The sequence below is a fragment of the Oncorhynchus mykiss genome, chromosome 17 (genome assembly GCF_057628025.1).
Source record: "Oncorhynchus mykiss isolate SJ-2025 chromosome 17, ASM5762802v1, whole genome shotgun sequence".
Lineage (NCBI taxonomy): Eukaryota > Metazoa > Chordata > Actinopteri > Salmoniformes > Salmonidae > Oncorhynchus > Oncorhynchus mykiss.
In genome coordinates, this window is record NC_143038.1 from 58000638 (window position 1) to 58128752 (window position 128115).

The 128115-nt window shown below is 42.3% G+C and overlaps 7 protein-coding genes across 16 annotated transcripts; 5 read left to right on the forward strand and 2 right to left on the reverse strand.

Moving 5' to 3' along the window:
• Positions 1 to 12839: 12839 nt before the first annotated feature.
• On the reverse strand, positions 12840 to 17675 carry LOC110494556 (zinc finger protein SNAI1). Its single transcript, XM_021569725.3, has 3 exons — positions 16974 to 17675; positions 15894 to 16406; positions 12840 to 14281 (listed from the first exon to the last, which is right to left on the reverse strand). Exons 1-3 carry the CDS (start codon positions 17047 to 17049, stop codon positions 14097 to 14099), a joined length of 774 nt encoding a protein of 257 aa, XP_021425400.1. The 5' UTR covers positions 17050 to 17675; the 3' UTR covers positions 12840 to 14096.
• Positions 17676 to 21743: 4068 nt separating this feature from the next.
• On the forward strand, positions 21744 to 33553 carry LOC149976094 (uncharacterized). 3 transcript variants are annotated; one of them, XM_090206075.1, is made up of 4 exons: positions 21744 to 22212; positions 31175 to 31457; positions 31553 to 31658; positions 31816 to 33553. In XM_090206075.1, the coding sequence occupies exons 2-4, from the start codon at positions 31340 to 31342 to the stop codon at positions 32078 to 32080; spliced, it is 489 nt and encodes a 162-aa protein (XP_090062201.1). In that variant the 5' UTR covers positions 21744 to 22212; positions 31175 to 31339; the 3' UTR covers positions 32081 to 33553. The 3 variants fall into 3 exon arrangements, with proteins under 3 accessions (XP_090062201.1, XP_090062200.1, XP_090062198.1); XM_090206074.1 differs by lacking the exon at positions 21744 to 22212 and adding an exon at positions 23374 to 23450; XM_090206072.1 differs by lacking the exon at positions 21744 to 22212 and adding an exon at positions 23402 to 23879.
• A 213-nt stretch (positions 33554 to 33766) lies between these two features.
• On the forward strand, positions 33767 to 38041 carry LOC110494557 (glutathione hydrolase 7). 6 transcript variants are annotated; one of them, XM_036950646.2, is made up of 16 exons: positions 33767 to 33797; positions 34051 to 34197; positions 34344 to 34621; positions 34717 to 34871; positions 35006 to 35120; positions 35312 to 35379; positions 35466 to 35539; positions 35685 to 35866; positions 35950 to 36037; positions 36261 to 36433; positions 36525 to 36613; positions 36812 to 36964; positions 37077 to 37194; positions 37326 to 37463; positions 37575 to 37674; positions 37798 to 38041. In XM_036950646.2, the coding sequence occupies exons 2-16, from the start codon at positions 34056 to 34058 to the stop codon at positions 37947 to 37949; spliced, it is 2025 nt and encodes a 674-aa protein (XP_036806541.2). In that variant the 5' UTR covers positions 33767 to 33797; positions 34051 to 34055; the 3' UTR covers positions 37950 to 38041. The 6 variants fall into 6 exon arrangements, with proteins under 6 accessions (XP_036806541.2, XP_036806535.2, XP_036806538.2 ...); XM_036950645.2 differs by lacking the exon at positions 33767 to 33797 and adding an exon at positions 33878 to 33964; XM_036950640.2 differs by lacking the exon at positions 33767 to 33797 and having other exon boundaries at positions 33877 to 34197.
• A 4235-nt stretch (positions 38042 to 42276) lies between these two features.
• cyld2 (cylindromatosis (turban tumor syndrome) 2) lies at positions 42277 to 51056 on the forward strand. 2 transcript variants are annotated; one of them, XM_021569729.3, is made up of 14 exons: positions 42277 to 43162; positions 43548 to 44049; positions 44803 to 44935; positions 45538 to 45782; positions 45897 to 46065; positions 47888 to 48020; positions 48174 to 48281; positions 48556 to 48635; positions 48785 to 48851; positions 49067 to 49199; positions 49323 to 49431; positions 49612 to 49730; positions 49874 to 50078; positions 50444 to 51056. In XM_021569729.3, the coding sequence occupies exons 2-14, from the start codon at positions 43615 to 43617 to the stop codon at positions 50629 to 50631; spliced, it is 2124 nt and encodes a 707-aa protein (XP_021425404.3). In that variant the 5' UTR covers positions 42277 to 43162; positions 43548 to 43614; the 3' UTR covers positions 50632 to 51056. The 2 variants fall into 2 exon arrangements, with proteins under 2 accessions (XP_021425404.3, XP_021425405.3); XM_021569730.3 differs by having other exon boundaries at positions 43088 to 43201.
• An 8490-nt stretch (positions 51057 to 59546) lies between these two features.
• On the forward strand, positions 59547 to 71374 carry top1a (DNA topoisomerase Ia). The gene is made up of 21 exons (XM_090206077.1): positions 59547 to 59711; positions 60155 to 60179; positions 62959 to 63055; positions 63334 to 63451; positions 63619 to 63656; positions 64499 to 64582; positions 64875 to 64953; positions 65044 to 65138; positions 65330 to 65445; positions 65568 to 65689; positions 65833 to 65955; positions 66154 to 66341; positions 67117 to 67265; positions 67930 to 68069; positions 68149 to 68334; positions 68493 to 68561; positions 68753 to 68867; positions 69086 to 69213; positions 69495 to 69589; positions 69684 to 69833; positions 70037 to 71374. The coding sequence occupies exons 1-21, from the start codon at positions 59679 to 59681 to the stop codon at positions 70137 to 70139; spliced, it is 2253 nt and encodes a 750-aa protein (XP_090062203.1). The 5' UTR covers positions 59547 to 59678; the 3' UTR covers positions 70140 to 71374.
• Positions 71375 to 72781: 1407 nt separating this feature from the next.
• LOC110494559 (zinc fingers and homeoboxes protein 3) lies at positions 72782 to 89290 on the reverse strand. 2 transcript variants are annotated; one of them, XM_021569731.3, is made up of 3 exons: positions 89033 to 89290; positions 76431 to 79405; positions 72782 to 74190 (listed from the first exon to the last, which is right to left on the reverse strand). In XM_021569731.3, the coding sequence occupies exons 2-3, from the start codon at positions 79193 to 79195 to the stop codon at positions 74157 to 74159; spliced, it is 2799 nt and encodes a 932-aa protein (XP_021425406.2). In that variant the 5' UTR covers positions 79196 to 79405; positions 89033 to 89290; the 3' UTR covers positions 72782 to 74156. The 2 variants fall into 2 exon arrangements, with proteins under 2 accessions (XP_021425406.2, XP_090062202.1); XM_090206076.1 differs by lacking the exon at positions 89033 to 89290 and adding an exon at positions 80424 to 80510.
• sack1d (scaffolding CK1 anchoring protein D) lies at positions 89183 to 96610 on the forward strand. The gene is made up of 4 exons (XM_021569737.3): positions 89183 to 91374; positions 93743 to 93910; positions 94065 to 94189; positions 94401 to 96610. The coding sequence occupies exons 1-4, from the start codon at positions 90892 to 90894 to the stop codon at positions 95410 to 95412; spliced, it is 1788 nt and encodes a 595-aa protein (XP_021425412.3). The 5' UTR covers positions 89183 to 90891; the 3' UTR covers positions 95413 to 96610.
• Positions 96611 to 128115: the final 31505 nt, after the last annotated feature.

A 128115-nucleotide genomic window follows, 5' to 3' on the forward strand; every position in this document is an offset into this window, starting at 1 on the left:
CACCTTACAGTTAACTGGAACAGTGACAGTGACAGACTGTGCACATGTTCCCACAGAACACATCTCTCTGTGTGTGTCATACTGGGGTGGGGTCTGGATCTGAGCCAGAACGTCATGCACCTTTGGGGTTGTTCATGGGAGAGAGGCAGTGGTAGACCTATACGATGGACAGCTTCCTACGTGAAACTATCACACTCTATTAATAAAGTTTTAAATTGTATCGACACATTCTGTACTCTCCAACATTCAGCAATCCTTGTTTAAGCAAGATGTCACTTGCACCAATGGTCGTCATCAAGTCAAATCCTGGGAAAAATGAATGCTTCATGTGAGCCAGTAATAATCTACCAAAACAGTATATTTCACACACTGTCTCTAGTTGGTTATGCTCAAGCTGACAAGCCCTGACAAGAAGACACAAATTGACATTGCTACTTTCACAATACTCTCACATTGCCTCCAGCAACTGTTAACATCCCCTTTCACCTACTCTGGGAAAATACACACAGGTGCATTAGCCACAAATGTTAAAGATGCACTATGCAGAAATTTCCTGGTTGATAAAATTCTAATAGTTTGCCAAATGTCATTTTATGTGACAAAACAACCGAGTACCATCATTGTACCATCTAAACCGCTATATTTGCCATTACCAAAAATATTGTCTTTTTAGCCGTTTGAAGCTGTAGAAAACCAAAAGTAGCAAAAACAAAACTTAAGCACAGGAAGCATAAACATAGTGCACATAGAACAGATCTACTGCTTCTTAGACTTGCTTTCAATGAGAATGACAGATCTATAACTCAGTTCATCCAAAAAGTAACATATTGCTGCTTTAAATTGCTGATACCAGATTGTACAGTAGGCCTTTAGAGTAGAGCCGAATCTTGACTGGCTGCTTTAAATAATGTAGCTATTTCTGCAAATGGCAACAGTAATCAGGTTTCCATCCAACCTTTTTATGCGTAAAGTACATGTCGGATAAAAAAATGTCTTGACAGGCCTGATGGAAACAGGTTTTTTCCCCCGTAATGTAAGGGTTTTCCTGTGGTGAAGGAGAGGCGGACCAAAATGCAGCGTGGTGGTTATTCATGTGTTTAATAAAGACGATACAGGAACAGACTAAACAAAACAAGAAAAGTGGAAACCTAAACAGTCCTATCTGGTGCAAACACAGAGACAGGAACAATCACCCACAAACACACAGTGAAACCCAGGCTACCTAAGTATGATTCTCAATCAGAGACAACTAATGACACCTGCCTCTGATTGAGAACCATACTAGGCCGAAACATAGAAATACCCAAAACCTAGAAAAACAAACATAGACTGCCCACCCAACTCACGCCCTGACCATACTAAATAAATACAAAACAAAGGAAATGAAGGTCAGAACGTGACACGTAAACTTTCCAAATGTCGACAAAACAAAATATGATATACAATGTGGAATCTTTTTGTGTCGGTAAAATTAATTTTGAGAGAAATAATGGTGAAAATGCTTTTATGCTCGAATATTGATATAATAACCATCATATTGAAGTAAACTTGGAGTCGCACATTGACATGTTGAGTGATCCTCCCATGACTCGCTGGGAAAGCATGCAGTTTATTAGCTTACAGATAACATCAATATTGATTAACTTCACATGGTTGTGAAATTGCAAAGTGATGATGACCTTGATGCTCCTTTCCAATAGATATCGAGGGTCTTATTCTGGTTACATGATCATCAACGCTTGGCTGGCTGCCATTTCACAACTAAAATAATCTTGCTCTTTTCTCCATAATAATCTCATCATGTAGGCCAGGGCTCTCCAACCCTGTTCCTGGAGAGCTACCATCCTGTAGGTTTTCACTCCAACCCTAATCTAGCACACCTGATTCTAATAATTAGCTGGTTGATAAGCTGAACCAGGTTAGTTACAACTGGGGTTGGAGCGAAAACCTACAGGAGGGTAGCTCTCCAGGAACAGGGTTGGTGTCACGTTCGTTGTACGGAGGAGACCAAGGCGCAGCATAAGATGAATACATACTTTAATGAAGACGAAGAACACTTAACAAACTATACAAAACAAACGTGAAGCTATAATAATACTAGTGCAGACACAGGCAACTAGACATAGACAATAACCCACGAAATACCCAAAGAAGATGGCTGCCTAAATATGGTTCCCAATTAGAGACAACGATAAACAGCTGCCTCTAATTGAGAACCAATCTAGGCAACCATAGACATACATAAACACCTAGATAGTAAACGACCCCATAAACCTACAAAACCCCTAGACAGTATAAAAACACATACATCACCCATGTCACACCCTGACCTAACCAAAACAATAAAGAAAAGGGCGTGACAGTTGGAGATCCCTGATGTATGTTGCTGATGTATATACCTGCACTCAGATACTATCTGCACAGAGCACTGTTTTCTAGAGCACACGTGCCAATACCAGAGGAGTTGGGGTCGTAACAGGCCTACCTATGCAAGGTTCATTTCACTATCCCCTCCGTTAGGGAGAGCGTGTCCCCACACTTCACTATACCAAGTCCCTCACGCATGCACACCTCTCCTATGGCCTGCAAGGCACCATCCCATTACAACGATTTTTGAGAATGGCAACTCAGGTCTCCCAGCCTATAGGCAGACCTGCTAACCACTGCTCCAATAAGGGTCGTAACAATCCACCTAGGCCTACCGAGGCAAGGTTCGTTACAATAGGTTTACAGCAGGTTCTTTGAGACCTCAAAGCTGGAGCAAGAGTTTTGATACAATTGCATCAGGTAAAGAATGGAAAGCTACATGAGATTTAAAAAAAATTATAACTTCAGTTCCTTGCATGTGGAATTACTTCATCCTTAGATCCCCAATGTAAACTTTATATCAATAACATTGGTTAGAACAATACTGTCTTTGTAGTGGATGTGAATCTCCCCAGTGGAGGCTCCTCAGAGGAGGAAGGGGAGGACCATCCTCCTCAGTGAATTTCATAAAAATATTAATAGTGAAATATTTAAAAAGTTATCATTTTTAAATAAAACTATATTAAATATGTTCATATCACAAAATAATTGATTAAACACTGTTTTGAAATGAAGATCTACAGTAGTCTCAGCAGCACTCTGTAGGGTAGCACCATGGTGTAGCAGGAGGATAGGTAGCTTCTGTCCTCCTCTGGGTACATAAACTTCAATACAAAACCTAAGAGGTTCATGGTTCTCACTAAAGGTCGACCGATTAATTAAGGCATGGCCGATTAATTAGGGCCGTTTTCATAGTCGGTCATCAGCATTTTTGGACGCCGATTATGGCCGATTACATTGTATTCCACAAAGAAACTGCGTGGCAGGCTGACCACCTGTTACGCGAGTGCAGCAAGGAGCCAAGGTAAGTTGCTAGCTCGCATTAAACTTATCTTATACAAAACAATCAATCTTCACATAATCACTAGTTAACTACACATGGTTGATGATATTACTAGGTTAACTAGCTTGTCCTGTGTTGCATATAATCAATGCCTGTTAATTTATCATTAAATCACAGCCTACTTCGCCAAACGGGGGATGATTTGAGCTCATTCACGTAAAAAGCACAGTCATTGCACGAATGTACCTAACCATAAACATCAATGCCTTTCTTAAAATAAATTGTATATATTTTTAAACCTGCATATTTAGTTAAAAGAAATTCATGTTAGCAGGCAATATTAACTAGGGAAATTGTGTTACTTCTCTTGCGTTCATTGCATGCAGAGTCAGGGTATATGCAACAGTTTGGGCCGCCTGGCTCGTTGCGAACTAATTTGCCAGAATTTTACATGATTATGACTTAACATTGAAGGTTGTGCAATGTAACAGGACACAAAACAGAAAACAATCACCCACACCACACAGGTGGGAAAAGGCTACCTAAGTATGATTCTCAATCAGAGACAACGAACGACACCTGCCTCTGATTGAGAACCATACCAGGCCAAACACAAAACCACAACATAGAAAAACGAACATAGACTACCCACCCAACTCATGCCCTGACCATACTAAAACAAAGACATAACAAAATAACTAAGGTCAGAACGTGACACATGTTCTGAGCAAGGAACTTAAACATTAGCTTTTTTTAACATGGCACATATTGCACATTTACTTTCTTCTCCAACACTGTGTTTTTGCATTATTTAAACCAAATTGAGCATGTATCCTAATTTTTTGAGACTAAATAGATTTTATGTATGTATTAAGTTCAAATAAAAGTGTTCATTGTTCATTCAGTATTGTTGTAATTGTCATTATTACAAATATACATTATATATATACATTTTGTTTAAATTGTCCAAGTAATCGGTATAGCCTTTTTTTGATCCTCCAATAATCGGTATCGGTATCGGCGTTGAAAAATCATAAATCGGGTGACCTCTACTTCTCACCCCCCTTCCATAGACTTACACAGCAACTATGACAATTTCCGGAAGACATCCTCCAACCTATCAGAGCTCTTGCAGCATGAACTGACATGTTGCCCACCCAATCAAAGTATCAGATAATGAATCTAGTGCTGAAATCATAAGCTACAACTAGCTAGCACTGCAGTGCATAAAATGTGGTGAGTAGTGTTTATTTTATTTAACTAGTGTACTCAAAGAGAAAGACAATAACTTAACAATTAACATATTAATTTCTTCCAAAATTAAGGAGAAGCAAGAGAGAGAGCGAGAGCTATATGTGGTTTAATTTGTTTAACTTTCACTTTCACTAGCCAGTTTAGCCTACTCAAACACCCGGCTCAAACAGAGAGAGATCCTATTTATAAAATTAAAAAATGTAACTTTTATTTAACCAGGTAAGCCAGTTGAGAACAAGTTCTCATTTACAACTGCGACCTGGCCAAGATAAAGCAAAGCAGTGCGACACAAACAACAACACAGAGTTACAAATGGAATAAACAAGTTGTACAGTCAATAACACAATAGAAAAAAAGAAAGTCTATACACAGTGTGTGCAAATGGTGTGAGGAGGTAAGGCAATAAATAGGCCATAGTAGTGAAGTAATTCCAATTTAGCAGATTAACTGGAATGATAAATGAGCAGATGATGATGTGCAAGTAGAGATACTGGTGTGCAAAAGAGCAGAAAGGTAAATAAAAACAATATGGGGATGAGGTAGGTAGATTGGGTGGGCTATTTACAGATGTTATGTTAGCTAGCTGGCTATGGCTATGGCTATCCAACACTGGAAGTCTTCCAAGTCAAGGTAAGCTTTTGGTTTTATTAATTTATTGCCATCGGGGCCCACCAGTGTAACTGCTAAACTGCTTGCTGCAGACTGTACACTGTACTTCATGATTGGAGCGGGTTTACTAATGCGTTAGTTCTAGTAGTTCTAGTTGGCTATGATGTGACAATGATGTAGGCTGTGTGTAGCGGTTAGCAGTCATGATATGAAGGTTTGGCATGGAAAGGTTTTTTTGCGTGGTCACAGACAGCTGATGTGTTGTGCACTAATGTCCACAAGCGAAGGAAAAAGGTGAGAGGAGGATAGTGCGTAGATAGTTGCGACAAGGAATTATACAACAAGCAAAGTGATCATGCTGTTTGTATGTGGCTGCTATGAACCTTTTGCGCGTGATCAGGAGTGTATTCATTTAGTCGATTCTGTTGAAAAACATTTCTTAAACAAAAGCAAACGGAACGAAACGGGGATAAACATACCTGAATTTGTTCAATTCAAACTCTCATTTGCAACGGTTAGACTAATGATTACACCCTAGATCAGCTAGATGCAGGCAAGAGTGTGCAAGGTAGTATTGAATGTGTCACTGTGTCACTCAAAGTTCTCTCAACCTGTGCATCTACGTTGTAAACTTTCATTCATAAACTTTCATTTAATTTCATAATCATCCTCCCTCATCTTAAACGACATCGACTGCCACTGATCTCCCCTGTAGCTGTTTGGCTGGAGTACATCAGTGGCATTGCTCATTTCTGTACATTTTACTGTTTCAAAAACACAGTGAGGCAAAAAAGTATTTAGTCAGCCACCAATTGTGCAAGTTCTCCCACTTAAAAACATGAGAGAGGCCTGTAATTTTCATCATAGGTACACTTCAACTATGACAGACAAAATGAGCAAAAATAAACTTTTCAAGCCAAACGTTTTCAAACAGCCTACATCGTTGTCACTATATTAGCTAAAGTAATGTCATAAACATAGATATTAGAACTACCGCAGTAGTAAACCCACTACAATCATGCAGTAATGTTGGTGTACAGTCAGTAAGCAATGAGTAATACCAAAAGCTTACCTTGACTTGGCAGAGTTCCAATGTTGTGTTGTAAAGTCATAGCTTGCTAGCTAAGTAAGTGAAACTGAAAAAAATTGACACTCTATTTCTCTCTTGCTTCTCTTTCATTTTGGAATAAATTAATTTGTTCAAAACTATTCAACTATTGTCTTTCTCTCTCTTTGAGTCAACTACTCACCACATTTTAAACACTGCAATGCTAGCTAGCTTAAGTTTATGCTTTCAGTACTAGATTAATTCTCTGATCCTTTGATTGGATGGACAACATGTCAGTTCATGCTGCAAGAGCTCTGATAGGCTGGAGGACATCCTCCGGAAGTTGTCATAATTACCATGTAAGTCTATGGAAGGGGGTGAGAAACATGAGCCTCCTAGGTTTTGTATTGAAGTCAATGTACCCAGAGGAGAATGGAAGCTAGCTGTCCTCCGGCTACATCATGTTGCTACCCTACAGAGTGCTGTTGAGGCTACTGCAGTCCTTATTTGCAAAATAGTGTGTTTTCATCAGTTATTTGGTTTAGTATAGTTTTATCTAAAAATGATTTATTTTTAAATGTTTTACAATTTACGTTTTTATTAAATTCACTGAGGAGGATGGTCCTCCCCTTCCTCCTCTGAGGAACCTCCACTGTAAGGAATGGGTGGATTTAGGTCAAGATCCCTTGTTTCCTGTCCTGGCATAAAGGCTGGGTTTATTTTTCCCAGAGTGGGACGGGCCACCCTTCCTCCCCAATCCCCAGTGTGAGGCAATGCCCAGGAGGGATAGAGGGAGAGAGGGAGAGGGCTTAAGTGCCATCCGTCCTTCAACCTCTCCCCCTCTCCTTGCTTCTCACTGGCACTGAGTCCTCAGCAACACATGTCTCTGATCAAGTGCAGCCTGCGTCATCAGTTAGTAAACTCCAGGCTCCAGGAAAACCAACAGAGAGCACATTCATCCCTGGCGACCCTGTGACTGAGTGTGTGATTCATTACTGTTTAATATGCACTCTATTCACCCCAACAACTCGACCACCTCTCCAATCCTGTCCTCAGGCAGACTCCAAACCCTGATGAAATCCATCATTAGACATACTTGTGGTGTTACTGTTGTTGGGTTCTTTATTTACCAGGTGCAGTTGTCCATGGCCTATTTGCAGACAGAGAAATGGCAGTATAGGTGAATTTGTTGGTGTGAGCTTTCTCTTCACAGGCAACATACAAAGAGGAGACCATTATTTTCTGTACGATAGGAGGGTTGTCGAGTATACACTACCAGGCAAAAGTTTGGACACACCTACTCATTCCAGGGTTTTTCTTTATTTTTACTATTTTCTACATTATAGAATAATAGTGAAGACATCAAAACTATGAAATAACACAAATAGAATAATGTAGTAACCAAAAATAATAGTTAAACCAATCTAAATATATTTTATATTTGAGATTATTCGAAGTAGCCACCCTTTGCCTTGATGACAGATTTGCACACTCTTTGCATTCTCTCAACCAGCTTCATGAGGTAGTCACCTGGAATGCATTTCAATGAACAGGTGAGTCTTGAAGGCTAGGCGTCCCGCTAGTGGGACAACTTCCGGTGAAACTGGAGGGTGCACAATTCAAATAAATAATCATAAAAATGATGGATTTGAAACATTTAGGTACATACAAGTGTCTTATATCGGTTGAAAGCTTAAATTCTTGTTAATCTAACTGCACCGTCCGATTTACAGTAGGCTTTACAGCGAAAGCATGCCATACGGCGCCCAACATCAAAATATTTTTCCACCGGCACAGGTTTCATAAATTCACAAATAGCGATTAAATATACACTTACTTATTGAAAATCTTCCTCTGATTTTTCATCCAAAGGGTCCCAGGTATAACATGTAGTGTCGTTTTGTTAGATAAAATCCTTCTTTATATCCCAAAAAGTCTGTTTAGTTGGCACCATTGATTTGAGAAATCCACTCGTTCAACAAGCCAAGATAGGAATCCAAAAATCTACCCCTAAACTTTGTTTTAAAAAGTGAAATTACATTTCTGTTTAATCCTCAGATACCCTAAAATGTAAACAATCTATAATATTCCATACTGAAATAAATATGTTCAATAGGAAACCGATATTAGCAGGTGCGCCTTGTCTTCATGGCCGGTGCACACATGAATTTCCAAGCAGATGTCTTTGTACTAAAACTCATTATTCTTACTCGTTTTGGAAGAAACAAGCATGAAACCTTTAACAAAGACTACTGACACCCAGTGGAAGCCATAGGAATTGCATACTGGGAGCTAGATTTAACTATTTCCTTATACGTTCCATTGTAAGAGCATGGGCTCTCAAAAAAAAATATGTTTGGTTTTTCTTTGGATTTTCTCCTACCATATCTATTGTGTTATAGTCTCCTACATTATTTTAACATTTCTACAAACTGTCTTATTTCCAATGGTATCGATAATATGCATAACCTGGCTTCAGGGCCTGAGCAACAGGCAGTTTACTTTGGGCAAGTCAGTCAGTCGGAAATTGAGAAAAAAGGACCCTAGCCTGAAGAAGTTTTAATTTGTGGAATTTCTTTCCTTCTTCATGCATTTGAGCCAATCAGTTGTGTTGTGACAAGTATGGGTGGAAAACAGAAGATAGCACTATTCAGTGAAAGACCAAGTCCATATCATGGCAAGAACAGCTCAAATAATCAAAGAGAAATGACAGTCCATCATCACTTTAATACATGAAGTTCAGTCGATGCGTAAAATTTCAAGAACTTTGCAGTCGCAAAAACCATCAAACGCTATTGTTATATCTAGCTTAGCTGTCAAAGAATGCACAACTGCACAGTTTCACATTGCTCTCATTCTAAGGACCTGTGCCACTCATTCTGACATTCTGACAATCCATTCATCCGTAAAGCCACACACTCTCTTAAACCATAACAACGTACAGTACGGCGAACAGCACGTCGTACCATACATAACTGTAACGGCCGTTGGTGGAAGAAAGTGAGGACCAAAGTGCAGCGTGGTACGTGTTCGTCATGTTTATTTGAAACTGAACACTAAAATGCAAAACAACAAAGAGACGACCGAATCAGCTCCGTCAGGTGCAACACACACTAAACAGATATTAACTACCCACACCACACAGGTGGGAAAAGGCTACCTAAGTATGGTTCTCAATCAGAGACAACAATAGACAGCTGCCTCTGATTGAGAACCACACGGCCAAACAACACAGAAATCCAAAACATAGAAAATGAGCATAGAATGCCCACCCTATTCACACCCTGGTCTAACCAAAATAGAGGATAAAAACCTCTCTATGGCCAGGGCATGACAATAACAGCTATGATGAAACTGGCACTCACGAGGACCGCCACAGGAAAGGAAGACACAGAGTTACCTCTTCTAAAATAAGGGTTAAATAAAAAGTTAAATACCTCTGCTGCAGAGGATAATTTCATTAGAGTTACCTGCACCTCAGATTGCATCCCAAATAAATGCTTCACAGTGTTCAAGTAACAGACACATCTCAACATCAACTGTTCAGAGGGGACTGCATGAATCAGGCATTCACGGTCAAATTTCTACAAAGAAAGCCCTACTAAAGGACACCAATAATAAGAAGATACTTGCTTTGGCCAAGAAACACGAGCAATTGACATTAGACCAGTGGAAATCTGTCCTTTGATCTGATGAGTCCAAATTTGAGATTTTTGGTTCCAACCACTGTCTTCGTGAGACGCAGAGTAGATGAACGGATGATCTCTTTATGTGTGGTTCCAACTGTGAAGCATGGAGGAGGAGGTTTGGTGGTGTGGGGGTGCTTTACTGGTGACACTGTCTGTGATTTATTTAGAATTCAAGGCACACCAGCATGTCTACCACAGCATTTTTGCAGAGATACGCCATCCCATCTGGTTTGAGCTTAGTGGGAGTATCATTTGTTTTTCAACAGGACAATGACCCAAAACACACCTCAAGGCTATGTAAGGGCTATTTGACCAAGGAGAGTGATGGAGTGCTGCATCAGATGACCTGGCCTCCACAAACACCTGATCTCAACTCAATTGAGATGATTTGGGATGAGTTGGACCGCAGGGTGAAGGAAAAGCAGCCAATAAGTGCTCAGCAGACTGTAGGAAAAGTATTCCTCATGAAGCTGTTTGAGAGAATGCCAAGAGTGTGCAAAGCTGTCATCAAGGCAAAGGGTGGCTACTTAAAATAATATAAAATATAACATCTATTTTGATTTGTTTAACACTTTTTAGTTTACAACATGATTCCATATGTGTTATTTTTTTAGTTTTGATGTCTTCACTATTATTCTACAATGTAGGAAAGAGTAAAACTAAATAAAAACCATTGAATGAGTAGGTGTGTCCTTACTTTTAACTGGTACTGTACATGGGTGAGAGGTGCTTAGATAGCTATTCAAGGGGAGATGCAAGTAAAAACAACTTTAATGCAAGTAAAACACACCCCAATTTCTTACAAAGACTATCAACATAAAACTAGTTGCACTTAACATTTCTCCTGACAATTTACTTAGTTGTTGAGTTTATATTTCTTGGCACGGCACACATTGAAAAAACAATGTAACTGCCCCCTGAAATCAGCATACTGCACTGCCATGTTGGGAAACATGCAGAGTAGAGAACCACAGACAGGGACTGGCACCTGAAGGAAAGCCCCGTAGGAATCCACAAGTGTAGAACTCAGCAGCACTCAGTGTAAAGCTGCGGGTCGGCAGCGGTGTGGCCAGGGAGAGCTACCCCCAGGCCTTCTGTATCATCGGTGCAGGATGAGTCGTGTTTATGGGAGGCTGACAGCTCCTTCCTGTATCCCAGGCCCTGAGCCCTCTGTGAGCCCTGGCTGCTGCTGCACTGAAGGCCGCTCTCTCTCTCTCCCCCCTGACTGGGACTGGGCCTGGGAGCGGGCGTGGGTGGGAGCAGTGGGGGGGGTGGGATTTGGTGCAGTGGCAGTAAGCAGTGAGGGTTAGCACTTTAGCCCCTCGGCTCCTAGCCTGTCTTTTTTTGGGTGAAGTAGGCCAATGTAAACTCCCATTTCCTGCCGGCCTGTCTCTGAGGGGGAGAGATGATCCTCCTGTGAAGAGAGAGAGGGCTGCTTCTCTGCAGGGACACTTCACACTAACACACATACATATACATAAATAGATATACAACCAAGAGAGAGAGAGAGAGAGAGAAATACACAAACACAGTGGGGCTCTGGAATGTTAAACACATGCTTTATGGCATAAATAGCAGCCACTTTTGGTAAATTACAGTGAGTGTTCTGGCACTGGGAAGCGCGCAGCAGGAAAAAGTTCTCAGATTTCAGAACCAGGCATTCTACACTCCCAAAGGAAGAGGAGTGTCATGTACTGTTTTCAGTTATTAAAATGTTTTGAAATATATACAGTAACACTGAGTGTGGTGAGGGTTATGATATTGTGGGGTTTCAAATGGTAGCTTGTGTTTAAAATGGTTCTACATAAACTTTGTGGCAAAGATCCGATTAAACTACAGAGACATGATTCATACAACAGAAAGAGTGATTCCAATGTAGTATTAAGAAGTTTTGACTAACTAGAGAGCATAATCCGACTATAACCATTACTCACTTCAACTTGCCATGCTGTGTGATATTATTTGAAGAGCTGATACCCTTGCCTGAGAACAGGTTAAAAATGCACAACATAAAACTGCTCTCAATTCATTCCAAGCAGCTGGAACTTAAAAGGCCTGCTGTACAAGAACATCCAGGTCAAAGGTGCAATGGTAACAACCAAATGACTCATATAAGACTCTTTGTTAGTACACAGCTGTATGACCAAATGTCTAGAGCTCTTCTTTCTAACAACTACCCAGACCCAGTGGTTAGCATGTGTCATGTGATTCACTAAACAGACTAAAACTCACAACAGAAGTCTTATCTCCAGCTCTGTGAATATTTTCCTGACTGTGAAGGAAATGATGAGTTTAAGAAGCATGTGGCTAGCTGCTCCAGCTGACAGAGGCTGAGTGGAACAGTTTACATCACCTTCTGCCACAGCCCACGCACCCTCACTGCTCTGTGACCAGACCTGATCACTCAGAAAACCATGGGAACTTGGACTCTCCTGGCTACACAGACTCTGACTCACTGTCTGGGCTACAGAGTAGGAGACTTAACCCCCTCAAAACAAGGAAATAAAGACTTGGAACAAGGTTAAATAAGATGAATGTTGGCCAACATTCTCGTTCTTTACTCTCTCTTTCACACACTTGCGCAGTGTTTAAACAGTGGCTGCAGGAGGCGAGTGGCAGGTGGAGACATTGAGCAGGTGCGTGCAGTTGTACCTGTCCATCACTCAGTGTGTTCACCTGCCTCTCTCTAAACATCACAATGTCCAACTCAAACTGCTCATCCACAACCAACACACTACATTTACAGTTGCTGAAAGAGAGCCATATCCCAATTATCAGTCTCTAACCAAACATGTACATACCTGGCTGTTGCATAAGCAGTGTTAACTCAGACTTTTAAAAAAATGCTCATTTTAAAAGGTAACAACACTTTTTTTTAACATAAATTACTTTATTGAATGTAAATCCATCAGCTATGAAATATTTGAAATAGAAGTGAAAGACAAACAAACACAGTAAAACATTGAAATAAGACTACATACAATCTGAACATTGCACTGTAAAACACCACCATATAAGGTTTAGGATTTTTTTTATCCATCTCTGTATAGCCAGGGCTGTGAAACCGTGCTTCTATGAGACATTTTATTTGGCCCCTTCTTCCCCCAGTTCTGAGTGTTTGATGCATAATATTAATACACTTAGTCAACATTTAAAAAACTACTACCAGTTGAGGTAAGAAGGCACGGCACATCTTTGGTTTAAAATAATAGATTTCATACAACAAGTTTATATCTTACAAAAATGGTGGTTCTCTCTACCATTGTCGAGAACAATGGGAATATTTAACACTGTGGTAACCTGGAGTGCATGGCTTTCAGGAATTTAAACAACATTGAAGGAGCAAAGCTACCATGAGGAATGACGACAGAAACAAATGGCTTTATCCTATTTCGGGAAACACATCAGATTACAGTGGGGCTTGGTGTGGTCAAAATAACGGCTTAAGACAAACCCACTGGAGACAAAAGCATACAAAGGGACCAATGGACTCCATCCTCTTTGTGACGATGACATAATTCCTCTTTCTAGGGGCGGTGGAAGTCACCTGTTATCGGCCCAGTAGAGGTCAGGGCCAGAGCACCTGTTAGCACCTGTTAGCACCCTGTCTATCTACACCACTCTACCAGCGACAGCTGTGTGTGTATGTCATGCTGAGAGATGTATCCCACCCACGCACCTTTACATCTCTCAGCAGCTGTGTCTGTGTCTAGGCCATGATGATCCGGAGCTGGCTTGGCCAACACCGAGGCTGGGCTAGACTCAAAAGTACACGGTCACACTAACCCCCATGAGTCTACAATATGTATGAGAAAAAACAATGTTGGGACTGGGAGAATGGCAGGATTACAGAGTTCAGAACATCTACCAGATTTGCCTTGCAATGGGAGGAGTTTGAAAATCTGAGGAGTTCCTTAAATGTGATTGAAACAGAGAAACTGAGATGGCTATGGAAGTTGCATTCAAAGAGAATAGTCAGGGTCAACTTCCTCTTCTACTAGTAAATGGTGGATCTATGGTCTCTGTTGGCAGATTGGTTCAGGCTCCTCTAGTCTTGCTTATGGTATGGGTCTGTAGATGCCCCCACCGCCCTGAGGTCCCGGATAACTGCCTGGCTCATTCCTGCTCACGCTGTGGAGGAGCAGCAGCTGGCTGCACTGTGTTTCTGGAGGAGGGACATGCGGCTGAAGGTACGGGAACACACGCCACATTGGTACTTCTTCACCTCAGCGTGAGTCTGCAGGTGCGCCCGCAGGTTGGAGCGGTCAGCAAAGGCACGGTTACAGTGTTGGCAGGAGAACGGGCGTTCACCTAAGGAGGAGATCGTAGGAGGAGCATGGGTTAGAGATGCATGACACTAACTGTGACTTTAAGGACCACACACACCGCACCGAATGTTGATCTGCCGTTCATCTGTGTGGTGTGTTTTAGGGACCATCTGCTGATGTACGTCTGACTACCGACATTGTCGCACAATTCTACACGAAGACAGACACAGCCGGCACTCTGTTCAGAGGGGCGAAGTACTCTCGGCACGCAAATGCTATTGGTGTGTCCAAGCCTTTAAGCCTCTGTCTGTATATGAGACGGGGTCTGTGAACCTTGGCTTTGATTAGCAATACAATGCTAACTTTTCTCCCCCACACAATAATATCAATTTGGCTGTCTCAGGCTCAGCAGAGTGTTTCATTAACACCTTAGTGAATCACCCTCAAAGCTCATTTAATGGGTAATGATGAATCTGGTGTCAGGCTAGGTGAATCACTACCAGGCTTGAATTAACATGATTAAATCAGTGCCAAATTAGATTACTACTTTCAAGTTGCTGCTGGTGGTAAGTGGGCAGTTTGATAGCTGAGAGCTTCCTTATGCTCTTTGTCCCCTTCATCATAAGATAATCCTGCATTCTGTTGTCTCAAACAGTAGCCAATGATACGATCATTCTCAGTGAGTCATTGTTAGGGCTCCCGAGTAGTGCAGAGGTCTAAGGCAATGCATCTCAGAGCAAGAGGTGTCACCACAGTCCCTGGTTTCATTTCAGGCTGTATCACATCCGGCCGTGATTGGGAGTCCCATAGGGTGGCGCACAATTGGCCCAGCGTTGTCCGGGTTTGGCCGGGGTAGGCTGTCATTATAAATAAGAATTTGTTCTTAACTGACCAGCCTAGTTAAATAATAGATACAATAAAAAAATATATATAAAAAATGCAGTAAGGTAGAGTCACAAAAGAGCCCCACGGTGGAGGTGTCATAATACCCATAAAACCTAGAGGTCAAACAGGGAAATGGTTCCAATTGGTTTTCAACCATTCATTATTCCTATAGGGGATTTTAGAAACGCTTAAAATACAGGCTGTTTAGTGTAGGCTTACCCTGGTGTGACGTTTTGATAGCCATGTAAATGTTTCTCAGACAAGGTGACTTTCATCAATATATTCGGCCCTATTCACTCTCAGAGTTTCGAAAATGCTAACTAGCATCAAAGTAGACATCATGCAAGACAACAAATCCCTGCGAGCTCCTGCACATCATCTCTAGCTGGCACCTTTGCTAACAGGCACATTTAAAGAAATGTAACTAATTTATTAATTACTACATTTATCTAACATTAGATAGTTAATCCAGAGATTATGAACTTTTCCTCAACTTCACAGTCTTGTACGTGTTTCTAAAATCCCCTATGGGAAAAATTAATTGTGGGGGAAAAAAACTATTGGAACTATTTCCTTATTTGACCGTTAGATTTTATGGGTACTATGACTCATACTGTGGTACTCTATGAGTGATCAATGACCAACGAGCCCACAGGGCTTCTTCATGTGCTCATGTCTACCACTACACTGTAATGATGATCCAATAAACTGAGTAACCAAACCTCCCTTCCACCAAAGTCATACCAAATGGCAAGTGTAGGAGTTCTTACCAGTGTGTGTGCGAATGTGGCCGCGCAGCAGCCAGGGCCTGGAGAAGGCTTTCCCGCAGGTGGGGCAGACACAGGGTAGCGTGTGTGAGCGAATGTGCATCTTCAGAGCCCCCAGGCTGGTGTACTCTTTAGGGCAGTGCTTGCAGAAGAAGGCTGGCCTTGCAGCAGTGACTGGGGCCACTCTCTCATCCTCGTTTGGGGCCCCATGACTCTTGGTGCTGATGCGTTTGGGGCGCTGAGGGGGGTGGTAGGTGTCTGTGGATTCAGGGCTGGGGGGGTCAGAGGTGCGCCCCTCGTCCTCCTCCCCACTGCTACTGGCACTGCTGCTGAGGCTGGAGGGGGAGCTGAGGTCCAGGGGACCGGGGGTGGGAGAGGCATCAGTGGGGAATGTGGGGACGTAGAGAGCTGGAAGGAAGCTCACGTCCCATACCAGTCCCGCTGTGTAACAGGTGGTAGCTGAGTTGTTGTCCCCTGCTGGAAGCTCAGCTAGTGGGTACCTCTCCAGTGAGGTGGCTGAGGGATGAGGAAAAGGGTTAGAATACAGAGGTACATTTACAGCACTGTTGTCAGATACTAAGATGTTTTCATCATGTACATACGATTAATGTAACTGGAACGACACAACACAATAAAAAAAATATTATGATATTTGGATAGGCAACATATTTTCAACTTGTAAAGCAACAACTGCCACTGTCAAGTTTCTCCAGAGTATTTTTACACACACAAAAAAGAAGTTTCAGCAAAGCTGAGATTTCATGGGCCATTTCCTCCCACATATTTACATGGGGTAGAAACATGAATGGTAGCTCTGTACAGTTTAGGGGGAACTTTTATAATGGGCCTTACTTGAAAACTGAGAGAGAGTATAATTTATAAAGGTTGACAACAAGGAGAAAGTTGTAATGGATAAAGTTGTAAAAACTTAAGATCATGTAAAAAAATATATATATATATATATTTCCAAAGGTTTATTGTAAGGAACACGAATAGAGAAAATAGGTGTCTCCTATTCTGTAATATTTTATACATGTATGTATTCAGCTTCATACAAGGAATAAATAAAGTAAAGCTACTCACCATTTTGACACTCCAATTCACTGTAGTTGGGTTTTTTGTTGGCGAAATACTTTTTTACCAAGAAAGACCGAGGCATTTTTCCACTTTGCGAAATATGTGCGCAAAATATCCACTGGTTCAAACTGTGGAAATAGGCAGACGTCTAGGATTTAGATCCACATGAGAATGGCGGTATATAGAAAGAATAAAAGATTGCTGAAACGTATAGTCCACCAGTTTGTCTGAACTTGTTCAACTGTGGACCACTGTGTGACTATCTCCAAAATGCTGCTCTCTCTTTGCTGAAATACTCTGACACAGGCAATGGGGGTGTGCTCGCCCCGAGGGCACACCCCACCTACATATGAGCGCAGGAAGCGACACTCGCTAACCCATTCCTAAACAAAAACATGTGCCCCAAAAGCGATAACAATGGCCATCTATCAAATTGACCTGCATACAACACACATCAATGCAATAGTCTTTGACCATTCCGATTACGCAAATTAAACACTTGAGGGCAATAGCGCGCTTCCATAAACAGATTGACCCATCTGGAGACGTGCATGGAGACAATTGCGCAAACATGTCAGATCACTAAACAGCTCATTTATTCGACTTCAAGACAATAATGATTGTTCTTTAAGACGCCAGTATGTCTGAAACAGGAGAATGATGGTTTGACTGCTGTGTATGTCGATTCTATCAATAGGTCCATAGGCCAACAGTCCAACTGATTAGGCCACATAGGGCGAGACAGTCCATTTTTTATTGTTTTCTTCAGCATGATCAACGTGCAACATGTGGATAAGGGACTCCTTATTCAGATACGATAAATAATTTAAGTATTGTGGGATTAATACGTGGCAAGCGTTTATTATGTAAAGAAATCTACCTGGTCTCAGAGTATTTCGTAATATTATTCAAATCTGGAATTTGCTAAACGTACAATATGTTACACATTTGCTAAATGTGTTGTATGTTTTACGAATTTGCCAAACGTTTAATATGTTACGAATTTTCAAAACATATATGTTATGAATTCTAGCAAGGTGGCTAGGAATTTGGTTTAGGATTTGGGTTAAGTTTAGGAGTTCGGTTAAAGGGTTAGGGGAAGGGTTAGCTAAAAGGGTTAAGTTTAGGGTTAGGTGAAGTGTTAGGTAAAAGTGTTCAGGGTTAGGGTTAGGGGAGGGTTAGCTAACATGCTATGTAGTGCCAAATTAGCAACAAAAAAAGTATATGTAGTTCAAAAGATTCAAACTCGCAACCTTTGGGTTGCCAGGCATTTCCATTTAACATCCGACCAACCACCATACTTCAGTTTCTGCCTTAAGTAACCATCTCTCTTATGTAACCATACCAAACGTAACATATCATACTAAACAGGGTGTCTCGGATTTACGTACAGAATAATACGAAATGCTCTGAGACCATGTTGTGAAAAATAGGTCTGATTTACAGTTGCCACCAGTGCCTAGGTTACTCCTGGTATGTCATGGCGCCACCCTTTGGGAAGAAACAGTAGCTGAAACAAGTTCAATAGCAGCATGTTTCAGTTCGATAAATACACACAAGATGGCGCTATGTCACATATTTTCGAAGAGTGGTTGACAATGAGTCACCTGCAAAAGCAGAGAAGTTTGAAATCAATGAAATGCAGTTAATTTCCTGCATTTCCATTAGGCATGCAACCTATTTATCATGAACAATTTTCCAGTCAAATGTACAAATAAGCAGCCTGGTATAGAAGTCCACTACAGAAATCTAGAGAGGACATATTAATAATTAAAACAAATCACTAGTTTTGTCTAGATCAATATATATGTTTTGTGATCACAACATAACAAAAGTTGTTTTGTCGAGATCACAATAACATTTTCTCATGATCAAGACATAACAAAAGTTGGTGTGTGGAAATCATGAAATAAACTCTATGTAACAGTGTTGCTTCCGCCCACCTCATCGCCCCTACCTGGGCTCAAACCAGGGATTGTCTGCACACATCAACAACTGCCTCCCATGAAGCATCGTTACCTATTGCTCCACAAAAGTCTTGGCCATTGTGGAGCAAGGGTAACAACTACTTCAAGGTCTCAGAGCGAGTGACGTCACCGATTGAAACGCTGTTAGCACACACCCCGCTAACTAGCAGGCCATTTCATACGGTTACATTTAAATAGAAGTGGCAGTATTAATGATAGGCTGCAGAGCCCAAGGTGGATCAACACATTCATTTTTATTAGAGATTAACCCAGGCAGAAATGTCATTATGTCTGTCAGTTATAGGTGGCTTCCAGTTTTGTCTCCAATACAATTCAAATTTAAAGACATGTTTTGAAATGGATTGAATGTGGAATGTGGAATGTTCAGTGCAAGAAAAGTTAACATTGAGGTCTGTGGTTGCAGACTACCAATGAAAGTTTACGAGACTACCAATAAAAGTTTATTTTAATATCTTTAATAATTTTAACAGAGAGGTTGGCCTGTCAATAGCAGCAAAAACACAGTCACAAACAACAATTAACAAGCAGTACAGAAAAATAAAACTAGTAAAACGGGGAAAGTGACATTTCATGAAGGCTGCACAAATGGTGGGCACAATATTGTGTTGCTGAAGGACAGATCTACGGAAGTCCAGCGAGGACATACGAATAAAAGTAAAATGTCTCTTCTTATTACAACTTATTTTTCTCATGATCCCTACATGACAAAGTTGTTTTGTCAAGATATACTTTTCTGGTATATCTAGACTTCCGTAGTACATAATCTTTGTGTCCTATTCGGTATGGAACTCAATGGATGAGATGGGGAGAATGACTCACAGCGGTATCAGCCTGTAGTAGGTCTATGTTATGAGTTCTGCTACATAAACTTGAAATAAAACAGGACAAAGTAAGGGGGGTAAGGAGAATGAAACAAAATGTTGTGTACAAGTGCAATACCTACAAAAAATATATTTTAGACTCAGTCAAAAATAAACATTACATAATATTTTGTTTGTAAAAACAGGTGTGAGAGGGAGAGAGAGTGGAGGGAGAGAGGGAAGGGAGAGAGGGAGTCCCTGGTATTACTGTGTTTACTTAGTAAAGGCATAGCTTGTCCTTGGCACCTGCTCCCTGCACAGCCAGGGACAATGCTGGGTGATGCCTCCTTGTAGGGATGCACAAGAGGCTGCTAAACGTCATGTTATCTAAAAGGATTCCAAGAAGTAGGCCTACGTTTACTTAATCCTTATGACCTTGACCATCACCCTAAAATCCCCTGTGTGTGTGTGTGTGTGTGTGTGTGTGTGTGTGTGTGTGTGTGTGTGTGTGTGTGTGTGTGTGTGTGTATTGAAGCAACATCTCAAGACATCAGTCAGGAAGTTAAAGCTTGGTCGCAAATGGGTCTTCCAAATGGACAATGACCCCAAGCATACTTCCAAAGTTGTGGCAAAATGGCTTAAGGACAACAAGGTCAAGGTATTGGAGTGGCCATTACAAAGCCCTAACCTCAATCACATAAATCACTCAAATCACAATTTGTGTGCAGAACTGAGAAAGGCGTGTGCGAGCAAGGAGGCCTACAAACCTGACTCAGTTACACCAACTCTCTCTGGAGGAATGGGCCAAAATTCACCCAACTTATTGTGGGAAGCTTGTGGAAGACAATCCGAAACATTTGACCTAAGTTAAACCATTTAAAGGCAATGCTACCAAATACTAATTGAGTGTATGTAAACTTCTGATCCACTGGGAATGTGATGAAAGAAATAAAAGCAGAAATAAATCATTCTCTGTACTATTATTCTGACATTTCACATTCTGAAAATAAAGTGGTGATCCTAACTGACCTAAGACAGGGGATTTTTACTAGGATTAAATGTCAGGAATTGTGAAAAACTGAGTTTAAATGTTTTTGGCTAAGGTGTATGTAATCTTCCGACTTCAGCTGTATATGTTTCCTCCTAATATTCACTTCATTGGCCTGGGCTATTGTTTGTTTGAATTGATCTCAATTTGTCAGTCAGACTATTCACTCATGCCTTTTGTGTGGTATTAAATCAAATTCAGCTGTCTACTGCCATGTAAATTACTTAGGATTGCATGAAATGCTTTTTTAAAAGACAGATTTGTTTTAAACCTGCAACAAAACATCTTCATATGTGGAAATTCTAAAAATGCCTCTGCTCAACTGTAGCCTATACCACATGGCAAACGTTATTATGGCTTTATTGTAAATGCTATTTTTCTCTTTTTTTTTTTTTTTTTACCACACATTGAATTGCATCTTAGTGCACAGATTTGTTTACAGAAAATGATGGTGTGCCTGGAAGAGAAAAAAAACAAAGGCTATGATTTCTTAATCTGGCCCTGTGTGATTGTGTGTGTGTGTGTGTGTGTGTGTGTGTGTGTGTGTCAAAATGGAGGCTCCTCAGAGGAGGAAGGGGAGGACCAAAACCTGCTCAGTGAATTTCATAAAAATAAAAATAGTGAAACATTTAAAAAGTTTTTTAAATGAATTTAGATTTTTAATATTTTTAGATGAAACTATGCTAAATATATTCACATTACCAAATAATTGATTAAACACGCCGTTATGTAATGACATTGGCATCAATACAAAACCTAGGAGGCTCGAGGTTCCCACCCCCTTCCATAGACTTACACAGTAATTATGACAACTTCCAGAGGACATCCTCCATCCTATCAGAGCTCTTGCAGCGTGAACTGACATGTTATCCACCCAATAAAAGGATCAGAGAATAAATCTAGTAGTGAAAGCATAAGCTACAGTTAGCTATCACTGCACAGCATAGCATAAAATGTGGTGAGTAGTTGACACCATGAGAGAGAAAGACAATAGTTGAACAGTTTTGAACAAATTCATTTCTTAAAAAATTAAGAAGCAAGCGAGGGATATTTGGTTGTATTTTCACTTACTGCCTACCTCCTCACACCATTTGCACACACTGTATATATACTTTCTTTCTTTTCTACTGTGTTATTGACTGTACGCTTGTTTATTCCATGTGTAACTCTGTATTGTTGTTTGTGTCGCACTGCTTTGCTTTATCTTGGCCAGGTCGCCATTGTAAATGAGAACTTGTTCTCAACTAGCCTACCTGGTTAAATAAAGGAGAAATAAAAAATAAAATGTTTCACTTACTTAGCAAACGAATGCTTCTAGCTAGTTAGCCTACTCGAACACCTGGCTCAAACAGAAAGGGATGATATGTTAGTTAGCTGGCTATCCAACACTGGAACTCTTCCAAGTCAAGGTAAGCTTTTGGTTTTATTAATTTAATGCCACCAGTGTAACTACTAAACTGTTGCTGACTGTGCACTGTACTGCATGATTGTAGCAGTTTACTCAAATTTTAGTTCTAGTAGCTATGTTGACATGATGCTAGCGAACATGATGACAACGATGTAGGCTGTGTGTAGCGGTTTGAAGGTTTTGCTTGGAAAGGTTTTTACGCCTGGTCACAGACAGCTAATGTGTTGTGCACTGAAGTCTGCCCACAAGTGAAGGGAAAAGGTGAGAGGAGGAGAGCGCATAGATGTGAGAAGGAATTATACAATTGTAAAAGGTATCATATACCATATGAGTTCAGCTAACAAAAAGAGACCATATTCCGTCATCTACTGACACTGCACTTATCTGACATCTTCCTAAATTCACTCTGGAGTGCCTGAGGGCGCATTGGTAAATTCAGATTGTCCTTTCATAAATTCAGAGCGCACACTGGAAGCTCTGGCCAAGGGGTAAGTAGGGTTGATCCGAGCTTTCTGACCTCACAATGGCACCCAAGTAAACTGGCTAAAGTTGGCTAGCTACTTCCAGACACAAATGAGAGAACAACTCATTTCACTCGCCCTAGGAGAGGCCGAGTAACCCTAGTTATGCTGTGTACATGTTATCTAGAGCGTTGATGACTGTAACAATTTAAGTAAATTTACTGACACAGGCCATATTAAAGGGTGTTGCAAGGGTGTTGTATTCTGTGCTCTGAATTTACGAACGCAAACCTAGTTTCTCTCTCTCGCGAGGTTTTCACTGGCTAGTTGTAAATGCGACTTTCAAATTAGATCCCGCCGGAGCCACAGTAAACCACCCTGTCCCAGTAGACCCTCACACACCCCCACCGCGTCAAATCAAGTGCACGAAAGGGAATTGAATGCATTGTAGGCTGTGCTGTATACATTGTAACACACTTTATAGCTATCATACATTTGACACATCACGCGGCCTACCTAGCTTTCGAACTTGTTGTCAATGGATAAAGGGTTTGTGTTTACTGTGTATGAGAATTCTTGAAAAAAATTGAGAAATACATAAATAACCAAGAATGTTGACAACTTATTCTAATAATGACGTTTTGAAAAAGGTGTGTAGCCTAATAATGAAAATACGTAAGCACTTATGCAATAATAGGTCTAAATGTATTAGAATCGTGAGGTGACGACAGAGGGAGCCTTCAAAGGCTGCTGCTGGTCCTTTTGCAGAGGTGTTGGTGTGAGTATTTTAATAATAACAGTTCATTTAGGATCATCTAAGGTAATCACCTCAAGCCTAGACAACACTGCTGCAAGTGCAACTATTTTAACATAAAAGGCCAATACGCCCATGTAGGTCAGCACAAAATGAGGGGCAGACCCGTATCTTTTTTAACTGCGTGATTGGTTCTAAACCTCGAACGGGAGGGGGATACGGTTGCTGAGTTACTCGATCAGCTGTTTTGATTACATTTGGAAAGAAACAGTTCCAAAGACCAGACAGAGAATCAAGAACAGATGCACATCTTTGGAAAAAAATATGGTATAAACCGATACCTCATCAAATGAAAACGCATTAATGAAGGAATCGGTTACAACATCTCTTCAAATACAATTTTGGGGTTAACAGAATGTCCTACTCAAACTGAGAAATATTCTGTGAATATAGGTAAGTTTTATTTGCCGCTTGCCTTTCTATTTATTGCTATCATCTGCGTGCATCCAAACCGGTCCTTTATCAACAGTTTGCAGAATTTTGTAATTGACAGGCCTTCTCCAATGCTGTAACATGAATGCAAGAGGGGCGTCTTTCCGAAAAGGAGATAATTAAATATGTCTGTTCTATTATTATCCAGTCTTTCGGTCGCTGAACTACCGCTGGCTGTCATTGCAACTGCCCCAATTTCAGACGAGACTTTGGTGTTATATCACCTGCACCAAAGGAGTAGGCTAAAGCCTAGCCTATCCGGCTTTTCATTTCAAAGTTCTTTCTCTGCTGATATAAGGCTAACGTCCAGGTTTTCTTTGTCATCGTGAAATGGTTTGTTTAGCCTTTCAGTGGTATCCCAGCTTCGTCCCTTCCTTGATTCCTGCTCAAGCTGTTGTTTAGGTTTTGAATAATGACGTCAGTTGCATACACATCTGACGCATTCAGGGACGATAATCAAAGCTTGATGATGAGTTGGTTATATAGATCTTGCTAGGGCAAACACCAACACCTGGACCTAGTGGAAGGAAGCCCAGGACCGAGTTTGGGAAACCCTGCAATAGGCCACATATTTGCCCAGCTGAGTAGCTGCCAATTATTTATATATACACAAAATGATGACCCGGGAGGTGCTGTTTTGGAGCCTTCATGCTTCCATCTTGGTACTCCCACACGTTGTAGAAAAATATTTTGGACGCTATAAAAATGATTTCATTAGTGTCTACATTTGTTTTTGCCACGTTTATTCTATTACAGACACCTTAATGCATACTTTTAAATTGTTATGTGAGCATACAACATACAAATAAAGGAACATGTTTTTGTATATCTAAGTATACTTTTTTTTAAATACACTGAACAAAAATATAAATGCAAAAATGTCAAAGATTTTATTGAGTTACATTTCTTATAAGGAAATCAGTCAATTGAAATAAATCCATTAGGCCCTAATCTATGGATTTCACATGACTGGTGTAGGGGTGCAGCCATGGGTGTGCCTGGCTGCCAAGAGGGTGGGACTATGCCATCCTGTTGGCAGCCAGGCCCACCCACTGGGGAGCCAGGCCCAGCCAATCAGAATTATTTTTCCCCCACCAAAGGGGTTTAATACAAACAAAAATACTTTTATATCCTCTCACACTACTCGCAACTGGACTTCCTCATTACCATATTTGGTAGTGAGAACTCTCTAAAAGGATGCCTTTTAATAGTCTTGCAAATTAGATTTTCAAGTCCATACAGTTCATAAGGACTGAGATTATTATTTTTTGTATATATTTTTCTTTAACTTTTATTTAACTAGGCAAGTCAGTTACGAAGAAATTCTTATTGACAATGACTGCCTTCCCCGGCCAAACCCTAACCCGGACGACGCTGGGCCAATTGTGCACCGCCCTATGGGACTTCCAATCACGGCCGGTTGTGATACAGCCTGGAATCAAACCAGGGTCAGTAGTGACACCTCTAGCACTGAGATGCAGTGCTTTAGACCGCTGCGCCACCCGGGAGACCTATTAGGTACTTTGGATGTAGAATGGAATGGTGCTATATGCCTAGCTACAGAGATACACTACACTAAAATAACACATCCTAGATCTAAATGAATGAAATATTCTTATTAAATACTTTTTTCTTTACATAGTTGAATGTGCTGACAACAAAATCACACAAATTATCAATGGAAATCAAATTTATCAACCCATGGAGGTCTGGATTTGGAGTCACACTCACAATTAAAGTGGAAAACCACACTACAGGCTGATCAGTAGTGTGTGTGGCCTCCATGTGCCTGTATGACCTCCCTACAACGCCTGGGCATGCTCCTGATGAGGTGGCAGATGGTCTCCTGAGGGATCTCCTCCCAGACCTGGACTAAAGCATCCTCCAACTCCTGGACAGTCTGTGGTGTAACGTGGCGTTGGTGGATGGAGCGAGACATGATGTCCCAGATGTGCTCAATTGGATTCCGGTCTGGGGAACGGGCGGGCCAGTCCATAGCATCAATGCCTTCCTCTTGCAGGAATTGCTGACACACTCCAGCCACATGAGGTCTAGCATTGTCTTGCATTAGGAGGAACCCAGGGCCAACCGCACCAGCATATGGTCTCACAAGGGGTCTGAGGATCTCATCGCGGTACCTAATGGCAGTCAGGCTACCTCTGGCGAGCACATGGAGAGCTGTGCGGCCCCCCAAAGAAATGCCACCCCACACCATGACTGACCCACTGCCAAACCGGTCATGCTGGAGGATGTTGCAGGCAGCAGAACGTTCTCCACGGTGTCTCCAGACTGTCACGTCTGTCACGTGCTCAGTGTGAACCTGCTTTCATCTGTGAAGAGCACAGGGCGCCAGTGGCAAATTTGCCAATCTTGGTGTTCTCTGGCAAATGCCAAACGTCCTGCACGGTGTTGGGCTGTAAGCACAACCCTCACCTGTGGACTTCGGGCCCTCATACCACCCTCATGGAGTCTGTTTCTGACCGTTTGAGCAGACACATGCACATTTGTGGCCTGCTGGAGGTCATTTTGCAGGGCTCTGGCAGTGCTCCTCCTTCTCCTCCTTGCACAAAGACGGAGGTAGCGGTCCTGCTGCTGGGTTGTTGCCCTCCTACGGCCTCCTCCGCGTCTCCTGATGTACTGGCCTGTCTCCTGGTAGCGCCTCCATGCTCTGGACACTACGCTGACAGACACAGCAAACCTTCTTGCCACAGCTCGCATTGATGTGCCATCCTGGATGAGCTGCACTACCTGAGCCACTTGTGTGGGTTGTAGACTCCGTCTCATGCTACCACTAGAGTGAAAGCACCGCCAGCATTCAAAAGTGACCAAAACATCAGAAAGGAAGCATAGGAACTGAGAAGTGGTCTGTGGTCACCACCTGCAGAACCACTCCTTTATTGGGGGTGTCTTGCTAATTGCCTATAATTTCCACCTGTTGTCTATTCCATTTGCACAACAGCATGTGAAATTTATTGTCAATCAGTGTTGCTTCCTAAGTGGACAGTTTTATTCCACAGAAGTGTGATTGACTTGGAGTTACATTGTGTTGTTTAAGTGTTCCCTTTATATTTTTGAGCAGTGTATATTTTTACTGGTGGCTCAGTTGGTTGGTACTTTCTACTGACATTAGAGAGAGTTGTGGGTTTTACTGATATATAGGCCTATACCGACTCTGTGTTGAGTCCCCTTGGATAAAAGCATCTGCTCAAAAGACGGTTATAATTAATAGCGCAGTCTTTCTCTCGGACATGGTGAATCTTAAAGGATCCTGCCATTTGTTAGTATTCCAGGTCAGTGGTTATGAAGAGGATACAAGCTGAGCACATAATAACAAAGTGAACTCCGCAGCCATGGGTCTCGTGCCCCTAGATCTGCAAATCTGTTCGCTTATCTATTTTTTTATATTTCACATTTTATTTAACCAGGTAGGCCAGTTGAGAACAATTCTCATTTACAACCTGGCCAAGATAAAGCAAAGCAGTGCGACAAAAACAACAACACAGAGTTACACATGGGATAAACAAACGTACAGTCAATAACACATTAGAAACCTCTATATACAGTGTGAGCAAATTAAGTAAGGAGGTAAGGCAATAAATAGGCCAATAGTGGCAAAATAATGACAATTTAGCAATTTACACTGGAGTGATTTATGTACAGATGAGGATGTGCAAGTAGAAATACTGGTGTGCAAAAGAGCAGAAAAACAGATTTGGGGATGAGGTAGGTAGTTGGTTGGATTGGCTATTTACAGATGGGCTGTGTACAGCTGCAGCGATCGGTAAGCTGTTCTGACAGCTGACGCTTAAAGTTAGTGAGGGAGATATGTCTCCAACTTCAGTAATTTTGATTTTTTTTTGCAATTCGTTCCAGTCATTGGCAGCAGAGAACTGGAAGGAAAGGCAACAAAACGAGGTGTTGGCTTTGGGGATGACTAGTTACACATGGGATAAACAAACGTACGGTCAATAACACATTAGAAACCTCTATATACAGTGTGAGCAAATTAAGTAAGGAGGTAAGGCAATAAATAGGCCAATAGTGGCAAAATAATGACAATTTAGCAATTTACACTGGAGTGATTTATGTACAGATGAGGATGTGCAAGTAGAAATACTGGTGTGCAAAAGAGCAGAAAAACAGATTTGGGGATGAGGTAGGTAGTTGGTTGGATTGGCTATTTACAGATGGGCTGTGTACAGCTGCAGCGATCGGTAAGCTGTTCTGACAGCTGACGCTTAAAGTTAGTGAGGGAGATATGTCTCCAACTTCAGTAATTTTGATTTTTTTTTGCAATTCGTTCCAGTCATTGGCAGCAGAGAACTGGAAGGAAAGGCAACAAAACGAGGTGTTGGCTTTGGGGATGACTAGTGAAATATACCTGCTGGAGCGCATGTGTTGCAATGGTGACCAGTGAGCTGAGATAAGGCAGAGCTTTACCTAACAAAGACTTATAGATTACCTGGAGCCAGTGGGTCTGGCGACGAATATGTAGCGAGGACCAGCCAACGAGTGCATATAGGTAGCAGTGGTGGGTAGTATATGGGGCTTTGGTGACAAAACAAATGGCACTGTGATATACTGCATCCAGTTTCCTGAGTAGAGTGTTGGAGGATATATTGTAAATGACATTGCCGAAGTCAAGGATCGGTAGGATAGTCAGTTTTACGAGGGTATGTTTCGCAGCATGAGGGAAGGATGCTTTGTTGCGAAATAGGAAGCCGGTTCTTTATTTTATTTTGGATTGGAGATGCTTAATATGAGTCTGGAAGGAGAGTTTACAGTCTAGCCAGACACCTAGGTATTTGTAGTTGTCAGAACCGTCAGAACCGTCCAGAGTAGTGATGCTGGACAGGCGGGCAGGTGTGGGCAGCGATCAGTTGAAGAGCATGCATTTAGTTTTACTTGCATTTAGGTGCAGTTGGAGGCCACGGAAGGAGAGTTGTATGGCATTGAAGCTCGTCTGGAGGTTGGTCTACAGAATGGTGTCGTCTGCGTATAGGTGGAACAGAGAATCACCAGCAGCAAGAGCGACATCATTGATGTATACAGAGAAAAGAGTCGACCCGAGGATTGAACCCTGTGGCACCCCCATAGAGACTGCCAGCGGTCCGGACAACAGGCCCTCCGATTTGAGACACTGAACTCTGTCTGAGAAGTAGTTGGTGAACCAGGCGAGGCAGTCATTTTAGAAACCAAGGCTGTTGAGTGTGCCGATAAGAATGTGGTGATTGGAAACCTGGCCAAGGCTTTTGACTGTCAATCTTTGGGGATCTCAGACGATACGAAAGAGAGGTTGAGCAGGCTAGTAATAGGGGTTGCAACAATTGCGGCGGATATTTTTAGAAAGAGAGGGTCCAGATTGTCTAGCCCAGCTGATTTGTAGGGGTCCAGATTTTGCAGCTCTTTCAGAACATCAGCTACAGTGGGGCAAAAAAGTATTTAGTCAGCCACCAATTGTGCAAGTTCTCCCACTTAAAAAGATGAGAGGCCTGTAATTTTCGCCATTTCATCGTACACTTCAACTATGACAGACAAAATTAGAAAAAAAATCCAGAAAATCACAATGTAGGATTTTTTAAATTAATTTATTTGCAAATTATGGTGGAAAATAAGTATTTGGTCACCTACAAACAAGCAAGATTTCTGGCTCTCACAGACCTGTAACTTCTTCGTTAAGAGGCTCCTCTGTCCTCCACTCGTTACCTGTATTAATGGCACCTGTTTGAACTTGTTATCAGTATAAAAGACACCTGTCCACAACCTCAAACAGTCAAACTCCACTATGGCCAAGACCAAAGAACTGTCAAAGGGCACCAGAAACAAAATTGTAGACCTGCACCAGGCTGGGAAGACTGAATAGGTAAGCAGCTTGGTGTGAAGAAATCAACTGTGGGAGCAATTATTAGGAAATGGAAGACATATAAGACCACTGATAATCTCCCTTGATCTGGGGCTACACGCAAGATCTCACACCTTGGGGTCAAAATGATCACAAGAACGGTGAGCAAAAATCCCAGAACCACACGGTGGGACCTAGTGAATGACCTGCAGAGAGCTGGGACCAAAGTAACAAAGCATCAGTTACACACTACGCTGCCAGGGACTCAAATCCTGCAGTGCCAGATGTGTCCCCCTGCTTAAGCCAGTACATGTCCAGGCCCATCTGAAGTTTGCTAGAGAGCATTTGGATGATCCAGAAGAAGATTGGGAGAATGTCATATGGTCAGATGAAACCAAAATATAACTTTTTGGTAAAAACTCAAACTTGTCGTGTTTGGAGGACAAAGAATGCTGAGTTGCATCCAAAGAACACCATACCTACTGTGAAGCATGGGGTGGAAACATCATGCTTTGGGGCTGTTTTTCTGCAAAGGGACCAGGACGACTGATCTGTGTAAAGGAAAGAATGAATGGGGCCATGTATCGTGATATTTTGAGTGATAACCTCCTTCCGTCAGCAAGGGCATTGAAGATGAAACGTGGCTGGGTCTTTCAGCATGACAATGATCCCAAACACACCGCCCTGGCAACGAAGTAGTGGCTTCGTAAGACTCATTTCAAGGTCCTGGAGTGGCCTAGCCAGTCTCCAGATCTCAACCCCATAGAAAATCTTTGGAGGGAGTTGAAAGTCCGTGTTGCCCAGCAACAGCCCCAAAACATCACTGCTCTAGAGGAGATATGCATGGGGGAATAGGCCAAAATACCAGCAACATTGTGTGAAAACCTTGTGAAGACTTACAGAAAACGTTTGACCTCTGTCATTGCCAACAAAGGGTATATAACAAAGTATTGAGAAACTTTTGTTATTGACCAAATACTTATTTTCCACCATAATTTGCAAATAAATTCATAAAAAATCCTACAATGTGATTTTCTGGATTATTTTTCCTCATTTTGTCTGTCATAGTTGAAGTGTACCTACGATGAAAATTACAGGCCTCTCTCATCTTTTTAAGTGGGAGAACTTGCACAATTGGTGGCTGACTAAATACTTTTTTGCCCCACTGTATCTGGATTTGGGTCAAGAAGAAATGGGGGAGGCTTGGGCAAGTTGCTGTGGGGTTGCAGGGCTGTTGACCGGGGTAGGGGTAGCCAGGTGGAAGCATGGCCAGCCGTAGAAAAAATCTTATTGAAATTCTCAATTATCGTGGATTTTTCAGTGGTGACAGTGTTTCTTAGCCTCAGTGCAGTGGCCAGTGCAGTGGGTTTGAGTTATGGGACCCAGACTTTATGACAATGTTTTTCTCAACCAGGTCTTTGTGAGAAGTATTTTGATACCCAAAGCCTCTGCTGCGACGTCTGAGTTTCCTGCCAAAGAAAGGAGAGGAAAGAGAACACAGGCAAGAACATCACAACCAAGTCTGTGACCCAGAGTCCGAGACAACACCTCCAACCGCCACACAGAACAGAACCCAGTCATGTTCAGAAGGCTTACTAGTCTGTTTTTTGGAAGAGATGATGACATCTCTACAGACCAGAGGACATCCACCCCTGCAGAAATGCTTGAGGAAGGGTGGCTTCTGATCAACCATAAAGGTCAGTCTCACAGGAAGTAGTGGTTGGACTGTAGCTACATAGTGTGCTCTACTAGAGGAAATATGGGTAACGCTGGCTCTCTTGTTGCTCTACAGAAGTGAACCCATTGGAGGAGCAGGTAGTGGAGTGTGCCACCACATCTATCTACAGAAGTCCACCTGTCACCGAGGAGACTGAACCCATCTCAGAAACTGGCGTCAGGTGAGAGAGACTTTTGTGCATTTGACACAGAAAGTTGTCAAAGCATTTTTTAATATCCGTGTTCTGCCACTGATTCCAAATGTTTGATTGTCCTTGTGTATATGTGAACAGATGTAGGTGTGCATTTGTGGGCTTACAAGCATTTGTTTCTCTGCAGGATGTCAGAACCAGTGGTCCCAGTCCAAAGAAGCACCACCAGCCCCAGCCGGATCATTCGTGGATCAGTGTCCATGGCTGGACAGCTGGCTAAGGTCTCGCAGGTTGCTCGTGTCCAGAGGGCTCAGACCCGGGTGGACCGCCACCACCTCACACGGAGCTGCATCCAGCGGCAGAACTGTGTCCGCCAGCGAGCTCAGCGCCACTCACCCCGCACACGCACAACCTACCTCCAACAGCCAGGCCACCACAACTTCAGCCACTGAACACCCAGCACCAGGGAGCGCTTTTAACACAAGAACAACAGGGACCTTTAATCTGCTCACACCATACACACAAACAAACAGACATGCTCAGACACCTTCACAAATGCAACATAAATTGATTGGCAGCATATTTCCGTATAGTGAAATAAAGTCATAATTCAAACACATTTTGCATAGTTCAATCTTGTGTAGATTAAGGTATTTCCCAAAGGAATCCTATCTACCCCATTTGATTAAAAACACAAAGCTTGTTACTTGGAATTGTCACTTGTTCACTGGCAGCTAAAAAATAATTTTGAACCTGTACTGTACATGACAAGAGAATGAAGATTTGAATATATCAAGGAATAAGTTCGCCCTAAATATTTCTGAAACTAAAAGCATTGCATTTGGAACAAAACACTCACCAAACCCTAAACCTCAACTAAATCTTGTAATAAATACTGTGGAAATTGAGCAAGTTGATATGACTAAAATGTTTGGAGTAACCCTAGATTTTAGACTGTAATGGCCAAAACATATTGATGCAGTAGTAGCTAAGATGGGGAGAAGTCTGTCTATAATAAAGCAATGCTCTGCCTTCTTAACATCACTATCAACAAGGCAGGTCGCACCTTGACTACTGTTCAGTCGTGTGGTCAGGTGCCACAAAAAAGGACTCGGAAAATTGTGATTGGCTCAGAACACGGCAGCACGGCTGGCCCTTGGATGCACACAGAGATAGTGGAGGAGAAATTGACTTCATCACTACTTTTATTTATGAGAGGTATTGACATGTTGAATGCACCAAGCTGTCTGTTTGAACTACTGGCACACAGCTCGGACATCAATGCATACCCCACAAGACATGCCACAAGAGGTCTCTTCACAGTCCCCAAGTCCAGAACAGACTATGGGAGGCACACAGTACTACATAGAGCCATGACTACATGGAAGTCTATTCCACATCAAGTAACTGATGCAAGCAGTAAAATTAGATTTTAAAAAACAGATTAAAAAACACCTTATGGGACTGTGAAGCAACACAAACATAGGCACAGACACATGCATACACACACATACGCACTATACATACACATGGATTTAGTACTGTAGATATGTGGTGGAGTAGGGGCCTGAGGGCACACAGTGTGTTGTGAAATCTGTGAATGTATTGTAATGTTTTAAAATGGTATAAACTGCCTTAATTTTGCTGGACCCCAGGAAAAGTAGCTGCTGCTTTGGCAGCAACTAGTGGGGATCCATAATAAATACAAATATCAAATGAGATATGTTTGTAGGCTTGATAGTTTGTGGCTATGGCAAAACTGTCAGTGGCATGCATATTTCTGTGCAAAGCTTTTGCAAAAAAAAAAATGCTAAAACATATGTTGAGGGAAATTAAAGGTATTTGTATCATTACACGTATGTATTTTGTCAGATTGTTGTGTGTGAGTTAAAAACATTTCATATAGCAATAAAAAGGATGACCCACGTGATTGCACCATTGTTCCTTTATTCCATTCCTGTCAGAACTGCATGATCATGGCTATTTGGTGACCAAAAGGCATTACTAATGTTATGCGACACAATATGTAAAAGAAGGTTATAGAAACAGCTCAGTGTATACTACTTAAAAAAAAAATGGCTGATCAATTGGTTACTTAATTGGCCAATCTGATTGGCTGAGTAATTCTTAACCCGTTTGTCATTATTCACTAGTCATGTGTTAAGGCAGGTAAGAGGGAAGCAAGCAATGGAGAGCTCATAAAACTGTGTTATACTTTCTGTTCTTCTAGATTAGTAACATAGTGCAATTGTTTTTGTGTATCTCTACATTCTACTGCTCCAACACCTGTGTTGTACCTTTATTGTACAGCTTGTTTTCACCATGCTGACTTGCAGGTTTGCTAGTCATCAGATGGGAAGGGAGAGGGTAGTCCTGTGTCTGTCTAATTGTGGATCATGTGCTTATCTCTGTGTGAACATAGGGAAAATGGATGTGAGTCCTGAGACTAAACTTAGTAGCAGACAATCCCCAGTTGGTTACAAGAGCTTTGAGGGCTTACCTCAGTTGACTGTGGATGACACATTGACCAAAGGGCAAAACTTTCAGAATGAGCATAACCGAAACACAGGTAGTTGGTTTGGTAGCAACTCAATGCTACTTATATGATGTCAAGTCAAATCTTGCTTGTATTAACCACAAATTGCCACACATGTACAGTAGTTTTTTTTTGTTACCCACCTCCACTCTGACAGGGTCTAAAATCTCTCCCTCCAGGTCTCCATGGCCATGGTGGCCTCAGTTCTGCTCCAGACCTCAGCAGTCTCCCAAAAGAATTGCCCCTGAGACATCTAGCCTCTGGGAGCCAGCACCCTAACCTGGCGGATCTAAGCTTGTCCTCCTTTAGAGAGATGGATAAGGACCTGCCGCCTTGGGGGCCAAGTAGGTGTGGCACTTGGCAGGATGCCATCATACCCATCTATGCTGCTTCTCTCATCATTGCCATAGCAGTCACCACCGCTATGGTCCTGCAGATTTATCTAGGGACAAATGAGGTATGTTCTCACTTAGAAAAATGTATAGAAACTATTTAGAACAACTTTTACTTATTACCTTATATTTATCCTCATCCTTACTATAATGGGGTCAGCAGGTCTTCAGAGGGAGTGTGTTGGTGACGGACCATGAACACTGTACAGAGCTTGGTCGTAGGGTGCTGAATGAACAAGGCTCCAGTGTGGATTCTGCCATTGTTGCCACCCTGTGCCTGGGGATAGTCCATCCACATGCGTCAGGTATTGGCGGGTAAGTGACAAAAGCATTCGCGAAAATTAACGGCAAGTGCACTATATATGTGGCATAATGATTGTCCAGAGGTTATCATGTGGATGGACAGGACATTCATGGTCCACCTGACTTAATTATGGATTTTTCTGTAGGGGAGGGGTGATGCTGGTTCATGACATCCGGAAGAATATAAGGAAGGTGATTAATTTCCAGGAAACGGCACCCTCTGGAATCGAGGAGATCCTGCAAATTGACCCAGAGCTAAAGGTGATGTGCTGTATGACAAAAGTGTATGAGTAAAAATACATAACTTATTGTAGATCTTTCATTTTTAGGATAACACAATGTGTTGAACAATTATCTTGAATTGTGTGGCTAGTCTCAGATAGTCATGCAACATGTACACTGGGGCTTCAAAAGAGCTTTTTAAATTTTAACCTCTTTCCTTAACCATCCAGCCAGGTCTGATTGTAGGTGTGCCAGGCTTGCTCAGAGGGTTGTACCAAGCCCATAAACTGTATGGAAGGTGAGGTGTTGTCGTTTGTTATGTGCAATTTCATGTTTGTGTTCAGAAGCATATACTAGCCTATGTTTGTTATTGTTTCAACCCAGACTGTCATGGGAGGATATTGTCACCAGGGCTGCCAACGTAGCCAGAGATGGCTTTAATGTCTCTCACAGACTTGGTAAGGAGTGATTCACAATCATACCATGTCTTTTTCTTACTGTTTTACTTCTCATGCCTGTACAATCTGTATGAAAGCCTCAATACAAGATTAGACCAATTGCATGTTTTCACCAGTAGACTTTGATATTTGTCTAACCCTGCAGCAGAGGCCATAACCAAGGTGAAAGGTCAGAATATGTCATTGCGCTTCAGGGACATGTTCTTGCCAAGAGGCCATGCTCTGTCCCCCGGCTCTCTTATGAAAACACCAAGCCTGGCTGCTGTCCTGGAGGCTGGGGTGTCAGAATTCTACAATGGGACTCTAACACAGGAAATGGCCAGTGAGGTAAATAAATGCATTAGCTAAGAACATAGCCCTCAGCAAATTGCATTGAATCATATGCATGTTTAACCTGTGCTGTATTTTAGGTGCAAGAAAATGGAGGAATTCTAACCAAGGAGGATCTCAGCAACTACAGTGCAGTCATATCGCAGCCAATTGAAGGCCTGTATCAGGGTAAACATAGTCATACTTCATACTCTTTATAGGAAGTAGCCTACAAACAAGAAAATTCTACAGTATGTTGGGATTAGCTGCATTTGTCAACATAATATTTTGTCTACACCAGTGGTGCCTGGTGGCACTTTAAATGGGTAGTAGGACAGGCTCATAATAATGTCTGGAACATAATGAATTGTTGGATTCCATCCATTATTATGAGCTGTCCTCCCCTGACCAGCCTCCTCAGGTCTACACAATATTTCCTGGCAACACCCTCCCTCAGGATTCCGAGTTCTCGTGCCGCCTCCCCCTTCTATTGGTGCTGCTCTGATCTCAGCCCTCAACATTTTGGAGGACTTCCACCTCAATGGGAATAGTACAACGAATAGAGCAAACCACTGGATTGCTGAGGTACTGTATCTCAAGCTCTGAAGTGAGACCCATGTCATTTACAGTGTGCAGAAAAGGTTCCCCTAATAAGTGTATTGTGTTCATTTTGAAGTCACTGAAAGCGTCCCTGACTATGGCTAGTGGGCTCGGAGACCCTGCGTATACCCCATCAGTTTCTGCACTCATCTCCAAGATGCAAAGGTAAACATTAACAAGCGTGCATTCACTTCCTCACCATGTTCTAAGTAGATTAGCCATGCAATTTAAGTCCTTCTGAAATGCAATGACAGGAATTTCTGTGAACAATTGTCCTCTCTACTGATGGAGGATGTGCAGCCCCCCCCCCCCCCCCCCCCCCCCCCCCCCCCCCCCCGCCTTATATCTGTGTCTCTGTTAAAGCAAGCCACAGGCTGTAGTGCTCCGTCAGTTGATCAGTGACTCGCAGGCATCTCCTCCCAGACACTACTCTACTGTCTATGACCTGCCGAGGGGAGCTGTGGCCAGCCAGGTGGTCGTGATGGGTCCCGATGACGTCATTGTGTCTGTCACCAGGTGCTGTGATTAGGAGCTTACCTGAAGGAGATAACAGGTTTACATTAGCGTTATGGATATGGTGTGGGATAGCTTGTCTTGCACTTGTTCAATTTTTTTTTTTATGTTTCAGCTCACTGAACAGGCCCTTTGGAAGTAGAATTTTAACCCCTTCAGGCATTCTCCTGAACAGCCAGATCTTGGACTTCTCCTGGCCAATTAGAACCCAGGGACTGTTAATATCTAACCTGGTAACAGCATACCACTGTACAATGCAAGTTTGGGCTGTATAATGTATTAACATAACATAATTCTACACTGTCAATCAGAGAAACGACCATTTTGTAAAAATATCCTATATCAACACTTTTGTTCTTTGCAGACGAACAGGGTCCAGCCAGGCAAGCGACCTCTGTCATTTATTATGCCAACAATTGTGATACCGTCTCTAGGTAAATGTGGATCCTATGTGGCCCTGGGATCTTCTAATGGAGAGTCCAGCCTCAGTGGTGTCACCCAGGTCTGACACGTAAAAAAACAAAAAAATACTCTTTAATGTTCATGCCTTTTTGTTATCTAAAAGTTAATGTCCTTGTAATTTCATTACCTTTCATTGTGCTTTTTGTTTCAGGTCTTGATTAATATTTTATCATATAACAAAAATCTGAATGATAGCATATCACTGGGACGACTCCATCCCCAACTTAAGCCGAGCAGACTCCTGGTGGACTGTGAGCATTTCTGATATTTTCTTTGTCTACACTTAATGGTGGGTGGGAAATCAGCTTTGAAATGGTTTGAAACCTCCACTCACTTTTTTTCTAATTCTTATTTTCCAAACTATCTCCCCTCAGCTGAGTTCCTGGAGGAGGATGTGAAGGTGTTGCGTTTGAAAGGACACACTGTCTACAGGGTGGGGCTGCTGTCCCTGGTGCAGGGTGCCCAGAAAACCAACGACATCATTAGGGGCATTGTTGACCCTCGTGCTGTGGCTGGCTCTGCCTAGCTTTCTGAGAATATGGCTTTATTTCAATGTGAACATAAGAAGATTAAGTAATATTTGAGTTGTATGTTTATTAAAAAATGAAAGTATTACAATTTTAGATTTTCCTAGTGTGATGATGGCAGGCGTGGAACTTCCATTGGTGGCGGTGGGGACATGTCCCCTCCCCCCCACATTCTGAAATTGCATTTTTGTCCTCTCCCAAGTTTTATCATTGGAAAGTGATACAAAATGAGGCAATTGTGTGCTTTAGGACTATGCGGACACCTCTGAGTGGTCGGTTAGACTGTTTGGAGTGTTTTATCCGACTGGTTCCCCCACAAAAATTATAATAAATATGTCCCTCCTGGATGATGGCATACATTAAGGCAGATCTAATATAAAGGTGGTAGACATCACAGGAGGCTGATGAAGGGAGGAACGCTCATAATAATGGCCCGGACCGGCGTCCATGGAACGGCATCAGACACATGGAAACCATGAGTTTGATGTATTTGATCCCATTCCGCTCCAGCCGTTACCATGAGCCCATCCGCCCCAATTAAGGTGCCACCAACCTCCTGTGGTAGACATGAATTTCATCTCAGATTCTGCGTGTGAAGATGTGAGTAGCCTATACCCATCAACCTAGGTCACAATAGTATTGGTTGTCCAATAGGGGGCACTACTTGCCTAGGCAGGCATAAATATAGTTTGGCCTAATGTTTGGTAGACGTTAGAGGCAAATACATTATCGCTCAATCGCTTTACAAATCAGATATTTGCTGTTAGTCACTGCTGTTTTGTCAAGGTAAAGATGATCCATATAGCCACCAGCTACTGTATATCTCCAAGAATGCACTTCATATGTGAATGTTGACTCCCAAACAAGCCACCAAACCCTGCTCCTAATAATGAATGCAGCGTGGGATGGGTTGAAATGGCAAATATCCAGATTTTAAAAAGTTACTCTCTTATTCAAATATCAGTGGCACTGTCAACCCTTACATTAAAGGCATGTGTCTATGTTTTCATTGTTGGTTTTAACTCTTTAGCTTGTTAATCAGCAGCCCCAAAGTATTAAACTGTGTGCTCCACACCTTCCTTACAACACATACTCTCCTACTAGCCAGGGCCTCTTCGGAGTAGAGAATGTGCCAAAGGGCTGATGTCATAGGAAACTGGCATAGGAAGGTTGACAAGCAAATACAGTGCCTTGCGAAAGTATTCGGCCCCCTTGAACTTTGCGACCTTTTGCCACATTTCAGGCTTCAAACATAAAGATATAAAACTGTATTTTTTTGTGAAGAATCAACAAGTGGGACACAATCATGAAGTGGAATGACATTTATTGGATATTTCAAACTTTTTTAACAAATCAAAAACTGAAAAATTGGGCGTGCAAAATTATTCAGCCCCTTTACTTTCAGTGCAGAAAACTCTCTCCAGAAGTTCAGTGAGGATCTCTGAATGATCCAATGTTGACCTAAATGACTAATGATAATAAATACAATCCACCTGTGTGTAATCAAGTCTCCGTATAAATGCACCTGCACTGTGATAGTCTCAGAGGTCCGTTAAAAGCGCAGAGAGCATCATGAAGAACAAGGAACACACCAGGCAGGTCCAAGATACTGTTGTGAAGAAGTTTAAAGCCGGATTTGGATACAAAAAGATTTCCCAAGCTTTAAACATCCCAAGGAGCACTGTGCAAGCGATAATATTGAAATGGAAGGAGTATCAGACCGCTGCAAATCTACCAAGACCTGGCCGTCCCTCTAAACTTTCAGCTCATACAAGGAGAAGACTGATCAGAGATGCAGCCAAGAGGCCCATGATCACTCTGGATGAACTGCAGAGATCTACAGCTGAGGTGGGAGACTCTGTCCATAGGACAACAATCAGTCGTATATTGCACAAATCTGGCCTTTATGGAAGAGTGGCAAGAAGAAAGCCATTTCTTAAAGATATCCATAAAAAGTGTTGTTTAAATTTGCCACAAGCCACCTGGGAGACACACCAAACATGTGGAAGAAGGTGCTCTGGTCAGATGAAACCAAAATTGAACTTTTTGGCAACAATGCAAAACGTTATGTTTGGCGTAAAAGCAACACAGCTGAACACACCATCCCCACTGTCAAACATGGTGGTGGCAGCATCATGGTTTGGGCCTGCTTTTCTTCAGCAGGGACAGGGAAGATGGTTAAAATTGATGGGAAGATGGATGGAGCCAAATACAGGACCATTCTGGAAGAGAACCTGATGGAGTCTGCAAAAGACCTGAGACTGGGACGGAGATTTGTCTTCCAACAAGACAATGATCCAAAACATAAAGCAAAATCTACAATGGAATGGTTCAAAAATAAACATATCCAGGTGTTAGAATGGCCAAGTCAAAGTCCAGACCTGAATCCAATCGAGAATCTGTGGAAAGAACTGAAAACTGCTGTTCACAAATGCTCTCCATCCAACCTCACTGAGCTCAAGCTGTTTTGCAAGGAGGAATGGGGAAAAAATTCAGTCTCTCGATGTGCAAAACTGATAGACATACCCCAAGCAACTTACAGCTGTAATCGCAGCAAAAGGTGGCGCTACAAAGTATTAACGTAAGGGGGCTGAATAATTTTGCACGCCCAATTTTTCAGTTTTTGATTTGTTAAAAAAGTTTGAAATATCCAATAAATGTCGTTCCACTTCATGATTGTGTCCCACTTGTTGTTGATTCTTCACAAAAAAATACAGTTTTATATATTTGTTTGAAGCCTGAAATGTGGCAAAAGGTCGCAAAGTTCAAGGGGGCCGAATACTTTCGCAAGGCACTGTATATACCTCCAATGTCACTATAAAAAGACAAAACAGTATCATAATGGCTTAAGAACACATTTTATGAAACTTTCTGTTATTGAGAACAATACAAAACCATAATTATGACAGATGACTAACCACATATTCCTGGGAGATGGATTATGTCGCTGGCCAGCCCATATGGAAAATGAATGTATTTAACATACACACCCCTTGACTTTTTCCACATTTTGTTGTGTTACAGCATGAATTTAAAATGGATTAAATTGAGAAAAACAATTGACTGCCTACACAAAATATCCCATAATGTCAAATTGGAATTGTTTTTCAACATTTGTACAAATTAATTAAAAACTGAAATGTCTTGAGTCAATAAGTATTCAACCCCTTTGTTAGGGTAAACCTAAATAAGTTCAGGAGTAAAACTTGACAAGTCCCATAAATTGCATGGACTGACAGGGTGCAATAATAGTGTTTTAGATAATTTTGAATGGCTACCTCATCTCTGTATCCCACGCTCGAGCAGTGAATTTCTAACACATACTCTGCTAAAAAGACCAGGGAAGTTTTCCAATGCCTCGCAAAGAAGGGCACCTATTTGGTAGATGGGTAAAAAATAAAAAGCAGACACTGAATATCCCTTTGAGCATGGCCAAATCTACACTGGTGTTGCTTACCAAGAAGACAGTGAATGTTCCTGAGTGGCTGAGTTACAGTTTTGACTTAAATCTGCTTGAAAATCTATGGCAAGACCTGAAAATGGTCGAGCCATGATCAACAACCGAGCTTGAAGAATTTTGAAAAGAATAATGGGCAAATGTTTCACAATCCAGGTGTGAAAAGCTCTTAAGAGATTTACCCAGAAAGATTCACAGCTGTAATCGCTGCCAAAGGGGATTCTAACATGTATTGACTTAGGTTTGAGTAGTTATCTCATCAAGGTATACAATACTAGTGTTTTGTTTTTCATTATTATTATTTTTTTTACAAATTTTAAAAAATGTCTTTCACTGACATTACAGATTATTTTGTGTAGATCGTTGACCAACATGTTTGCTATTAAATCCATTTTAATCCCACTTTGTAACAACAAGATGTGTGTGGAAAAGTCAAGGGTTGTGAATACTTTCTGAAAGAGGCACTGTATGTACATACATGCTGGGAATTCAAAATATATTTACATATATGTCCAGAATATATTTATGAAATATATAATTTGAGCATATCATATAATATTTATGTGAATTTATTTTAAATTATAAACAGTGGTTCACACCCTGAATGCTGATTGGCTGACAGCAGTGGTATATCAGACCGTATGCTACGGGTATGACAAAAATGTATTTTTACTGCTCTAATTACGTTGGTAACCAGTTTATTGTAGCAATAAGGCACCTTGGGTTTGTGGTATGCCCAATATACCACGGCTAAAGGCTGTGTCCACGGCTAAAGGCTTTGTCCTAAGAACAACCTTTTGGCCATATGCCACACCCCCTCGTACCTTATTGCTTAAATATATGTTAATTAAAGAACATATTTCTACCGATCTGTCAATCAACATTTTAAACGTTCCTAGCTCCCCTTCTCCAGCCCCGCGTCTAAACTGACAATGCAGAGGTTTAATTTTAATCAGATAAAAAGCAGCTGTCAAGCGCCCAAAATCTTTCTCATGGTTAATGCCATTTTATTTGATTATATAATCCGAACAATTATTTAAAATATGTTTTCACCTGGTGGGTGACAGAGGAAGACGATATTTTCTTCAACTGCCTGCAAGCAAGAGTTTTCAATGAGCTAGCTAATGAACGTTAGTTAGCTAACAGCTAGCTAGCTCCTTTTAGTTTGTTGCACCACCACAACAACACGCAGTGTGACCGACCAAGGTTATAACCAGATGGTGTTTTGGTTTCTAATATATATATGCATAGCTGATATTCCCTCTGTCACTCATGGGGAGGGGATAGTATATTGTAGATAATAAGAGTGATAAGGTTAACATTACCCCACATTGAAGTTTAAATACCCGAGTAGGCTACTCTGTCTTGATACTGTTCAATTATTTGCGACACTGTGATTGACAACCTGCAATTTTCTGTGACTGATACAATAAGTAACAGTTACTTGCTTAGTAAATAACCACTATCATGTAGCTAACGTTAGATATAACGTTACCCAAATCCTAATGATAATTTGTGAATTCTCTGACGCAATATTATCTTGAAGAAAAATCACGATTTTCATGCTGAATTGTTGTCTCTGTCAGATAGAGAACCGTATAAAACGGGCGTGTTCGGTCACAGAGCTACAGTATCAGTTAACTGGGCTGAATGACTTCCTTATTCCCGAGCTACGGTAGCGAGGATTTAGTTTACCTTGCAATCGAATGTGTGTAGAACTTCGGAGTAACTGCTCTTCAAATACTTGGAAAAACGGTCAGTAAGATTGACTCAATTACATTCTAGTAATACAAGGTAATTACTAAGAGATACATTGTTGCCATGTATATTATTTTGTTGAAACAATGTGTTAAAACCCTTATAGTGTTACCACTGAGATTGATGTTAAATTATCGTTAAAAACTGCCAAAAGTCACGACAAAAAAAATATCCTAAACTGAATTGATTTCAAAAACTGTATACCCAAATAATGTATAAAGGAAGTCCTTTTGTATTCCTTGATTCTACCTATCTGTCACTTCTTTGTAAATTAGAGTCTTTAAAGCGTGCTTTGAGTGTGACAGCACAATGGAATGGCTGTGAATTCACATTCACTATCAGAAGGATACAATAATACTTTCTTTACTTCTTTCCCTGACAGGGTGGCTTCTAGTCACACAACGTCTGCATTGCTTGTCAGCAGGAATATTGTGCACTTTAGAAGAGGGATGGAATCAAAAAGAGAAGGGAAGGACAAGTTCTTTATAGTGACACGGGGGAAGGCGAGAAAAGGGTTCGCAAGAGGATGTATCGGCCGTGTGGAGGCAGAGATGCAGAAGGGAGAGCTGATGGGACTGCTGTACGGAGGTGGCAGCAGTGGGGGTAACCCTAAGAGTGGGGGCATGGTGAAGATGGAGGACACATACCCCCTCACCTGCCACCAGGCCCAGCTGCTGCTCTTCGTGTCCCCCTCCAGCAAACGCCTGGAGCTCCTGTGTAACCCCCAGCTTTTTTTGGCTATCTGTGTGCTGTCTCAGGATGACCTGGTGGTAGTTAAGCACAAGAAGGGTCACCAACCAGGGCTGGTTAGGAACCTAATGCTGATCGGTAAGAAGGAGAACCAAGGAGACCTGCTGATGCTGGGCTTTGAGGTTGAGTTTGTGGTGAGTATGCAACTTATATAAATCTGGTATGTCCATATCAGCATAGACACTGCCATAGAGAAAGTTGAATAACTTTGAGCATTTCGCCCAATGTATAAGCAAATAATCAGGAATTTCTACTGTCTTTAATCCTCTCATCGATAATTGAAAAATGTAGCCTAATGATTACACAGTATGACAGACACTGTAAACTGTACATGTCAAGTACACCTGAACTTCTCATTGATTTACATGAGTTTCAGGAAGTGACAGCAGGAGACAAGAATGCCTCTCACGCTGCGATCACACCGACAGCGTCATTGCATTTTTGGTACACCAGAAGTACATTCATTTCCAATGGAACGCTGCATTTGCCTTGCAGCATTGCGTTGCAGAGGCAGTTGCAGTGCATTCTGTATGGTGCATATTTGGATTTATCAAACATATGCGTCAAACTGTATGCATAGACAGCTTGACAGAAATGGTAGGAGAAGGTTGTTTTACTGTTTTACTTTTGTTGCACACATATCCAGATGACGCTGTGTACCATTTTGCACAATGACACTGTAGGTGTAAACAAGGCATCAGGGGAAGATCCATAATGTTATCGGATTAGTTACAGTACATAACTTTTATGTAACATCTGAAACTTAATAACACTGAGGAATTTGCAGTTGTTCGAATGCATTTTGTTGGCTTACCAGTAACAATTCTCAGCAGTGCTACTGTATAGGGATTGTGTTTACTTGAGCAATTTTTTCCTTTCCATTTCAGCAAGACTCTAATCAAACAGTGTCATCTAAGAAGCCCGCCCCTCTTCCCCTGTTCAGTGCAGCAGACATTGTCCAGGTTGTCCCAGCGTACTCTGTAGGCCTTGGCCCTAGCTGGAAAGACAGTCATTCAGAGGGTCAGTAGTGCATGTTTACTTGCTGGTGTTCAATCCCCATGCATTGTCATTGATCAGTAAGCAAGCTCATAGGCCTACGTGCATTTATTTACAAAATATGACACATTTACCTGGCTTTTCTAGTCTTTAAACCCATTACATACTTGTTTTCTTGTAAGGAAATAATATCAGCTTTCAGAACCCAGTGGCTTTGGGCTCTCATTTCAAACGTGCTTTGCACAGACATAATTCTTTGAACGGTTATCATCATTTTAGGACTTGCTGCGCATTGGGGTACCTGCAAGCAAAATACCCCTCCACCCGCCTCCCCCTTATCAGAAAGAAATGCTAAAATATAAGTGCTACGCGTTATTGAACGGCAATGAGCAGCACCTGTGGCTAGACAGTGGGCAAAGTGCGGTTCCTTGTACAGAACTGGTCAAACTGGCCCAGGTGCTCTGGAATGTAGCAGCAGAGATCATCACATGCTCTGAGCTCTCTACATACCTCTTATGGAGATAGACATGTTTACCACAGATCAGTCTCATGACATGGGTCTTGTGACAAGGACAGAAACCATGTGATCTGTCATTCTTACCCCTCTTCAACCTCTTCTCCCCCAGGTCTTAACAGAAAAGCGGGGTCACGTATCAACTCCATGCCTAATATGGGATCTTGTGGACGACAAGTGAGAGATATAAACCACGTAGACCAGAGTGTCACCCCACCCGAAAGCCTGTCACACCACACTTTTGATGTGGGATCCCTGGTGGAGGTAACGTCCAACACTGGGATCACTGTATATGGGGTAATCCAGTGGATGGGAGTCCTTTCAGAAAACAAAATTGACTGGGCAGGAATTGAGCTGGTGAGTGTAATGTGAACTGTTTAAGCAATGTTATTGAGCTTACCTATTATTCTCATTTCTGAGATGTCAATATCTCAATCAGATTTGATTCCTCAGCAACTCTTTTGCCATCAGGATTATGAGGTGAATAATTGCTCAGATGGGACGTATGGAGGCCAGCGGTATTTCACTTGTAAAGGGGGCAGGGCCCTATTTTTGCCCCTAACAAAGTGCAGTCCAGATGGAAGGTTCCTATGTCTCCGCTCTGAAAAGGAGACCTTCAAAGCCACAAATATCCTCCCAGGTTAGACACTACTTGTATAGGTCCTTCCTAACACTAACACATGCAGAAACAGTGTCGATAATCTCAGGTTGTGCCGTTGTAGTAATAGCCTTATAAGCATTGGTTTACAGCCCACACCTCAAATCAAAGTTTATTTGTCACGTGCGCTGAATACAACAGGTATTACAGGAATACAATCTTACAGTGAAATGCTTACTCACAGGCTCTAACCAATAGTGTAAAAAAGGTATTAGGTGAACAATATGTAGGTAAAGGAATAAAACAACAGTAAAAAGACAGGCTATATACAGTAGCGAGGCTACATACAGACACCGGTTAGTCAGGCTGATTGAGGTAGTATGTACAGTGGGGCAAAAAAGTATTTAGTCAGCCACCAATTGTGCAAGTTCTCCCACTTAAAAAGTTGAGAGAGGCCTGTAATTTTAATCATAGGTACACTTCAACTATGACAGACAAAATGAGGAAATAAAATCCAGAAAATCACATTGTAGGATTTTTAATGAATTTATTTGCAAATTATGGTGGAAAATAAGTATTTGGTCACCTACAAACAAGCAAGATTTCTGGCTCTCACAGACCTGTAACTTCTTCTTTAAGAGGCTCCTCTGTCCTCCACTCGTTACCTGTATTAATGGCACCTGTTTGAACTTGTTATCAGTATAAAAGACACCTGTCCACAACCTCAAACAGTCAAACTCCACTATGGCCAAGACCAAAGAACTGTCAAAGGGCACCAGAAACAAAATTGTAGACCTGCACCAGGCTGGGAAGACTGAATAGGTAAGCAGCTTGGTGTGAAGAAATCAACTGTGGGAGCAATTATTAGGAAATGGAAGACATACAAGACCACTGATAATCTCCCTCGATCTGGGGCTCCACTCAAGATCTCACCCCGTGGGGTCAAAATGATCACAAGGACGGTGAGCAAAAATCCCAGAACCACACGGGGGGACCTAGTGAATGACCTGCAGAGAGCTGGAACCAAAGTAACAAAGCCTACCATCAGTAACACACTACGCCACCAGGGACTCAAATCCTGCAGTGCCAGACCGTGTCCCCCTGCTTAAGCCAGTACATGTCCAGGCCTGTCTGAAGTTTGCTAGAGAGCATTTGGATGATCCAGAAGAAGATTGGGAGAATGTCATATGGTCAGATGAAACCAAAATATAACTTTTTGGTAAAAACTCAAACTTGTCGTGTTTGGAGGACAAAGAATGCTGAGTTGCATCCAAAGAACACCATACCTACTGTGAAGCATGGGGGTGGAAACATCATGCTTTGGGGCTGTTTTTCTGCAAAGGGACCAGGACGACTCATCCGTGTAAAGGAAAGAATGAATGGGGCCATGTATTGTGAGATTTTGAGTGAAAACCTCCTTCCATCAGCAAGGGCATTGAAGATGAAACGTGACTGGGTCTTTCAGCATGACATGAGGTGTACGGTGTTTTCTCCGACACATTGGTGCGGCTGGCTTCCAGGTTGGATGCGCGCTGTGTTAAGAAGAATTGCGGCTTGGTTGGGTTGTGTTTCGGAGGATGCATGGCTCTCGACCTTCGCCTCTCTCGAGTCCATACAGGAGTTGTAGCGATGAGACAAGACAGTAACTACTAACAATTGGATACCATGAAATTGGGGGTAAAAAAAATTATAAAGAGGGGTTGGGGGGAGCACACAATGCAAATAGTCCGGGTAGCCATAAACCATCCACACAATGAACCAAACACCCACCAACAGCAGATATAAAGCATTCATCAGTTGTATTTGCATTCATCTAGTTCTATTATCTAAGTGGTACTTCATGTTTTTGTTTGGTTTGCATCAGTTACTCCATTGGAGGAAACCGATGAGAATGTCCCTCCTATCCCTGAGTCGGAAGCCTTGTCTTTGCTCGTGGGCAAGATGAAGGGGATCCAGGGGCATTACAACTCCTGCTACCTCGATGCCACTCTCTTCAGGTAAACTTACTTCCTGTTGCTCATTGTTCCTAACTCATGACAATTTTACACTGTTGGGCATCATTTTTTGTTAAGCCCAGTTTCTTGTAAGAATGACTTAATGCTGTGCCAGGACCACTGCCAAGCTAACAAAGGTAATACATCTTTCCACAGTCTGTTCAGCTCATCCATGACCCTGGACAGTGTTTGCCACAAACCAGCTGACACAGAACAGAGCATATCTCGCTCTCTGAGAAGAGACATCGTTAACTGTTTGCGCCGGTATAAACATTCTGTACTTTTTTTCTAGATCCTCTTGACCCTCAGGCGTCCCTGTATTATCAACTGCTCTTCAAAATAAGGGCGTTATGAGATTGTAATCTACCCAGACTGAGAAAGAAAACGCCTTCTCTCAATGCATGTCTGGTATTACTCTGGCACATTGGTAGTGTATGTTCAGGCCCAGTATATGCACTTTATATGAATGTGCATTTCCGTGTGTTGTGTGTATTTCTGTGTGGCCACTGAGAGTGACATCAGTGGGTGTAATCCACAGACAAGGTTTTGTCCCTGCTGAGAGCGTAATGAACTTCCGCAAGCAACTCGGCTGTGACACCTTTGTAACAGAAGAGAAAGGTACTCACACACTTCTCATAGTGTTGTTTCTATGGGTCTCTTAACATAAATGTGATACCAGCTAAGGGAAATGATGTCTAAATTATCATTTTTGAGTGGCTGCAGTGTCTCTGATTTCTCTTAAATGGTGTTATCCTGCCTCCCTGCAGACCCTGAAGAGTTCATCACAATCCTCATACAGCGGGTGCTGTGCATGGAGCCATTGCTTAAACTCAGGTTTGAACCAGTCACCTTTCTCTGCTGCTCTATTTGACCTCCTGACCCATATCTTTCTCTTTCTTGCAGGTTATGCTGTAGGCTACTTATTGCTCCTTGCTTCCCCTCCTCACTCTGCTCATCTCCATTCTAATTGTCTGGACTTTTCTCTGAGTTTCTGTTTGGTCACTCTGCCATGATTGAGTAGCTTAGCTTGATTGTTCTCTGGGTCTCAGATCGAATAACAACACATCTCAGGATGCCTACACATTCCAGATTATTCTGGATAAGGAGCAGGTGACACAGACTCCCACAGTTCAGCAGCTGCTGGATACCTCCTTCCTGTCTTGTGGCCTCAAGTTTGAGGAGGTTGGTGATACTGTGCAAGGTTGTCTAAGGAGTTATGTTTACGAGGCCTTGTAAGCCGCCCACGTTCTTTTTGGAAGGCAATCTCTTTGCTCTAATATTTAATGTTTCTAATATGTCCCTCAGATCCCATCCTGTCTTATGGTCCAGATGCCAAGGTTTGGGAAAAAGTACAAGATGTTCCCCCACATCATCCCTTCAACAGAGCTTGACATCACAGATCTTCTGTACAACTGTGAGTTACACCATCAGTCAATGTAATGAAGACTGACAGAGTGTTTTTGCAAAACGCTGGTCACACGTCTGCTACGCATGTAACTATGAATTAAAGGCCATACAGTAAATCCCTAAGCATAGCTTGCCATAGTAAACTGTCTTCAGGTCGAGTGACAGCTTCCCACCTTTCTCCCATCAGCCCCCCGAGAGTGCTTCCTCTGTGGGCATTTGGCAGAGTATGAGTGCCCCCAGTGCCTACAGGACCGCAAGCTCCAGCCAGGAAGAGTCAAACAGTACTGCACTACTTGCAAAACACAGGTAGACACCGTTAAGTAGCATTACTGTTTGATTTACATCATTCTACCTGCAAGTGTATTGATTTATTTTTCTTTATCTTACTGAATCTTACTCTCTACTTTCCCTCTTCCCCTCCTCCATCTCCACTTCTCCCTTTGTGACAGGTGCACACTCATCCGTCTCGGAAGGGCCACTGCCCTAGAGCCCTGGCAGTGCCAGCGGAGGTTCCGTCAGATGCCCCTTTACCCAGGCACACGATGCAGTTGTTCGCTGTGCTCTGCATCCACACCAGCCACTATGTGTCTTTTGTGAAGTATGGGCCTGGCCCTCGCTCCTGGCTCTTCTTCGACAGCATGGCGGACAGATGTGGTGAGATTGACCTCAAAGAACACAATTATTTTATAAATACGAATTTAGTCTATTACCATCACAAGTCTGTTGAAGCACTGTTTATTTTAAAATATATTCAGTGGATGTGTGTTAATGGCATCGGGTTGGTAAAACCATCTAAAAGGAAGAACATACTACTATTTTCATTTCTCCCGAGGTGCTGAACAAATAATCACGAATGTACAATTGCAGACTGTTCCATGCTTTGTGATGTTATTTGTCTTTCCTGTTCACTAGATATCCAATAACATGTGTTTGTCTCTGAACCTCCTGACTTGATGTTGAGATATGTCTAGTCTTATCTATCTTCCACTCAGATAAATAATCATCTGCCCCCTCTACAGGTGATGACCACAGTGGCTACAACATTCCAGAGATCAGGGCTTGTCCCGAGGTGGGTGACTTCCTGTCTCAGTCAGAGGAGGAGCTAGTGTGGGCTGACCCCTCCCAGGCTGGAGAGCCTGTCCGCAGGCTGCTGTGTGACTCCTACATGTGTTTGTACCAGAGCGCATCCATGGCCCTCTACAGATAAAGCCAGCACAAGGCTGAAGTGTACTGAAGAGAACACAGTGTTCTCACAACAGTGCTAAAATAACCTTGGTTTCAGCATCGCCATGGCATCAGTTTGTTTTCACAAAAACAAAACACTGATGATTAGTTGAAAAACTTAAACGTTAAAGGGATGCTTTTATGATAACTGAAATAATCACCAAGGTCTTCTCAAATGTTTTCCTTTGTCAATGTAATTGACCTTTGTTTCAATAAAGGTTGATGGATGAAGTTGGGGTTAGGAAGGGCAATTGAACTATTGGTATGTTTTATTGTTGCACATTTCTATGTATAATATAGATTTATGGAATTGAAGTGGATCTATGACTGCTTGTGGAATTCTGTTGAATGTCAATGTTTTCCTGCTTTTTTATGTTGAAGGAATGAAATAATATATTATATACTGTAGTACCTTGTTTTTTATTGACTGAAAATGTTGTTGAATGAAAAGGGCTAAGTTATCCATTCCGAGTTTAATTTGGTTGTAATAGTCTACTTAAAATGATCAAAATGTGCATTTAAACTATTTCAATTGTGCTTCAGTTAAGATTGAATTATGCCCAGAAATCCCCCAGTTCTTAAAAAAAACATATTTTGGGTACGGAAGGGAGATAGAAAGAGACATGCTGTAGATCAGGGGTCCCCAATTACATTAAGCCACAGACTGATTTTTTTATTGAGTGGATGTTTGGGGGCTGAAACAATTATAAATAATTAGTAACCTGCAAATTGACTGAAGAAGCCCAAACAGATATAATATTTGACAAAAACATTGATTACATTGGGATACATTCACATTATTGCTCTATTTATGCGTGGGAATACTTGGGAACAGATTTCTTAACTTAAAATCACTTTGATCTGATTTCCTGGCAATTGTACAGTCTTATGTCCAACAACGAAAAACCTTTTTATGAAAATAAATTAAATCAGAACTTGGGGCCAAATAAAATCACTGGGACCGAGCTCCCTGCCATCCAGGACCTCTTTACCAGGCGGTGTCAAAGGAAGGCCTTAAAAACGGTCAAAGACTCCGAAGACAGAGACTATTGTCTCTGCTACTGCACAGCCAGCGGTACCAATGCACCAACATGACCCTGAACAGCTTCTACCCCCAAGTCAAAACGCTACTAAATAGTTAATAACCAAATAGCTACCTGGACAATCTGCATTTACGACCCTCTTTGCACTAACTCTTTTGACTCGTCACATATGCTGCTGCTTATTATCTATGCTGTCGCCTAGTCAATTTAACCTGTAATTATCTACCTCAATTAGCTCGTAACCCTCACATCGACTTGGTACTGGTACCCTGTGTATGTAGCCAGGTTATGGTTACTCATTGTGTATTTATTCCTTGTGCTATTATTCATTTGTTTTCCTTCATTGTTAGGAACGCCAGTTGTTTACAAACATGTGACAAATAACATTTGATTCTATGTCAAGGTTTACTCTATGTTGAATTCTTTAAAATAGACAGATTTTATTCTCAGGTCATATTTGAAAGAGCTTGGGTTTGCCAAGAGGTAGGGAGGGCTGTTGATAAAGCTGCTGGGTAGCTGGTTATGCCTGAATTCTGGCCTGAGTACAACTGTTGATGAGGGCTGAGAAGCCCTCTTGTGGATTTGGATTCAATGTCTTGTGGATTCAATGTCTCACACAGTGGAAAAAGTAGTTATGGTATGGAAGTGATTGTCCTTTAAAATAAAACCCCATCTCATTCCAAAATCATGGACATTAATATGGAGTTGGTCTCCCCCTCTGCTGCTTTAACAGCCTACACTCTTCTGGAAAGGCTTTCCACTAGACGTTGGAAAATTGCTGCGAGGACTTGCTTCCATTCAGCCACAAGAGCATTAGTGAGGCCGGGCACTGATGTTGGGCGATTAGGCCTGACTCATTCCAATTCATCCCAAAGGTGTTCGATGGGTTTGAGGTCAGGGCTCTGTGCAGGCCAGTCAAGTTCTTCCACACCGATCTCAACAAACCGTTTCTGTATAGACCTCGCTTTGTGCACGGGGGCATTGTCATGCTCACACAGTAAAGGGCCTTCCCCAAATTGTTGCCGCAAAGTTGGAAGCACAGAATCATGAAAAACAGCCCCAGACTATTATTCCTCCTCCGCCAAACTTGACAGTTGGCACTATGCAATGGGGCAGGTAGCGTTGTCCTTGTGACGTGGTGGAGTTGGATCCAGGTGCAGAGAATGGACCAGAGGAGGAATCAGTGGTTTAGGATAAATGTAAATACTTTACGAAAAATAAGGTAACAGAATGATCACAGTAATACTGAAAAAAAAAAAAAAAACACTAGGACTAGATAACTTACTCAGGCGACACACAGGGCAACCAAAATCAAGCTTCTGCAAACAAGGACAGAAAACACCTATGTTAAAAGGGAAATCATAATGAAATTATAAGCAACATCTGAGTAACAAAGAAAGTCTCTGCCGCCCTCTGGTGCCCAGAGGAACCATGACAGTACCCCACCCTAGGAGCGGCTCCAGGCTCCAGCCGCGGAGTCCTGACAACCACCACGTAGTCTGTTGAAGTCTCTTACCAGACCCTGATACAGGATGTCCCGGGCCGGGACCCATACCGCTCCTTAGGATCGTAGCTCTCCCAGTCCACCAGGTACTGCAGGTTCCCTTGGACCTGGCGAGCCTCCAACAGATGCCAGACAGTGTAGCAGAGGAGCAGGTGTGGGGGGAGAGAAGGGGCTGGTACTTACCAGCTTGAGACAGGAGACATGGAAGGACGGACAGACCCTCATGGACCTGGGAAGCTGGAGACGATAGGTAACCGGGTTGATGCGACTCAGGATCTTGAAGGGTCCTATGTAGCGAGGAATGTAGCGAGGAGCGAGTTTCCGTGATTCCACCTTTAAGGGAAGATCACGGGTGGACATTCACACCCATTGACCCGGTCGGAGGACCCGAAGAGGTCTTTAGTGATGGTTTGCCTGATATTGATGTCGGGCAGAGGAGCGGAGCAAAGAGGATCACGCTCTGATCCAGGTGCGACAACATCATTGAATGAACGCCTCAGCCGATGGCACCCTCACTTCGGCCTCTTGTTCAGGAAACAGGCAGGGGGCGAACCCAAACTGACACTCGAACGGTGACAGTCCAGTGGACGAGTTTGGCAGTGTGTTATGAGCATACTCCGCCCAGACGAAGAACCTGCTCCAGTTGCTAGCCTGAGTGGAGACGAAGCAGCGGAGGAACTTCTCTAGCTCCTGGATGGCCCGCTCAGTTTGCCCATTCAACTGTGGGTGGAACCCCGAGGAGAGACTCATCGATGCCCCCAACAAAGAGTAGAAGGCCTTCCAATACCGTGCAACGAACTGGGGCCCCCGATCTGAGACAATGTCCTGGGAAAGCCTGTGTAGTCGGAAGACATGGGTAATCATTTGATCAGCTGTCTCCTTCGCTGAAGGCAACTTTGGTAAGACTATGAAATGGGTTGCCTTGGAGAATCGATCGACGACCATCAGGATAGTTGTAAGCCCTTGAGATGGAGGTAGCCCAGTGATAAACACTAGGTGTTAAAGTCAGTTTTCCACTCACCTCCTTCCCTGATTCTCACCAGATTGTAAGCGTTGCGGAGATACAGTTTGGTGAAGAATTGGGCGCCTTGGGCCAACTCCAAGGCAGCAGACATCGGGGTAGGGGGTAACGATACTTGATCATAATCTGGTTCAGCCCTCTGTAATCGATGCCTCCATCCTTCTTACCAATGAAGAAGAAGCCTGCACCAGCTGGGGATGTAGAGGAGCGAATTAATCCTGCCTCCAGCGACTCCGGGATGTAATTGTCCATAACCACTGCTTCAGGGCTCGAGAGGGAGTACAGACGGCCCCGGGGAAGTGTGGAGCCGGGTAGGAGTTCTATAGCACAGTCGTATGGACGATGAGGGGGGAGGGTGGCCGCTTGCCTCTTACTGAAAGCTTCCCGGAGGTCAAAGTATTCGGGAGGAAGAGCGGTCTCCAATGGATGCAGGAGGACACGACGAAGCTCTTGGTGGGGGTCTTAGACATTTAGTATAGCAGTCCTTGCCCCAGTCTAGTAAGTGTCCTGTGAACCAGGAGAATAGTGGGTTATGTAGCGCTAGCCAGGGGTACCCTAGGATAAAGGGGTTCTCGGGAGCAGTGATCAAAATAAATCTAAGAGTCTCTGAGTGATTCAGCTCAAGCTGCAGTAGAATGGGCTTGTTCTGATATTCCACCTGGCCTGAGCCAATGGGGTGTCCATCGAGGGCTTGAATCTGCAGAGGGATAGGACATTTCACGCAGGAGATTTGTAATTCTCGGGCAAAATCTTGATCAATTAAGTAATCTGCGGCCCCTGAGTCCACGAAGGCTTGAATCTGGTGCTGACTGTGGAGGGTTGCGGGTAGTAACAGACGGTGACTGGGTAGCCGGGAGGTAACTGCACAGCTCGTCAGAACCATGACAATCCTGGCATTCACTAAACCCAGATTCGTCCATCGGACTGCCAGATGGTAACGAGTGATTCACTTCTCCAGAGTCTAATGGCGGCGAGCTTTACACCACTCCAGCCGACTCTGGCATTGCGCATGGGGATCTTAGGCTTGTGTGCTGCTGCTTGGCAATGAAAACCCATTTCATTAAACTCCTGAACAAACAGTTATTGTGCTGCTGTTGCTTCCAGAGGCAGTTTGGAACTTAGTAGTGAGTGTTGCAACCAAGGACAAACAATTTTAACGCTCCGCGTGCTTCAGCACTCGGCAGTCCCGTTCTGTGAGCTTGTGTGGTCTACCACTTTGAGGCTGAGCCGTTCTTGCTTCTCAATGTTTCCACTTCACAATAACCGCACTTACAGTTGACTGGGGTAGCTTTAGCAGGACAGAAAGGTGACGATCTGACTTGTTGGAAAGGTGGAATCCTATGATGGTGCTACGTTGAAAGTCACTGAGCTCTCCAGTAAGGCCATTCTACTGCCAATGTTCATCTATGCAGATTGCATGGCTGTGTGCTTGATTTTATACACCTGTCAGCAACAGGTGTGTCTGAAATAGCCAAATCCACTAATTTGAAGGTGTGTCCACATAGTTTTGTATATACTGTATAGTGTACTTTATAAAGAAAGGTACAGATTTGGCATATCATGAACTAAAGCATGTGGTCTCTACTGAGGGGAGGAGTTGTTGGTATTATCTCATGTTGTTCCTCCATCAACGTTGATAATCCTCATAATGAGATTTAGCCACACTGATCTGAGAGGGTCTTTAAACGATTCAAACACAGAACAGACTTCTCTACTGGTCAATCTGAGAACTGAGGGGAAATATTGTAGAAACACCAATGTTCTAAATGTGAATAATTCATTGACTATGGATGATTTGCTGACTCAGCAAAAGTGTGTATGATCCACATAGTGTACATGCACCACTAAAATGCTTATTTTCACAACGTATTCCTGTGCAGTAGTACCTTGACTACAGTGTAAATAGAGTAATACTCTCAAATATTCCACATTCATTCAACTTGATCTTGCCAGACATCCTCAAATCTGCCAGCCAAAACTATGAGCCCTGGGAGAGAACTAAGTGGGATGCAAGGGAGTTTACTGCAATATTCCTCATTGACAGCATAGAGCATTATATCAACACACTGTAAAATGTTCAATCCAAAAATAGGCTTATAATATTGATATACCAACTCAGTGGTCTCCACTGTGCACTTTGAATAAGTGTTATAAATGCACTACAGTGTCCTCAGACATTGATGGACATCGAATACTGACATGTATCACAGATGATCTGGCTGGTCATGATAGTTCCATCCTATGGACATTCTCTCAGATACTGGTGGTGGACTGCAGTATTTCCACTAGGGCCAGGACAGCATCAATTGATTTATCAAATCACCATCCCATCTCCTATGGGCTCCACACAGTTGCTTCTACATTTCAAATTGTCACTGCTAAAGAAAGATATGTTGCAGCTATTTATCTATTCAGTTCTAGTGCACAAAGGAACCTCTATCTGATCAAAATTGCCATTTGGTGTGTGCTGTTTGGTGCTATGTTGCATAGAATTAGGAATTTGAATACTAAAATGGACAAAAAAGGTCTTATGACAGTAAAGGTCAGCCATTTTGGTCAGGGAGTTGGTAAACCATGGCCAGCCAGTGTGCTGTGATAAGATTGAATTAAATCAAATCAAATACTTGTCACATGCGCCATATACAGCAGCTGTAGACCTTAACGTGAAATGCTTACTTACAAGCCCTTAACCAACAATGCAGTTCAAGTAATAGAGTTAAGAAAATATTAACTAAATAAATTAAAGTTAAAAAAAAAGTAACACAATAAAATAACAATAACGAGGCTATATACAGGGGGCACCGGCACCGAGTCAATGTGCGGGGGTACATGTAGGTAGGGGTAAAGCGACTATGCATAGATAATAAACAGCTAGTAGCAGCAGTGTAAAAACAAAGGAAGGGGGTCAATGTAAATAGTCCAGGTGGCCATTTGATTAATTGTTCAGCAGTCTTATGGCTTGGGGGTAGAAGCTGTTAAGGAGCCTTTTGGACCTAGACTTGGTGCTCCGGTACTGCTTGCCATGTAGAAGCAAAGAGAATAGTCTAGGACTTGGGTGACTGGAGTCTTTGACAATTTCTTTGGCCTTCCAAAAGAAAGTGCCTAGTATATAGGTCCTGGGTGGCAGGAAGCTTGGCCCCAGTGATGTATTGGGCTGTACGCACTACCCTCTGTAGCGCCTTGCGGTTCGATGCCGAGCAGTTGCCATACCAGGCAGTGATGCAACTAGTTTGGATGCTTTCGATGGTGCAGCTGGATAACATTTTGAGGATCTGGGGACCAATGCCAAATCTTTTCAGTCTCCTGAGGGGGAAAAGGTGTTGTCATGCCCTCTTCACAACTTTCTTGATGTGTTTGGACCATGATAGTTTGTTGGTGATGTGGACACCAAGGAACTTGAAACTCTCAACCTGCTCCACTACAGCCCCGTCGATGTGAATGGGGGCGTGATCGGCCCTCCTTTTCCTGTAGTCCACGATCATCTCCTTTGTCTTGCTTAAGTTGAGGGAGAGGTTGTTGTCCTGGCACCACACTACCAGGTCTCTGACCTCCTCCCTATAGGCTGTCTTGTTGTTGTCGGTGATCAAGCCTACCACCGTTGTGTCGTCAGCAAACTTAATGGTGTTGGAGTCGTGCTTGGCCACACAGTCGTGGGTGAACAGGGAGTACAGGAGGGGACTAAACATACACCCCTGAGGGGCCACCGTGTTGAAGATCAGCATGCCAGATGTTTTGTTGCCTACCCTTACCACCTGGGGTAGGCCAGTCAGGAAGAGGGAGGTGTTTAGTCCCAGGGTCCTTAGCTTAGTGATGAGCTTTGTGGGCACTATGGTGTTGAACGCTGAGCTGTAGTCAATGAAAGCATTCTCACATAGGTATTCCTTTTGTCCAGGTGGGAAAGGGCAGTGTGGAGTGCGATTGAGATTGCATCATCTATGGCTCTTTTGGGGCGTTTATGCGAATTGGAGTGGGTTTAGGGTTTCCGGGATGATGGCGTTGATGTGACCCACGACCAGCCTTTCAAAGCACTTCATGGCTACCTACTTGAGTGCTCATTTAGGAAGGTTACCTTCGCTTTCTTGGGCACCTGGACTTTAAACAGATTTTGTGTAAAACAATTAATTTTAAGATTATGCTACCCCGGGTCCTCTCCAAATACTACTGCTGGACCATCGAGAGCGTCCTGACCGGTTCCATCATGGCCTGGTACAGGAATTGCTCCATCCACAACCGCAAGGCCCTCCAGCGGGTTATGAAGATCGCCCAGTACATCACTGGGACCGTGCTCCCACCCATCCAGGACATCTACTCGAAATGGTGCCTGAGGGAGGCCCGCAGAATTATCAAGGACCCCAGCCACGAGCTGTTCAATTGCTTACCATCGGGCAGACAGTATCGGAGCTTGAGGTCTGATAACAGGCTCAGAGACTGTTTCTATCTACAAACCATCAGACTGCTGAACACTTGAACTGGACTGAAAACCTGCTCTTATTCTCCGCACCTTAGCACACATTCACTCACTCACGCACACACCCACACTCATGCTACACACACATTACGTCTGCTGCTATCAGACTCTTTTTATGATTTCTAAATACTGCACAATTTAAACACTTGCCCCCCCCCCCCCCCCCCCCCCTTTGCCAAAAAACATGTATACATGTAAAGAAGATTATGTACTTTTTATTCCATACATTTTCCCTGACACTCAATACATTTTTAATGGCTATCAGAACAGGAAAATGGTTAAATCCATGCACTTATCAAGAGAACACCCCTGGTCATCCCTATTGCTTCTGATCTGGCAGACTCACTAAACACAAATGCTTCCTTTGTAAATTATGTCTGAGCGTTGGAGTGTGCCCCTGGCTATCCTTAAAAAAAAAAATTTTTTTAAATAAAAAAAATTGTGCCATCTTGTTTTCTTAATATTGGTAATTTTAAATAATTTATAATTTTACTTTTCATACTTAAGTATATTTTATCAATTACATTTACTTTTGATACTTAAGTATATTTTAAACCAAATTGTTTAAAACTTTTACTCAAGTAGTGTTTTACCTGGTGACTTTCACTCATACTTGAGTAATTTTCTATTAAGGTATCTTTACTTTTACTCAAGTATGACATTTGGGTACTTTTTCCACCACTGAATAGGACAATATTTTAGGTTAACAATAATTATATTTAACAATTTCTGATAGATATGTATGCATGTTTTGGAGAAACTACGTGGGACCACTGAACGCGTGGGACGGAGAGCACGTTTTGAGGAGGGGGGGCTAAAAGTGGCCAACTGCTTTTTCCCACCCATTTAAAATGACACGCGCATGCGCACTTACTTACAATTTGGACTTAGTCTGTTACACAACTGTTTCTTTCTTCATTCTGCTCGCATCACCTCGTCGGCGGTTTCCTCCAACACGTTTCACACTTTGCTTTTAACAGATTAATAATTGAAAATGAGTGGAGATCATTCCCACAACGATAGCCAGGTAACATTTGTAATCGTTTGCCGTGTCATTGCGAAAGAGCTTTGTAGGACATTAAACTCGCTTGCTTTTTTTATTTGCCTCAGCAGCCAGGCTACACTAACGTTAGCTAGCTAGGTAACTTGGCTAACTAGCCAATCAACAGTGAATATAATTGCAACAAATGTGACAGAAATAAGTGTTTTGTCATTCTTTCAATATGGTGTTTTTCAGATAATAAAAAGTAAAGTCCATTCAACTAAACTTTGGCTAACTAAGGATGGCAAATGCACTGTGCGCTAGCTCGTTAGCCATTTTATCAGACTGGTCTCAATTGCCAACCATCAGCAGGGTTGCTAGCTAGTCGTTAGCCAGTGAGCTAGCCAACAAGTTCAAAGTTATACAGCTAGCAAGCCATCAATCAAGGAACATGGCTAGTTAACCAATCTTTGTTTTACAATTTGCAGATAGACTCCAGCTCTCGGGTCAATGGTAAGTGTAACGTTAATGTGTCAAACAACTGTCACAATGATTGTCTCCTTCAAATTCTGACGTGTCCACACTGTAGTTAGCTAGCTATCTGCTAACATGGGCTAGTTCGCTAGCCAGACATATAGCTAGTTTAGCAAAGGGCAGAAATGGCGTCCAGAGACTAAGTCCTCTGCCTCACTCACAAGCGCCTATTGTTCAAATGGGTGGCTCTTTAATAGCTTTTAAACATTTTATAATCTCGATCTGATCACAAATTCTTAAAGAACTAGAGGTGTTTTATTGGTATACTAAATTAGATTTTGTTGTTGGCCGGCTTAAAATGCCACATTCCGAGTCTAAAAGTAAGGGTTTGGGGGTTGAGAACTTAGTCTCTGCGCCATTTTCTTTTTTCTGTCTAGCGGTCTGACTAGGAAACATAGCTGAAGTGCAGATGGCTGTGATATGGAGGGGAAACACGCAGGACCGTTTGTATCAAGACACGATTTCCAGCGGCGGAGGAAGTAAAATCATCTGATGGCCCCGTTTAGCTTTTAAATAATATTTTATAGTCTTATCCGAATGTATTATGGATAATTCTGTATCATATAGAAGTTAATTTACATTAACTAGTTGTGGACTCAAGTACAATGCGGGATTTTATAACATCCCTGACAGATTTGTGGTGCAAGTTTGACAATGCACATTGACTTCCACTACTAACACAATTTTTGATGACCTAATTCATTGATTAAAGATTATTTCTGAACAATTTCAAAAAAGGTAATTTCAATTCATGTTTATTTCTCATATGACAGTGTATTTCTTATGGACAAGGACTCCACTCCTAGCCCTTGGGACAACATGGCTGGCTGCCTCAAAATCCTACAGCTTTAGACAAACTATTCATCTTTCCAGATTAGTTTTGTGTGAATCTGTTTCAAAGTCCAGATAGGGATTGGGATTTTAACATGCAAAGAAGTGATTGCTGTCCCAATTCAAATATAAAGTTGTCAGAACATCATAAAATTCCCTCCTCACAGCTAATTTTGAATGAATACTAGGCCTATATCATATTTGGTTTGTGGTTTTAGAACACGGCACTTGACATGCCATAGTTGTGGGTTCGAATCCCATGGTGGGGCAGTATGGAAATGTGTGCACTCACTAAGTTGCTCTGAATAAGAGCGTCTGCTGAATGACAAATGTAAATGTAGTGTGCGCTGTCCATTGTTGGTCAGAACAGCCTATGTCAAGCACAAAACCTGATACCTTGTTAGAACATGGAATACAGGGGTCCAATGGAGACTCAGGGGTTAAGAGTTGTCCCTGTATACAAGACATATTTATTTATTGTTTTGTCTTCTGCAGTAGTGGAGCATGGGGCCCGGAAGTGAAAACAGCCAGTCACTGATTTGCTATTATTTGTTAGATTTAATATCTACAAGAAATGCTGTAATGATATACCCACTACCTATATCATTACAAGGTATATAGGCAAACATCAGTCCAAGCTCTGCAAGGGCTTGCCCCAAAGAATCCGCAGACTAGTTTGTTTATAAATACCATGATACAAATTGTTTAGATTTTATTTCATGGCTCTGAAGACCTATAGCCCACATTCCTACTGCAGTCCCTAACTAATAGAATCTACAGATGCCAACATATTAATTTAATCTTGCATCTGTGTCCTCTTTGGTTTCAGATGCATTTATTGCCTGCCATAGGTGATGTCAGATCATGAGGAAGGGGAAATCTGTTGTTTATTGGTGTGTCGGCCAGTAGTTTGCTGTGGGGCATAGAGCCTTGTGACCGACTCCCTTATTTTAAAGCCTCACACCTTTCAAAACATGCCTGGATTGCAGTAGGAGAAAGTCATTTCATGTATTATGTTTCTTTGGCTGTCAACTTTTGTTTGACTGTGTGAAGTACCTGTGTTGTATATGTATCAACTAAGGAGAGAAGATTGGCATTAATTTAGCTACTATTGCTGCTTGTAGGGGGTTGGTTAAGTGAAAGCAGATGGACTAGGCCTGTTAGAGCTTGCTCCCTCTTTTCATCCATGTTGATACTGTTTCTGAGTAAAAATGAACCTCAACTGTCAATGGGCACTAGGAGGTGCTGTCTTACCATGTATGGCACATTCTCTCATGGCCCTAAGTCTGACCTGAATTTTTTTTAACTTAATTTGTGAAGGGTGTTCTGTTAAGTTTTTGGTCTGTCATGAACAAGGTCCCCAAATCCAAATGTGCCTGAAGTTGACTGGAGATGGTCCTATTCTATGTAACCTCTACCAACCAGTAATGTATTCCGGCTGACACGGGTGCACATTTAATCCGACTGTCAGTATTCAGATTCACGCCCAGGTGTTGGATGAGTGTTCTGGCCTAGCACTTCCTGAGCCAAGAGGCACTCTTATCTAGTCAGTCATTCAGACATTACAACACTGTCAAATCTTCCCATGTCTTTTTGTGCACATATTTGTATTTTGCATAACATTTTTTTTCTCACATTGCCCGTTGTATTCTTTTTACTAACCTTTTAGTTTTACCATGGAAACTTGTCAGAACTTGTTTTGTGTGTTTCTTAAGCATAGACTGGAGTATTGTTTACTTATTGTTCCTGGTGCGGTAGATGTCTTCTTTTGTGTTAGCTGTTTTCACCTGCTGGGTTTAGAGAAGGGTTGAAGAAAAGTGGATATATTTACAGAATGTTTCTGTAGCCTAAATGTTTCCTATTCCTTTGGCAATGGTCATTTAGCCTTTCCGTCAGTCCACGTTTGAATAACTTTCTTCTTTTGCAGATTCTCATAAGCATAAAGATAAGTACAAGGATAAAGAACACAAACACAAGGACCACAAGAAGGACAGGGAGCGTGAGAAATCAAAATATGGCAACAGGTATGACTCTCCAGTCTTTTTAAGCAGGGTCACATAGGTGAAACTTAGTGCGTCACTAGGGCAGTAATTGACACCCACACATTTGCTTTGTTGAGCTCTTTAACGTAGCTGTTTGTTTGATGATTTGTCTGATAAGCAGGGTGTGTATGAATGGGCGTAGGACCAGCCAGAGACTCCTCGCTGTTTTATTGCTATAGTATATCCTCAAATATACACTCTTAGATGATTTCCTTATTGGTATGTTCAATCTGCTGCTGATGTAATCTGTGAAATTCCAGTGACCATAAGGAGTTCTCGGAAAAGAAACACAGAGAAAAGGAGCGAATAAAGCACGAAGATGTCAGCACAGACAGACACAAGGACAAACACAAGGAAAAAGACCACAGGAAGGATGAGGTGTGCTAATTATCCAACGGAGAGGGATGCATCGCTGCCATTTTGGTTTAGATGTGCCAATCAGTTTGTCAAATATTTGTCCACTCTCTTTCTCAGTAAAAACCTGAATTTATAGCTCTTAACATTTCAAAAGATGCATGTTTTAACTCTTCGTTGTCATCTTGCAGATCAAGCCGAAGAAGGAAAAAGAGAATGGCTTTGCCAGGTAGGTTTGGTTTGTATTGTTCATTTGACATTTGTGCTGCTTACAAATGCTGGTTACATATCTAGGGCCCTATAAAATCAGCGATTGTATTACATGTATATATATTTTTTTATATATATTTTTTTTGATTTTTTTTGTGTGCAGAAGTTTAATGTTTTCCCCAAATATAGTTTTTTTTCTCCAGTTTTGGGTCTCAATCACACTTAGAAAAACAACATGGGATGTTCTATTTAAAAAAAAAAATGTTTTAAAGTCCATAACCATGCTTTAACCACATCTGGAGACCACTTTTGAGGTCTGGAAAAAGCTAAGAAATGTACGTTTTTGGTTGCAGTTATCCTTTAAGTGCCAGAGATGGTTAGTAATGTTTCTGTAGCGTTTATGTGATTCCAGAGTTTGCTAAATAATTGCTCCTTGATTGATGCAAGTAATCACAATATCATTCTGCCAGTATCATTCTGCCAGTTATAGACATAGGCTACTTTGTATTTAACATTTAATTGAGAAGGTTTTTGAGAGCCTTTCATCTCGACCAGCAGGTTATTATTAGCATCATTGCTATCGTCTACACAGTGTAGACATGTGCGCGGGGGCAGTCCTGTGCCGTTGCAGGAAAATACTAATCAGATTTTGTTCATGTGCTATGATTAACTTGGGCAAATTAATGCATTTTCTATAGTTCAATATATTAAGATTTCCTACTAATTTCAATACATTTTTGAATATTGTTAAATTCCGTTATGTCTACATTCCGTGTGCGTTTTCCACAACAGATTTTATAGGACCATACATATTTGATTTCAAATGCACAATGATTGTAAATGTTTGAATTCTATCACCAGCCCTCATCGCATTAAGACGGAGCCGGACAATGATCACTTCTACCATTCTCCCAAGTCCCTGAAAAGACAGCGTGACAATGACGAGTGAGTAGATCTGTACTTAACTCTGTCAACAGGCCCATTTCTTCCTTAGTCTTTGGCCCTGTTACATTTGTATGATAAAAATGTTGGCTGTAGTTGCCATGTTTAGACCAACCCCATCTGGTTTTTCCTCGTTCTGTTGGGCAATGACAATGTTTGGTCATTGTTGGCTTTGCAAGAACCACACTGCTGCCTTTCGGTATGACTATGTAGTTTGGTGTAGAGAAGACAGAGATAGTTGTTGAATCTACCATTAGTCAGGCCTCTTTATAAGGTGTTTATTTTTATTTTTTAGAACTGAATTCAAGCCCAAAAAAATAAAAATTGAAAATGACAGAGTGGACAAGAAAGCAAAGAAGAGGAAACAAGATGAGGTACGTGGAAATCTTTGGGTTTCATATTGGATATATTTCAGTGATCCGTTGCAAGAAAGGAGACTCATGCGTTCTTTGTTTCTTGTAAAGGACATCAAGCCCAAAAAGACACAAAAAAACAAGAAAGGGGAAGTTGCTGACGGGAAAAAGAAAGCAAAGAAGGAGCCTGAGGAGAAGTGGAAATGGTGAGTGTCATAGTTGCCCTCCAGCTGTGTTGCTGCACAGAGCTTTTGTGAAGGCACACTGACTGCCTCGTTATGGAATGCTCATTATGGTGATGGATAAAATATGGATGTTCTTTGTATCTCTGTTGGACAAAGGATTTAGTTTGTGCATCAACCATCACTTCACGTTGTTGTACCCTGTTGGACTACAGGTGGGAAGAGGAGAGGGCAACTGACGGTTCCAAATGGAGGTTTCTGGAACATAAAGGCCCAGTCATGGCAGCACCTTACGAACCTCTTCCCAGCAAAGTCAGATTTTTCTATGATGGTAATATTAATACTCAAGTGCTGTTATTTCTATGACACTTGGTCCATTTATGAGTGGGCTTTGCTGAGTGGAAGTGGAGGGTTTGGCTGGTTGAACAAGTCTCTGCTGAAATCCCTCTGTAGGGAAGCAGATGAAGCTCGGCCCAGAAGCTGAGGAGGTGGCCACCTTCTTTGCCAAAATGCTGGACCATGAGTACACTACCAAGGATGCCTTCCGGAAAAACTTCTTCAAAGACTGGAGAAAGGTAGTGAATGTTTAAGGCTATATACCTGGAGTTTGCAATTGCGTTACTTAGATGACTTTCATATTTTTTTAGAAATGGTGATTTGGAACAGTAATTCCATACACATGTGATCATGACTTGTCTACCTCTGTTCCCTCCTACAGGAAATGACCTCGGAGGAGAAGTCTAAGATCACAGACCTGAAGAAGTGTAACTTCAATGAAATGGGGGAATACTTCAAGGCTCAGTCTGAGGCCAGAAAGGCCATGACTAAAGATGATAAACTGGTGAGCAAAAACAATACTTGGTGCTTTTTCTTACATTTAAAAATAAATAAATTATAACCCCGTTCAGACCACGACTGTCCAGTGAAGTTCTACATGAGGCAGTGGAGTAATAATACCTGGAATCTTCAGGCTGGTCCAGAGTTCCAACAACTGTACCCAGATCTAACTAGTTTGTCTCTGGTTCTCTGCTTCTTGTAGAAAATCAAAGTGGAGAACGAACGCCTCCTACAGGAGTATGGCTTCTGCATCATGGACAATCACAAGGAGCGCATTGCTAACTTTCGCATTGAGCCCCCGGGCCTGTTCCGTGGCCGAGGAGACCACCCCAAGATGGGCATGCTGAAACGCCGCATCCGCCCTGAGGACATCATCATAAACTGCAGCAAGTGAGTGACAGGGTCCTGGGTAGGGGTGCAATGGTTACATGTATTCGTACCAAACCGTTTGGTATGGGGTCCTCAATCCGGGCTGCACTGTGAACCTAAATGAATACATAAAATATAACACCAGGCTATATGGCTATGCCTACGCGTTGTATGCCTCTTGGGTAAATCTGAGCTGAGAACATTTCAGGCTATTCTGTTAAAACGACTAGAGCCTATGCTCACATTGTAATCAGAATTCTAGTCTTAATTGACATGTTTTGTAAGGCGCAGCTGGGAACTAGTTCTCTACGATGGCGAGTGGTGGCGTCCATAAACTAGGAGTCTCAGTCATTTAAATCTCCAGTTTGGGAACATTTTGGCTTCCCAGTAGATTACGAGAGTACCCTATGCAGCTGCCAACACCTCAAACATGTTGACACATTTACGCCAACCTCACCCCAGTATTCCTACCACCGGAGCAAGACGGAAATGCAATAAAACACAACTTAGTATTCGCTCTGCATTCAAGCAGCCCTTCGAGCGTAGGGCCAGTAACCGGAAGGTATCCACCTTTGCCTTTCCACAGTTGATTACAAACCGTGGGTGAACCACTAAACTCGTAGTCCTGGGTGCAGGTGGCAATATGAACATAATGAAAGAAAAGGCTTACAAAATGTTCTACAGCGCTTTCCCCTTCTCTTGATTATATTAACCGATGGACTGCTTGTTTAGACCAGATTGGTGTGTGTATGTCTGGATACTTGCTCAGCCACTCTATTCTTTCTCTCTCACACAGGGACTCCAAGCACCCCAAGCCTCCCCCTGGTACCAAATGGAAGGAGTTGCGTCATGACAACAAGGTGACCTGGCTGGTGTCGTGGACAGAGAACATCCAAGGCTCTATCAAGTATATCATGCTGAATCCCAGCTCAAGAATCAAGGCAGGTTCAACTTTATTATGGCTCATGGTGGTTGCAGTGAAGGTGGGAGCGAGTGACGTCTTGTATTGTTAGCTTTTAATGAAGTCTCTAGAGACGACAAAAGTCTGCAATCCTATTCAACATTTCTCAATTCATTTTTTATATTTTTCATCCCGTTTCTCGCCAATTTTGAAGTATCCAATCGCTGCAACTCCCGCGCGGACTCAAGAGGCGAAGGTCGAGAGCCATGTGTCCTCAAACCCAACCAGGCCGCACTGCTTCTTGACACAATGTCCACTTAACCCAGAAGCCAGCCACACCAATGTGTTGGCGGAAACACTGTGCACTTTGGCAACTGTTTCATTGTTCACTGCGCCACAGGAGCCGCTAGAGCGCGATGGGATGAAAACATCCCTGCCGGCCTAACCCAGACGACGCTGGGCCAATTGTGCGTCACCCCACGGGTATCCCGGTCGCGGCCGGCTGGGACAGAGCCTGGACTCAAACGCCGAATCTCTAGTGGCACAGCTAGCACTACAATGCAGTCTTTTAGACCACTGCGCCACTCGGGAGACCCAACCTTTCTCAATTCTGTTTGAATTTTTTTTTTTACATATTTGTTCATTGTTGTGCCCCCTGTCTCTTCCCCCTGGTTGCTGTAATGGTGGTGTGTGTTGATCTGCAGGGAGAGAAGGACTGGCAGAAGTATGAGACAGCCCGAAATCTGAAGAAGTGTGTGGACCGGTTAAGGAACCAGTACCGCGAGGACTGGAAGTCCAAAGAGATGAGGATCCGACAGAGAGCCGTGGCACTCTACTTCATCGATAAGGTGAGACTGCTGCCACACGCGCACACACGCACAGCTCCAAGTTTGGTTGTAACATGTTCCCTGTGGTGTTGTGCACCAGCTGGCTCTGAGAGCAGGTAATGAGAAGGAGGAAGGGGAGTCTGCGGACACAGTGGGCTGCTGCTCCCTCCGAGTGGAACACATCAACCTGTACCCCGAGAAGGACGGCCAGGAGTTTGTGGTGGAGTTTGACTTCCTGGGTAAAGACTCCATCCGCTACTACAACAAAGTCCCCGTGGAGAAGAGGGTAAGGCCTTGAAGAATTGACATTTGGTTCACCAGAACATTTCTATGTGCTTTTTCCCTCGAGTTGAACTACAATGGTTTCCAGATTACTCTCACTTCAGAGAAACTCTCGCCTTGTTATTCTTATGAGTTGTAAATATTCTGTCCTCCTTTTCTTAGGTATTCAAGAACCTGCAGCTGTTCATGGAAAACAAGCAGCCAGAGGATGACCTCTTTGACCGGCTCAATGTAAGAACAAAAAAATACTTTCAATTTACGTTACTTGTGAATTGCAGTGTATTAGTCATGTCACTGGACCTTGTGAGGGGAAATGAGTACCCTGTTTGACGTGTGGGAATTGGATATCCTCTTGTAATTCTGCATCTCTTGCCATCAGTCATATTTAATGGTGGCATTCCTCTCTGTCCTCTGTTTTCCAGACCTCCATTCTGAACAAGCACCTTCAGGAGCTGATGGACGGGCTGACGGCCAAAGTGTTTCGTACCTACAACGCCTCCATCACTCTGCAGCAGCAGCTGAAGGAGCTCACCAGCCGTAAGTCCCCACGGTCATGAAGCCCCACCCAGAGACAGAGGGTCTAAGAATGCACAACCTACCCAAAGCACATTTATCTCATATTCTGGTTTGGTATGACCAGAGGTGGGAACTGGGAGGAGCTGTTGTAGACAGTTGTGTGCTGGTGGTCACTTGTAATACGGTATAAAGGCTATAGCAAGAGTCATAGTAATATCCATTTTCTCCCCTACTTGTAGCGGATGAGAATCTTCCAGCCAAGATCCTGTCATACAACAGGGCCAACAGAGCTGTGGCCATCCTGTGTAACCATCAGAGGGCACCGCCCAAGACCTTTGAGAAGTCCATGCAGAACCTCCAGACTAAAGTGAGTCACGGGGAGGACACACGGCCAGTCGACCTGACAGATGAGATGGCTCTTTGCTGATGGGAGAAAAGGAAACAAAATACTATTGCTATGATTTGGGATTTTGTTTGGGGTTTATTTGTGACTTGTTTTTAGAGTTATGTTTGTCTGCTGGATGCATACTCTTTGTTATTTTGGGAATACTTGGCTCGGTAATGTCTTTTTTAATAGCTGCATAGTAAGAATCCAGCTATACTTGGCCTTAGTTTCAAGATTATTGACATTGATAATATTTCTACCAGATTGACGCAAAGAAGGACCAGCTATCTGACGCAAAGAGGGATGTGAAGAGCGCCAAGGCTGACCTCAAAGTACGGAGAGACGAGAAGTCCAAAAAGTAAGTATGGGGATATGATTGGCTTGTTGAGGCATCCATTGGTACTTGTACGTTGGGATGTAGAAGTAGCTGATTCTTTCCCTTACTCCCCCAGAGCTGTGGAGACCAAGAAGAAGGCTGTGGAGAGGCTAGAAGAGCAGCTGATGAAGCTAGAGGTGCAGGCGACGGACCGCGAGGAGAACAAGCAGATTGCTCTGGGCACCTCCAAACTCAACTACTTGGATCCACGCATCTCTGTGGCCTGGTGAGACATGACCACGAACTTGTTGACAATCATGCACAACATCTTGCTTTCTCCATTGCTTGTCCCTTGGCCCACACACTCAGTTGCTCAGGATATGTGGCACATGTCTTTTGATTAGTTAAAAGTAGTGAGTGAGTTGATGGTTTCGAGTGTCTAAACTCCTGGAGGGTTTATCATTCTAATATCCTCCTGTTGTCTCCTAGGTGCAAGAAGTGGGGTATCCCTATCGAGAAGATCTACAACAAAACTCAGCGTGAAAAGTTTGCCTGGGCTATCGACATGGCAGAGGATGACTATGAATTTTAAATCCTGTTTGCGGTTTTATAATTGTGATTTCTATTGTAATTTTATTGGATACTTGTTTTTAGCTTAACCGATTATACAGAATGGCCAGCCTGACAAGGAAATTATAGAATGAGTGTACACTCAACAAGCATGGTGAGGTTGAATGTCAGGGGTCAGGACGTATAGGCCATTACAGATGAGCTGGAGGGAGGGGGGACGAGGTGGGTTAGTCTGAGGTCTGGTCGGATGCCAGGTTCAAGGGCAGAACTATACCCATACCCAAAGGTGACGCGGTAATCTCTGATTGGATGAGAACCAGTGGATTGCCTTTTTTGCCTTTTGGCTCTCTTCCTCTTCAGCCACATGCACGACTTAAAGGTGTCTGAACTTTGAACTCTGGGGTCCTATTGCTACTGTATTCAACAAAAAATGACTGCTTTGTGTATTAGATTTTATTCTTTTTTTGTTCACTTGGTCTGTATTTTTAGCCCTCCCATGTATTATTAATGGATTCTATATTTTAATAGAGAACAGTTAAATCAAATGAAATCCTGAAGTACACCCATGCGCCTTTTTGAGGAAATTAAATGTGATCTCTAGGTATGAGTTGTAGGGGGGATAAAGACCATGAAAGCTGTGTTTTGGTGAGTGTGATGTTTTAAACTGGACTATGTTGATTGTGTACCATAAAGAGGATGCATTGACACGGAAGGGGGAAAATGCTACACCCATGTCAATATTTACATAAGCAGGCAGGATGTGATTTAATTTGTTTTACAGTATCTATCAGGGACTGATTTTCAATGTGAACCAATCATTTAATTTTTCTCCCCTTGCCAGCATCCTCTGGATCTTTCTGCATAGTCTATCTGGTTTTAACTTTATAATTTCTAATGATTGTTTGAGTGGAAAACAACTCCCTTATCTGTTACTTGAAAAAAAAAGAAGCTATTTTAAAATGTAGTAATTGAAAATATTTTTCAATTAGGGATATCAACTTTGCCAAAAAAAAATACCAATCTGTTACAGTTTAGGCAGTTATTTTTTTAAATTGTGTTAAAGACGGAGGATGAAGAACATTAACAGGAGTTTCAATGTGAATTTTATTCCACTCTAGTGTCAGAGGAAAGTTGGTGTTTATAGCGGTAAGCTCAACTTCCTTTTCCTGTTTTTCAACCTCTTCTGTCATAGCCTCCAATCATGTTCTTGTTTTATGCTCATTGTAGGTTGAAAATGAATAAAACCCCTCAACTCCACACTTGGGGTCTATTTTGTGTTATTGCTGCACTTGACTGATAGGCCTTGCACCAAAGGGATAGTTTTTTCTTGTCAAATTTCCTCCACTAAGTTGGATCTGTCACTGGTATGTTCAGCCTGCTTAGTCACTTTTCAACATTTCTCTTGAATGTGTTCTGTGGTTATGTTTCAGGAGGGTTCCTGTGTTCCCAAAACTCAGTGTGATAAGTAGCTCAATCTTTCCTTAGAACAACAGAACCCAGGAAGCACCACTGTCTGTTGATTTAGACCAGTCGCTATGAGGGATTTAGCAGGGTTTGGCGCAGGCCTGGCTCATGTTTGGAGTTCTTTAACACCTTGGATCTCTTTATCAATCCTTGACAGACTGCTGTGTGCAGGATGACCGAGACCAGTTAAGTGCAGATGTCAAGGCCCGTACAAGTGCTACGTAAGATTTATTATAAACGGTGGTTTGAGCACTGAATGCTGACAGCCGTGGTATATCAGACCGTATACCATGGGTATGACCATTTTTTTTTTATTACCGCTAATGACATTGGTAACCAATTAATAATGGCCTTATGGCACCTCGGAGGTTTGTGGTATATGGCAAGTATACCGCGGCTAAGGGCTGTATCCAGGCACTGCGTGTTGTGTCGTGCTAAGAACAGCCCTTAGCCGTGGTATATTGGCCATATACCACAAACCTCCGAGGTGCCTTATTGCTTAAGATTGTCCATTTGCACTTGAGGGCATGTTTCTGAGCTGGGATCCATTCAACATGAGCAATAACTGAGGCTGATTGGACTGATATGCATAATGATTTCAGCATTGTTCAATAAATATCATCAGTAAGGCAAACATCTGCAGATTTTGGATATCCTCTCGTAACAAAGGTATCTAAAATGTCTTACATCTTTAAACCCATTATTATGCATTCTTTCATGTCCCTAGACTTAAGTATGGAAAATCATTCGAAGGACCAGTGAAATGCCATTTCAAAAGTAGCTAGTGATCAGGCCTTGTTAGATTTGGAGTCCCAAGATCGAGCTGTTCATATTGACATAGGCCTACACAATACAGTTTTGTATGTCTCTGATTACAACTTGCCAAATACAGTACACTGGAAATAATGATTATAGACTTCTGCTGCCATGGCAGCAAGAGCTCAATTTCCCTAACCAATTGATTTTTCTTGTTGGCATGTAGTTCTTAATGGAGAGAACAGTGCATCAACTTGTCCTCTACCAGTAGATGGCACTACCTGTGTTTATAAAATAACCTGCCAATTCTTTGTTTGTCAATTCTTCAATGCAATTTATGTAAATTAGTACACCCATATAAATATCCATTAGCAAATGTTATGTACTATAATCATTCTACAGGTGTGATAGCTTTTAATGTGTCAATAAAAAACAAGTAAACAGTTTCTCAGTGAGTATTTATTCAGTAAAGATTCAAAGTGTAGAAAGGATGATACAACAGTGCTTTTTGATCAAACTATTTCATAAAAGTTAAAGTGATCATAACACCGTAAGTCCAGATTTGTTTATATCATTTTCCTGACCAAAATAAATTGGTAACATTCACAAGTGCATACACTGCTGGTAGGAGATCGCCTCCAATTTGGATGGTATAGCACCGTTCTTCGCTTATTTAGCAGCTTATCAGAGATGCAGCTTTGTAGGATTTATGTAGTGACTACGTTTGTATGAAAATTCAGTAGAGTGAAAAGATCTCTTCATTTGGCTCTCTAGCTAGCACAAGACCTACCTACCTCTGTGTCCTCCAGGGCATTTGATCAAATTTACCTTTATTTTATAACATTTGCCAGTAATGATATTTCATATTATTACAGCTGAATGTTAAGCTTTTCCAAGAATACAGAAGCAGCATATTTTTTTTATTCATAGATGTAGACCATCACAGGAGTGACTAATGCACTGGCACCTTGTTTTGATCTCAACATCACAGCAGCTGGAAAGCTATAAGTGATGGGCAGACCAGTCATAAATGCATGGACAGACTGAGTAAGGCAACGTTTGCATGACAGGCTTCTTTTATGTTTGGGTTTGCAGATGAAGCCAGGGCAGTGTATTGATTCTGTTAGCGCTCTGCCAATATCTTTACTCTGGGGCAGTGTGGTTTTAGCATTGCTGTCTGCTAGTCCATTGTATTGTCTGTTGCGTATAGCTGAACTGTTAAGTGATCACCAACATTTATACAGAGCTAAATAAAACTAAAGGCTCAATTGCTTCTGGACTTACAGTGACTATAGAAGAAGAGTAAGAATTGGGAAAAAAAATGTTTTACAGAGAAAAGTAAAATTCAAGGCAGTGAAGTACTGGTTGCTAAAAAAAAGTAAAAAATATCACAAAGCCAACAATAACATCTCCTAGACACTTGTCATTTTGTCCAGTCAACGAAAACCCTCTATAGTGCAGTTTGAATCATATACTGTACATCCCTCTCCCATCTTCCCTCAAGTCAGTTGTCCAGTCAGTGTGCGCCTCCTTTCTGTCTCATGTCTTACCGCCCTCTACATGCATCATCCTATTCACCACATGACCACAAAGAAGCATGAAGAAAGGCTTGAACATCACAGGACTCAATGGTGAGAAGTTATTTCTTTAGAGGATGGCAGGAAGTGATGGTATAAGGGGGGGGGGGGTATTCACAGTTACAGTCCAACGGTCCAGCAACAATCACATCTGCTGTCATAATGAACACACCAGACCATGGCCATCTGTAAAGCCGGACAGCCAACCCATCCTGTACCCCTAGTACGTTTGGGCCACTCCATCAGACTTCAAGCAGCTCTATCCTCAGACGATCCCTGAAAACACATGCACACAACACGCGTGCACACACGTATTAGTACGATATTGTTCTGATTAAATTACATTTCCCATGAATACACGTCATATTAAGTGTCTTTAGAATCAGCACCATCAACAGGTGGTAGGAAATCAGAGACTAAGTTATGTAGCAGCCAACTCATAAAAGACACATTTCATGATTTATTCACATATATTAGCACTCTCTCTTAATCTATAATTCAATGGCCCAGACTCCAACTCTTCTAAAAATACACAGACCTTCTAATACACAGAACTTTGATTGTCTGTGAAAGCCACTCTGTATGAGTACCCACACTCCCTCCCTGGGTTTTTTTGTTTCTTCGGAAATCACAGTAACAACTACAAACTTACTTTTCACAGTTTACAAAGCCCTAAATAAACCATATCCAGTTTCAGAACAATATATAGCTACTGTAGAAATCAACAGTATAGTGTTTGACATTCTGTTATGGCCAAGGAGCAATATTAACCTTTGAAAAATCATCATGATCAGTCTCAAAGAGCCTGACAAGTAAACTACTGACCTAACATATACAGTGCCTTGCGAAAGTATTCGGCCCCCTTGAACTTTGCGACCTTTTGCCACATTTCAGGCTTCAAACATAAAGATATAAAACTGTATTTTTTTGTGAAGAATCAACACCAAGTGGGACACAATCATGAAGTGGAACGACATTTATTGGATATTTCAAACTTTTTTAACAAATCAAAAACTGAAAAATTGGGCGTGCAAAATTATTCAGCCCCTTTACTTTCAGTGCAGCAAACTCTCTCCAGAAGTTCAGTGAGGATCTCTGAATGATCCAATGTTGACCTAATTGACTAATAATGATAAATACAATCCACCTGTGTGTAATCAAGTCTCCGTATAAATGCACCTGCACTGCGCAGAGAGCGCAGAGAGCATCATGAAGAACAAGGAACACACCAGGCAGGTCCGAGATACTGTTGTGAAGAAGTTTAAAGCCGGGTTTGGATACAAAAAAAATTCCCAAGCTTTAAACATCCCAAGGAGCACTGTGCAAGCGATAATATTGAAATGGAAGGAGTATCAGACCACTGCAAATCTACCAAGACCTGGCCGTCCCACTAAACTTTCAGCTCATACAAGGAGAAGACTGATCAGAGATGCAGCCAAGAGGCCCATGATCACTCTGGATGAACTGCAGAGATCTACAGCTGAGGTGGGAGACTCTGTCCATAGGACAACAATCAGTCGTATATTGCACTATATCTGGCCTTTATGGAAGAGTGGCAAGACGAAAGCCATTTCTTAAAGATATCCATAAAAAGTGTCGTTTAAATTTGCCACAAGCCACCTGGGAGACACACCAAACATGTGGAAGAAGGTGCTCTGGTCAGATGAAACCAAAATTGAACTTTTTGGCAACAATGCAAAATGTTATGTTTGGCGTAAAAGCAACACAGCTGAACACACCATCCCCACTGTCAAACATGGTGGTGGCAGCATCATGGTTTGGGCCTGCTTTTCTTCAGCAGGGACAGGGAAGATGGTTAAAATTGATGGGAAGATGGATGGAGCCAAATACAGGACCATTCTGGAAGAAAACCTGATGGAGTCTGCAAAAGACCTGAGACTGGGACGGAGATTTGTCTTCCAACAAGACAATGATCCAAAACATAAAGCAAAATCTACAATGGAATGGTTCAAAAATAAACATATCCAGGTGTTAGAATGGCCAAGTCAAAGTCCAGACCTGAATCCAATCGAGAATCTGTGGAAAGAACTGAAAACTGCTGTTCACAAATGCTCTCCATCCAACCTCGCTCGAGCTCGAGTTTTGCAAGGAGGAATGGGAAAAAATGTCAGTCTCTCGATGTGCAAAACTGATAGAGACATACCCCAAGCGACTTACAGCTGTAATCGCAGCAAAAGGTGGCGCTACAAAGTATTAACTTAAGGGGGCTGAATAATTTTGCACGCACAATTTTTCAGTTTTTGATTTGTTAAAGAAGTTTGAAATATCCAATAAATGTCGTTCCACTTCATGATTGTGTCCCACTTGTTGTTGATTCTCCACAAAAAAATACAGTTTTATATCTTTATGTTTGAAGCCTGAAATGTGGCAAAAGGTCGCAAAGTTCAAGGGGGGCGAATACTTTCACAAGGCACTGTACAGTACATTCTATGAAGGTATGGGGTGATCACAGATTGAGTCATTTTTATTAGACAACGGTAACTGATAGAACTCACCTGGCCTCCGCCTGCTTCTCCCCAAAGGCCTGGCTGCTAACCGGCTGAGGGTGGTCTTCCTCTCTCTCTGCCCAGTGACCATGTAGTTCTTCTGTCTCCACAGCTCTCCCTCTCTCCCCAGTCTCCTCTGGCTCTGTTGCACTCAGCAGTGGCCTCTGTGTGTCTGCGCCCCACCAGAATCCCAGCTGCCCCGAGTGGAGCTCCTTAGGTCCTTCATCAAGCTGCTTGTTCACCTCCAGTTCCACCAGTTTCCTATGAACCTTCTGGGGATTGATCAGTGCCCCTGCTTCAGAGTCTCTGCGGCCCTTTTCTTCCTCTCCCTCTACTGGTAGGCACTGGTAGCCCTCCAGCCATTTCAGCTGGCCGTTCTGGTGGATGTAGCGGCTGTCGCTGAACCAGCGGACCACCTCTGGATTTGGCAGGCCCGTCATGATACTCAGCTCTTCATACTGCTGGCTGCTGGGCCACAGTGTGCTGGTGAATGCCTGCCTCAAAAGGTGCACCTGCTGGGGGCTTTTCTTGGATGGGTGTGACCGGTCTGAGACATGTGTCTCAGACTTGAGCTCTGGAGGGAAGGCCTCTGAACCAGGTTTGGCAGCTGGATCGCTCACCATGAGCCTCTGCAGGTTGATCTTGATGGGGTCAATTTTTAGTTCAGGGCAGGTTCTGTCGTCCCCAAAATGGTCTTCCTCTTTGATAAGCTGCCGCAGGACTGAAAAAGCTTTCATAGGAACCTCCTTGATGCATTTGCCATCCTTAATGATAGATATGCTGTTGCTGCTACTGCTGCTTTTGGTAATGACACTGATGCTGGTGTTTTCATTTTGGGCTTTGCTGGCAAGGTTCAGGTTGTTGACACTGTCATTATTTCTAGTGCTGGAGTAGCCACTGCTAAAACTGCCATTTTTGGACTTGTGGATATTGTTGTTGTTACTGTCACCATCGCACTTTGTTGATGTGTACTGATCCTGGTTAGCTGTGTTTCCATTGCTATGAATGTTATAGGCGATAACGTTAGATTTGCTGGTGTTACTCATGATCACTTTACCTTTGTTGCTGCTGTTGCTGAAGCCTTCCAAGACAGATGCAATGCTAATATGTCTGCTGCTTTGATTGTTTGGTTTATCATGGCTGTCAGAGCTACAGTCATCTTTATTGCCAATGTTGGAGGAGCAACTGACAATGCTGTTGCTGGAACTGATGTTGTTCATTGGTTTCCTAGTGCCATGGTCCCTGTCGTTACTACTGATGGAGGAGTTACTACTGATGCTGCTGCTACTACTGCAACTACTACTGTTACTGCTGCTACTACTGCAACTACTACTGTTACGGCTGCTTCTGCAGCTGGTGCTAATGACACAACTGTTGCCCAGCCTCAGAGCAACAGTCTTGTCAGACTCCTGGCTGGCCACAGTAGTGGGGATAGTGTTCCTGGCCACTACCTGTGTTGTTCTGCTGACTACAGTCTGATATTTTGGGGGGATCATGGTTGGGGTAGCATAAGAGACCCTAGTGGTGACCGGGTGACCAGCGGCTGACATGCTAGCCGAAGTGGATATGACTCCAGTATGCCTGCTCACTACACTGCCATGGGTCACCTTGGCAGCCTGGTGGCTGGGGCCCACTGGAGCAGCCTGGGCATGGACAGTGTGATGGGTCACAATATGATTTGTGTGCTGTTGCTTGGGGGGCTGTTTTTGGGGTGCTGTTCCTTGGAAGACTGTGTTGAACATCTTCCTCCTGGCCTCCTCTATCTCCTCGGGGGACCAGCTGATCCCCTGTTTGAGTCTCTGGGCAGTGAACCACAGTTTGATCTGCTCCTCTGGCCAATCAGAGACCACAGTCAGGTAGCAGAGCTCAGCTTTGGTCGGGTAGGGGAACTTACCAAAGGACGTCTTGAGAAAGCTGCTGGTGTCCATGGCAGCATCATAAGTGGGGATGCTGCTCAGGGGAATCATCACCTTTGGAAGGTTTTTGCTGGAATCCGAGATGGAGGAGAAGGTGGGAGAGCTGTGCTGGTGATAGATTTGATTGGGCACTGTTGTTGTTATCACATGAGTGACAGGGTTTCTCAGCATAGCAGCACCACCGGTCCCACTGAGAGACCCATTTTGTAGTTCAGGCACATTCGTCAACATGGTGGGGTCTGTCCGCTCCATTTTCTTCCCAGTGTCTATCCTCTGCACCTCCACCGTGTGGGAAACCACAATCTTCTTGTGTTCTCCCTTGGCCTTCATCACCCTCACTATAGGTGTTTTAGTGAGAAAGATTGCAGTATCGCTCGAGTCCTCCCCATTGGTCGTGAACAGACTCTGCTCTACGGTGGTCCCACCATCTCTCTTCCTGACATGCAGGGAAGTGGAGACAGAGCCCCCTGACACCCCAGGGTGTGCTTTAGCATTGTGCAGGGCCAGGGCCTCAAATCTGACCACTGACACACCACAGTTCAGGCAGGAGAAGCAGGGTTGGGCCCTGAAGTCTATGTGGCAGTTGTGCAGGTGGTCCAAAAAGTAGTTCAGCTCTCTGGACTCAAAGCGGCAGGGTGGGCAGCTGTATGTGCTACCTTTCTGCCATTTGTCGCCCCTTTCAGGTCTGGAGGAATCATGGGAGAAATGGCCTCTGTCTTCTCCAGATATACTGAGGATGCTGTCCTCTGGGATTGTGGGTAGGAGCTCAGGAAGGCAGCCAAGTATGATCTCCTCACGCATGTGTTTGCTTTTGGATGTGATCATACAGGGCACTGTTGACTTCCTTTTGCTGGCCATTGTAATGTAGCTGTGTGCAGATGATGGGTGACTGACTGGTTGTCCCGTATGGTAACGGAGGGCGAGTGGTTTGTGGATAGGGCTGAGAGTTTAAGTGTCATGGGCCAGCCGCGATGACTTCACAGTGTTGCTTCATGTTTGCCCTAAGCTTCTGGGGCTCCTCTCACACGATGAGTTAGGGTTAGACTGTTTTAGCAGTTCACTGGGAACCTATAGGAGAGAAAACAGAACAAATATGTGATAAGGTAAATCATTCCTTATAAGAATAACACCACACACAATTGGTTATTAGCTATTTAGTTATTTAGTTATTTTTACACTGTCAGTAAAAAAACGATGGTTGTATCCTATCCTTCTATATGGGTCCTTAACCCCCTACCCATACCATCAGCGAGTGTCTAATGAGCATCCTGATCATGTGCCTCATATTAATGCCAAACTCTTCTGCCAACCTTGGATGAGAGCCACTGTTCACATTTGAGCCACTGTTCACATATTTATGATGTTTGGTATGAGTGTTGGCACACACACACATCCATGCAGAGGCTTCATACCCATAGGGGACACTGGGGCATGTGCACCCCCAGATCTGTCCGGTTTAAGAAATTATTTATTTAATTTAAAAAAAATCTATCTCTCTGTAATACCTAGTGCATTCCCCAAGAGAGGATGGCTTTCACTTCAGCAGTAATACATTCATGAACTTCTTTGAAGAAAAGATCATGATCATTAAAAAGCAAATTACGGACTCCTCTTTAAATCTGCGTATTCCTCTAAAGCTCAGTTGGCCTGAATCTGCACAACTCTGCCAGGACCTAGGATCAAGAGAGACACTCAAGTGTTTTAGTACTATATCTCTTGACACAATGATGAAAGTAATCATGGCCTCTAAACCTTCAAGCTGCATACTGGACCCTATTCCAACTAAACTACTGAAAGAGCTGCTTCCTGTGCTTGGCCCTCTTATGTTGAACATAATAAACGGCTCTCTATCCACCGGATGTAAACCAAACTCACTAAAAGTGGCAGTAATAAAGCCTCGACCCATAAAATATTAAAAACTATCGGCCTATATCGAATCTTCCATTCCTCTCTAGAATTTTTAGAAAAAGCTGTTGCGCAGCAACTCACTGCCTTTCTGAAGACAAACAATGTATACGAAATGCTTCAGTCTTGTTTTAGACCCCATTATAGCACTGAGACTGCACTTGTGAAGGTGGTAAATTACCTTTAATTGGCGTCAGACCGAGGCTCTGCATCTGTCCTCGTGCTCCTAGACCTTAGTGCTGCTTTTGATAGCATCGATCACCACATTCTTTTGGAGAGATTGGAAAACCAAAATTGTCTACACGGACAAGTTCTGGCCTGGTTTAAATCTTATCATATCAAATGTGTTTCTTTGAATGGTTTGTCCTCTGACAAATCAACTGTAAATTTCGGTGTTCCTCAAGGTTCCGTTTTAGGACCACTATTGTTTTCACTATATCTTTTACCTCTTGGGGATGTCATTCGAAAACATAATGTTAACTTTCACTGCTATGCGGATGACACACAGCTGTACATTTCAATGAAACATGGTGAAGCCCCAAAATTGCCCTCGCTAGAAGCCTGTGTTTCAGACATAAGGAAGTGGATGGCTGCAAACTTTCTACTTTTAAACTCGGACAAAACAGAGATGCTTGTTCTAGATCCCAAGAAACAAAGAGATCTTCTGTTGAATCAGACAATTAATCTTGATGGTTGTACAGTCGTCTCAAATAAAACTGTGAAGGACCTCGGCGTTACTCTGGACCCTGATCTCTCTTTTGACGAACATAACAAGACTGTTTCAAGGACAGCTTTTTCCCATCTACATAACATTGCAAAAATCTGAAACGTTCTGTCCAAAAAGGATGCAGGAAAATTAATCGAGGCTTTTGTAACTTCTAGGTTAGACTACTGCAATGCTCTACTTTCTGGCTACCCAGATAAAGCACTAAATAAACTTCAGTTAGTGCTAAATAAGGCTGCTAGAATCCTAACTAGAACCCCAAAATGTGATCATATTACTCCAGTGCTAGCCACCCTACGCTGGCTTCCTGTTAAGGCAAGGGTCCGGCCTACCCATGTGAGAGACGCAGACTCGGTCTCAACCTTTAAGTCTTTACTGAAGACTCATCTCTTCAGTGGGTCATATGATTGAGTGTAGTCTGGCCCAGGAGTGTGAAGGTGAATGGAAAGGCTCTGGAGCAACGAACCGCCCTTGCTGTCTTTGCCTGGCCGGTTCCCCTCTCTCCACTGGGATTCTCTGCCTCTAACCCTATTACAGGGGCTGAGTCACTGGCTTACTGGTGCTCTTTTATGCTGTCTCTAGGAGGGGTGTGTCACTTGAGTGGGTTGAGTCACTGATGTGAAAAAAATGCAAATTAATTACTTAAAAATCATACAATGTGATTGTCTGGATTTTTGTTTTAGATTCCGTCTCTCAAAGTTGAAGTGTACCTATGATAAAAATGACAGACTACATGCTTTGTAAGTAGGAAAACCTGCAAAATCGGCAGTGTATCAAATACTTGTTCTCCCCACTGTGTATATATCATATAAATACGTTTTAAATGTACGAACCACCAGTCAGGAGGATACAGACAGCTCAATAATGCATTGAATTAAGCATAATGATTATGGCTCTAGATTGGAGGAAAAAGCTATTTCAGGTGTTTGAAAAATGTTAAATTCTCCATCTTCTGGACCGGGGGCCTATCCCCCTTCCAGACCAACCCCCAGCCATCCTCACGTACTTTGTGCCCCGTCAGATTTTTGGGGTGCATGATGCCTATCCATCCATGAATACCCCCTTTGTACTGTAAAACACTCACGCATGACATTCCTCACAATTGCTTAAAATTTCACATATGCACGCACACCCCTTAATGCAGTTTGAAACCGCTTCAGGACACAGGTCAGTGATTTCCGCTTATTCTGTTTCTACAGTTATGTAGCTAAATATCTCATAATGATTGTTTCTCTGGGCACTCTATCATATGTAACAACATTCTGAGCACAAAAACAGAATCAGAAAGTGAGAACACGAATCGGCTTCTCTTACTCGCTGCACTCTTGGTGAACCCTACCCTCCCCACACATATTTTTTCTCTTTCTCTCTCTATATATTTATGTCTCTCCCTCTCTCTGCCTCTCTTGCTGTGAATTTGTTGATGTGTGATGTGGTGTTGAAAACTGCTCTTGATTCATCTAGTTCTCACAGAGATATCATGATGCTTTGGTAGATAGACATGTGTAAGCTCTCTTTAGCGAATGTTCATCATCATCCTCATCAGTGCCGCTCTCAGTGCTTAAAAGTATTTATTACAAGGAGTGTTATTACTTTATATATTACAATGGAGCCCACTGCTCAGTATGCAGAATGAGCACACTATTACGTTATTGAAATCTTAAGTCAAATGATTTACAGTCATCCGCATTCTCTTGAACATGGCTACACTCCTAAAACAAAACAATATGTCTTCAGCCAGTGAAACTGAATGGAGTCACATGTATGCATTCACCATGGCCTGCTGGTCGGTAAATAAAAAATGAACCTGTTCCGGAATTCAAATGACTGCCCACAATACATGCTGATCCCAGATGGGCTATGACGTCCTTTTTGTAACTGCCTCTTTTTATTTCGAATGATGGCTCCCTTTCAACAACAAAAAAAAAACACCACAAAAAAATAGGTCACCAGCCTCTTATGGAGTAATCCCGGTTTGCTGCATCCAGACGTGGGCATTTGCTGTATGTTTAGCCAGCGGAGAGGTCATTATACAGCACACAATTAACCCCTGACAGCAGGTTTAGTGAGTGCATTCCATTGAGACGAAGGCTATAGCTCTCATGCAAGAGTCTGGTCTTCTCGTGCTCATCTAATAAAATGTGATGCTATGGTTTTAGTATAGTGTGGACAGTGGATGGGCAGCCGATGAAGTTAAGTTACTGGTTATGATACCGTAGTTAAAGGAAAAATCCACTAAAAACACTGTTTTGGTGTGTTTTTCATTAGTCCACTGTTGATACATTACGTTGTCATGGAAAATATTAATGTTGTTTCCAACTACCAATCAGCAACTGTGCCATAAATCCGGCTCTATATTGAACGTTGAGATTGCCGAAAGCAAATGACGAGAGTGGCAAGGAGTGGAATGTTAGCTAAAAAGACCGGTAACCAGACTAAAAGAGACTGGTACTGATGCTGCGTTCAAAACAACTGGGAACCCGGAAATCTCCGACTTGGAACTCGGCATTCCAAGTAGGAAACTCAGGCATCTTTCTAGAGCTCTTGCTTTCCGACTTGAAGATCACTGAGGTCATGATTTGACCTTGTTCTTTTCCAAGTTCCCAGTTGTCTTGAAAGCACCATCAGACAAGCCACATCATGATGATGATGCAATCATGATGATGTGGCAAGTGACAAATGGTGCTTTCAAGACAACTGGGAACTCTAGAAAAAAAAACAAGGTTGAATCACGATCTCAGTGATCTTCAGGTGAGAAAATCCGAGCTCTAGAAAGATGCCAGATTTTCCAACTTGAGGGGCTTCCCATAATCTATAGTGGCACAGCCTTAGACCACTGCGCCACTAAAGATTCTGGGTTCGATTCCAGGCTGTCACAGCCAACCGCGACCGGGAGATCCATGGGACGGCGCACAATTGGCCCAGCGTCGTCTGGGTTAGTGGAGGGTTTGGCCGGCAGTGATGTCCTTGTCCCATCGTGCACTAGCGACTCCTGTGGCGGGCCGGGCACAGTGCACGCTGACACTGTCGCCAGGTGTACGGTGTTTCCTCCGACACATTGGTATGGCTGGCTTCCGGGTTAAATGGGCATTGTGTCAAGAAGCATTGAGGCTTGGTTGGGTTGGGTTTCGGAGGACACGCGGCTCTTGACCTTCACCTCTCCCGAGTCCGTACGGGAGTTGCAGCAATGAGACAAGACTGTAACTACTAATTGGATACCATGAAATTGGGGAGAAAAAGGGGTAAAAAAATACAAAGGCCATGCCATTTAAAAAAATACCATGTGATGGAAAATAATGTTATCTGAGCACTAATAAGTTATTTGATGTAGCCTGTGTGGATGTGGTCCAGGACAGGAGTACTGTGCTGAGCAATATTCTAGTGGCAAGACAGCCGTTGCCCTGGTATCTCTCCTCCTAAAACATCAAATTTCCTGCATGACAAACCAAAGACAGGCCAAAAGTTGAGCAAGGGTACATAAAGAACCAGGTCACCTTTCAAAAGAATGGGGTGCATTATCTAGCGAGCAAGACGTGCGATCAGACACAAGACAAGGGCTTCCCAGACAGGGACTGGAGCCAATGAATGGTGCACTCTGAAAAGAGGGGCCTCGTGTTTCAGCGCTGAAGGAGACGACTCAGACGAGCACCGTCTCCTGGTGTGTCATATGTCCCGATACTGGCACTGGCTCTATAGCTGAGATTAAAAGAGTTTCATCTCTGGTGAGTACTGATCTGAACTGAGGCAAAGTGACAGAGCTCTCAGACAAGCTCTTAGAACACCTCCGCTCACTCTTCACAAGCAAAGTCCTCGTATTACCTTGTGTGCTCAACTCAGCCAGCATGATTTCATTTCAAGAGACTACTTCATGTTTGGCTTTTTATAATAAAATGTTAAGAAAAAATGTGGCTTCATATCTGAAGGGGTGTAAAGTGGTACACATTCAATAAAATAGCCCATAGGCACTCGCACTGTTGACATTTGCAAACAGATTGGTATTTGCAATGCCATGTCGCTGGTCACATGACTGAGGAGTGAGGGGACAGAGAAGAACGACACAGGGAAAGCAGACCCAGACAGACAGCTGGGTGATTATGACAGAGAAAGTGTTTTAGTATTCAACTTCCTCCAATACACGCACACAACACACACCCTTCTTGCCTGTTCTCTTCAACATCGTTTTACACCAAAGCTTTCAGAAATATTTCTCTTTAAACTCAACTGCCAGTAAACAGTCTGTGGTGCTGCAGTCACACAAGGGCTGATGAGAAATCTTGGCTGTTTTATGACAACATTTGTTTTCCATATATTAGCATTTCAGTGATCCACGACTGTCTTGAAAGTCTGACAGCCTCAGCCTGCTTCCCTGGTTTTGAGTTGAAAATCAACAGAAACTGTGCCTGGCATAAGTGGGTGTGGGACAGACAAAGCAGTTCCTGATAGACACACCTAAACAATACGAAAAATCTGTTTAGGAGTACATCTTCTGCCAAATGTTCATTAAATAGATTAAAGTCATGTGAGTGGATCAACTGGACATCCAAATATAAGTCAGAAACAGATAACAATTACTTCCCTGAACAAGGAAGATGTTGGGAACAATGGCATCTCATTTATAAGAGAAACGTGATCCAGCACTGGGAACATTATTTAGACGACTGTCTGTCAACTTGCCATTGTTCAATTTCCTGCATGTCTGGATGTCTGCTGTGTCTATTATGATTTCTGTGTCTAGTAATGTGTGTTTGACTGAATGGCTGCGACTTAGTTTGCACATCATAATTCAAGTGTATTCTAATGGGTTAATGTTTGTATGTCCATAATATCCACATTAACTACAGAGTTGTAAGCTCCACTGTCACACCTTCAGCCAAGGATGCAAGTGGTTAACCCAGTGTATCCGTCTTCAGCATCTGGTCGTTTGTATGCCCCTTAATTCTGTGTTTGACTGTGTCTTCAGGGCGTGTGTGTGTGTTTGTCTGTTCTATGTATTTATGTGTGTACCAGTATATGAGTAAGAGTGTGTGAACGTGTGAATGCCTGCTGAGAGACGCAGGTGTTGTCAACCGTCTCCTCCTTGCCCCCCTTACCTCCATGACTGCAGCCCGGTCCGCTGGGAGACCAGTCGGCGGTGCCACTCATGTGTTAACATTGCCATAGCAACCCCTCTCTTCTCCTTGCCCACCACACCACACACAGAGGAGTCTCTCGACTACACCCACCAGACGCATTTACGCACACACGCACACACACACATAAATGACCACCTTTTATGCCAGGCAAAGGACAAAGTTAATCTTCCTGCTGTGCCATCTTTGAAAATGCCAGTCTTGGCTTAGTTGTTCCGGACCATTGGGGTTGGGTGAGGCAGTGGTAAAGACACCTTCTCACAACGACAATACAAAAATACCTGTTCGACTGCACAGTCCACTCTACTGATTAAGTGTTTGTGACAGTCCTTTCATAAAAGACAAATGTGGGATATATACATTGCAAAGGACATCCTGTCAGTGTCGTCTTGTAAAATTGGCACAGAGGTCTGAGGACTGGGGTATTGTAATACAGTATAATGTACACTGCCAAAGCATCTCTTGTTCTGTTCAAATGCATTTTCATGTCATCCATCACAATCTTATATTGTTCACCAAAGCCTTCCTCTATGGCCTGGCTGAATGACAGACCAAAAATGTGTAAAAAAAAATCCTGAGTAATGAGAACCTATTTCTGTGTTTTTTTAATTAATATATCTCCTTCAGTTCTGTATCTTGGACTCCAGGCCATTGATATGGCAACTTAAAAAGAAAAACTAAGAAAAATGGCGGCGTATCGCGCATTGTACTGTCCAACCTAAAATGGCTGACATCACAGCCTCTTGTAAGTACCAGAGCTTGGCAAATGCCAGCTCCTGCTGACCAAACCTTTCTTGCACGGGACAGAGAAAGTGGCAGGGGCTCTCTCCTCTCTAGCCCCCAGTTTTTTTCTTCCACGAGTGCAGAGAAGTTTCTTTTGGTTGGAACTGAGCAAACATGCTGTCTCAGGGAGGCTTTCGATCGCTTTGTGCCTCGATACTCCTAAGACAAAAGCAATACCATACGATGAATAGGAGAGAATAAGAGCAAACCCAAACAGAGTGGTATAGACTTTCAGACTAACATAACAAAGCTCTCTAAGTAGTATGCTTATGGGACTGTTTTTGTGAGGAGGGGGTGCTGTTATCACGAATATGGTTGTTTGTACAGAACTGCTGGGAAATAGATCTGGTTGGCATTAGATAGCTGATTTTCCTCTCTGAACTCGAGGAATGTTATACACTCGATGTCAGCTAAAACTGCAAATCACGACCATATGACCTCCTTGAGGGTGCTCTGGCAATGACTATACGGCACAGTGAAACCTAAGCCAAAGACATACAAATATTATCTGACTGGTGTCAATAGACAGAACATTTAATCCTCAAAGCGGTATATTCGTACAGTAACTAAGGAGTGGCATACAAGGATGTTTTTTGTAGAGTGGGGTGGGCACTCTCTGCCCATTACACAGTGTCTGTGTATACAAACACTCTCTGTTATGGCCATAACCAAAACTGTGAGCTGTTCCTAATTGCAGGGAGTCAGGATAAAAAGCAATATGCCTGGCCTCATTAGAACAGTTCCGAGAAGGGAGATGGAAGAACGTTCCCAGGGATCCACAAAGGGAATTGACATTCCCCCAGTGTAACCGCCTAGAAGAGTGCAAACCTCTACACAGACACACTCACTGGACTAGGCTGAACCTAGCTAGCCTAGAGGAGCCAAGCTATGGGAGCTAGCTTGTCTAGCTTTGTATTAGTCAGTAAGGAGAGACATCTGCAAAGCATAGGAGCAGAATGAGGCTCTTTTACGAACTTCATGCATCTATGTATTTTGAGGGGGCAATAATGGTCAAATTAGGTGTCTGCATATTCATTCTAGTTTAGTAACCTTAAATTATATTTCCTATACCACTGGTAGCATGACATGCTCCTTCAGTTCCAATGGGCATGATGCCCCTGGCTCATTGCATGTGCATGAATCACTCACACATTTCCCCTGATTAGAAGGTTGAATATTTAGACCAATAGTAGAATACCATCTTATGGTCCAATATAAAGTGTAGGCATGATGGCCAGCTAAGAGACAACAAAAAATTTGATTTTACAGGGTCAATTAATTGGCTACACATGAATAATGTGCGCTGTCTTGTCTGTTTTAGTGAGATTGGAATCCTGAGGAAAAGTTTACAGTGTACAATATTCTGACAGTTTGACACATTAAAAAATACAGACGAAAAAATGATGACAGCTCCCAAAATGCAGTTGATTGTCGAGGTCTAAGCATCAACGCAAGGCAGTAGCAGGTGGGAAAACAAGATTGTTCAATACATAGGCTAAAACAACAATGTCTGCAATTAAACATCATACATTAGCCTACTGAACTGATTAACTGAAAGGAAGGATTAACGTCGCTTTAAAATTCATAGATTAAAAAGGAAGACATTTTGGGTAGTAAATCCAGCCGGACGTCTGGTCGTCTAAATTAGACTACCCGACATCACATCCAATAAGATTATGTATTCGTTATATAAAAAGTCCTTAGAACTTGGATACTGAAATAGTCAGCACTGACTCGCTCAAAAAGCAGGGGAAATATTCAGCGTTGTGCAATAAATTAATCAGAAACGTCACATTGTAGCGTGCGAGAGGGCAAGTACAACGTTGAGTAGACTACATTCTTGAAACTGTAACAAAAAGTCGAGTTAACCCTTTCACTCCAGTAGCCTGTTGGCAAACATTGGCTCGGTGTTTGGGCTATTTGCGACTATCTTCAACTCATACTGTAACGTTAGAATAAAACATATTCCCAAAAATCCTAACTCGGCACCCCCCACCTACTGTCGCCATTTTATATATTGGCGACTTCATATATACTGCCTAGACTACAGCACCAGATACAATTCAATAGACAGAATTGGAGTAAACTATCTGTGATTATACAAAAAATAATTAGAGCTATTCTATTGTAGGCTACAAGGAAAAGTGTCCTTACCTTGATAGTTGGACCGGGGGAAAATGGAATACGACATTAATATAGAAATTATTAATATTAGATTAGCTCCGTTCGTTGCGCTTTGAGAGGAGGGGGGTGGGTCCTCTCCTCAGTTGAACCCGATAAACTGGCGTGAACCCGTCCGACAGTGACCACAGCAAGGTACATTACCTCTCCTCGCACACTGTATGGACAGAAAACAACTGTGGTCGGCGGCAGGACGAGTTAGCCAAAAATTATACGGAGTGTATTTCCTATGAACACGTGATTCAGAGCGTCACCCAACATCCTAAACCCTTTCATCTAAATTTTGGAGAAGGGCGGGGGTTGGACGGTGAATGTATAGAGAGATACGCTCTAACGAAGCGAAAGTGTTGGACACGAACCACGGTCGGTCATAATTTTGATGTCTGCCTGTTGAAAACTGAACAGTGTATTTGAGAATTTGCCAAAGATGTGGCTTAATAATTTTGACGTCCTTTCCTATCAGAAAATGTATTATCTGCCACATAATGAAAGCAGTCTAGCCTAATGAAAAGGCTACATAATAATTAGGTAACTCTGTTTTGCCAATTTAACGTGTGTTAAGGCGCCTCGTCTGTCGAACCACAGGAACGTTGAGAGTGAGATTGTCCCTGAATATCAAAAAGGCCTGCTCAGTGTAATGAATAGTGCGCGTAAAGGGGTGGATAGCTCATGCCACAAATATGTTGCACCGACGCGCCATATCCTATTTCTATTTACATTTTCCAGCTTTACTGACTCAAGATTCATCGAGGGACAATCCATCTGAGGTCATAGCTAGCTAGCTTCACTGGTCCATTAAACAAATAAGGTATACCAAAGACTAAGCTCTTACTCCTTGGTTGGTTATACAGTACGTGTGCGTAAAAATAAGGCACCATATGTGGCAATATGGGGACATTGACTCCTTCATTTGCATTGCCAGATGATAATTATTATTTTGATTGCCAACAACATGTTTAATCTTTTGAATTCAATTCAGGAATACATAGACCTTATCAATCACTTTAAATCATGCTGGGCTGGTATTATTTTTAAATATTAGGAATCAATGTCATGATAAATCAGCCAATTAGACGTGCTATTTTATCATCATATGATATAGCTTACTTCAGACCAGGCCTATACCCAAAGGCCTACCGTGAACCTTCATCGTGTCTGTAAAAATGTACATGGTCTTACTCCTTGGTTATAGACTTGTGGTAAAAACAGAAGGTTCCAATATGTGGCATTGGGACATTGCGTCCATGATTTTAATTGCAAGGTTAATTATTCATTTTATTGCCAACTACACTGTTTAAACGTTTGAATTATTAGGCATAAACTACACATACATGATCTATACCATGATACCACAACTAACGTAACTTGATAACACACATGATTAATGATTACGTGGTCTCCTTTTTAAATATTAGGGACATAAATGTCGCCAGTCAGATAATTAGGCTTGTGCTTAGTTTTATAATCATATGATATAGCCTACTCCTTCCGTGATTTTTCGTAGTGTCAAAATGTACAGTCGTTCTACAGTAGGCTAGTCCGGGCATTTGAGGTCGTGACTTGAGAGTGGATACTGGATAGGGTTTGTTTGCCTCCAAATTCAAACTGCTGGCCAATGAGCGAGCGCTTATAGCGGAGTGACAGGTGTATAGCGCAGGCTTGTCTACACGATTCTGGTTCCTAATTTTCGAGTAGCCAATACTGACTGCGGATGGGCTGGAACTGAGTAAATTGCAAAATACAAATTTGCTTCTTCTGGTTAGGCTACATTATATCACGAGGGACACTGAATTGAATGGTTACTGTCTATTCTAAATAGTTAACTTAACGTTATGGCTCTATCGCAATGTTTGGAAGATTCACCTGTAAGGTGGCCGTCAAGAAGACAGGAAAATGATTTGAATGTAAAGGAGTTATACAACGAAAGGCACCGACTGGCGTTAGAGGAACTTATTTCAGGTGGAGTTGATTCGTTTTTGGGATTTCTAAGAAAAGAGAGAATACCGAACTTTCTCTCGGATGACGAGATCAGACGCATTGGCCGTGCTGCGGTGGTTCCACGCGGTGTGTCCCTCCACGCGGAGGACGTGATTTTTGAACAGTCGGTAAGCAGCTCCATGGACTGCTCCTCGGTCACTTACTTCCCCGAGGTCTCGGACGTGGAGCCACCGCTGTTGGAAATCGGCTGGCCCGCCTTTACATCGGGCTCTTACCGAGGAGTCACTCGTGCTGTCGCCCACTTCCAACCCAGTTATGGAGAATGCATCTATAGTTGCAAGGAAGCTGCGAGAAGAATGATTCAAAGTGCCAAGGAGGTAATGCATTAACAAAACACTCAAATGGTGACCACAGTAACATCAACTAAATTGTTGAGCTTAGTCGGCTCTGTAGACTACAGTGTTTAATGTGTGCATTTTTAAAAATGTAACCTTTATTTAACTAGGCAAGTCCGGTAAGAACAAATTCTTATTTACAATTTATGGCCTTATTTATACAGATTATTTCAGGACTAGGCCTATAGCCTATGGAAAGAACCATTTTGCTATTTTACTAAATTTTGTACACCTCAGATGTAAAATTCAAACGATACCAGTCACGTATTGATTGTTTGATTTGAGTCAGTCAGTCAATCGGCTCCTGACCCTGGGTGTGTCTATTTACTCAAACGTGACCATCCAAAGCACTCACTCACTAACTGACTGGTATTCTAGGCCTATATACAGTGCATTCGGGATGTATTCAGACGTTGACTTTTTGAAAATTTTCTTACATTACGGCCTTATTCTAAAATCGATTACATTGTTCATCCCCCCCCCCCCATCAATCTGCACTCAATACCCCATGAAATGTATAAAAAAAATTACATTTACAAAAGTATTCAGACCCTTTACTCAGTACTTTGTTGAAGCACTTTTGCAGCGATTACAGCCTCGAGTCTTGTTGGGTATGACACTTGGCACACCTGTATTTGGGGAGTTTCTCCCATTCTTCTCTGCAGATCCTCTCAAGCTCTGTCAGGTTGGATGGGGAGTGTTACTGCACAGCTATTTTCAGGTCTCTCCAGAGATGTTTTATCAGGTTCAAGTTTGAGCCACTCAAGGACATTCAGAGACTTGTCCCAAAGCCACCCCTGCGTTGTCTTTGCTGTGTGCTTAGGGTCATTGAAGTCCTGAGCACTCTGGAGCAGGTTTTCATCAAGGTACTGTATGTTCAACTTTGCTCCGTTCAACTTTTCCTCCATCCTGACTAGTCTCCCAGTCCCAGCCGCTAAAAAACATCCCCACAGCATGATGCACCGCAGGGATGGTGACAGATTTCTTCCAGATGTGACGCTTGGCATTCAGGCCAAATAGTTCAGGCCAGAAAATCTTGTTTCTCATGGTCTGAGAGTCCTTTAGGTGCCTTTAGGCTAACTCCAAGTGGGTTGTAATATGCCATTTACTGAGGAGTGACTTCAATCTGGCCACTCTACCATAAAGGCCTGATTGGTGGAGTGCTACAGATATGGTTCTCCCATCTCAACAGAAGACCTCTAGGGTTCTGTTAGCATGACCATCAGGTTCTTGGTCACCTCCCTGACCAAGACCCTTCTCCCCCGATTGCTCAGTTTGGCCGGGGGGCCATCTCTAGGAAGAGTGGCCGTCTTTTCACTGTCATTATGGGGTATTGTCTGTAGATTGAGGGGGAAAATATTTCATCCATTTTAGAATAAGGCTGTAATGTAACAAAATGTGGAATAGGGTAAGCGGTTTGAATACTTTCCGAATACACTACATCTTTCTGGGGTCTGGATGAACCTTTATACTGTGATGCTCTTCTCAATAGTCATATTTAAAGTACTGTTGCATTTTCTTATAATTCACAGATAGTCTTTTTGAAAACTATATCACCCATGTGACTAACATTTGTTAGTCACATGTTCAAACTCAACACATTTCTGGACGTGTTTGGAACTGTCAGTTTAATGCAGTTTCCTTACCATCCTGATGAGTTAGCGTTCCAGAATGGCGAGATTGATGAAAAGCTTCAACTCCAAGTCTGGTTCAGAGGAGTGCCTACAGTAATAGTACATTAATGAATGTGTCTGAACATGCTTTTCACATGTAATAGTGCTGGTGTGCACTTTTCTTAATGCTTAGCCTTGTGTGTCATCTGCCTCTGTGTGTAGGTGAGCTGTAGTTAGGTTTACAGCTAAGTGGGAGAAATCAGAGTTGAGTTACATCTTTGTATTTACAGTGAATTTAATTACTCTCTCTGCTTCAGGCCTTATAGTTGATCAGCATCAGTTTCAGAATAACAATTTAGGAAATGCCCCAAATGGCCCTTGATCTGTAAGCTATTGAGTTATTGTTGATTGTCCAGATTGTCCATGTCATAGAAACACATTTGTTTGCAGTCCAAGCATTAAAGATGATTGCCATGGCAGCAGACCACAGTTGACTGCAGTGAGGCTCATCTAGATACACGACAGAGAGAGTGTGGCCAATAGAGGCGCCACTTAGTGTTTTCTCCTTCTTAATGTTTGATTAAGACCTGCTTTGTTTGCACAAGCATGTATAAGAGCCCATTTAGAGTGACCCCGCCTCACAAATAGTAAGGCAGAAGAGCAGCCTCTTTTAAATTGTAAACTGGGCCTATATCAATGGTGCTTTGACTAACGAATGATTTGATTTACCATTACAGGTGATCGCCATAGTGACAGACTCTCTGACAGACCTGGACATCTTTAAGGATCTCCAGGAGGCGTGCACACAGCGCAGAGTTCCAGTCTACATCCTGCTGGACTGGTCCTGTGTGCCGGCATTCCTCAAAATGTGCAACAACATCAATGTGCGCCTGGACGATCTTAAGGTATATGTTGTTTTGACTCCACCTGTGTGTCATGTCTTATCGCAGATAAGCTGATATTTTATTACTGATTTAGAAGCATGATAATTCAGTATTTAATAAGTGACCTGTGACTGGCTTGTATTTCATACTGTTTTTGTTTCATTCCTCAACAAAGCAAATGCGAGTGCGGACCATAACTGGTGGTACATACTTCATGCGGTCAGGGGCCAAGATTACTGGGAAGGTTCATGAACGGTTCATGTTGATTGATGGGAACAGAGTGACTACAGGCTCCTACAGGTAAAGACTTCTTGCTTTGCTACCACATAATTATATGCAGTATAGCATTGAAAAATGTCCCAGTTTTTTTTACAAGACCCCCGAGCAAAAAGCCTATAAAACACTCAATACTTTCAACTTGTATGAACCTAGCTGAGGTGAGTGACTTTGCCATCCCTTATTTGACTGATATGGGGTATACAACTGTAAAGCCCTTTGCTTACATTCTTAGGTTCAATTGGACTGATGGGAAACTAAACAGCAGCAACATGATCGAGTTGTCTGGCCAGATCACTGAGAACTTTGATGAGGAGTTCCGGATTCTGTACGCTCAGTCCATGCCTGTTATTACCAGGGGCCCAGCCAGTGCCCGAAACAGTGGCATCTACGACCACCTTCTCATCAAACACCCCGTCACCTCATCCCCTCAGCCGTGCAAAGAGAGGCCCCCAGTCAAGCCTGTCTGTCTGGAAGTATTGGGGAAAACTGTCTGTCTGACCAGCACACCCAGCCGGGCCCAGGCTGTGGCAGTGCCGCCCTCCAGAGAAATGACTGGGAAGAGCAGCCCGGTGTCGGCCTCCTCCACCATAGGGGAAGACTGGATGGAGCAGCGACACATGCAGGAGGTCCTGGCTGGAAGTGCCGCCCAGTGCCTGCCCACAGGTGACCCTGCCACTGCCACATCAGCAGTGGATGTGCAGGTCACACCCTCCGTCCCTACCTGCTGTCATGTCTCCACCCAGACCAGCTGCCCTGCGGTGGACCTTGGAGTGCAGACTGATCTGACTCAGTACACTAAGCACCTCTCCCCCAACAAGGCTACATTTACTCCAATTACCAGCACCACGACTCAGACCAACAACATTCAGAGTGAAGCTGCCGCCTCCTCAGATTCTGTCTCTACCTCCCCCAGGCAGCACCTCGCCCCCCATGGGGTGGACCGTCGCCCTGCAATCCGTCACTGTACTCCACCCCCTGATGGGAACCTGAGGGAGTGCTTCCGCAAGCTGACCAAAGAGCGTCAGTATCACTACTCCACCATCCGCTCCAAGCTGGAGCACATGGTGACCATGCTGTCCCACCGCCGTGAGCTGGTGGACCTCACCAACATGGCCCTGGGGCCTGGGCTGCACAGAGCATGCAATGCCCAGAAAGAGCGGAGACAGAGGCAGGGACATAACCCTGGCCTGCTGATGGACAGTGTGGGCATGGGCACATGGCCAAGGGCTAGATGTTTACACTAACAGGACTTACAGGGCTGCAGGGGCTTGAAGGTGGAGGGTGTTGTAGAAACCGCTCTGTGTTTTGTAGGTATACACTACTTGAAACAAATGGGTTTAAAGAGCAATATGACATTTGAGAATTAGTCTTCCTTAGAGTTTAGAATTTGAAAGTATGTGTCACTGTGTCTGTGTTGTGATGTAGCCTTCTTCCTATTTTTATTGTGAATCTGTCCCTTTTCTTTGACCCCTGTTTGAACATTTCTACTTTAGAAACTGACGTCAAATGGCAGTAGACAGGCGATGGATATACTGTAATTTGCCTTGACTATTTTTGCTACAAAATGTAATGTTTTTAAGTGTAGACATTGTGCAGTAAGACACAATCTATATATAGTTTTTATGATTTAAAAAAAAATATATTGAAACAATAAGATTGTCCAAAGATTTATTTGAGAAATACTGTAATTGCAATTCATAAATTGATATTTGATGAACATTTTAGATGAGACATTTTGTCTGTAACTAACATTTTATTATACAGCATTCTAACATTCAGTTTAACTTGTTAGGTTCCAATTTTGAGTAAATAACTCACGGACACTAGAGAAGCTTAACCAAGTTGAATTCTTCCCAAAGAGTCGTTACAGCTGTAATTCAGACAAACTCTTTTCACACAAGCACGGATATTTAACCCTTTCTCCTAGGCTGAGTCTCCTTTGCAACTGAACAGCCAATGCATCTCTGTTGTTAGACAGAACTTTAGTGATATCTGTTCTTCCTCACTTCATCTAACCTGACCTCTACCCCAAAGTGCTCACTCCTCCCCAACTCCAAGGCTGTCATGGTTATTGATACCAGACGGTGTCTCTTCTCCACCCAGAGGATCCCTGATGGCTAAAAATAACATGTCCTGACATAATTATACATCACCCTCTTTTCCTCAGTGACATTGTTAGGTTCTAAGCTCTCCACCCGTCTCCCCTACACATTCCCAAAGCCATCTAACTCCTACAGAAATCCATTCACTTCTGATGTAAAAACCAGTCTATATCATCTCTCAGATACCATACTTCTGATCTATCATGTCTAGTATAGCAATGTTAAAAGTTTACCCAGAATCGAACAAACTAAATCTGAGTACTGCGAAAGCAGTTACGTGTTATTATATCAATGTATGTACTTTATTGCTTACACTTAAAATAAAGGAGTATTTTACGTATCATTTTTCATCTATCACTTTTTTTATTACATGTACACTCTCCAACCTCACAATGAGTACTTGGAACCAGTGACAGTATGTCCCGAAGCCCAATGCTTAAACATGCTGATCATTGTATTATGAGACGTGATCACTATGGAGATCTTTTTTTTTTTTATATATATATATGAATGATAATGTTGAGGGCAATCATTTTTTGAGTCTCAGTTTAACATCTGGGTATTTGTGGGCCACTTTGCAAGGGAAATCATCTCTCTTCCCTCTGTAGCCTTTGCTTTACATGTGGTAGACGTTCATCTAGCCAATATTTTCAGAGAATATGTCAAGGGAAGCTGAGCGGCAGCACAAATGCAGTAATACAATAACAATATACGCATTAGACTAATGTATTTCCGGTATGTGTCGGTTATCTCCTATGATATATGTAAGGCCTTGTACTATACTGCAATAGTTCATAGCGTCATCTGGGTTTGGCAAGAACATGTTGTTTTTCTCTCATCTGAGCACAAAGGTCCTTCGATGACCAAGCCAAAGGCTCCTTTGAAAAATGCCCTCATAAATGTGTTACTCTGAGTTTTGTGTGCAATATTAACCCAGAGGGGAGGGACACGGTGGTAGTATAGGTTAAACTTTGTCTGAAGTTAGGAATCACTATACTATAAACCAGTTTATTGATTGGAATGTCCCTTGGTATACCACATTTTTATAAAAAATAGTTATTTGTAAATATTTTTTGATATAGTTCATTCAATTTGTACAAAAGGAAAACATTGGATGGTTACCTAGAAGTATGATAACACCCCCGCTGAAGACCAGAGGTAGTAGTGCTTCATAATTGTGTGATCTGTAGCTAACATTATCACTTTAGGGCCACTGCCTCATAATTATAATCTCCATAAAATATGATCATATTATTGAAGTAATAACAATGAAAAATACATTAACATAAACATGTTTTTTATTTTAATGACATTATCAGAAGCCAGCAGGCTCAATTTATGTTCCCAAAATAAGGCAGGCATTTTAACAACTCTCTTTCAGACTTGTATATCCCCACAGGGCAGCATATTTGAACCCACTGTATTCATGTATTCTAGTAATGCAACCTAAGGGAACTGATCTGTGAGTAAATGCGCTGGTTGTGTTGTGAGGTAAAATGAGATTCTAATTAAGTGCTGTAAGGCTGTTTCTACAAAGGTAGCCCAATTCTGATATTTTTTCCACTAATTAGTCTTGACCAATCCCATCAGGTCTTATCCCATCAGGTCTTTTCACATTAGCTCATTTTCAGAGCTGATCTGATTGGTCAAAAGACCAATTAGTGAAAAAATATCAGAATTGGGCTGCCTTTATAAACGCAGCCTAAGACAACAAGTGTGTTTGTAATGAAAGAAGCCACAGGGGTTCCATAATATTGCATTATTTTTGTTTCTATTAGGTTTTTCACTCATTTGTAAATAGTGTGTGTCACAGGAGGCTGCTGAGGGGAGAACGGCACATAATAATGGCCGGAACGGAGCAAATGGAATGGAATCAAACACCTGGAAACCATGTGTTTGTATTTGATACCTTTCAACTAATTCCGCTCCAGTCATTACCACAAGCCCGTCCCCCCCAATTAAGGTGCCACCAACCTCCTGTCTGTGCATTTTCTGCTACACACAGCACTATTAATGAAATGTATATAATTTAGTGTATAGGTGGTAAGGGTAGGTAACAACACATCTGCCACGCTGATCCTCAACACGTGGGCCCCTCAGGGGTGCGTGCTCAGTCCTGTCCTGTACTCCCTGTTCACCCATGACTGCATAGTCAAGCACGATGCCAACACCATCATTAAGTTTGCAGACGACACAACAGTGGTAGGCCTGATCGCAGGGCCGGACACGCCCCCATTCTCATGAACGGGCTGTAGTGGAGCAGGTTGAGAGCTGGAAGTTCCTTGGTGTCCACATCACCAACAAACTATTATGGTCCAAACACACCAAGACAGTCAAGAAGAGGGCACTAAAGCGCCTATTCCCTCTCAGGAGACTGAAAAGATTTGGCATGTGTCCTCAGAAGTTCTACAGCTGCACCATCGAGAGCATCCTAACTGGTTGCATCACCACCTGGTATGGTAACTGTTCAGCCTCTGACCACAAGGCACTATAGTGGGTAGTGCGTACGGCCCAGTACATCACTGGGGCCAAGCTTCCTGCCATCCAGGACCTCTATACCAGGTGGTGTCAGTGGAAGGCCCTAAAAAATTGCCAAAGACTCCAGCCACCCTAGTCATAGACTGCTCTCAATTCTACTGCAGGCCAAATGTTCCCGGAGCGCCAAGTCTAGGTCCAAAAGGCTTCTTATTTATTTTTTTACTTCAGTTTATTTTAGTAAATACTTTCTTCACACTTGTTTTTCTTAACTGCATTGTTGGTTAAGGGCTTGTAAGTAAGCATTTCACTGTATGGTCTACATGGCGTGTGACAAATACAATTTCATTTCATTTTTGATTTGATCATTGACAAACTTGTTTTCAATTGCAAGTATATCCTATTTTCAGACACTGAAAGGCTTCTGCTATTAAAATATTGTATTTGTTTTCAATTGTACATGGCACAAATTGGGGTACATGCTTTTGGACCCAACTAGTGGTTTTACATTATTAAGTTGTGCTTTAACTACTTTAACAGGAAAGAAAGGCATGCAAAGATTGAGATTATCAGTAGGGTTTAAACTGGCTCTTGATGAGCAATTTTGGTACTGAAAACAAGTTTATTTACAGTTGACTGTCTCTTGTAGAAGTTCTACCATGTTTCGTCATAGCATTCATCAGGAACGACTATAATGATCTACTATAATTACTAAATTGCTAATAACTCCAACTAATGCTGAATGCTGTCTGAAACGGTATTGTATGGGGGTAAAGGGATCTTCCTAATTATTCATTGCATCAACAGTACCATGTCTCTGCCACCAGAGAGAGCCGTAGCCTTGGTTATATCAACATGGCATATGGTGTGCTCTATTGTGTCGGTCTTCAATTCCTCTGAGACTCGAGGACTTAACCATTTCATATCGTCTATTTACCACAACAGTCCAGTTTCTCAAATTCATGGGAGGCTTGATATAGACAATGTACACAATTAGAGTCATTTGATGTCCCTTTCAGGTCATTTCTGTAATCCCAGGAGGGCAGAATGTTTCCTAAACCAAAAGCATGCTGGGTAAAGTCATCTTGGCTGTCATAGTGGCTGACAAAAGGTGTAACATTATGTCCCGACACATATTGAATTAAAATATAATTAGATTATTAACTTAGAGTATGCCATTAGTGATTACCTTTAATCAAAATTATATAAAAGATAATTAACCTTGTGCTTGTCTGTTTTTAGAGCAACTTCTGTATAATCACTTTTTTCTATCTATAACTGAGGCAGACATGATGCATGCATTCCAGTCATACTAATGCTTTGTGCATTAACCTTTTGGCTGATAGGTCACGGTTTTTAAATTCTTGTTTTACAGCTCAGATAAGGTGGACAGTGTTTGTGTCAGTGCTTGTGAGCGAGTGTTCACATGTGCTGGGGAATTCCTCTCACCTATAACATCAACAATGTAAATTCACACAGGAAATCTTGCTGAAATCTTTAGCAATAAGAAAAGTATTTGGCAAGGGGCACTTGCCCTTTACTTTTGTCAAGTATTTCCGTACCAACCCCACCCTGTCCACCCCCCCAACTGACCCCACCCTGTCCACCCCACACTGATCCCTTATTGAACAGCATAGACTGGGTGAGACGGACAGTAACAGCCACCTCCATTGATTATTGGATTTGTATCCATCACCCTGTGGATTTGTATTGGCTCCCTTGGTGCCTGGGTGCTGAGATATTGACTGCTTCTATCTGTAGCCTAAGTCACACATTTGCAATGACATTCATTAGAGGGTGATTTGAAGAGCACACATAGCGAGGTAGGCACACTCATCCTCTGTGCAGTTTTACTCAAATTGTTTTAATACTAGTTTCAAATGTAGGGTTTATAATGCCAACATAAATGTTAAGGCAGTTTCTGGTCACCACAACCTTCTGGTTTGCCTAGTGTTTAATTAATGTGACAGATTGAAATGGCTTTCCTGATTCCTAAAGTAAACCTCTCAATTACACACACACACACACACACACACACACTTCTCTCTGTTATCAGCCTGAATAACTTGGTCTAAGCATTTAATTTCAGAAGGCTACTTACTAACTGTTAAAACACCCTGACATATACATACTGATAAAACCTGCTCATTTGGCTGAATCCTGCTTTGTTTAACTGTCCCCTGTCTTGATGAATCCTGTTTTTAATCTCTGCTTTATTTTCCATGAAGGGATGCAGGGGTAGTCACTGCACTGGAGAGGGAGTGTTCTGCCTCAGGCTACGAAACGTAGATAATAAATGTTCAAGTCATTGGAAAATAAAGTGATTCTAAAGCATGTAGTCAGGTTTAATGCTGTTGTTCTGTGGTTGTTTGGGTGGGTGAGTAAGATGGCACGTATCATGGTTCAAATGCACGGAATTCTGTTACTTCCTTGCCTTCAAATGCTGATGACTCAGGCGGAGGGTATTGTTGATAGACTCTCTATGCTAACTGCATGCTCTGCATTTACACACTGTCCAACAACAGCATGACTGCTATTTTTAGATGAGTCCAGCTGCTCCCCTGCACCACCCTTTAACCAGCTATTCACCAATGATTTATAGGAAGAGTCCATGTGAAACAGTTGTGGTGTTGGGACACGTGTTAGGTTTGTAAGAGCAGTGCCAGCTAAGATTGGTCAGGCCTCATTAATGGTGATACTTATTAGAAAAGTTAATATGAAAACTATATGAAAATATGAAAACTATATATAGGCCTATGCTTTACATATTTTCAAACTTACAACATTTACTATTTTTATTTGTAATGTGTAAGTACCAGGAGAAATCCCTCAAAGTGACAACTGTTGTTATGTTGCTGTTGTCCTTGCTGTCGTGGAAGTGCTGGCTCCGGTTCTGCAGATACACACTTACTGAGGTCAGACAGGGAACAACCATGTTTTAGACCTCTAACACTTGTCATATGATGTCACACAGTCACAGTAATGATGAGTCAACAGCACCTGGACCCAACCCAAGTAACACACTTGTGGTCATTCCATGGTATCCAACCCACAGACAAGTCCTTGCACAAAGAGACAACCCCCCACTCCCTGATACTGTAACTGTAGTCCAGTTCCCAGCTAAGGCTTTGCGACAACCTCCCTCTCTCAATGAGACCAGTATACATGATCACACTGGTAGGCAAGGAAACACCTTATCATTCAGTTACGGTCCTTACCACAAACACACACATTTACACACATTCGCACGTACACACAATACAATGCAGTCAAATACTCTTATTTTACAATGACAAATAGACAACTATTTTTGGCAAAGCATTTGGACAATGTATTCTGTGTGTTCCGCGTGACACCTACTGTGGTGTCTATTTCAGCAGCTCTCTATCCATGTATTGATGCATGCCTTCCATTGATTCAGGCATTGATTTGCCATGTAATCCATTACCCATCTGTCTGTTTCAGCTGGCTTTTAAATGACCAGTCAGACTGAGCTATTAAGGTGAGTGCTGGTGAAGTCCAAAGGTTGGTGATATAGTCAAACAGAGACCGAGGCATGGTGGATAGTGCATGGATAAAGTGATTGAGAAAAGAGTGGATTGAAATGGACATATCAACATAAAAGGGATTTCATAGAAATATTTTGTCAACAGTTTATGTGAAATAAATAAAATTATTTTGCAATAACTGCTTTTATATTTTTGTTGCCTCAACTAGCCTAGGCCTGCGTCTATGACTGTGTTTACACAGGCAGCCCAATTCTGATCTTTTTCCACTAATTGGTCTTTTGACCAATCAGATCAGACATTTTCCCCCAAAAATCCGAATTGGACTGCCTGTGTAATCACAGCCCTTGACACTGGCCTAGGCTAGTTAAGGCAACAGGCTGCCACTGAGAAAGTAGAGTCCAGTTAACAGAGGATAAACTTTGACCCTGTTACTGAGGCCAGTCTATCCACAGTGGGGTCAAGTGGTGGGTGTGCCGTATTGGATGGATCCATGGCTAATGGGATTGATATCATTACTCCTTTAGATGGTCAATTATTTGTTTAATTAACTGAGATGGACCTTGGATAATTGAACTATTGACTGGCCTCTCAGTAACATTTGTCTTTCATAATAACGAGTGGTGCAGATAAAGCTACTGATCCTGGTGTCCTACATGTGTGGTTCAGAACAGTATGGGCTTGGTTGAGAAGCATGAGATAATACTGAAATGTGACTAATTCTTGAGTGATCTGGTGCACTCATTGCATAAATCGAATCAGGACCCAATTTTCCTTTGGTTTTATTTTCCCTTTATACAGTATACAGTATAAACCTCGCTATAACCCTAAATTATATTATGTTGGAGGAGCTCCAAAAACAACAATGAAACAACCATTTCTAACCATTAAGCATTTTCTGCATGTCAGTCTGCTGGTTGCATGTCTGCAGCTGTCTCAATAATGCTGACAATGCAGCCAGTTTCTGCCCAACACCACACTGTCTCTGTATGTGAACTTGGATTTAGCTCAAGGGTACATCCACCCAGCTAATGTGATGTTGCTGGAAGAAGGAAACAAATTGGGCTGACATCTCATACAGTAGCTTGTCTTGATTGTGTGATGGCTACCGCTGCTAATGTGTTACGATGGGTAGACCTGCGCAGGGAGAGGGGTGCAGGAGTGGGGGAAGGGGCACAGACTGCAAGATCAGCACAACTGGAATTGCATTGATTCAGTTAACTGCAGAGTTGGCGCTTGATGTGGAATTCTGTTTATCGGGGGAGGTTTACACGATGGTCTCCATTTTGTTCTCATTTCTTACACTGTAGCCATAATCATCCTATGCTCTATTACTTACAGTAAGCAGTAGCGTAGTACAATGTGGTATAGCTGCACACGAGATAGGATTAGTGTAATACAATGATGTGTGGGTGATGTTGATTAAATGTTTTTGGTGGTAAAAAGAAATGCCTGTAATGCATTTTCCCAAGGTCTTTATTTCCTAATGAGCACATAATTCATACATTAATTGATTAAAGGCCTTAATCTGCTGCAAGTGTGCCTCTCTGTCAACAATATTTAGCATAAAGACTGTGGGGCTGTCCTTTATGCTGGAAGGGTCTGATACTAGTGCGCTATTTCAGTTTGTCACAAGGAGACAAAGAGACATTTTAGGAAAAATCTTTCCCAGCGACCTAACCCACCCCCCTCTTTCTCTCTCTCCATCTAGCTGAAGGGATTTCTGTGCCTGAAGGTTTATTCTGATTGCCTCATATATTCCTTCCAGTTTGTAATTTTGCTGATCCAAACATTTCTCATATTTCAATATTCTTATCATCCAGCAGCAGAAAAATGATACATTTTATGTCTGTCTAATAAGTGTGACTATGAGTCAATATTAAGGAGGGACAGGTAATAGTAGTAATCGCAGTTAGTAGTAGACGTGGTTCTGGACTCAATGATTTTATACAGAGTCAGCAAGGGTGTGATGTCAACCATCTCTCAGGGATGTGGTTCCATAGTCTTCTATTGGAAGCTTTAATCTTAATTGAGAGCATCACACATTGATATTCCAAAGGCCTCTCTGCCCTTCCCCTCTCAGCTACTTTCATTTAGAGGATAGCCGCACTGCACTAGAGCATGGGGAGTGCTTTGTCAGAGAGCCAAGAGGCCAAAGGCAAGGTCAACTCTTCTTTATAATGGCGGGTGACTAGGAAAGGTGGAATCGCTGCTTTGATGATGCTGCTGGTTTCTCTATTGGAATCTTCTGAACTTAGTGCAGCGCACGGCTAAATGTTACTTTTCTCCTTTCTCTTTCATCCATTATTGTCCTCTTGTTGGAATTGAATGATACGTTTTGCCATAATCAAATGTTAGAGACTTTGAGAGTGTTTGTGTGTACTGACTGTAGTTGCTGAGTTATAAACAAACAGCTTTTCCCCACAATGCAAGCCAAGGCCAAGGACAATGGAGAGTGCCAGTAATAAACAAATAATTTCCATAAATGTGTAAGTCAAAGCTAGTTCATTATAGCCAGTGGGATGATCTGATGCTGAGTATCTGTGTTATGTCTGTCTGTCTGGCACAGCTCCCTGTAACATATTGTCACATGACACAATAGGCTAATTTCCCAAAAATCAGTTTTGGGGTTTTGTTGTCGAAGCGCTGAATAATGGTTTACCTTTGAGGCTGCACAATTTCAGTGCCTTTGTAAACGTACTTGAGCAGGGTTTTTAGCATTGATGACAGAATATAGGAGTGCATTGTCTTGGGTTACAAGCAGAGAGCCCCTTATTGGCACGTTAACTGTATTAAACACCACAATGGGTGCAGTTCCGCTCTTTAATCCCCAAACGCCTCTGTAGAGTGACAGAACAGACCCATATCTGCCCTGTAGATCAAGGCAGTGATAAGTCACCTGTCAGGCCGGGCAGCGAGGTGTGGGACTGTAGCTCTCTCTCCACTCCTGAGGGAAGGCTCGTTCTGCCGCTTTTCCAGTGAAACACACACGCACACACACACACACACACACACACACACACACACACACACACACACAAACACAGACTGTTTAACAGTGTTAATATCACATCCAGGGGAGTCACAGCTGAGTTGACAGCCCCTATCTGTGGGACTGAGGACTGAGCTCTCCCCTGTGTCTCAGGCTCCAGCCTCAGCCCACTGCTGACACCGATACTGGTAGGCTATACAGAGATAGGGCCAGAGATAGTTATGCATGTGTGTGTCAAAATAGCCGTGGGGGCCGGTGAGTTTAGAAACATGAAGAGTGTGGGAGACGGTGTATGTGCCTGACAGAAAGAGAGCCAAACAACTACAACATTTCCATATCTGGTTTCAGTAAAAAATAATAATAATAATAAACTAATCAGTGAGGTGTTAAATTGATACAATAAATAATGAGTGTATCAACATTTCCACAAACAAACACATAGAGATGAAGCGATGTGTTTCCTTATCTACTTATGAATTTAAATTGGTTTTTGGATTAGCCTTAACAGGATTAGAACTTCAAAACGTATTATTCTGCTCTGTCTCCCCTTTGTGTAACTAGTCAATGTGTAAAGTTGAAATGACAGTCACAACTACTTGTGGGGGGGAGTCTCGGGGTTGATTTGAACAGGTTTAGCAAGTGATCAGTGATAGAAGCTGCTCCTATTTCAAAGTGTCTCCCCTGATGCTGTGCGTAAGCCCAATGTCCCTGCTTTACACTTCCACCAGAAACCACAACTGCCACACAGTTCCAGTCATCATAGTCAACTAGTGAACGCAAAGCAGGATGAGGACTCTGTCAGATGTGTTCGACACGATATTGAGAAGTCACAATTTGGGAGGCGAGGGAGAGTTCATTTTAACTCAGAAATCAATGAACTCTATATAAACCAAATTGTATTGAAAGCCTGTTATTGTATCAATAAGTAGTAGCATAGTTTGTATCTCACCTGTTAGGTGACCTAGATACGACATTTCTGGGTTGTCCTAAATATCCAAAGGATTTGCAGATGTATTTTTATCTTCATGTGAGAAACACAAAGCAGCCAAAGGAGCCTAATATGATCTTGAATCCAGGCATGACCACTTTCCTGGCACGCAAGCTTAAAATTAGAGCTTCATTTTTTCAACGATCTACATAAAATACAATTTTTTAAATATATTTTTATTAATGAAAAATAATATATCTTGATTAGATAAGTATTCACCCCCCAAGTCAATAAATGTTAGAAACACCTTTGGCAGCGATTATAGCTGTAACTCTTCTTGGGGAAGTCTATTAGAGTTTTACACACCTGCACTGTGCAATACATGCCCAATATTCTTTTAAAAATTCTTCAAACTCTGTCAAGGTGTTGGGGACCATGACTAGACAGCAAATGTCTCTTGCCATAGATTTTCAAGCAGATTTAAGTGAAAACTGTAACTTGGCCGCTCAGGAACATTCACTGTCTTCTTGGTAAGCAACGTTCGTGTAGATTTGGCCTTGTTGTGGATTATTTACTGCCAAAAGGTGAATTCCTCTCCCAGTGTCTGGAGTTTTATTACTCGTATGTAATACACAAGGTATACACCGTCCAACCAAATTCTTACTTGCAGGGTCCTTGTCGACAATGCAACAACAATAATAAATAAGGAAATATAAGAATAATAAGTATAATAGTGGAAGGCACAATTTATAGTCCAATATTTATACGTCTTAAAGGGAAGCTGGGATTGGGGGGAAATGTTACAATTGTGCAGCATTTAGCAACCATAGTCTAACTCTGGTAGCAACAGTTGAGTGTGTGTAGCATGAACGTACACTAAGTGTAAAAAACTTTAGGATCACCTGCACTTTCCATGACACAACTGACGATGTCATGAAACCTATGCTCCCTTATTTATGTCACCTTCAAGGTAAAGAAGTATTTTTAAGCCTTGAGACGATTGTGACATGGATTGTGTATGTGTGCCATTCAGAGGGTGAATGGGCAAGACAAAATATTTACAGTGCATACTGAGAGTATTCAGACCCCTTGACTTTTTCCACATTTTGTAACATTACAGCCTAAAATAGATTAAGTATTTTTTTCAGACCCTTTGCTATTAGACTTGAAAATGAGCTCAGGTGCATCCTGTTTCCATTGATCATCTCTGAGATGTTTCTACAACTTGATTGGAGTCCACCTGTGTTAAATTCAATTGATTGGACATGATTTGGAAAGGCACACATCTGTCTATATAGTGCATTCGGAAAGTATTCAGAACCTTTTACTTTCCCCACATTTTGTTACGTTTCCTCATCAATCTACACACAATACCCCATAATGACAAAGCAAAAACAGGTTTTTAGACATTTTTGTTAATTTATTAAAAATATAAAACTGAAATATCACATTTACATAAGTATTCAGACCCTTCACTCAGTACTTTGTTGAAGCAACTTTAGTAGCATTTACAGCCTTGAGTCTTCCTGGGTTTGACGCTACAAGCTTGTCACACCTGTATTTGGGGAGTTTCTCAAATGTTGTATTTTTTTATACATTTTGCACAAAGAAAAAATAAACTGTCTTTGCTTTGTCATTATGGGGTATTGTGTGTAGATTGATGAGGAAAAAGACAGTTTAATCAATTTTATAATAAGGCTGTAACGTAACAAAATGTGGAAAAAGACAAGGGGTCTGAAGACTTTCCGAATGCACCGTAAGTGCCATTGAAATGGGTATGGTAGTAGGTGCAAGGCACACTAGTATGAGTGTGTCAAGAACTGCAACGCTGCTTGGGGTTTCACGCTTGACAGTTTCCCGTGTGTATCAAGAATGGTCCACCACCAAAAGGACATCCAGCCAACTTGACGCAACTGTGGGAAGCATTGGAGTCAACATGGGCCAGCATCCCTGTGGAACTTTTTCGACATCTTGTAGAGTCCAAAATGGGTAGTGCAACTGTACACTCGGTGTGTGTGTGTGTGTGTGGTGGAAGTAGCTATAGGATGACACGCTCATTGTAATAGCTGGAATGGAATTGATGGAACGATATCAAGCAAATCAAACATATGGAAAACACATTTGACTCTGTTCCATTTACTCCATTCCAGCCATTTCAATTAGCCATCCTCCTATAGCTCCTCCCACCAGCCTCCACTGGTGTGTGTGTGGATGTGTGGTTGTCTGTGTGGGTGTGTACGTGAAAGAGTGCATCTATGCTAAGGTGCGGAGAATCAGAGCAGGTTTTCAGTCCAGTTCAAGTGTTCAGCAGTCTGATGGTTTGTAGATAGAAACTCTGAGCCTGTTGGTATCAGATCTCATGCTCCGATACTGTCTGTCTGACGGTAAGGGAGTGAACATCTCATGGCTTGGATGTGTCATGTCCTTGATGATGTGGGGGGCCTTCCTCAGGTACCATTTCTAGTAGATGTCCTGGATGGGTACACGCTGGAGGGTCGTGCGGTCCTGGACAGGGTAATTCCCGCACCACGCCGTGAAGCAACTGGTCAGAATGCGCTCAATGATGCAGCAGTAGTATTCGATCAATTTCTTCAGCCACCTTAGGAAGTAGAGACATTGTTGCACCCTCTTGACAAGAGTGGTGGTGTTGTTGTTTTTCGGCCATGTCCATAGCGATGGACAACTGGCAACTTCCATGGATCTGTTGGAGCGTTAGGCAAACTGGAGTGGGTCCACTGTGCCTGGCATGCTGGCCTTGATGTGGGCCATGACCAGCCTCTTCGAAGCACTTCATGATGACCGGGGTGAGTGCTACGGGGCAACAGTCATTTGGGCATGTCACACTGTTTTTCTTGGGCACTGGGATGATGGTGGTCTCCTTGAAGCAGGTGGGGACTACAGCCTGGGACAGGGACAGGTTGAAGATGTCAGAGCAGCAACAGTCTTCCTGGATGGCTCGGTATTGTCTGACTCGAAACGAGCATGAATGTGTTAAGCTCATCTGGGAGGTAGACTTCGGTGGGCACCACACAGCTGGATTTGCCTTTGTAGTCCGTGACATGCGTTGCGAGTCTGAGTTGTTTGAATCTATATTGTCTTTTTGCATCCCTAATGGATTTGCGGAGTTCGTACCTGCTTTCCTTGAACTCGTTGCATGCCACAGAGTGATCGGGATGTAAAGCATTTTGCCTATGCCTAGCTCCATTCCATTCATTTTTATCCAGAAAACCTCCTCAGTCTTTGCCGATGTCAAGCCTACCCATACCATGATTCAGCCACCACCATGCTTGAAATTAGGGAGGAGGTTACTCAGTAATGTTTTGTTGGATTTTCCCCAAACATAAGGCTTTGCATTTAGGCCAAAAAGTATATTATTTTGCCATGTTTTTTTGCAGTATTACATTAGCATCTTGTTGCACACAGGATCCATGTATTCTCTCTCTCTATTTTTTTTTACTCTGTCATTTAAGTAATTATTGTGGAGTCACTACAATGTTGTTGATCCATCCTCCCATCATAGCCATTCAACTCCATTGCTGTTTTACAATTACCAATGGCCTCATGGGGACATCCCTGAGCAGTTTCCTTCCTGTTCTGCAGCTCTGTTCAGAAGGATGACTGTACCTTTGATTGTGTCTGAGTGGTTTAATACATCATCCACGGCATAATTATTAACTCACCATGCGTAAAGAGAAATTCAATATCTGATTTGTTATTGTTAACCATCTACCAATGACTGCCCTTCTTTATGAGGTTTTTCGAAAAGCACCCTGGTCTTTGTAGTTGAATCTGTGCCTGAAATTCAATACTTGGCTGAGGGACCTTACAGATGTCATATGTTTGTGGGACAGAGGAAGGGGTAGTCATTCAAAAATCATGTCAACCCCTATCATTTCACACAAAGTCCATGTAACTTATTTTGTTGATATGTTAAGCCAAATTTCACTCCTGGACGAATTTTGGCTTGCCTAAACAAAGGGGGCAAAAATTTATGCAATGGCTATATTTTAGTTATTCATTGTTATTCATTTGTAAAAATGTGTAGAATGTTCTTTTCACTTTGATATTCTGGAGTATTTTGTGTAGATCAATGACAAAAAAAAATCACAATTAAATCTATTTCAATACCACTTTGTAATGCAACAAAATGTGAAAAAAATCCAAGGGGGGTGAGTACTTATGATACTTATCATAATAGTATATCTGTGGCTGACTTCTTGGACATCATTTATCTCACCAGTTATGTTGGTTAAGTGAGTGTATGGGAGAAAGACAGTTGGAAATTCCCACAACAATGGAGCCCTCTTGAGCGTTCCAGAACACCTGACAGGGATAGGTTAAGGTCAAACGGTGTGGGGTCACATGTCAGGGGTCTGTAAACCCCTGTTACACAGTTACACAACATATTGTCTGTGAGGGATGCAGGATCACTGCTCAGCCACATGTGGGCATGGTATCCCCTTAAACAGACCTCTCTCCCTTCTCTATTCTAGCACGCCCTTTGTCATGTCAACAGATTTGTATTAACAGGAATGAGGCTCTGTATCTTGTGTTTGCGCATACTATCAAGTAAGATAGCATACAAAAAGAAAAGTGGACAGTGGAGATAAATAAAAAGGAAGGGGAGAAGAACATTTAATTAATATTTCAACTGTTTTCCCCAAAATCTGCTTACCACTTCGAAAGAACATGGTCATTCAACTTTAAATCTTCTCATTCGTTTTCCTACTCTGGGAAAATACTGCTTGGGTTTTTCTTCTTTCTGTTGTTAAAATCCTAGAACAAAGTACTTCCTGTATCTTAACCACAAAAAGAGAAAACAAATACTTAAGCATAATGTATAAAGGATGACTTGGCCTTAAATATAACTCTTATAGGCTCTATGCTGTGTCAATGAAAAGCCCTCCTCCATGCAGTTAGACCACAGCACAGAATTGGTTTGCATCTGGTTGCTTTAGTTGTTTGTTTTAGCCAGACTTTAATGATGGTGAGAACTGGGTTTGGAATCAAAGAATGGGTGTGTGTATGGGAAAAGCAAGCATTTCAGCTGTTATGACTGTGTTGGAAGAAGAGAAGGAGGAAGAAAAAAGATGTCAAGAAGAAACCAGAGGGAGGAGTGGCCTTGAGGCCTTTTTGGCTCTTCTGAGAAACACAAACTTTTTATAAAAATGGAGAGAGAGGAGAGGTATGACACATTGGAGAAGTTGACATGACACATTGGTCTTGGATGGACACACCCAACTCCCAGATCGTACATCTTAGCACCCAACTGCCAATAGAACTTTATCTAAAATATAGCAAGACGCCAAGACCAAACTCATGGTAATGACACCCAGAGTAACTCACTAAATTACCATTTTATTTATTTATTTATTGAACCTTTATTTAACCAGGTAGGCTAGTTGAGAACAAGTTATCATTTACAACTGTGACCTGGCCAAGATAAAGCAAAGCAGTGTGACACAAACAACAACACAGAGTAACACATGGAATAAAAAAATATAGCAATAATACACTATAAAAAGTCTATATACAGTGTGTGCAAATGAGGTAGGATAAGGGAGGTAAGGCAATAAATAGTCCATAGTGGCGAAATAATTACAATATAGCAATTAAACACTGGAGTGATAGATGTGCAGAAGATGAGTGTGCAGGTAGAGATACTGGTGTGCAAAGGAGCAAAATATATCAAATAAATAGCAGTATGGGGGATGAAATAGTTGGATGGGCTATTTATAGATGGGCTATGTACAGGTGCAGTGATCTGAGAGCTGCTCTGACAGCTGGTGCTTAAAGCTAGTGAGGGAGATATGAGTCTCCAGCTTTAATTATTTTTTCAATTCGTTCCAGTCATTGGCAGCAGAGAACCGGAAGGAAAGGCGGCCAAAGGAGGAATTGGCTTTGGGGGTGGCCAGTGAGATATACCCGCTGGAGCGCGTGCTATGGGTGGGTGCTGCTATGGTGACCAGTGAGCTGAGATAAGGTGGGGCTTTACCTAACAAAGACTTATAGATGACCTGGAGCCAGTGGGTTTGGCGACGAATATGAAGCGAGGGCCAGCCAATGAGAGCATACAGGTCGCAGTGGTGGGTGGTATATGAGGCTTTGGTGACAAAACGGATGGCACTGTGATAGACTGCATCCAATTTGCTGAGTAGAGTGTTGGAGGCTATTTTGTAAATGACATCGCCAAGGTCAAGGATCGGTAGGATAGTCAGTTTTATGAGGGTATGTTTGGCAGCATGAGTGAAGGAGGCTTTGTTGCGAAATAGGAAGCCGATTCTAGATTTAATTTTGGATTGGAGATGCTTAATGTGAGTCTGGAAGGAGAGTTTACAGTCTAACCAGACACCTAGGTATTTGTAGTTGTCCACATATTCTAAGTCAGAACCGTCCAGAGTAGTGATGCTGGACGGGCGGGCAGGTATGGGTAGCGATTGTTTGAAGAGCATGCATTTAGTTTTACTTGCATTTAAGAGCAGTTGGAGGCCACGGAAGGAGAGTTGTATGGCATTGAAGCTCGTCTGGAGGTTAGTTAACACAGTGTTCAAAGAAGGGCCAGAAGTATACAAAATGGTGTCGTCTGCATTAACGTGGATCAGATCACCAGCAGCAAGAGCGACATCATTGATGTATACAGATAAAGGAGTTGGCCCGGGAATTGAACCCTGTGGCACCCCCATAGAGACTGCCAGAGGTCCGGACAACAGGCCATCCGATTTGACACACTGAACTCTGTCTGAGAAGTAGTTGGTGAACCAGGTGAAGCAGTCATTTGAGAAACCAAGGCTGTTGAGTCTGCCGATAAGAATGTGATGATTGACAGAGTCAAAAGCCTTGGCCAGGTCGATGAATGATGAGTGCTCTATTGGGCATAAGGCTAATTGTTTTTTCCAGACGTGTTTACTGTCAAAGTGAAGTTTCGTATTCACTCTTTATTGTAAGAAGATGAGCAATTTTCCGGTAAATCTATATTTTACCTTCGTTTCTACCAAAGAATGACAGATGGTGAGCAAGTTTCCTCTTTACTTCTAAATTGCACAATCTTGTCTTTAAAGGAAGTCCCTCCCTAAATCTGGGGTTAGTCATACAAACCAAAGGACGCCTGTGACTAGACTTCTTAATGTTAATGTACTGCACATGTGAATGCAGCCTTTAGGATAAACACCTGACAAGACATTTAAGTCACTGTCCAGCATAGCTAACCCCAGCAGCAGAGAAGGATCTAACCCTGTTCCAAACACACAAACAGACATGCACATACGCCAGGCAGTCACACATACTAACATTTGTTGTGAAACTCTACCTTCTTATTCATTCTCACTGTCACATCATCCTAATCTTAATTAGAGTTCTGCTTTATTATTGAACCATGAGGAAACAGCTATTTAGCTTTACAACAACAGCCTACTTGCCAAACGCCTCAGTGACTTCAGGATGTCAGTCTCATTACTTCAAACACTAAACAGCTGTGCATAAGACCACACAGTTTCGGGACTTGCTTTGCAGTCTGTGTTGAACTCAACAGGGTGCAGACTGGCGTCTGAATGGGGCTGAGCCTTTATCAGCAGTGCTTTGCTAACAACACAGAGAGCCCCAACTCTGCCCTTGCCGTCCAGATACAGAACCAGAACCAGTGCCAGGGCTGTGAAAAGGGAAGAGGCAGTCAAGGGGGAACAGCCTGAGTTAACCTCCGTGGCTCATGTTTCTACTGGGCACTAATGGAGGCCTGTCATCGTTATGGACTGAAACAGGAGGGCGCCTGCCAGCTGCGTGACCCCCATAAAACAGAGCAGGAAATCCTAGCAGGGGAACGAGAGTGAGGGACAGAGGAACTCCTACTAGTTTTTTTCTCTCCTTCAACCACTCTCTCTTTCTTCTCTCTGTTATCTCTCACATGACCAGTTTCAATCTTTGACCTCCAGCTTACTGCTGCTGCACTCTGTTCATTAAGCACTACATGGATTAACTTTCATGTTCCCCTCTCTGCCAATCAACTGCCATGTCACCTCTATGAATAGAAAAAAAGAGAAAGCACTGTTTACTGTAATAACTGTCAGCAGTTTCAGAAGCACAAGGGTAGGAATTGGACACAAGATTATTTTAGGTCTCTGTACAATTGATTTAACCGTTACATTGTACTCATGTCTGGATTTCGATCTGATATTCAAATTAAATAGATACCCCCCCATTTAATTATTGTTACAGTTGTTGAGGGCCTTTAAACTGTGAATTATTATATGCAGAACATCACCTTTGCTCTGTCTCTAAAGTCCATGGTCAGTAATCTGACAGGACTTTGTCACATCCCTCTCAGAAGTGCTCAGTGAGACGTGACTGGGGGGGATCCTTATCAGATCTTCAGTGACTCACGCCTGCAAACACGCAGTAAACAGTATCGTCTCCTGACACTCTATGACATCAAACCAGATAGCTTGCGACCTTTATTACAACACTGGAGCTACACATTAATCTGAATCATGAGTGTCATCTGCTGAAGCCTGCTAAGGCCGTCATGTGATAACCTGGGACATTTACAGTAGTGCCAACATAATTACAATACAACCCTTTAAAATGTGGCCATCTTGGCTTGAAGACGTGTATTTTATGGTATGCCCAAAGGACTAGCTTTAGGAACAAGAGAAACTTAAGACTTGAGAGACTTGACTAATACATTTAGGATCATGCAGTACTTTCAACAATGAACCTAATGTACATGTTTGTGTGTGTGCATGAGTGCATGTGTGCATGTGCATGCACAATCTGTGACTGTCACAACTCTGCACAGATAGGACTGGACATCCTGAGCGGAAACCACAAGCTGCATTTTCCTGCACTAAACAACCCGCTCTCACAAAGAGTCACTTGACTGGACCCTCATATAGGAAGTGAAAGAGGAACCCCCCCCTATTTCATCCTCTACTCCACTCTTTGCTCTGCTGTTCATGTGAAGTCACAGATAGACAGGTCATCTGAACCAGCCTCATCCATTGCACAATAACAATGGTTAAGTTGGAAATAACTGGCTCTGACTGGTAACGTCCTGCTGCTGTAGAGGTCAAATGTCTGGTCAGTGGATGGTATTATCATAGAAATATCCTCAGCAAGCAGTTGAATAATGAGAAATAATAATTTTACTGGAACTGTTGGCAGGAGAGGGATTAGTTATAATGTTATACCAAGGTTTTGCATTTCTGATGTATGGGTTTAGCTAAATAATGGGTATGACTGTGAGAACGGCGGTGGTGGATTGGCTTCATGTTTGAGAAGGAACAGCCCCTTTTGCCCCGCACCCCTCCTTTACTGACGCCCCTGGCTGTGTTCATTGGTGACACTGCAGCCTGGCGGCCTGCATTCCTGTGCATCTCCCCACACAATGGCGCACATCTCTGACATTCCTCTGTCACCAGTGCCCACTGGGAGCAGCCAGGCCTCTGCAAACCAACACAAAGCGCCAAGCAGAATTCCATTTGCCTGCCCCAAACCTCATCTCACAGTCACCATCCCTACAACTGAGAGCAGTATCCCTAAATGAATGTTGTCACCTCCGTTTACACATTTTTATTGAGTGACAGAGTTTAAAGTTAAACAGTCTATTGATATTTATTACATTACAAATACAACTAAACCAACTGTAATAAATAATGATGACACTTTAAAATGGTCTACTCTACTGTGATGACCTGTGATGACCTGCTGGTCATGAAGGTTCACCGTTTGTGACATTGAAAGGAGTAAAGGTGACTGATGATGACTGATGATGATTGCCCTTTTTCCTCCCTCTCAACCACTCTTGCTCTCAACTATCTCAATATTTCTCTGTTTCGCTTGATCTCCCATCCATATATTCTATCTCCTCTCCATCTCTCGTCTATTTTCTCTATCCAACATTCTCTCCACTCTCTTCAACTCTCTCTGACGCCACGGAGAAGCAGACACCTTTTCCTCCTGCTGACTCAGTAATCAGCCTGAGGCGGTGGGTTTGAGGTGGGGGTGTTGGTGGCAGAGAGCGAGGCCGCGAGCAAGGAGGGGGAAGTGCTGGGCTCCCACATCAGGCACACTAGCGTATCACATGCAAAGAAAAAGAGCTGGCTAATGGCTTTTACAATAGCACCCTGCAAGCTGTGTTACAGGACCACAAACCGCTGTCTCCTCTCTTCCAACAGTCTACTCCATACTGAACACAGTGACCATGCAGGCAGACATGCACGCACACGTGCACACAGGCACACACACAAACACAAATAAACACATTCTTATGCAGATGAAAGTGTGTGAAAAAATTATTTTGCAGTGGGATTTTGCAAGGTAACTGCACTGGTTATTAGAGTCAATATTTAGATCTTGGGGTGGGTCCATCCCTGATTCACGTATTTCTCCTCCTGTGTGTCACATTGGTGATGGTAAGCTGAAGACGCTACAGACCACTTGATCCTCACCCTGAGCAGTGGGGTGACCTTCCAGGAATCTAACTTCTGTTTTCAGTGGGAAAGTGCCTTTGCACCTGTGCTCTGTTTCTGAGGCAGTTTGCACACTGCACAGAGGGTAAGGTCAACACTGTGAGGTAATATACGAGTGGAGGAGAAACAGTCAGCCAGGTTAAAGGTTAGAGCCAATAGTACCCTACCTGCTCATCTATCTGTGGAGGGAAAAAGAACACACACTGAGACAACACTTCAATCTGTTTTCAATGTATTTTTTAATGTAATTTTATTGTGTCTACTGAACAGCCAGTGGGTATATATAAATATCATACCAAAAATAACTACACATTTATGTCCCACTTTATTGTGAAAGAATTGCAAATATTGTGTTAGCCTATTTAGGCTACATGGTTGGTACAGTACTGTAGCACTAAATATCTTTGCAACTTGCCCAATTTCAGAGATTTTAAATACAATTAGTGTGATAGAACGTGAGGGAAGGCTTAATACAATAAATTAGTTTGTTTGCAAATGTAATAGATGTACAACATTTTATTAAAATCAATATGCAGTCACACCAACCACATTGTACAAATGTGTTTATATTGTGTAATTATACAGTAATATAAAATTACACCTGCCTACAGTTTGTAACTACTACATAAATGCTTTAACAACACTTAATATTAAATGGGACTATGGTGCACAATTTCAATTAAACGTATTTCAAGCCATTTCTCCACATATACGACTCTGAGAAGCCCCTTAATCCGGGCTTTCGAGTGGCGGACTAAGGCACTGCATCTCAGTGCTCGAGTCTATACTACTAACCCTGGTTCGATCCAGGGCTTTATCACATCCGGCCGTGATCGGGCGGCGCACAATTGGCCCAGCATCGTCCGGGTTAGGAAGGGTTTGGCCGGGGTAGGCCATCATTGTAAAATAAGTATTTGTTCTTAACTGACTTGCCTAGTTAAATAAAGGTTAAATAAAATAACAAAAATACAAATCTGAACAAGCTTTCAGTACTGAAGTTTGTGATTGCGTTATATACATTTAACTTTTAGATCTACAGAAAGTATTAAATGATCGCCATCATCTCATGGACATTTTATGAAGATACATTCTAAGATCAACTCCACTGCATGTATTGTGAATATGGTTGGTTCTGTGCATTTCAGCACTGTTCACCAGGCAGAAACTGTCACCTTTTGTCCAAGGTGTTTCCTTTTATCATATTAAACCTTTACCAAAACTTGAAAATAACTAAAAAGGTTGGAACAGTTCTAATGAAAAATACCCTATAGAGTTCACCGAAAGAGACAAGTGCACAACAATGTGCTGTGCTTGGTGTTTCTCTTTTCCTCTGTTAATGAATGCAGAGGTGACCTGTTTGTCTGAGGAAGAGAGCAGAGGGGAAGCCTGATTTCCACTCATATTATCTCCACCACACAGCCCCAGCCAGCGAGTCTTCAGTGCCTTCACATCCAGGGGTCCCTCAGGAAGCAGCCGTCCATGAAGGTCAAAGGTCAGCACAGAGAAAAAAGACACTCATCCTTTCATTTGTCACGAGCCAAATGAGTGCATTGGTATGGAAAATAGTTTATTATTAGGGGTTCACAGCAAAGCTGTGAAACCTAATGTTATTCTTAGGATTGTTTTTTCCTTGAGATGGTCAAATAACTCAAGCATAGATTGGTAACTTTTTTCTAATTTGGAACACAGAAACTGAAGCCTTGAGTACTTGGTCAAAAAGAATGGCACCGATTAGCAAATAAGTGCCGCTGTTATAAACAGTCTCACTTAAACCCTCATATCCGCTTCCCTGTGGGATCTAGAGACTTGAAACGTTGTATGTCGCTGTCTTTCTTCAAGCTGAATACATTTGCCTCAAGCACCAAAAAGGTCTATCAGGATAGATTTTCCTCAATCTTCACATTTTTGAAAACCTTTGAAAAAACATATTCTCATAAACTATAAGTCCAAATAAAAACTCGGTATGTAGGCCCATGGTACATCTCTTAACTTAGTTTGAGAAAAGCTAAGGGATTGTTTAAGAGATGGCTGAGTTATTAATGAATCAAGAAATCAGATTTCCATTTAAATTCATTAGAAATCCACTCCACAATGGACTATCAGTTTGAAACCTTTTATGGTCATCAAATACATTACCATGACGAACCATGTTAAGTTTGGCATTGATATCCTAAAAAATAAAGAAACTATGAACAATTCAGTTTTTGGACTATGTCATGCTAATGCTTAAAATAATCATAAGAAAGGTTTTCTCGCGGACTAAAAGTCAGATTCACACAAAATGTTGTCTTTGAACTCATCACAATAGTCCCTAAAGAGTATGAGAAAATAACATTGATGCATTCAAAGATGGCCACACTATACCAGTAGATGCATATTAGCACATACACTAATATACTAAAATATGCAAAAAATACTTTAAAAATATTATTCTCATGAATCAAAATGACCAAATGACACCACATTTGGAATGTAGGCCGATGGTACATCTATCTTCGCTTGAGAAAAGCTAATGTACTATTCAAATGATGGCTGAGTTATTGACAAATCATAAATCAGATTTTACGCGTCCATTTAAATCAATCATCTCCACAGTGGCCTATCAACGTGAAACTTGAAATCGCTATCATGGATGTCCCTTACATGTCCCTAAATTTGGTATTGATACCTCAAAAAACAAGGAAACTATTAATAACTAATTCTTTGCAAATGTAACACTATTGCTCAAAATCATCTGTAATAATTTTCTCCTCATGAACCATACCTCAGATTCACTTCAGATTTTTTTTTAAATAGACTCATGATTGCACATAAAGGAAGATAGTTCCTACCATCGTCTCACATCAGATACGGCTGTCTGCACTGATCTGTCTAATAACTCGAAAACACTCATGGGATAGCTAAAAAGAAGTCCGGCTACAATATACAAGCTGACATCATCCACTGGGTTAAAAGGGTCAATACATGACACATTTTGATATTTTAAAGATACAGACAATTTCCAATTCATATTTTGAGTTGATATGCACCATATCCTGTGGATATGCACCATATCTTGGCGAATTCCGAATCCAGATGTTTCTTTTAGATATATATGATATTGGGATTACTCTGAATATCACACATGGACATTTCTTATGCCCGGATATGACCTCATTCAATATCCTGAGATATGCAACATCCTACTTTCTCTCCTTATGTTGACAAATACTGACTGTATACATTGCATATTTGTGTTTTCTCAGCACATTCAAGATATGAAGCTATATTGATTCCAGATATCCTTCTCTTGGCTGAGGTCCATCTCCGGATCTTGATAGGCTTTTCGATATGCTGAAATAAGGATGATTTCTGATGCATTTCTGAGTTTTCAGCACACGCTCAAAAATTTGACAAATATGAAATCTATATTTTTCTTTCATGCACAAATCATTTTTGGATTCCCCCCGTAAGTCATACATGATATTGACTCATTAGATATCCTGAGATAGGCCTATGTGGACTTCTTATCTTATTTTCTCTATATGCTGAGAAATACTGACATTAGGCCTACATAGTATATTTTCAGCATATACAATGCATATGCTCTTGACTGAGGTTCATATCAGGATCTTGATGTGAATTTTGACATGCTCATGCTTATATGAGTTGAGGACATGCTCAATAATTTGACAAATATTAAATCCATATCATTCTTTCAGACGCTAGCTATAATTTTTGTATTTCCATCTGGATAAAGTAATTTTGAAACCATAAGCACTGTAACTGGTTGCCTAGCAACAATAATCATGTATTTTCAGCTGTGGAGTTCCAACTGTCATTTTTAAAATTTGGGCACCACAAATTAGTGTGTAGCATTAAACCGTGTTTAGTCGAACTGACAACTGGAGAACAAGGAAGTGAGAAGCTGTTCAGAAAATACCTCAAAGAAGTTAACGCTAAAGTGAGTAGCTAATTTGAGATGTTTTATTTATCTTAGTAACTAGAATCAAGAATGCTAGCTAATCTGGCCAGTAGCCATTACGATAAAAGCTAACCTGTAGCATAGCTAGTAAACAAATATCGAAATAGCCTCAAGGGAACAGCTAACGTTAACATTTTAAAATGTTTAGGAGTATTTTGTATTAACTTTACTGGTTAATATAAGCTAGGCGATCTAGCTTGTTCCAGTTAGTTTTCTCATGGTGAATGAAGCAGTTAGAGTAGCTACCTTGTGGTATTGTTATGTGAAATTACAATATTTTTTTGCAATATTGACACAATTTTAATTAATGATTTATGCATTGACAGTTTGGAGGGGATCACAGACCATAACTACCATCACGTTGGGTCAGGACTGCAAGGGACCGCCGCTGACGATCCAATCTGCACTCATCGCATCTATCGTCCATAACAAAGAGTTTAGTCAGGGGGATTGAGGGTGTGCAACTTTTATTTTCTGTTAAATACATAAAATCAATGTTTAGCAAAGATTGGCCTATGTTTGCATCTTTATAAAAACGTGTTGTGATAGGAGCTCACAACAGAAATAGCTTTGGAAATAACGATTTTGATTAAATATGACTATGTTTCCCTTTCCGTGCCTTGTATAGCCTACAACTGAATATGGTGCAAATGCATGCTCAGATATGTCACCTTCATGTGAAGAAGCACAACGGATTTAGCCCATTTTCGATTAGACATGAGGATGAATAGTACATATCATGTAAGAATATCTATTGAAATGTACATACATAAATATATACATATGATACATTTCTGGAAATATTTTGATTCTTTAATCCCTACGTATAGGCATAGATATGTCAACATGTTGACACATACCTTTTCCGGAGTTAGAATATTCTACAAATATGTAAGCGGGTTCACACGCATCAGGTGAGTGTCTTGAACATATCTCACCCCGGATATATCCCTGGACTCATAGTTGCAGGGAGATTTCTGAGGTCCGGATTGGATGCAAGTAGAAACTGTCCCATTGCAGAGAATATCTTAGCTCCATATATGAAATTAAGGACATGCGTATCTGGAGTATGTCTACTCCTTATATCTAATAAAATGTTTGATATCCAGAAATATATACATAAAGATATCCCCTTATATTGATCTTTTCCCCCCAGTGCCCTTTCCTCATCAAAAGAGTTAGAGAAATCATCCTCAAAATCTTACCAGAAGCTATACACCTATAGGTAATATTTACATTTTTTCATGAGCAAGTCTTCACTACCTGATTCTACATCTAGCTAAGGTGTTTTGTGGTAGTAGAATCAGTATTTCTGAATGTCACGATTGTTATAAGGAGTGGACCAAGATGCAGTGTGGTATGTTTCCATCCTTTAATTTGGAATAGAAAACTTTCAAGTATAAAATGAACAAACAAAACATAAAGCTAATATAATGCTCACTATACATAGACAAGATCCCACAAAGCACAATGGGAAATGGCTACCTAAATATGATCCCCAATCAGAGACAACGATAAACAGCTGCCTCTGATTGGGAACCATACTTGGCCAAAATAGAAATATAATTAACCTAGATAACCCACCCTTAAATCACACCCTGACCTACCCAACATAGAGAATAAAAGCTCTCTATGGTCAGTGTGTGACAGTACCCTCCCCCAAAAGGTGCGGACTCCGGCCGCAAAATCTGACTCAATAGAGGAGGGTCCGGGTGGGCATCAACCGTCGGGGGCGGCTCCGGTGCGGGGCGAAGTACCCACTCCGCTCGTGGACACGTCATCGGAGGAACCGGACCATGGCCCGTTGCCGGAAGAACCGAACCGTGTGTCATCGCCAGAGGAACCGGAACCTTGAATCATCGCCGGATGCTCCGGACTGTGGACCGTCGACGGGGGCTCCGGGCCGTGGATTGTCGCCGGAGACTCCGGACCGTGGTTCGGCGCCGGGGACTCCGGACCGCAGACCGTCACTGGAGGCTCCGGACCGCAGACCATCGCTGGAGACTCCGGACCGCAGACCTTCGCTAGAGGCTCCGGACCGCGAACCGTCGTAGGAGGTTCCGGACTGTGGACCATCTCAGGAGGTTCCGGACTGTGGACCGTCTCAGGAGGTTCCGGACTGTGGACCGTCGAAGGAGGTTCCGGACTGTGGACCGTCGTTGGAGGTTCCGAACTGTGAAACTTCGCAGGAAGCTCTGGACTGGGAACTGTCGCCGGAAGCTCTGGACTGGGAACTGTCGCCGGAGGCTCTGGACTGTGGAGGCGCATTGGAGGCCTGATGCGTGGGACCGGTACAGGTGGCACCGGGGTGATGACATGCACCTCAGGGCGAGTGCGGGGAGGAGGCACAGGACGCACTGGGCTGTGAAGGCACACTGGCGAAACAGTGCGTAGAGCCGGCGCAGGATATCCTGGACCGAGAAGGCGCACTGGAAACCTGAGCCGGCACAACCCGTCCTGGCTGGATGCTCACTTTCGCACGGCAAGTGCGAGGAGCTGGCACAGAATGCACTGGGCTGTGGATGCACCCTGGAGACACATTGCGTATCTCCGCAAAACACGTTCCTCACGGCGACTGTCTTGCTCCAGACACCAAAACATCCACTCTACCTCATCACTCCCCTCAACTATCTTACAATACTCCTTGCTCAGTCTATCCCAATATTCCTCTTCGCTCTTAGACTCGCCCCTCGGCTTCACCGACCAACCCGTGTGCCTCACCCAAAATATTTTTGGGGTCTGCCTCTCGGGCTTCCGTTGTGGTCGTGAACTTCGGAGTTGCCGTTGATCCTCCTGCGTCTGCTTCCATGGAAGGCTTTCATCTCCTGCCATTATCTCCTCCCAAGTCCAGGATGTCTTCTCCTCCTGGCCACGCTGCTTGATCCGTTTGTGGTGAGATCTTGGACCAAGATGCAGCGTGGTATGTTTCCATCCTTTATTTTGGAATAGAAAACTTTAAAGAACAAAAGAGCAAAACGAACAAATGAAACGTGAAGCTAATATAATGCTCACAGGCAACTATACATAGACAAAATCCCACAAAGCACAATGGGAAATGGCTACCTAAATATGATCCCCAATCAGAGACAACGATAAACAGCTGCCTCTGATTGGGAACCATACTAGGCCAACATAGAAATATAATTCACCTAGATAACCCACCCTTAAATCACACCCCGACCTAACCAACATAGAGAATAAAAGCTCTCTATGGTCAGGGCGTGACACTGAAATTCAAAATGTACATAAACATTTCCTAGCTAACAGTAAGTGTCTGCTGGCTGAACTAATCTCAACTCAATCCATATGAAACAAAGGGCAGGGATGCTAACAACGCCAGTTCACACAATCAATGCTGAATGATCCCTGCAGCTAGCTAGCTAGTGTAGTGAACTTTTAGCAAATGATCTGCCGTGATTAGTGTGCCGAGTTCTACAGCACAGCTGACTGCTCTCTGCGACGTTATTGCGTTGGCCAAATGTTACAAAGTAGTGAGGCACAGTGGCAGCTGTCAGAGTCAGATACATGATAATTTCTGAGAACAGTCTCATAACTTTGTTGCCTTATAACTTCCTCAACAAGCAGGCAAACTAGCTACCATATGTGACCCGATTCAGGAAACTAGGCAACATCCAGTGAGATTGCAGAGTGCCAAATTCAAATACAGAAATACTCATTATAAAAACTAGGTCACGACTTCGCAGGAGAGCCGTTTGAACGTAAAAAATATTTTTGGATCAAAATGCGTTTTTGGGCAGAAATGCCTTCTCAAACTTGCAAACGTTCATGTGCCTTAATAACAAACTTGTATGCCATCTGTAAATACAATAAAATTGTTAAATTACGAGCCTTGTTGGTTAAGCCACAAAAAAAGAAAGCAACCTTCCCACTAGCTATGATTGGCTTAGATAATGAGTGGGCTGGACATGCTGAGAGATGAGTTCGGATTGGTCTGGCATATAGAAGGCTTCTGTCTATTTGAGCTCATCAGTCTGTGTTGGTAATACTGTCGAACGCGGTTTAAAAAAATGTTATTGTGTAGTGGAGCTGCATAGTTGTTGCTCTCCACTTCCTGGAGGATCAAGTTTTGAAATCAGTGGAATTAGAGTATGATAGCTAAAGAGATGGAGAAAACACCTGTCTCTAGATTACATCTTCAAACTAAGGGCAACCGTGGCATGGCATTCCTGACAGTGAGACGCACCCATCATGCATGATGATGTATACAGGTAAGATAGTCTAGCGTTTTCAGATATTACACATTTCTAACTTTGACAGAAAGTGGTTTCATTTCAAGCTAAAGTGTACTGTTAGCTAGCTAACATTAGCTGGCTGGCTCCCTAGCAGAAGTTATTATTCGTATCCCAGAGCAGTTTGCTTTTCTAGTTAGAGCCTAATGTTAGCTAGCTAACATTGAACCTGGTTGGTTAGCTCCCAGCACTGTGGCATTATTGGCAAAGTGTTCATTGTTGTTTAACTAGCTAACGTTAGCTGGCTGGCTTGTTAGCTAACGTTACGTGACGTGTGTACAACACCCGTAAAAGTCTGCAAAAAAGTGTAATGAAATTGTTGTCAGCAGAGCTGGTTAGGCTGTTTTCATGTTATCCCTAGGTAAACAAATCATCGGCCAGAACATCAAGCGTGCGCTCCTAGAGCGAAACTATATGTGTGGGGCTAAAGCTGAACTTCTCTAGGGTAGGGGGCAGCATTCACAATTTTGGATGAAAAGCATGCCCAAACTAAACGGCCTGCTACTCGGGCTCAGAAGATATGATATGCATATGCATGCTGGTAGATTTGGATAGAAAACACTCTAAAGTTTCCAAAACTGTTAAAATAGTGTCTGTGAGTATAACAGAACTGATTTGGCAGGCGAAAACCTGAGAGAATTCCATTCACGAAGTTGTTTTTTTTTGTTGGTTTTGTAGTTTTCTATTCAATGCCATTACAGTATCCATTGACTTAGGACTCAAATTGCAGTTCCTATGCCTTCCACTAGATGTCAACAATCTTTACAAATTGTTTCAGGCTTGTATTCTGATAAATGAGGGAGTAAGACCAATCTGAATGAGTGGACCCTTGTTGTGTCACAGAGCTTTTTCATGCGCGCAACCGAGAGAGAGCCTTTCTTGTTTACTTTTTAAATTGACGACGTTATTGTCCGGTTTAAATATTATAGATCATTTAGGCTAAAAACAACCTGAGGATTGAATATAAACATTGTTTGACATGTTTATATGAACTTCACGGATACAATTTGGATTTTTTGTCTGCCTGTTTTGACTGCGTTTTAGCCTGTGGATTACTGAAGAAAACGCGCAAACAAAACGGAGGTTTATGGATATAAAGAGACTATCGAACAAAAGGAACATTTATTGAGTAAATGAATGTCTTCTGAGTGCAACCATATGAAGATCATCAAAGGTAAGGGATTAATTGTATCTCTATTTCTGAGTTGTGTAACCCTTCTGCTTGGCTGGTTACTGTTTGTAATGATTTGTCTGCTGGGCTATGTTCTCAAATAATCGTAAGGTATGCTTTCGCATTAAAGCATTTTTTAAATCTGACACCGTGGTTGGATTCACAAGAAGTTCATCTTTAAACCTATGTAAAATATGTTTTGTTTTTTGAATTTTTATAATGAGTATTTCTGTATTTGAATTTGGCACTCTGCAATCTGACTGGATGTTGGCCAGGTGGGACACTAGTCTCTCCTCTCTCTGGTCAGGTGGGACACTGTTTTGTTTTTTGAATTTTTATAATGAGTATTTCTGTATTTGAATTTGGCACTCTGCAATCTCACTGGATGTTGGCCAGGTGGGACGCTAGTGTCCCACATACCCTAAAGAGGTTAAAACTTCTTGGGGATAGCCCCCTTTTTTTCAATTTTTGCCTAAAATGACATACCGAATCGAACTGCCTGTAGCTCAGGCCCTGAAGCAAGGATATGGATATTTGTGGTACCATTTGAAAGGAAACACGTTGAAGTTTGTGGAAATGTGAATTGAATATAGGAGAATATAACACAATAGATCTGGTAGAAGAAAAAAAAAGAAAAAATTCTACCACCATCTTTGAAATTCAAGAGAAAGTTCCCAGTTCTAGCCATCACTCTGGTTGTAATTCCGACGGTGTCCACGAGATGGCAGCAGTGTATGTGCAAAGTTTCAGGCGGATAACTTGAAGTATGAGCAAACTACATGACATTTAGTGTGAAGTCACCCAGGTACATTTGGGCAAATCGTGAAGGAGACATTTGCATTCATATTTGCAAGAATATCGTCAAATCTGTATACTTGGACTTTGATTTAGCTTTTCCAGTATTAGTAGCCATATTATAAGTTCAACATTTGAAAAACAACCAGTTTTCATAACTTTATTACTCTTTATTTTTGTCCAAAAGGAAAAGGCCTTTGGATGATAAATCAGAGCAAGATTTCAGAATGGAAGTACACATTTCACCTTCAGAGGTGAATTTATTAAACATATCGCGTTGAAAAAAGTGTTTTTTGTTAGGAGCTCTCCTCAAACAATAGCATGGCATTTTTTCACAGTAGTAGCTACTGTAAATTTGACAGTGCAGTTATATTAACAAGAATATAATCTTTCAGTCGATATAAGACACTTATATCTACTGACATTTGTTGTTTTTCTAAAATCTGCATTTGTGACACATGGCGCTGCATGATTTACAACTGTCTAAAAGGGTGTGAACGATCCTGAATGGGTATACACAAAGAGGAGCTCTTCTCTAGATACCAAAATATTCAAAGGCCATTTTCTCAAAAGTAAGTTTTCAAGTTGATCAACTTTCATAGCAGAATAACTTTCACATTGTTCCTCAAATGCAGTGAATGATATACCCTTTTGTAGCTCTGTAAAAAACACAATTTCAAATGTTGCTACATAAGACCGAATCCAGGTGGAGTCACATATGACCATTCAAACAAGCTTGCACTTTGCTGCTAGCTGGAGCATGGTTTGCCATAATATCTGGTGCATCTATAGCTACCGAGAGCGGAGTGATTTTCAGAATTAGGAACTAGTGTTAGGCGGATGAGCAAAATCACATTTTTTTTAGATGTGTTCCACGTCCTACAAGACAGATTGGTTGAGGGATGAGCGTTGCGATCTGATGTAAGACAATGAGTTCCTACATGATAGAGTGCTTGCTTTGTTATGCAACTGGTGTTGTGTCCTTTCCGTCATCCTGTGAACCCCATTCATTGCTGCTCGCAGTTATATTTACTTTTTATATTCCAATTACTTGTCTATCAAATCAGTTGACTGTGTGCAAAATGCAATAACTGTGTGTAAAAATATAAATAAATACAACTACATTTTTTCACTATAAATGCCAAAAAACGTTATTCCTGTCATGACAGTACCAATAACCTGGAATGTTATATTGTGCATTGGGGACTTTCACTGCTCTGTCTTCCACACAAGTGAATGAGTAAAATGGTGTAGGATTATGTGTATTATGCAGCACAGGCATTTGTGTGATATATTGTATGCAG

Bases quoted from the DNA above. Each gene is read 5' to 3' on its own strand.
- LOC110494556 (XM_021569725.3), bottom strand. From the start codon at position 17,049: ATGCCTCGGTCTTTCTTGGTAAAAAAGTATTTCGCCAACAAAAAACCC. The intron at 16,407-16,973 runs GTGAGTAGCTTT...CTCATCCCTCAG, and splicing joins TGAATTGGAGTGTCAAAATG to CCACCTCACTGGAGAGGTAC. The intron at 14,282-15,893 runs GTAAGAACTCCT...TCTCCTCCTTAG, and splicing joins CCACATTCGCACACACACTG to GTGAACGCCCGTTCTCCTGC.
- LOC149976094 (XM_090206075.1), top strand. From the start codon at position 31,340: ATGTTCAGAAGGCTTACTAGTCTGTTTTTTGGAAGAGATGATGACATC. The intron at 31,458-31,552 runs GTCAGTCTCACA...GTTGCTCTACAG, and splicing joins GCTTCTGATCAACCATAAAG to AAGTGAACCCATTGGAGGAG. The intron at 31,659-31,815 runs GTGAGAGAGACT...GTTTCTCTGCAG, and splicing joins ATCTCAGAAACTGGCGTCAG to GATGTCAGAACCAGTGGTCC.
- LOC110494557 (XM_036950640.2), top strand. From the start codon at position 33,951: ATGCTGACTTGCAGGTTTGCTAGTCATCAGATGGGAAGGGAGAGGGTA. The intron at 35,380-35,465 runs GTGAGGTGTTGT...GTTTCAACCCAG, and splicing joins GCCCATAAACTGTATGGAAG to ACTGTCATGGGAGGATATTG. The intron at 36,614-36,811 runs GTAAACATTAAC...TCTCTGTTAAAG, and splicing joins CTCATCTCCAAGATGCAAAG to CAAGCCACAGGCTGTAGTGC.
- cyld2 (XM_021569729.3), top strand. From the start codon at position 43,615: ATGGAATCAAAAAGAGAAGGGAAGGACAAGTTCTTTATAGTGACACGG. The intron at 48,852-49,066 runs GTTTGAACCAGT...TCTGGGTCTCAG, and splicing joins GAGCCATTGCTTAAACTCAG to ATCGAATAACAACACATCTC. The intron at 49,432-49,611 runs GTGAGTTACACC...TTCTCCCATCAG, and splicing joins CACAGATCTTCTGTACAACT to CCCCCCGAGAGTGCTTCCTC.
- top1a (XM_090206077.1), top strand. From the start codon at position 59,679: ATGAGTGGAGATCATTCCCACAACGATAGCCAG. The intron at 59,712-60,154 runs GTAACATTTGTA...TACAATTTGCAG, and splicing joins ATTCCCACAACGATAGCCAG to ATAGACTCCAGCTCTCGGGT. The intron at 65,139-65,329 runs GTGAGTGTCATA...GTTGGACTACAG, and splicing joins CCTGAGGAGAAGTGGAAATG to GTGGGAAGAGGAGAGGGCAA.
- LOC110494559 (XM_021569731.3), bottom strand. From the start codon at position 79,195: ATGGCCAGCAAAAGGAAGTCAACAGTGCCCTGTATGATCACATCCAAA. The intron at 74,191-76,430 runs GTGAGTTCTATC...ATGTGTTTTCAG, and splicing joins GAGAAGCAGGCGGAGGCCAG to GGATCGTCTGAGGATAGAGC.
- sack1d (XM_021569737.3), top strand. From the start codon at position 90,892: ATGGCTCTATCGCAATGTTTGGAAGATTCACCTGTAAGGTGGCCGTCA. The intron at 91,375-93,742 runs GTAATGCATTAA...TTACCATTACAG, and splicing joins TGATTCAAAGTGCCAAGGAG to GTGATCGCCATAGTGACAGA. The intron at 94,190-94,400 runs GTAAAGACTTCT...TTACATTCTTAG, and splicing joins GTGACTACAGGCTCCTACAG to GTTCAATTGGACTGATGGGA.